A 144,179-nucleotide genomic window follows, 5' to 3' on the forward strand; every position below is an offset into this window, starting at 1 on the left:
GGTTCCACTGCCATTTGGTCCAATAATAAACTTTCCTCTTTTCCCAGACATTTTAGTATGTGTAAAAATGTTTATGTTTTTAAGTTTATATTTTAAGCTTTTAAAAAACCGTTTTAAATATGTGTTTTATTGTATTTTATGCTGATTGTTGTGAACCGCCCAGAGAGCTTCGGCTATGGGCGGTATATAAATTTAATAAAATGAAAATGAAAAAAAAAATGAAATGCTTATGGAACGGCCCTAGAATTTTCTCCCCAGCATAAGATTTGAAGTTCTGGTTCAATGTGAGTTATCATGAGATGAGAAGCTCCAGCTTCATTGGTCATTGCTGGAGTGGGGGAAAGATGCTACTCAAAATCTCTTCTAAACTTTGATTGTCAACTACTCCATCTGAGACTGCTTACTGAGGTACTTCAGTGGTGTGTGCACTGGCTTCTTTTTTTCAGGTTCCCCATCACTGGAGGACTCCAGTGCCTTTGTGATGGTCTGTTGTAGATATTTTAGGTCTTTTGCTCAGCATGATTTCAGTTGTCTGTTCCAATTCCAAACAACTGAACTACAGAAGGATTGTTAACTTCTTAGCTGACGCAAACAAGAAAATCCTGGTGACCAAGCAGTGAGAGAGTACTCCATCCCCACTGATGACCAGAGCTGGCACCTGGAGCACAGGCCAGTTGTGTAGCAGCAACGTGAGCTGCAGAAAGCTCTGTTTCCTTCCTGTAGCCTTGGTGGCTTCTACACTCAAAAACAGAGCTCTAATCCGACCCTTTCAGTTGAAAGAGGTTGGGCATAGAAACCTCTCATGCTGCCTCTTGACTTCTTGGGGTGCTATGTTTAAAGTAAAGCAGTCCTTATGCTTTGATTTGAAAATCTTTATAGTATAGAAAATCCTTCCTGGTCTTTAGTAGCCTGAATATTCTAAGTTCTTGGATCATTGTCAAGTAATGGCAGCTAGTGGCTCCATGTCAGTAAGGTAATGGAATCTACTCCAGGTTTTATTCAGAACTTTCAAGAAAAGGCATCGAAAGCTTGGACTAAAACCTGGAGTGGGTTCCATTTCCCCACTGACTTGGAGCCACCAGCTGCCCCTGCTGTCAAGGATGGGGAACTTCAGTCTTGGAGGACCAAATGTGTCTCTCAAAGCCTCTCTCTCTAGCCCTCAGGTCTCTCCCCAGGCTTTATCCCCAGCCACACCCTCTCTCCCAAGGCCACATTCCTCACCAGTCCTGCTTTGCATTCTCCTTGGCAGTTTGTTTTTGAGTGGCTGGACTGGGTCCTTGAATTCTGATGCTTTTTGCTTGCCTTGTTGGAGGATATAGAAGTGTGTGTGTAGGTGCGGCTGGTGGCTCCGTGTCAGTGGGGCAGTGGAATCCACTCTGAGGTTTAGTCCAAACTTTCAAGGACCTGAAGCACCTTGCCCAGCTCCTTGAAAGTTCAGACTAAAACCCAGAGTGGATTGCACTGCCCCACTGACATGGAGCCACCAGCCACCACTGGATGTGAAAGTGTGTGTAGAAACTAGCCTACTGGACAAAGATAAAATTTACATTTGTTGTTTTCTACCCACTTATGCTTCTGATCTCACCCACCACTGGCATGTCCCCCCCACCCCCAAGGTTACTCAAAAGGCAATGGAGCCCTCGGGCTGAAAAGAGCTCCACATCCCTACTGTGAGTGGACCACAACAGCTGACAACAATCCAAAGGACATGATTCCACAACGCAGGCACAGAGTGCATTAAATAAATATAAATTTTATTAAAAACACCCACATTTCAGCATTATCAGGAATGATATAATAAAACAGCTTTTCAAATAACCTGCATCCATTACATTACAATACTTACAGTATTTATAACCATTCTCAGATTTTAATGGACAAAAAAAACCTTTGAAAAATGAGGGAAAGTTTTTAAAAAAATTAAAAAACAACCCAAACAGTGGAACATAAGCTTAGAAAATGCACACATTAAAAAAGTTCATTATCTTAGTGTCAGACTGTTACAGAAAAGTTAACCACTAGCTTTAAAAATGATCTTTAACGCCACTGTCGGTCAATCAAGATGAAGAAAAAAAATCATTCAAGTAAAGTTGACACCACTCAGAAGCATCTTCAAGTATGGCTATAGTCAACCTGATAATCCTATACAAGCAATGTTATGTCTGCTCTCCCCACCCCATTCATTGAGGCAGGGGTCTGTACATCAAAGTTACAACTTTTATTTACAAGACATATTTCTCTCCCCCCAACCCCCTTCCCAAATCCCCAACTAAGCTTTCTTCTGTTTGCAAGCAATTTGGCAAATGACAGGGGTTGGGGTTCAAAGACCCCCTTCTGCATATGGGTGGGGTCTTCCACTCACAGAAGGGATGTTTTACACCTTGAGCTAGAGCACCATGAGAGAATGGAACTACTCCTACCAATATTTGACCACCCATACAGAAGTAGCAGCACAACAACTGCTCTAGAACTTCTTATGGCACTGTGTGAACTCTGTTGCACAAATGTGTGTAGAACATTGCTAGCAGGAATTTGACGGTTGCTCAGTTCTTTGGAATTCAATCTAGAACGTATTTTAATCAACATCTCTCATCTTATATAAGAAATGGGAAATGCAAAAAGATTAAACTACCAAAAGATAGGTTTAATGAGATTTAATTAACTGGATGCACAAGTGCCCTGATTTAGCAGTTCCAGTGTGTATGTGGAACTCCATACAAGCAGATGCTGCTTAGTTCTATTCAAGGTTGAGAAGCATCACCAAGCATCATGCCTTTCCCAACACTGAACAAAACAGATCAGTCCTTGCTTGTGCTGAAGTCTCTATGAGTGCATCAGAGATTCACCCAGTTTTTGAGGTGATTGCCAGGATGTTAATTAATTAATTTTTTAAAGGTGAATCATTTGTTTCAAAACAAAAGCTTTGGAGGAGCTTGTATTAGTGTAGTATTGGCAGCAGGGGATGTTTCTACACTTTACCAATAACATAAAAAAATATTATTGGGTTATAAGAAGACATTGGTCCTGCAAAAGTGGATCTTTATGTAACCTGATTAAACCCACTAATATCAGTGGGACAATTCAACATATAAGGTGAAGTATGATTTCGTGACCAGGGCCTTTTTTGCCTTATAATATATTGCACAGCCAAACATTTAGGCATAGGGTCTGCATTTCTTAAAAGCAAGCCCTCATAAGAAGAGTCCTGCTGGATCAGACCAAAGGCCTATCTAGTCCAATATCCTGCTTCCTACCTTAGCCAACCAGATGCCTATGGGAAGCCCACAAGCAGGATGTGATGACAATAGCTCTCTCCCACTATAGTTCCTCTACAAGTGTTATTCAGAGGAATGCTGTCTTGAATCCTGGAGGTGACATATAGCCATCATGACTAGTATAACTCCAGGATAACTCCATAAATTTGTCTAATCCTCTGATCATCCTACTCACTGCTCCCCTCCCCCCACTTAACTTGTAATCTATTTGGAAAAACACAACCTTCTAGTTAATGGTCAATTGCCAAATCCTTGCCTTTACAACAGGAATGAGGAACTTGCGGCCCTTCAGGTTGAACTCCATCTCCTATTGTCCACAGCCAACATGGGAGCAGTAGTCCAGCAACATCCGGAGGGCCACGTTCCCCATCCGTGTTTAACAGTTTCCCTTTTGTCAGCTCAGTGCATTCTACTTTTTTATTTTGTGTGAACATACAAAACAGAAGAAAACAAGAATTTAAAATGTTAAAACAATTTTCATTACCATAAAGAGGAGCAAATGAACTTACACAAAATATAGTTTTAATTACCATCAGTACATTTACAAGTAAAATTAGAAGAGAGAAAGATTGACTCCTTGAAAACAATAAAAGAAAACAAAAACCTCAAGGACAATATTTTGATCAACATTCACAACACAGCTTCGCTTGCATGAATGCACACACTTTTATCTTTTTCACATGCACACTCTTACATGCTCAATCACACCCTACTTTCACAAACTTGGATGATATGTTGGCTTACTAAGGAGATCATGAGCTAATATATCCCTGAATTTTTTTAGAACAAAAACAAAAACAGAAAGTTCAAGTTATACTTGCTATAATATCAAGTAGTGAGATAATTTTTTTCCAACGATTGGGGGAAATAGAGGGAGGGAAGATATAACAATGTTATAAACTTCCACTCTTAGTTCAACATCCTATTGCCAACTAGTGTTGAGGTATATGACAAGTAGGAACATCATTCAAACATTTTAATATATTTTTAGCTCACATTATATTTTAATAGACTGAGTAGCACCATGATGTGAATTCAGTTCCAAACCCATATATATAGATATATATAATATATATTTATATTTATATTTTTGTACAGTATTAAAATACTAAAGCATTAAAAAATTGTTTACATGTGAAGTTACTTCCTATACGTCTCTTTTGCTTACGTTTCTATACAAATTGCCAATTTAAAAACCACCACAGCAAGCCAGCTGCCTATTCTGTATCCTTTTTTCCACCAACAGAATCAAACAGAATAACCCTGTAACTCTTGTCTTGATTTTACTCAGATCTTTCTTGCAAAGAGGGGCACCTTAAACTGAGCAGAGGATGTATACTGTAACATAAATAATCCATCAAAGACCAAAGCAGTCTGCCCAGTTACTTGGAGAACTTTATGGATCCTTAAAAAGTAGCAGAACTACACAATTATCAAGTCTAACCCATGCTGTTAATTGTTACCTGTAGCTAATATTAAAAAAAAGTATACGATTTCAGGGATAAACCTGTCATTAGACTTGTAAGAAAAAAACATGTTTACAGTACAACTGTGTAAGATGAGCACCAGAAAATGCAGGGAAGGGAAGTTACGTTCTAAAAGTATTACCTTGTATCCATTGAACCCAAGTGTGACTTTGCCTTTAAAGGGGCACGTTTCTCTTGCACACCAGATGTTTGAGGAAAGGGGGCTAACTACATGGTTTGAATCCCACTGGGGGTGGGAATGCTGCAGAGAAATGCTAGGAAGGGAAAGGATTAAGTACTCTCCTGTACTGCTTCTTAGATCAAAATTGCCCCTCCTGTTTTTATTTTAACAAAAACATAGGGTCGGGGCTCTTTTACGTGTGTTTGTTCCTAAGAAGAACTTTTTTAAAAGTTCAAAATGAGCTTCTAATATATTTTAGCACCCTAGTGCGGTTTACTAACACTTTAGGTAGACAAAGTACTTTTCAAGCACCATTTAAAAAACATATTTCTATTATTTAACCTCCTTAATCAGGTCTTGTCCAGATGGATGCATTCCAGTAAGATCCAACAAAACTTTGTATAGGCATGTGGTGGGGACAGAAAAGAGAATGCAAATTACGCATACAGCCTAAAGGTTTTTTTGTTGAAGGAGGGCAGAGGAGGGATTTCTAGAGGACCCAAACCTTTGATTTTTGTCTTTATGTAAGTCAAATAGTATGCTATTCTGTTTCTACACAATAGATGGGAAGTCTCTTTGCTGAAGCAGGAATAGCCATACTTCTGTGCTAGCATTCAACACTGTGGAGTATAGAGCCAGCAATAAAATATTTTTAAAATCCAAATTTCAAGCAAATGTTACTTGAATGGCTGGGCAGAGGAAGGGATGGGGTAGAATCAAAGGTCAGCCCTATGTGGGTATAACAATGCTGAGGTAGCAGCACATCAGCAAAGCACCCTGCTACCACATTGATGTCACAACCCTATTCATATATCATGTAAACTAGCCTTGGAGAAGAATAGTATTGCTCAGTGGCAGCAATTTTGACTGCAATCCTAAACGGCCATAATGCAGGTGAGAAAGAAGTGTGCACTCAGCCAGATATTGTTTGGAATTTTTTTTACCACAGCTTTCCATCAGATTCAACTGTGGAAGTCTGGGATGGTGACCGTTGTAAATTAAATGCTGAGAAAATGCAGCATTTGTGCAAACAGTAACACCTTCAGAAAGACATCTGGATCACACATAAGAAATCAAGTTACAATTGTGCATTTATTGTGCTATAAACCGACTGGACTGTTTTGGATGGAACACTAACCTATTGTTTTGTATTACATGAGTGAGCAGGTACAAACCTTGGACTTCCATAGTTGCCTACCTCCCCTCTCCACTTGATGCACACCCATAGTGAGGATGTTTTAAAGTAACTGGAGTTTCTCATTATGTCCAAACTGGGGAAACTCTGGTGTGTGTAAACTATTGCTTTGTTGACAAGCTAGGATTTTAACAAACCATAGTTTAAATTAATCAGAGTTTCGCTAGTTTGGACATGATGATATATTCCTGTTAGGATATGCTTCTACCTCCTCATGGTTGCACCATAGGAGGAGATGGAGGGGGAAGAGTGTGCAAGCTCAAGGCTTGGTTCTGCTCATTCATGTACAGTAAACCAGGATTTAGTGTTCTGTCTGAAATAGGCAGCTGTCTGGATATATCTTCTAAACTTCCACTCCTGAAAAGGTAGATTGCTTTTCAGTTTAAAATGCTGCTTTTCCCTCTTCATCTATGCAAATAACTGTCATGAAAGGCTCCAGAGAGCTTCTCACCCAGTCATCCCACTGCTCATGTACAGCTTTGTTGGATCTTGATCAAATCTTGGTTAAGCACAATCCCATCCTTTAAAAACTGAGTTTTTAAAAAGAGACAGATACAAACAAATTAAATTTGGATACAAACACTAAATTAAAAGGTCCTGTTTGCAGTTTAAGGAGAGCAGAGCATAGTTTTTAACATTTTCATAGTTATAAAAGGCATTAAAACTGTTCAACTGCTGCATTAGACACCATTCTTGTACATAGCACCATGTTTTAGAATAGCCAAACAAATGCAGTGTTTTGTTTTGTATTCTTTATGTAAATATGTAGCTATCCTGATTAATAAAAATCAAGTCAATATTCAGATTACAGCAACAAACAAACCCCTGTGTGTTAAAAAGCTGTACTTCCAGTATTTCAGTACATTATAGATTCAGCACCACTTGGTATTTTAATTTTTTTGCTACTGAAATACTACAGCATTTTTACTTTAAAAACAAACCTCTCTTAATTCATTTGCTTTCATTAAAATGGTCACAGATGTAAAATTTTGAAAGTTATGCATACAGATTCTCTATTCCAGTAGCCAAACCAATGTTTCAACTGGTGGACTACCACTTATTAAATTTGCATAGGGTGCTTTGGTTTTTATTTCTTCATATGTTACTTGTGACCAGTTACCAAATGAATGCAATGGTAACGTTAACTCTTTTGCTGGTATGAGGTTACCTACTGACGAATTAAGAAGAAAACTAAAACACTGTCTCTTGCCCTTTTCCTGTCTACAGCCTAAAAAAAACCCTCCTACAGACGCTAAAAACAAAAACAGATAAGGTAATGAACAAAGTTTTGACTTTTATATATATCTGTTGTAAGGCCCTGTAACCCGTGTAAAGGCATATGGAGATGTGGTAACTGTGGAGTTTGTGGTGAGAGATATAGTCCTTTGTGCAAGAGACCTGATGAAGCGCATGTAGGTTGGTTCCAAGTTCTCATTCAATTCAGCGGGCTCTCGCTTTACTTTTTTACCATGCACTTTCTGAGGCACATAATCAGGACCGTACTTTTCACAGTCCTCCTCTTTTTCTCTTGCCTTCTCAGCCATCTTCGCCTCCCACAAAGCTAGACCATGCTTTGGCTCATTCATACTTTTGTGCTGGTAGAAGACAAGAGATATCCTTGTGGGGTGGTTCCTGTTAGGATTTTTCAGTGGGGTTGTTGCATGGAGCTCACGCTTTGCACACTCTATGAGAATTGACCCATGTGATGGGGCAACCGCCACACCTCCAATATCTGGATCCAGAAAGCTCTGCTCATTGTCTGACCAGACCTCGTCAGGATCCTCTGGATTGAGCACCTCAGCTTTATTTATGCCTTCTTGGGAAGCAGTCCTATTGTGGTTAAGACCTGGAAGCATGTTTGACAACCCATTAGCTGTTTGATTACTCTTGTTCTGGAGGTGAAGTGAATGAGGAGGACCACTGAACATACCCGCGGAAGAGTGGTAGTCATGTGTGAGGTGTGGAGGGGGGTATAGATGGTTGCCATTTTTATTCATGTAGTCCACACCTGGATTATTTAAATTAGATTTCAGTCTAGAGGCAATGTCCATAAAAGGACCATCAACATCATGTGTAGGGTAAGGAGGAAAAGAACCTGCATGCTGAATATTTGGTCTAATGGTGCAACTGTTGAATGCATCTACTTGCACATTTTGGTTTCCGTAATTCAAGTACCTGGGCCCAAAGTTCTGGTTGTTTCCAAACCTATGCTGATATAATGTATGGATTGGAGGTAGACTTAGTTTAGATAGGGAGTCTTGGCTCTGATACCTAAACAAGTCCATATGCTGAGGCTGAGAGGAATAGGAACTGTAGTAGGGGGAACAGTTCTCCATAGGTAAGTTTCCATTGCATTGATAACTGGGATATTGGTTATTTTGACCCAAGTGTACAGAATAGGGATTCATGAGACTGGAAGAATTCAAATACGCTCGTGTAGGCTGTGAAGAGGTTGGATAGATATTCATGGGGTTGGACCCTCCATAGGGATCTGAAGCATGTGAGGAGTTTGGATATGGATTAGCTGGATTAGGTAGACCCATGTAGAGGCTTGTGGGACCTGAAGTAGAGTATGAGTTGATGTGGTTTGACTGAGGTTTAGTAGGGAAAGTATGATGTGGATGCTGATAGAGCTGCTGCTGTGACATAGCTGGTCCTGAAAGACGTAACAGATCTGTGGGAGGACATAAAAAGAGAGAAATGGCTTTAGGAGACAGAAAAAAAGAATTAGTATTACAGGTATGGAATTCATTTTCTGGCTTTGCATGCATGAGGAGAGGCACTGTTACTGCAACCCCATGAAGGTGGCAGTGAAGCTTAGTATAGGAGAGAACATAAGTAATACTGTCCTGCATCAGCCCAAAGGCCCATCTGGTCCAGTATTCTGTTCCCATAGCGGCCACTGAAGTTCCTATAAATATCCCACAAACAAAGTATGGGCTCAGTTGCATTCTCCTACTCCTGCTTCCCAGTGACTGGTATTCAGCAGCATGCTGCCTTGGATACTGGAGGTAATACATAGCCATCATGACTAGTGCCCACTGATAGCCTTATCAATGTGTCTAATTCCCGTTTAAAGCTGCTGTTGCCCATTACTGCATCTTGTAGCAGTAAATTCCATAGTGTAACTGTGTTATGTGAAGAAGCCCATTCTTTTGTCTGTCTTGACTCTCCTAATATTCAGCTTCATTGAATGACCTTGCATTCTAGCATTATGAGAGAGGGAGAAAAATGTCTTCCTATTCACTTTCTTCCACACCATGCATAATTTTATACACCTCCTCTACCTTGTCTTCCCTTAGTTACTTTTTTCTAAGCCCAAGCGTCCCAAATAAATAACTTTGTCTTTTAGGTAAATTGCTCCAGCCCCTTGATAATTTTTGGTCGACCTTTTCTGTGCCTTTCCCCCTAGATATTTAAGATTATAATGGGAAAGTAGGAAGTGAGGTCAAGTCTGGAGATGATGGGTATTTTATCTCCTTGTGTGGCTTGTTTTCCATTCCTTTCATCATCATCTAGCTTCTAGGGAGAACAAACTCAAGATGAAGGGACAGGGCATCCATGCAAAGAATAAGGGATATTCCTTCTCCTCAGTACAACCGTTAAGAACATAATGTAAGAAGTAAGAAAAACCCCGCTGGGTTATACAGGCCCACCTAGTCCAGCATCCTGTTCTCATATTGGCCACCCAGATGCCTAGAGGAAATCACTCTCCCCACTTGGGATTTCCAGGAACTGGCACACAGAGGCCCAATATCTGGGGGACTGGAGCTGCTAGGTTGCTGCAGTCTATACTACACTCTCAAGTCACATGTAAAGCCTTTGATTTCATGAGGAGCAGGTCCAACTAGAGATTTCCTTAGTACCATTCCCTCCCACAACACTTCTTACATTGTTAGGTAATTAACCAAAATGAAGGCCCTTCTTGTCAATTTTGCAAACCAGACAAGGGATGCGGGGGTAGGGGGAGTGAGTGAGGTCCATGTTACATGCTTATAGCAGACCCAAAGTAATGATGCTTGGGCACTGGTCCCCCAATTCTCAAGGGTGACCTTCAAGGGAACAAGGAAGCTGTAGCAGGAGAGGAAAAAGCCCACTGCTCTAGACTGAACCCATCTGCTGCCCATAAACATTTTCCTCCCGAGAGGCAGAGGTCGCTGGTGTCCTGTCTGCAGCTCTTGTGTACAGCCTGTAATGTCTTCCCTTTCTACCTTGGGGCTTCAATTAGGTGCAGAATTCTCCTTCTGCCGTGGTTCTGAGCAATGCTGCCCAGCTGTCTTCTAAGCTGGCGGAAACTTGTCTGGGTACTTGAGAGAGCTGTAGCCCTTTGGGAAACAGCCATAGCTCAGTGGTAGAGCATCTGCTTTGCATGAAGAAGGTTCCAGGTTCAATCCCTGGCATCTGCAGGTAGGGCTGGGAAGGCAGGACTCCTTGCCTACAACCCGGGAAAGCCGCTGCCAGTCAGTGTAGATAATACTGAGACAGACGGAAGTGGGGTCTGGCTTGGCGTAAGGCAGCTTCCTATGCTCCTATTGTAACCTGCACAAAGCAGAAGCAACACAACCATCACCACCCCCAGCAAATTGCTAAATGTAGTTTGTCTTATGAGAGTGAGGAAGTAGGCAAGGAAGAGTTATATAATAAGAACCCTGCTGTTTGTATAGCCAGGAAGGGCACTTCCTTAAGATATTGTATACATGGATTTTGCAGCTTGTTTGTCCATAGGGGGAAAAAGTTCACTGGAACCCTAAAGGCTATACTGAGGGAGGGGGCATTTCTGTGCACAAAGAGATTGTTCAATCTTCATACTTATTCAAAGGCTCCATTCAGATGGAAGCCTAAGGACCAAACTGGGTGTAATATTTAATTATTGGCATTTCTCCCCCCTTCTGTGCACTTTAAAAAATGGAAATAACACCCCTGGTTGCTGCAGCAGATGGGGAAGGGGAACTTAAATCTCCCCCCTCTCCACAGCGATCCCAACAAAAACTATTACAAAGAGTTTTGGCCACAAATTACCTCTTAATCTCTATACTTCTTACAAACTTGCAAATGTTTTTTACCAAGGAAAAGACACTGGAATCACTGGGTGATCCCTTACCTGCCTCCATTCTAAATTCACCTGAATGTTTCAACAGAGCTGCTGCCTGTCAAAGTAGGCATTATTGGGCTAAATGGACCAATTGTCTGAACTGGTATAAGTATGTATGTATGTTTAAGCAAGTATGCTCTATATACTGCTTCGGTCTTAGGAAAGGCAGGAAACTGAAACATTGGCTAAATATATTCTGAAGTTGTTTACCAAACCATGGAATTCACAAAAAGCTGAACACATTCATCTGCATCTCACCTGGTCTGCCCCACACTTGTCATATACCAGAGTGTAACAATACAAATCATACAGGAAATTAAACCATAAGCAATGGGTTATGCCCATTAAAAACCATACCTGCTAATTGCTTTGCATGACCTGATGCCTCTGAGCTGGCCTGTTTTTGACGTGCTGTGGTTGATTTCTCTCTCTCATGTCTGCTAGACCCATTCTCCATAGAAGCAAGCTTCTCAGTTGCTGCTTTCTTGGCTTCCAACTTTTTTTGACGACAAGTTTTAACAGGCTCAGCAAGCATCCTTACTTTGCGCCGAAAAGAGCTAAGGACCTGGATACTGCCATTCAGTTTTTTCTCTTCCTGACCTTCTGTGCTTCCAAACTCATCTATATTGGAGATTTTGTACAAAGGGAGGACATGCAGTTGTTCATCTTCTGGTGTTTGGCCAATTTCTCGATTGTCTTCTCTGGTTAATGTACACACCTGTTAAGACAATAAGGTGGGATGTCCTCTTAGTATAATCGAACACAAACGTCTGTAGAAGGGTGTGTATATTTATTTATTACTTTTATATCCCACCTTTTCTACAATTAAGTCAAGACAGCATACTATACTTTATCCTCACAACAGCCCTGTGAAGCAGGTTAGATTGAGAGCCAGTGACTGGGCCCAAGGACAGTCAGGGAACTTTGGTCACATCCACCCTATACTTTTAAGGACTCATATGCCATATTAACAGTCATGGCGTCCCCCCAAGAATCCCAGGAACTGCAGCTCTGTGAGGTATCTTCAAACAAGCTCTCAGCATCCTTAACAAACAACAGTGCCCAGGATTCTTTGGGGAAAGCCATGACTGTTAAAGTAGTACAAGAGTGCTTAATGGTATGGCACGGATATGACCTTTTTGGCTAAGTGGGAATTTGAACCAGGGTCTCTCCAGCCCTAGTGGAACGCTCTAGCCGCTACATCACATTGGCTACATAACCTTGTTACCACCTTAAAAGCACCCAATGCTAGTTTATCTTGAGTGGCAGCTTCTTTTGGCAAAGCTAAATTGAAAAGTACAACCCTTTTTCATCTCAAAACATTTAGCACCTTCAGTCAGCCTTCTGTTTTGCTCTGTACACAATTTCTTGTACTATATACTAACTCTGTGAAAGGAAGCAAGGCAACCACATCTTACAAAGTAAGTTCTGTAAGAGGGGTGGGAAACCTGTGACCCTACACATGTTCTTGAACTACAACTCCCATTATCTCTTATCATTAGCCATGTTAGGTTCCCCATCCCTAATATCTGTTTTACAACCTAACATCCCTATTAATGGAAACAAAAGTTGGAAGACTGGGCATGCAATGGCCACAGGGAAATAGCCTGTCTGCACTGGAACTGTGTTTTTCAGCACCAGGCTTGGGTCATGCAAAGTGTTAGTGTCCAAAGAGCACAGGAAATTCTCCTGGCATGGGCAGAAGGTGTCAATTCTCTTGGCTCTCAGACTGCTGGAATCTTGCTAAACTGATGGAATTCTATGACAGGATTAGAAAATTATATATATAATTTTTCCTGTGTCATGTACTTTGTTTTGGAGAGAAATATGGATGGGTGGATTAATTTATATCCCACCTTTCTTTCAAGGAACTGTTGGTGGCACACATGATTCTCCCCTCCTCCTTTCATTCTCACAACAACCCTGTGAAGTAGGTCAGGTTGAGAGTGTGCCTGGCCCAAGGTCACCCAAAGCCTCATGGCAGAGAGGAAATTTGAACCCTGGTCTCACAGGTCCTAGTCCAGTGCTCTAACCACTACACCACACTGGCTCTCTTTAAAAGGCTTACTGAAGAAGTGGTAAAGGGAGAGGACATTAGGTTAGTTGGCATACCAAAGACAGGCTACTGGGAGTTAAAGGGGGGAGCAGGCGGGGGAGCATTCAGCTTTGAAGAGCACTCTATCCAAAGCCCTTTGGTTTTCTAACCTTTAAAAGAATGTGCTTCCCCCTCCCTCCACCTTTTACAGCTAGGAGTTTCTCAGGATTCAAATAAAGACTTCAGGTTTTGCACTTCCAAGTTAAATATTGGACTGACTGTAACCATGCAGCTCTTGAGCTCTCCTCGTCTTATATTATTTCACTAGGCAACAAGACCAGGAGTGAAGATTTGAGAATGAACCCTGGGAATCTCCATCTTCTTTTAATTAAAAGCCTGGAGGGTTTGCACTCCCCATCATATAAGCATTTTACTGTTTCCCGTGACAGCCATCATGTGCCAGTTTAATAGAAATACAGATTATGAAAAATAATGAACATAATAAAGGAAATTAGTTCTGCATTAGTATGGCTGCATGCATCACTGACTTACCAGTGTACTGCCATTCTGCATATTATGCAAGTCCCTGTGAGCATGAGCACAAAAATCCAGGCAGGCAGTGACCCCTGAGAATGGACGACCTTCTTTTAAACCCAGACGACACTCAGGTGCTCTGTGTTCATATTCAACCTGAAACAAAAAGCACACATTACCGAAATATACTTTATTATTTAAAAATGCTATAATATCCCACAGGAAATCATAGTCTGAGCAGTCTTGATTTTGACCTAGCTGGATTATTTTGATTTCTCATCTTGAGTGCAGGGGCCAAATCACCTCTCTGAGTAATATCTATTAAAGCACTGAAGTTGAAATGTTGTAGGATCTAAGGCTGTGATGGAGCACCACCTGACTGCCTGAAGCCAACACTACTAATAAGCTTCCAAGCATTAGCTGATCACAGGGACAGCCCAATGATGAGGTAGAATGAGTCAATTATCTCAGGTGGCAGGCATGGGGGAGTGGCAAATTGGCACCACTAAACCTCTCTGCTTGCCTCATGATTGGGCAGGTGAGCAAGACATTTTGGGTGAGGCGATCAAACTAGAGAGTGCTGTTGGCACCATTTGTTGTGGTCGCTAGAAATATTGCTTAAACTTAATTTTTAAACACCCACCCACACATGTGCACGCACATGCATAACTTAATTCCCCCTCCTCAAGTTAATTAGCCTTTCTAGCCACCATCCCAAAACTGTGATAATAGCACAGGCACTCTCCAGCCCACCTCACCCATAATGCCTTGTTCTGAAAAAGGACCCCCTCATCAAAACCACCAGTGCTACTGCTGCCAATATGGCAGCCAACTTTAAAAAGAACAGCAAAGAGCAGGAATGGTGGGTGGCAGGGGCAAAGCAGCGGATACCACTGCTGTCATTGCGAAGAGGAGGCAATGGTGGCAAGAAGGGGAGGAGGAAACTGCCGCCCACCCTCACGTGGCACTGGCCTCAGCTGATCATGACAGTGCTGTGGTATGCATTCTTATTTTGTCTGCTTTCTCTCATGGAGAACTGCCTTGCTGTAGCACAACATGGTCCATCTAATCCAACACTCTTGTCTCCAGTGGTGGTCAGCCAGATGCACAAGGTGGGATGATGGAGAGAACTATTCCACGCCTTTAGCCTCATAATGTGACAGTCACAGGCATCCTATATATCAATAGCAAAATTATTCTTTGAGTATGGATCATTTGAAGTCAGAATTGCACCATCCACGCACAGGAGAAAGGTATCAGCAGGCTTAAGGGACCCCAAACTTTGCCATCCCACTGTGTGTGCAGAATGTTTTGTTTTTTATAGAGATTAGGGAAAAAGTAAAGTGTGTGCGTGTGGTAATCAATGTGTTATATTAGGATCACTGCATGGAGTGACATTATGCTGTGCAGAATGAAAAGATCCCAGCAAAAGCGAAGTGACCATCTGCTCCAAAAACCTAACGCAGTTCTGGCATGGGAAGGAGCGGAGTCCTAAGAAGAAGTCCTGAGAAATCCTTTCCTGGTGATTCTGCCACTACTTTCAAGGCAAGATGCAAGTAACATTCAAAGAGGCCCCAAATAATGCCTTTATCTGGGTTCGCTTTGTCTGGTTCACATGATTAGAAGTAATTTTTATCAATTTTCCCTCCATTGTCAATAGTACATTTACAAGATTGCATTAGTCCCTACGATTGTCATTGGAGGCCCTTCTTCATGGGTCTCCTCCACGGGAGATTTGGCGGGGGGCAACATGAGGAAGGGCCTTTTCAGTGGTGATCCCCGGGCTGTGGAATGCTCTCCCCAAGGAGGCACATCTGGAGTGATTTTTATTCATCTTTAGGCACCAGGCAAATGCCTTTCTTTTTACTCAGGCCTTTTGTGCTTGATGAATGGGTCTTGGCTACTGGACCTCTTCTAGTGGGCCAGGACTTGTATACCTGCCCTTCCTTTGTATTTATTTGTATCAATTGTGTTTATTTTAACTGTTTTTTAATTGTCAGAAGTGTTTAAGTTTTTTGATTCTGTTGTTTTTAACTGGCTGTAAGTTGCTTTGCGTCACCTGTTGAGAAAAGTGACTAACAAATCATCTTCATCATCGTGCACACTGATCCTAGGAGTGACAGTTAATTCCAACTAGTTATTCAAAATAAGAAGCATGTCATCTTTTGAATACACTCTAAAGATGTCATTCAAGCTTGTTTAAACTTACAATTCCCAAAGAAGGTTTCTTCTAAATACTCATTATTATAATGTGACTTGATATATTAAGCACCCCTCCTTTTTTAAAACTTTGTGTCTTCAAGTCGATTATGACTTATGGCAACCCTATGAAGTGACCTCCAGTAGCATCTGTTATAAACCACCCTGTTTAGATCTTTTAAGTTCAGGTCTGTGGCTTCCTTTATGGAATCAATCCATCTCGTTTGGTCTTCCTCTTTTTCTACTCCCTTCCATTTTCCCCAGCATTATTGTCTTTTCTAGAGAATCATGTCTTCTCATTATGTGTCCAAAGTATGATGAACCTCAGTTTCATCATTATAGCTTCTCATGATAGTTCTGGTTTAATTTGTTCTAACATCCAATTATTTGTCTTTTTCGCAGTGCATGGTATCTGCAAAGCTCTCCTCCAGCTCCAAAACCACATTTCAACTGAGTTGACATTTGTCTTATCTGTTTTTTTCACTGTCCAACTTTCACATCCATACATAGAGATCGGGAATACCATGGTCTGAATGATCCTGACTTTAGTGTTCAGTGATACATCTTTGCATTTGAGGACCTTTTGTGGTTCTCTCATAGCTGCCCTCCCCAGTCCTAGCCTTCTTCTAATTTCTTGACTATTGTCTCCATTTTGGTTAATGACTGTGCCGAGGTATTGATAATCCTTGATAAGTTCAATGTCCTCATTGTCAACTTTAAAGTTACATAAATATTCTGTTGTCATTACTTTCGTTTTTTTGACATTCAGCTGTAGTCCTGCTTTTGTGCTTTCCTCTTTAACTTTCATCAGCATTCGTTTCAAATCATTACTGGTTTCTGCTAGTAGTATGGTATCGTCTGCATATCTTAAAATATTGATATTTCTCCCTCCAGGTTTCACACCTCCTTCATCTTGGCCCAATCCTGCTTTCCATATGATGTTCTGCGTATAGTTTAAACAAATAGGGTGATAAAATACACCCCTGTCTCACACCCTTTCCGATTAGGAACCAATCGGTTTCTCCATATTATATCCTTAGAGTAGCCTCTTGTCCAGAGTATAGGTTGCGCACCAGAACGATCAGATGCTGTGGCACCCCCATTTCTTTTAAAGCATTCCATAGGTTTTCATGATCTACACAATCAAAGGCTTTGCTATAATCTATAAAGCACAGGGTGATTTTCTTCTGAAATTCCTTGGTCCATTCCATTATCCAATGTATGTTTGCGATATGATCTCTGGTACCTCTTCCTTTTCTAAATCCAGTTTAGAGATCTGGCATTTCTCGCTCCATATATGGTAAGAGCCATTGTTGTAGAATCTTGAGCATTACTTTACTTGCATGGGATACTAAGGCAATAGTTTGATAATTACTGCATTCCCTGGGATCCCCTTTCTTTGGAATTGGGATATAAACTGAACACTTCCAGTCTGTGGGCCATTGTTTAGGGTTCCATATTTGTTGACAAATTTGTCAAAATTTGGACAGATTCAGTCTCAGTAACTTGTAGCAACTCTATTGGTATGCCATCTGTTCCTGGTGATTTGTTTCTTCCAAGTATTTTAAGAGCAGCTTTCACCTCACATTCTAAAACTTTTGTTTTTTCCAACATACAGTTCCTTCGTGAATGAATCTGTCATCCTTGCATCTCTTTTATATAGTTTGTCAGTGTATTGCTGCCATCTTCGTTTTATTTCATCTCTGTCAGTCAGTGTGTTCCCCTGTTGATTATTCAACATCCCTACTTTTGTTTAAATTTCCCTTTATTTTCTCTAATCTTTTGGAATAGGGCTGTTGTTCTTCCTATTTTGTTGTCCTCTTCTATTTCTATACAATAACTATTGTAACAGGTTTTTTTGTCCCTATGTACTAGTCGTTGTATAGTTCCATTTAGGGTTCTGACTGTGTTTCTATCTCCTTTTCCTTTTCCTTTCCTTCTCTCTAACCATTTTAAGAGTTTCTTCAGTCATCCATTGAGGTCTTTCTCTCTTTTTAACAAGAGGTATTGTCTTTTTGCATTCTTCCCTGATAATGTCCCTGACTTCATTCCATAGTTCTTCTGGTTCTCTGTCAACTACGTTTAAAGCCTCAAACCTGTTCCTTATTTGATCTTTATATTCTTCTGGGATGTTATTTAAATTGTATTTTGGCATTATGAGTGCTTTGTTGTTGTTCTTTAGCCTTACTCTGATTTTCGATACGATCAGTTCATGATCTGTACCGCAGTCTGCTCCTGGTCTTGTTTTTATAGAAAGTATGAAACTTCTCCATCTTCTGCTACCAATTATATAATCAATTTGATTCCTATATTGACCATTTGGTGATGTCCACATCTACAGTCGTCTTTTCGGTTGCTCAAAAAATGTGTTTGCAAGAAACAAATGGTTGGCTTCACGGAATTCAGTAAGTCTCTCTCCTGCTTCATTTCTATCTCCTAAACCCCATTTCCCACAATTTCTAGTTCTTCTCTGTTCCCTACTTTTGCATTCCAGTCCCCCGTGATTATCAGAACATCTTGTCTGGGTGTGTGATCCAATTTCTTCCTGTACTTCTGCGTGAAATCTCTCCAATTCCACTTTTTCTGCGTTTGCCATTGGAGCATAGACTTGGATGATGGTTATGTTAACAGGTTTCCTGTTTAATCCCATTGGTATCACTCACTCAGACATTGCGTTACAGCTCCTAATGGCTTTTGCTACATTACTCCTCACTATTAAAGCAACCCTGTTTCTTCTTAATTTCTCATTTCCTGCATAAAATATTTTGTATTTGCCTGATTGAAAATGTCCCATTCCCGTCCATTTTAATTCACTCATGCTGTAAAGTACACTCAAGTACTGTAATGTTGATGTGTTCCATTTCTTGCTTGACAATTTCTAACTTTCCCTGGTTCATGCTTCTCACATTCCATGTGCCTATTGTGAACGTTGTACAACTCTGGACTCTCCTTTCGCATCTGTCTGCATCAGCCTCTGGGCTTCCATTCAGCTTTGACCCAGTGGCATCATTAGTCACAACGCTACTCGTGCGTGTCCATTGTTCTTTGCCACTAGCTTCCTGAGTGCCATCTGACCTGGGGGTCTTATCTTCCAGCAATATCTCATGTTGCATTTTGGATACTCTGTTCATAGGGTTTTCATGGTAAGAGGTATTCAGAGGTTGTTCATCATTTCCTTCCTCTGAGTTTGGATGCAACTTAGTCTGGTGTCTCAGCTTTGACCATTCTAACTTGGGTGACCCTGCTAGGAGTCTAGACTCCTGACGGCATTGCTCTCAGCTTCTTCAACACTCTCAAACCCCCTCACTATGTTAAGGTGTGCATCCTAGAGGAGGTTTTTAAACTTACCTGGTTGTTATATGCATCAGGTGCCAGTTTCTTGTATGTGGGTGCCATCAGAGTTGACAAAGTTTGCAAATTGGACTCTAGCTTTTCTTCCTATTTTGTTTTTAATAAAGGAGAAATTTCACACATTAACATTCAGCTGCATTAATTTTACATAGTAATTCTCAATTGCAATAGATGTACTTCACACCACTTTGGCATTGATTCCAACAGGACAGGAAATGGATACAAGTTACCTATATTGATCTAATTTACTGTTTATTTTAAATTCTTGTGAACTGCTGGACCAGAGGGGGGTAACCTGGGGGTCTCATGATGCCCTCGGCCTCCCTCTGTCCCTGACATCCATATCGTCGTCCCACTGTAAACAGGAAGGGAATAGTTAGTAGGAGAAACAGAACAGCCAGCAGGCATGGGTGCAATTCAGCCACACAGAGTGGCACCTAGGGCAGTGGTTCCCAAACTTCCCCCCCATGGGCCACTTGAAAATTGCTTATGGTCTTGGTGGACCACTTCATTATTTTTCTGCCTTTTGTAGCAATTGCAATGCACTGTGCTAGGCGCTGTATGGTTTAATTGTATTTTTATTGTTTCTTGTATTTCTTATATTGTATTTTACTTTATTACAACCTGTGTTTCATAGCATTCAGGTGTTTATACAATAAAATACAATGTAAGAAAAGCCATAAAATATAATTAAAAATCAATATAAACATTTAATGTGGACATGCTGTGGACCACCTGAATGAAGCTCACAAACCACTGGTGGTCTACACACTACAATTTGGGGACCTCTTACTAAGAGTGCTTTAGACCCCGTGCTCTGTGGCTCGGTTGCACATAGGGATGAGCTAGAATGTCACCCAATTCAGATTTGGTACCAAATTTTCCATTAATTCATTTGTTCTCTTTGGGTTGTGGATCAGATGTTTATGTAATGATTTTCTGCAGCTATTTTCAAAAAAAGTTTTTTTTAAAAAAACCCCACCTCTAAACTATCTATATTAAGAATGATAATTTTATCAATATTTCCTTTCATTTAGCGATATTTCCTTTCAAAATATTGATATTAATATCAATTTATTTTTTGCGAGAGGGAAAAACAGATCAGTAAAAGCAGCGACTAGTAGACAAAGAACGCACTCGAATAGATACCATGCCTGTTAGGTTGAAGGAATACTTTCAAACTAGCACTGGCCATTGGACCCCATTCCTTGTGGCACATGTATCTGCCTACTAGCTCTTCTCTTTTTCCTCTCTCCTGATGGAGGCATCAAAGTGTGGGGGCCGGGGTGAGAAAACAGCAGAGGGATGGGTGAGTGGGGGATATTGGCAGACAGAGAAAAGTAGCAGGAATTGAATCAGATGTGTGCATGAGAGAGAATGAATGGATGAATGCCATGTGTGGTGTATGCATGTGTGTGAAATGGGTGTGTGTGTGTGTGTGTAAAAAACAATGAATAGATCATGAAAGGGAGAAAGAGATGGAGGGTCAGAGAGAAGAGGATGGGGAGAGAGAGGGAAGGGGGCAGGGAGAGAGAGGGAATGGGGCAGGGAGGGAGGGAATGGGGCAGGGAGGGAGGGAAGGGGGCAGGGAGGGAGGGAAGGGGGCAGGGAGGGAGGGAAAAGGGGTGTCCCTGATCACTTTTGGCTTGGTTCCATCTACTATCTGTCTGCAGCCCATGCTCACTTTCCCCTGAGGGAATGTAGCCCTTGACTTCAAAAAGGTTGCTCACCCCTGCCTAAGACAGAAGAGCAGGATAAAAATACTTAGAAAAATAATAAAAAGAATTAAAATTCTAGGGTTGAATCCAGGCACTGAATATGGGTACTAGTACTGTGCTTTGATTTATTTATTTATTTATTTATTTATTATTTATTAATTGTGCTTTTATACCGCCCTTTAGCAATAAGCTCTCAGGGCGGTGTACAACAATAAAAACAGGTTAAAATACAAGTGAGTATAAATAAAATGCAGTATAAAACATATGTGAAAACCAGATTGCAACAAAAAAAAAATAAAATTAACATTTGAAATTTAAAATTTAAATTTAAAAAGCCTGGGCAAAGAGGTAGGTCTTTACCTGGCACCGAAAAGATAACAAAGAAGGCGCCAGGCGTATCTCGTCAGGGAGGGCGTTCCATAATTCGGGGGCCACTACTGAGAAGGCCCTAGTTCTAGTTATTGCTCTCCGGGCCTCGCTATGCGTTGGAACCCGGAGAAGGGCCTTCGACGTCAAGCGCAGCGAGTGGGTAGATACATAGCGGGAGAGGCGTTCCGCCAGGTATTGCGGTCCGATGCCGTTAAGGGCTTTATAGGTAAGAACCAACATTTTGAATCTGGCCCGGAAACATATTGGTAGCCAGTGCAGTTGGGCCAGAATAGGTGTTATATGGTCAAATTTCTTTGTCCCAGTAAGAACTCTGGCCGCAGCATTCTGCACCAGCTGAAGTTTCCGAACCGTCTTCAAAGGTAGCCCTACGTAGAGTGCATTACAGTAATCCACTCTTGATAAAACTCAAGAGTGTCAATCATCTGTCCCTGTGAGACATTTTAAAAAGAAAAGATCTCATCAACACAACTAGAATAGAAATTGTTTTTAGTCCTACCTCTTTTGGATCATCCCCCAATAGTTTGTACTTCCTTGGGATCTTGCTTCTGGCAAATTTGCACCCATTGTAGTACATACTCCATGAACAACCAAAGGAAAAAGACGCGCCACAAGTCTCAGGGTCCAGACCTTGGCATGCACAAGTGCGTCTAAGAAAGAAGAGAACGACATTTACAGCAAGGACATATGTGAAAAACCACTGCCTGGAAAAATTACACATCATAACGTTTTTGCAGATAAACTCACTAAGCCCAACACCACCATGTAGATACTGAAAACACAACATTATCTTCTAGAAACTTAAGCGAGATTGAGATGAGGATTTAAGACACAACATCCCCTCCTCCACAGAACACTTCAACAGACAATTAAAGTTAGCTAGAAAGGAGAGATACCATTTGACTATGGGTTGCTGTGTCCAAGAAAGTTTTGGCCATGATGTTGCAATCAGAGCAAGGTGGAGCCCACTGATTATCTTCTAAGAAAAGCCTTTGGTATTACCAATAGTGGTTGAAACTCAAGTCAATCACTGGTGTTAAACCTTGATCATCAGGCATTCGTTACAGAAGCAAGACAACAACTTTCGATATTGTATGTAAAGCATATGAAAGTGGGCTCCTTACAAGCTTCTGAAAACCTGTGATTCATACTAAGGCAATCCTATACATACTTACCTGTGAGCAAGTACTACTGAATTCAACAGGACTCACTTCTGAGTAGTCATGAATAGTATTGCGCTGTAAACAACTTTTTTTTAAATTCCAAACCCAAATGAATTCAACTTGGCCTTGTGTTCTATGGATTCAATAGAGAGATCCTGTGAGTGGAACACCACTCACTAAATGCTCCTGCTGACAGAAGTGCATGGAGGTAATTTTCGCTGTCTCCTGCAACCCCTCAGCCTCCCATATTTACTTCAAAGGGTTCAGGGGGGGCACCCAGAACATCACGGGCACTAGCTGCACCTCCATCCCCTTCTATCAGCAGGAGGATCTGCTGCATCAAAATGCCCCTTCTGTTTGTGGAAATGCTATTCTGGATCCAAGCCTATGTATTCACAAAACTCCTGTATACAAGGGATAGTCATGAAGACCTAATGCAGCACAATTTTTATTATGTCATCACTACAGACTTTGGAAAAGTAGTACTTTGTATACAGGGTGTCTTTATTAGTGTCTGTTTTGGTTCTGTCTGAAGGTGCTGCAATATGTCTCAAAAGTCGCAAAGACTTATGGCCGGATGAGCTATCCAGTAAGCCCTCTTACTTCACTAACATTGTGCAGCTATTCAGGGAGCTGAAGACGTATAAAATACATCCTGAAGGCTAATTCAGATTAATTATTTACATCTACCTCTCTATTAGAAGGCATTTCCATGAGACTAGATGGGTCCTTAAGATAATTACAGAAAAAGCAGAACACCCAACGGGAGAGAAGTTATTTTCATAATGACAACTAAGTAACTTCAATGAGCTAGGCATTATGGATAGAGCTTTCTATCAGTATGGTACTGTATACACTGGGTAGAAGAGTTTGTTGCAAGTACATCAATAAAGGAGCATTAGGAGAATCATGATAGGCATGAAACTAGACTCCACACCACACATTATGTACGCATACTTTCACTGCACAATAAAAAACCATGTGTGCTGCAGAAGTGAATGTGATGGAAACTGTGGCGATCCGGGGGGGGGGTAGTGAAATGGGCTCTCCTTTAAACAAGATTACTCTTCCTGTTACCAACAATGTAAGGAGAACAACTTCAGTGAGACCAATGACTTATGCCAGCCTAACAATGAAAATGAGAATATAAGATGCATAACATTAGCAGGAATTACTGTTCACTAAACCCAGCTGTTCAAACCATAGCTAGACTGCATTTTGAGAGAAACAGGTACATACTTAACTTACTCTTCGTTTAGAGCACAACGGCGGTTTGTGAGCGTGCCATACTTCCTTAACGTTTCAGAGAGTTCAGAATACAGCTTGTCTGCTAGGCTCTGCGGAATTCCTTCCCACACCAAGATGAGTACTACTATCACTGCTGTTTCGCAGCTGTGGCCTGCACGTTCCCGTACCAAACAAAGGAGTTTTTCTTCAGTGCTACTTCTACGAATCACCTGCATACCCAGCAAATACACCCCCAGACACGTTTCTGGTTTTTAGTGAGATCCAAAAGATGATGGAATGTCAGCATTTCCCCCCTTTAAATAAAAAGACATTTATGCTCATGTCCAGTCTGCCTGTGCGATGGAGCACTTGCTTTGTGTCCAGAAGGCTCCAGGTTCAATCCCTGCCATCTCCAGGTAGGGTTGGGAAAGACTCTTGCCTGAGACTTTAGAATGCTACTGTCAGTCAGAGTAGACAACACTGAGCTAGATGGACCACCAGCCTAAATAAATATAAAACATTTACTGAGCTTGGGAGGCCTCTAACGGAGGTACATTTTCAAAACATACGTTTCTTAGCTCAGTCTGATACTATTGGTAGGCTCCTTTTCATCTTGGCATACATTTTCTGCAGAATTTGGCATAACTGGGCAGTCACAAATTTTGAGATTCAGGGTTGTATTCAGTGGGAGTCATACTCAGAGTAGGCCCATTGAAACTAACGGATATGTGTCACTTAGGTTCCTTAATTTCAATGGGTTTACTCTGAGTAGAACTTAGTTGTATACAACCCGTTGTTTATCTTTAGGTATTTTTTATTTATACATTCATTTCAAGTTTATAATACATTCTTTAAAAACTATCCTAGGTCAGAATTTTTTTAAAAAAAATCAGAGTGATTTCATATACTCTTAATGAAAGCCCAGCATAATTACAGCTAACAAATACTAGTCTTATCTGTCAAACTGGACAAGATATTTTATATGACCAAGTGGACACAATTCTTACCCATTTAGCAATAGGACATCCTTGGGCACTTTTGCCTTCTTTCCCCGTGTAGACAATTCTTTCTATCCTTATGGCTTTGCCTTTCTGTCCAAACCTTTTTTAAAAAACCCCATCAAAAATCCAAGTAAAAGAATAAAGTAAGAATAAAAGTTTGAACTTAATAACATAGATTTACATGCAGTATACACAGCAGAGATAGGCTTTGTGACATTATTTGTAAACTCTTCCTCTAATCACATCCTTTACTTGTAGCTACTATGTATATCCACAATATTTCAAAAAGATTTCACAAGAGCCAATACATACACACACACATATGTAATCTCCTTGCAGAAAAAAAAAGTAAAGGTGTGGTCTTAGGAGCATATTTGTATCACATTTTTAGTATAGCAGACATAAGAAAGAATGAACTTAAATATTGAACTAATTCCTCAAAAGTGACTCTAGTAATTTATATCACACGATCTACTGTGTTATCATATCCAACAGATAAGGTAATATAAGTATGCAGAATAAAAGTAGGCAAGGACCTTAAAATAATTTTAATGGAAAGGGTGAACTGTGCTTTAAATTTGTAATTGATTTTTTCATGTTTTTGTAAGGTTTTATAGTATGTGTGTGTGTGTGTGTTTTAAAAATAGTAATTCACACAGCCAATCCAGTTTGTTTCAAACACATGCTGCTGGGTGAATGAAGGCCCTCTAAAAATATGAGAGATTTGTATTGTAGAGAAACAAGACCAAGAGTCCACAATTCAGCAAATTATGCATGTCGCATATATAACAAAATGCACATATTATTTGTTTGACTGCCACTTGGTTCTTACAATATAGAACCAAAAAACCCGCACCTCTGCATATCAGATTAATGTGCTGCAAAAACTGATACTATGTTGTAGAACTAATTATCTAAGCCAAAGCTTGGAAACTTATTCCCATGTGGAATATATTGGATAAATTGGACTAACTGCAATAAATTGGATAACATATTCCCATGTGGAATAAGTTGAAATTTATTCCCATGTGGAATTCAATAGACTGCACTACACTTCATAATGTAAAAAAGAAAGGGGAAAAAATCCTTAATTTTGTTTTTTTTGGGGGGGGACATGCTTCAGTTTTTTCTTCTTTAGATACATATGCCTTTTGCCATCTGCCTTATGTACCTTGGCATGCATGGGCCTACTAGGAACACCAGGTTTCTCCCTGCTTTAACACTCACTGCCAACGTTCTTATTTGGCAGGCTGTTCCTGTTTGGATTTGCTGGCATCTGCTTCAGAATGGGCAGCTTCAGACAGCAAGCCAGCAGACCTGTCAAATATTGTAGTCCTCCAGTGAATAGCACAGTGCCCAGTGTTGGCAATGCTGGAATAACCAGCTTAATAGTAATGACTTGGGTTTGCAACTGTGGTGTTCTTTGTGTGCGATGACTGGAAAAAAATTCTGACATGCACAAATGAGAAATTTTAATCTGCTGTGTGCCTTGGTAATTCATTACCGTTCTTCCATTGTCTCTCTAATAGCAGCCACATTAGGACCAGCTCCTAGATGGGTGTAGAAGGGGCCTTCGTCTTTTTCAATAATCTGTTCTGTTTAAAAGAAGATTTAAATGAAAAGGTTAATATTTGTACGTTTTTGAAGATATCTTAAAAAATGTCACAACAAAGACTAAGTTCAGTTTATACATCTGTTCTGATCACTTGAGGGCACATTTCTCAATGAGGTCTGTTACGAGACCTGTATGAACTACACATAGAGAAAAACCAATTACACAAGGTCATCTGTGTAGTAGATTATTCATGGACTGATAATGGGGGGTGGGGGTGGGAAAGACCTCTTATTTTCACTTTGCAATAGTCCCCCCCTTCTTTTAAAAGTAATAAGGAAATAGGTTAGTGCACTAAACAAGATGGTGAGCAATGTTTGGGGCACAAGTAGCACATTGTTCTAATGTGTAATGGCAGAGGAAGAATTTTTTTACAAGGTTAACACAGTTAACACAGTTATTGTAACATGGGCTGGTTAGGATTTTCTCTGTTCCTATTACCATCAGGAATCAAGGCAAGTTATTGCCATGTAATGAATAATGGAAGAAGATTAGACAAGGCATATTCTTGACTTTAATACAGGAACCTATGACCCTCATATGTTGATGAACTACAACTCCCATCAACCCTGAGCACTGGCTATGCTGCCTCAGGCTAATGGGAGTTGGAGTCCAAGAAGAGCATCTGGAGGGCCATAGGTTCCTCACCTCTGCTTTATGACATCTGGTTCAATCATAATTAAAAGATGAGAGTGAATCCAGATTTTCATTGTTAGTATTAACCTTTTAGCTTTGCCATATCTCTTGTTATTCATATATATAATAACCTGAGGTTAAGATGCGTATGGGAGACAAGGTACCCTAAGTTCCAGTTTTTAAAAGGAAAAATGTAAACTGAGTTCAGTTAAAATCATTTAAAGTATCTGTTGAAAATACACATCTCTCAATGTGAATGGTTCTATAAAGGCAGAACAAAAGTTTTTTACAGTGTGGGAATAGTTTAAAGGTTCTCCTGCATCTGTGTACATTATTCTCATTATAGTGCATACATGAATAGCAATTGTTCAGGCCCAAATTGTGCATATTTTCAAATGTGGATCTGTTCTAGTCCTATCTGAGATGAAGTGTGGGGGATATACCAATGGAACATCTGGGGTGGGTGGGGTGGGGGAAGAATGCTAAACTTGCCCTACTGCTCTTAACTTTCATAGTCCATAGCCCACCCTTAGACAGGTTCCTGAAAGAGAGTCCACTTGGGAGAAAGGTGCTGTGGAGGAGCAGCTATGGAAGGAAAGCCAGCTGATGGGGAAGTGCTCAGAACCTTCAACCCCTGCACCTTTTTGTTACATTACATCACACCTCTACCTTGTTTTACATTTGGCTAGGGAAGACATTTTTATGAAGACATCCCTGCCACCATGTGCAGTATGAGCTCAAGTTATTCTGTGGCAATGCTTTCCAGTGTCCCAATTCACCCTTACAAAATAAGATTCAATTTTGTTTGTTTCACTTCCACATGCTTTTTCAAAAATCTAGTTCTCCATCTCTCCCCTTTGCCTAGGAAAGTGCATTGCATTTCTGGCCGTGCTCAGGTGACACCACTTCTGGGGAGAAATCATACCCACAAGGGTCTGAGGTGCATAGTGGCTCCACCTTGTTTCATCACCCAAATATACTGTGCTCAGAATGCAACAAGCCACCCATGTTTTATGCACATATTTACCTCTGGAAAGATGTGGCACCCATGATCCACTCCCAAACAAAAGTGGAAGGTGGATCATGGAGTCAGGATGACTCCATATTCATCAAATAAATATATCCCCATTCACTCATAATTATTTCCATGTAGGAACCTGAAAGACGGGTGGGGTGGAACTGCAAGATCCAGAGATTCTTAGCAGGATGAAATTTCTTATTTAGAAAATTCTTTCTGAGAAATGCAGTTTTGGATATTCAAATGTATTTTCAAAGGCCAGAAAGTCTTCCCTGTAGTAGAAGGGAGGGAGGTCGGCCTTAGGAAGAGTGTTGGTTAGATCAAGGACTTATCCACATGAGAGCATTTCTTCGTAGTAAATACACTGCTTTTACCATAGTAATAGATTTTGCAAGATCCACACTGCGAGATCAATGGTAGCTTCAAATCCGTTGTTTTCCATTCACACAAGTAGGCATTCCTCTGGGAAGGATTAGTGTTGCTGTTTCCTTGTGGGTCCCCCTCTAATTTTACATTTTTACTCCCTCCGGTTGCTCAGTTACTGCGCATGTGCAAATATGTTTGACCTGTGCAGTATTTCCACTCCCTCCTGCTTCCTGAAGTTTGGTGGTTGAAAAGAAGTGGGGTCATCTGCCCCCCCTTTCTCTGCTGCCCCTTGCTTTTTCTGAGTTAATTTTTCCCGCTGGAAAAACAAATATATAAATATTTTAAAGAAAATATCAATATCAATATTTTGAGAAAATATCAATATTGGTATTTTCTCAAAATATCAATACCAATATTGATATATTGATATTTTCTTTAAAATATTTATATTGATATCAATATTTTTGAGGTGACTTTTTTAAAAAAATCCACTTAGATTTTTTAGGAAAAAAATCTGAAACAAGGCATGGAGAGATTTCCCTCCAAAATTCTCTCTGCAAAGATTGAGAATACGAGAAAGAATGATAAAATTCAATGGCAATTCCCATCACTTGTTGCAAGGAGTGAAGAAAATTTACTCGGGGAGAAAGGGAGAAAAGAAGGGAGAGCTGCAGGAAATGGTGAAGGGGGGAGGACAGAACTGTTAGAAGTTGCTAGATAAATTAGAAATAAAATGGAATTCATGGGAGAGTTTGTGGGTGAAGAAAGGGGAGTAGCTGAAAGTGACAATTCACCCGCCCACTAAAAACCATTGAAGCAAACTGTCTGCAAAGATATGTGGGGTGGAGTGGAGCCGTATTGTTCTAAACTTTTCGTATTATCAGTGGATTGGGTTAGTATAGATTTACACGTGGAAAACCGCGTGATAGCTTCTGTTTACCAGTAATGTCAAATTAAAAAGAGATGTGAGTAGCACCAAACACACACTAAATCACCGTGTAGATGAGCCCTTAGTAAGTTATAGCAGAATAGCATATATCCTATTCATTTTTAAAAAACAACAACCCAGAAACATCAAACTCAACTCACCAACACAACTACATGACGGGAAATCATACTGGGTTTTGATAGGTGTATCTAGTAGGTTTTTCACAGGAGTATCTAATAACTTGGAAGGTGACTCTAAAAAATGATTGAGAGCTGTTCCAGCAGTTCTTTTGGTTGGTGTTTTTTCATTACAATGAATGGCCTGTTGATCTAAAGAGACTGTGTGGCTGTTGAAATCTGCTGCAGTGGAATTTCTTGACAGAATAGTGATGGGTCCCACAGTTTCAACTTTCACGTGTTTTGGTGATTTGATAGTAAGGGACTTATGATCAAAGGGCGTTCTGACCTGAATCTGCTTCAGCTGCTGCTCCATTGTTTCAATGATACTCTTTTGTTGCACGTTCTCACAACCAAAGTGCTGAATCTCTTGTTTAATTGTTTTCTTCCATGTTTTGTTCTCCAGCTGCCCAGCTGAAGGAGGGATGCAGACATTCAACTTGGAGCCAGCTTCAGCTTTAATAGGCTTATGTCCCATACTGTGACATGCATCAGATTTATTTTGTTGTTCTTGTTTGTTTAAGATGTGCCATCTGAGAGCAGCATGCTTTTGAAAATCCCTCTGAGGTTGGGATGGAATATGGCACCCTCTCTGATCTACTGCATGGGTTGTTGCTTGCTGATTATATGGCAAGTACCTTTGTTGAATCTGGGTAGGTTGCTGGCTACACATGTTGCTGGCCAAATTAGTGTATCTCTGTGTTGGTTGAAAGGGTAGTTGTATACCTGAAGTTGGTGGAGACTGGGGAAATTGTTCCTGAAAGCACTGGGGCACTTCTTGTTTAGGAGCCACACTATTTGGATAATACTGCATATGCTGTAAGTCATGAGTTACATTTTCTGCAAAGAGCTCAGCATTCATAGGGTTTTCTTTTTTCTCAGAGACTAAGTGCATGTTGTTTGGGCAGGAATGCTTCACAATAGTATTTGCTCTGAAAGCATGATTGTAAAGGGAATCTTTATTGTTCCTATCTGACACCTGACCTGACCTGGTCTGGGAGTTTTGCACTGGGAACTCTGATGATTTGAAGTAACTGTTTGCAGTTTCAAAGCATTCTTCTAATTTAAGCTGATTGAATGATGTTTCTTCTGGTTGCTGGTCTTGATTGCTGTGGGAATGGGAAAAAGTCTGGGGAAGTTCTCTGTTCTTCATTTGCAATGCATGCTGCTGGGAGCTTAAGGTTAGTTGTGGACTCTGTGGCAATTGAGTTGGCTGGGTCTGGAGCATCTGTTGCAAAATATGTGAACGCAGGAACTGTTCATTCTCCAGTGGTGGAGGATTTAAGTGCTGTGGCTTTAACTGTGCCTCCAAAGACTGCTCAGTGTGATGTTCGGCTTGTGGCTGAAACTGAAAGTGCTTTGCATTTTGCTGCTGTTCATGGGATTTCAACAGAGTACCCATCTTTGTAGACTGTGGTGAGTGCTTTTGGAATTGCACCTGCTGGTCAGCTGTAAGATGAGGTGGCAGTTGTGTTGCCTCATCCTTGTATAGTGCTGGTATCTGCTCACACTGCGTAATGTTCTGGTAGCAGGTCTGTGCTGTTAATCCTTTTGTTGTATCAGGGCTCCCAGGATATTGTTTTGGATGTGACTGCTCAGCTGAATTTGACTGGAGCTGAAGCATTGTCCTTAAGAGCACCTCATTTGATTTTTGGGGAGACTCACTTGGGCAAAAATGTGGGGAAGTCATTCCTGTCCAAGAAGATTGTAAGCGGGTGTGTGGCTGCTGCATCTGATTTTTCACCAGATCTTTTTCATTGCAAGCAAGGGTCTCCTGGTTAATTTGGCCCAAGAGATGTTGATAATGTTGTTGCAACTCTTTTCTGCTTCCTGATATTTGTGGACCTTGAACTTGAGGCTCCAGTTTTGACTGCATTTCATCAGGATATTGTTGCCTGATGCCTGATGCCATAGCAGATAGCATCAGATCTCTTGTTTCATCTCTTGTCTGTTGTGAAACCTGAACGTCTTGTTGAAGACCCTGTTGAGAACTAAGTGCTTGCTGGCAAAGGCCAGGAATTTGTGCTGCAAGTTCAGCTTCCTGATGCTTTCCATTCTTCTCTTCCTTCAAATGAGCTGCTTGAATTTGGATCTCATAATGGTTATGCCCTTCTGAGACATCCATGGAAAGAATACTATTTATTTCTGGAGTTGGAGAAGAAGCTGTTACAGGAGGTGAACTGAAATAACTCTTCTTGAACAGGGAGTCTTGTTGAAACAAAGCACCATTTTCTTCTTCTGGTTCTGACAATCTTTCTGAGTTATTGTTTTGAGCTTTCAAGTTGCCGTTGGGAGTTAGTGAGAAATCTTGACTGGGTAGTGAGAAATCTTGATTGGGAACCTGCCCCATGTTTATGGGAACATCAGTATTCTCTGTAGGGGACTGGTGCGCATCTTCTGAGTTTTGCTGCTTTAACTGTAGTTCTGGATTCTGAAAAGAATAGCATGCTGGCAATATGAATGCCTTACTGGAGTTTTCTGCACTGTGGACCTCAGTAGCCACAGAAGCTAGCACCTGAGGCAGCTCAGAGTTTGAGGTTTGTGGGGAGCTGATCTGCCCTGAGGTATGGGATGAAGGTGGCGTGCCACAAGTTAACTCATTAGTAGCCCGAGTGTTTATGGCATTTGTAAGAGATGTGGTTTTCTGCATTGCAATGGAAACATGATCTGGATTATACTGAGACAGAGTTTTCTCCAGGAGGTCACCATGCATGTTTTCCATAGAAGAGGCAGAAACTATAGCACCATTAAGCATTGGCACTGCCTTGTTCTTGTATAGCAAGACAATGTCCTTGCTGTGGCAATTCACGTTTTCGGTCTCCTGTTCATTCTGAACCTGAGGAGCATGAGGAGTTTCTGAAGCACCACAGTTGTTTCTTGAGGACTGTATAAGAACTGAAGTTTCATTTGTATCCATTCTAAAACCCACCAAGTCCTTTTCCCTGCATGATTTAGAAACACCCGGTTGATTACTGCCATCCAAAGAGGCTTCTTTTGCTTCTTCATCTTGCCTAAGCTTTTTGTTCTGGTGAAGCCCATACAGAGAAGGCTCACTAAAAGTGCGTTTTATCCCACCATTTTGCATATACCTGCTGCAATCTCTCTTTTCCTGCAGAAGGTCTGGGCTTATTCTATTATTGGCATTTCCTTTCACAGAGTGCTTCATTCCATAGCTGGCCTTGAAATGCAGCCATGTGTGGTTGCCGTTTACTTCAACATGGGCCTTCTCTGCTGATGGGCTTCCATTCTGTAGCTTCACTGACAAAGGCTCTGCCTGGCAAACATGAGAAGGATGTGGTATTAGAAATGGGCTCAAATTATTGCCTTCAACATGGTTGGTTGTATCCTGTTCCATCTGGCCTACTCTGGGGCCATCCACAAAGCTGTCCTCTTTTTGTATCTGAAAGAGAAAATGGGAAAGGGGTGGGAAGTCCATATTTATTTGACAGACACTACACAGCCCACATGGTAATTTAGCACTTTGTCCATTGCACTTCCACTTCCTAGATCAAGAGCCCCTTCACCAGGGGTGTTGTCGTTCAGGGTCTCAGGCGGTCTTAGATCCTTTACTTTTTTGGGAGCAGGGTCCCAGGAGGGTCCCTGTGTCTCCAGCATCCTGTGAGCCAATCAGCATGAAAGGGGAGTGTCTTAACCACTGAGAAAAATCTTCTAACATGCTACTTTGACCTTTCTGGCTGATTGGAGCTAATCAGAATGAAAGGAGGGTGAGTCAGCCACTGAGAAGTCTTCTCTGTAGCTAACACTCTCCTCTTTCATGTTTATTGTCTCCTAAGGATGTCTAACGTGGGAGAAGGCATTAACTAGGATTACATTCCCAAACCCGCAGCAAAAAAAAGGGAGGGTGTGTGGCTATGACTAACATGAAGGGACCCTGCACTTCTGAATTTGTTGCTATACTACTGCCCTTCACACACTTTACACTGCCCATTAAAAGCAGTAGAAGGTGGCATGGTGGAGCACAGGTGCCAACTTCATCTCCCAGCAGGTACATCAATGCTACTTACCAGATGAGAAAGGGGCAAGGCAGTGGAGAGGTTGGCATGGTGCAAACGCACTGGTAGGAGCACAGGATTGGCTCAGTTGGTACATTTGCACCACACTGACCTCGCCACTACCTCACCCCTCCCCTTCTGGTAAACAGCAGTGACTCAGCTGCTGGAGGCCAGGTCAGCACCTCTGCCCCACCACACTGTCTGTTATTGATGACGAGATTTAGTGTGTTCCTTAGTTCTGCTCCATAGCTAGCAAGTCAGACATGCATTTTACTCCACTGTGTGAGTATGCCAGAGGAAAAATGCACTGGAGAACCCCCAGTCAAATGTGTTTACACATCATTGACACACTACTGAAGTGTATCAAGTGTAATGAGTGGTTCATGATGGGACCGTACTTGGAACACACTAACATCTTTGACATGGATCCATTTCTAACGATAAAATGCCAGCTGGGTGACTCTGGGTCAGTTATTGTCTCTCAGCCTAACCTATCCCACAGGGTTGTGAGGATAAAATTGGGGGGGGGGAACAATGCTTATATGCCACCTTGAGCTCCTTGAAGGAAAAGTGAGTTATAAATGTAATAATAAATAAAAACCTGTACCAGCACTTACTGAGCTTTAAAAATGTTGAATTTTAGAAGTTCGATTTTAGGACTGCCAACACACTTTTATCACATTATCTGGGTTTAAAATCAGCCAATTAATTGGGAAGACTATAATGCATTTACACATTATAATACCTCAACAAAAATGATTTTATGAGCATCCTGAAGGAATTGGATACAATGTTTAGCAAAAATAAACACTCGCTGTCATGAAGAACAGCGATTTTTAATTATTACAATATTTATTATATTAAAGCTTTAATGTTTTAAAATCAAATTTGGGAACATGAAAAGTAGAACATTACCTACTACAGTAACATGCTAAAGGCAAAGGTGATGTAAAAGCAATTAATAAGTCATTCAAGGCCTATCAGCAACATAGAACATCCAGGTGCAAGAGATATAATGCTATTCAGTTCAGTTGTGCATTGTCAACCTTAGCTGCCTGTGGCTACACCATAATATGTTGACTCTGAAACACAGATCGAGGGTAAAAAGACACTCGTTGTTCTGCCAATTTCAGTGTATCTCCACATCTCTCTTCTGAAAACTGGGGCATGTGCTTGAGTGCATTTTTCCCCCCAAATTCAGCTTCAAAGAGATTTTGCAATTGATTGGGAGGTCAACCTGCCCCTCCAGCTGTGGTTAATAGAAATGCTTTGCTCTGGTGACTAGTCTGTTTACAGCCTTAGTAGCTTTAGAAACCAACTCTCTCTTATGATGTAGAGAGGCAGTTGCTTCTTTAGCATATGATCTCTTTCAGCATTTTTCTTTTGGGAGAGGAGGACAGGGGTTTTAACATGTCAGTAAGCACTTTGCACAGATATTTTAAAAAACTCTCTTCAGGAAGAATTTTTCATTTCAACTAAACAAAAAAGGGTTTTATCTAGCACAGCTGTTCTGCTAGCCCAGCAGACTTCTGCTTGCACAATACTTTCCTCCCTCTCCCCTAAAGCTTCCTGCACACCTAAGAAACTGCTCCAGAATGGAGCTCTGCATGCACAGTGATGGATACAACCCACGGAAAATACTTGTTTTGAGACCAAGAGCTAGCCCTTTCCTTTGAGTGAACTGAACTTCTCTGATCTGACTTTCTGGATTACAGCTACCAAGTCATAGATACCCTTTCCCTCAGATCTTTTACTCTTGAAGTTTAGTGTTTGTTTCCTTCAGATTTTGTTTAGTGTTCCCTTGCTAGGTTTCCTGGCAGTAATTAAGAACATAAGAGCCTGCTGGATCAGCCCAATAGCCCATCTAGTCGAGCACCCTGTTTTCACATTGGCCAACCAGTTGCCCATGGGAAACCCTGAGTGCTAGACCTGAGTGCAAAGAGCACTCTCCCCTCCTGCGGTTTCCAGCAACTAGTGTTTGAAAGCATGCTGCCTCTGACTATGGAGGCAAAGCATAGCCATTATGGCAAGTAGCCATTATGGCAAGTAGCCATTATGGCAAGTAGCCATTATGGCAAGTAGCCATTATGGCAAGTAGCCATTGATAGTCTTATCCTCCATAAATTTGTCTAATCCTCTTTTAAATCCATCTAAGTTGGTGGCCATCTTGTGGGAGCGAATTCTCTAGTTTAACTAGGCACTGTGTGAAGAAATAAAAAAAATCCTCTTTCTTCAGACAAACAAATGTTCTGGATGGAGAAGGGGAAGCAGGGCCGGTTCTAAAGGATGGCCACGTGGGGCACTGGGCCAAGGGCCTCTGGGGCCCCTCTGCTCCCCTTCCGCGATTCGTGGCAGGATTGCTGCCGCGGATCGCAGGGTGAGAGCTTCGAAGCTCCGCCATTCCCTTGCTTAACCTACCTTGTTCTGCGGTTGCACACGCAGCGCTGCCCATAACGAAGATGGCGGCTGAGGTTTCCCTAAGGGGCTGAAGCCTCTGCTGCCATCTTGGCTGATGGCACATATGTGTGCTGTGCACACGCACCCCTGCCATGAACCAAGATGGCGGCAGAGGCTTCAGCCCTTAGGGAATCCTCGGCTGCCATCTTTGTTAAGGGCAGCGCTGTGTGTGCAACCGCAGGACAACTGAGAAAGGTAGGTTAAGTAAGGGAATGGTGGGACGTGCAGTGATCCTGCCACGAATCACAGAAGGGGAGTGCTGGGGCCTGGGGCAGACTTGTGTCCCAGGGCCCCAGCATGTCTGGGGCCGGCCCTGAGAGGAAGTCTCCTTAGCAAATACATTAACAAGGTCCCATTACTGAAAAGCCTCCACTATGTACTACACAACAATCCTGTCATAGAGAAGGAATTTGGAGCTGCAGTGACTTGATATACATAGATATCAACATAAGAACATAAAGTTCCCTGCTAGATCAAACCAAAGGCCTCAGCATTCTGTTCTGACAGGATTATTAAACTTCTAGCCCAGGGTGGCAACCAAAGGACAAACTGCTAAAAACATCTCAAAAACAAAACATCTTTAAAATATTTTAAAAATAAAACATCTTAAAACCATATTTTTTAAAAAATCTTTTAAAAAATCTTTAAAACAATTGCAGAACATATGCAGAGTGGGATACGGTCTCTACTTGAAAGACTTGTTGAAAGTGGAAAGTCTTCAGTAGCTGCCAAAAAGTAGCCAACGAGATGCCTATGGGAAACCAACAAGCAAGACATGAGCATAATAGCACTTTCCTTCTCGTGCTCTCCAACTGGTTTTCAGAGACATATTGCCTTTAACACAGGAGGTAATATATAGCTATCATGACTAGTAGCCACTGATAATTTTAACCTCATGAAAGAGATTTTTTACAATTAAGCAATATACAAATTCTGTTATTTAAATAAATTTGTCGAATCTCCTTTTAAAGCCATTCAAATTCAGAGTGGGAAGACAGGGTGACCCACACAAGATACTGTGAGTCCAAGCCACACAGGCATTTAATAATCAGGTTCAACATTCAGATATAATGCAAAATTATTTTTCTTTTTAGCATCTTGAAAGCATTTGCAGGTACCTTTCACATTCTTTGCTGGTTCATGAAGGGAACAGCCTATGTCTCAGGTATAAAACAATTTCTTGTGACATAAAAATGTTGCTACAGTATCATGAATAAAATCCAGCCAGTGACTATCTAGCTGTTTTTATGCAGAACTTTCGAAGAGCCATAATCCCAAGAACAGATAAGGCTTCTGCCCTTTTTGGCTCTCAATATTCAGTTGAAGTGAAAGGTTATTAGGTTGTATCCATGTTTGAAAAAGATACTGCTGCACTCTTGGAAATTGTAACAGTGTCTAAAAGTGTAGGAATGTGTCACATGAAAATTATACATTTATGTATCTTTCTTGGAAAGCAGCAATGTGCATGGGAAGACTTCAGAAGCAGCCTGAGAATCACAAACTCTCTTTCCAAAAGAGATATATTAGTTAACACTATTACAGAACACACCAACTCTGAGATTTAACAGATGATTAGATGTCTCATGAAAAATACACCATGCTTCAAATTGACCTATGCAGTAACCTGACATGCATGCACTCTCAAAAGCAATGAACACAACTGGACAGAGGTTCACTCTTTCTCTGGGGGAAAGAAAACACTAAACAACAGTTTTGAGCATTCTGAGGCTCCAACATCAAAAGTACAGCGGTACCCACAGAGAATTCAGAGACCTGAGTATGGTTGCTAGGAATCGTAAGTGGGGAAAGCACTGTTGCACTCAGGCCCTTCTTGCGGGCTTCTCTAAGTCATCTGGTTGACCACTGTTAGAACAGGATGTTAGACTAGATGGCCCACTGGCCTGATCCGGTAGAGTTCTTCCATGTTCTGAAGTCTGTGAGTTCAACTTGGAAAAAGCTGAGATTCAATTCATGTGAAGTTTGTAATTAAAAACACTACTGCTAGTGGAAGGGAATGTGAATACTTCAATATGATTAATTAACACCTGCTTGAATGATTAAAACAGGATATTTGCATGCAGGGATTGCTGCACCACTGTTTGAAAAAGTATCTCATTGTACAGACTGTAGCAGAAGAACCAGATTATTTAGCCTCCTTTTTCTGTGTGATGTTTGAATGTCATGCTCCATTTTCCAAAGTTATTTCTGCCTTATAATATAAAAGTAAGTAAAAGACAACAGAAATGCAAATTTTGGAAGTTATCTAAAATGACCACATGTGAAATAGCTAACAAGGCTTGGAAAGTCCTCTGTATTAGACCTCTCTGCATTTAAAAAGTGAGCTGAGGCGGGAGTGAGGAATTCCACATTAAAAAAATAATTACAAAACTTTTCACTTGTGCCATTTATGTGATACTGGGCAATCAAGACAAATCTTGGGCGGAGATGGAACTGTAAGGATCAAAGGATGTTCCTCTATATGTGCAACCTTTCCAATGGCTTCCATACAATTACAAAATTCTGCAATGCATTCACAGAGTGCTCATTTATGACAATCTAGATTAATCCCAAGTAAGTACCTCTGCTACCTGCATGAAACCACCCACCATTCTACAATGTGGACAAAGGGGCACAATTTAGGGGTAGAGAAGAGGACAGACTGTACCAGCTTCTATATCAACACCTGTCCATGCACAGAAGAACATCTGGCAGATAGATTAGCTAAAGTCAACTGGTCATCAGATTAGTAATTTTATTTCCAACAGGGAGATTCAGCAACAAGCTACCAGAAGTTTCATGCCTTTTGAGACTTTGTTTTGGCTATGGCAGATGAGTTGAAGGGGCTGATTTCAAATATATACTCTGCATTAACAGAAGATATCATGGAAAACATGGTTCTTGTCTCGCAAAAAACTCAAAAAGGAATCCCAATCCTTGAGAAATGTGACTATTGTTTTTTCTCTCAGTAGACAGGTCAGCTTATCCATGTCTGCCAGGTCCATTAGTTTTAGCAGCCATTCTTCAATTGTTGTTCATGATATTGGGTTTTGACGATTAATTAGATTATTTAACTGAGAAAAAAGGAGAGTATGTAATTTATTAGTGAACAAGGTATCTTTATATGTATCTGTTACAACTGATTGAAGATAGATCGGAAGTCATCTGTTTTTGCATTTTTTTTTTATTTTTTTGTATGTTATTTGTATTTTATTTTCTTTAAAAAATAAAAAAAAATATACACATGAAAACATGGTTCTTGAGGGCACTTTGGAAGAGAGATACAGGGAAGGAAATTCCACCTACTCAATGGGACAGCATCTGGAAGATGAAGCTGTTGTGATTTGTTTCTTCATGTCACAGAGAATACATGAAAATCAATCCAGAGATCTTCACACATGCTGGGTACAATGTCACTAGGCCGTTAGAGGGATTGCAGTCAATGGGGCACTTATATTCATCTGCACTGGAAATGTCTATAGGTAGTGAGATTATGGGATGAGGTACTCAAGGAGTTCAACACCATAACTGGGCAAACAATTGTTAAGACACCAACATTAATGCTACTTTCACTGTTTGCCGGGGGAGGGGAGGGAGGATGCAGTACTTAAGGACTTAATTAGATTCATGTGATAACCAGACATGTGGTAACACCACTGTGAAAGAGCAACAAGACTCTTACTATTGATGTCTAGTCCAGTAAACTTTAGAAAATTGCTACCGAGAAGCTTATGTAGCAAATCCATGTCGTCACAGGACAAGCAAAGCAGGATGCCCTTTTTGCAGAATAGTTTTATTTTTACTACCAATAACACTGAGAGTAAAATGAAACTTCCAGCTCAATGTGGAACAATCAGGAAAAACAATTAATGATTCTAGTGGCTGGAGAATTATAATCAATGAATGTTGTTTATGATGCCTTAAGTTCCTCTGTCTGATGACTATGATAATCATGATTGTCTTCCTCTGTATTAGACCCTCTCTCTAATATGAGATAATATTAGATCATCTCAGTTCTCATGCCATAGTAGTAGATGGGCCTTTTCTTTGGTTTGGAATCTTAATTTGTTTATTGGTGTAATAATGTACACCAGTACATTTATTGATGTGATAATCAATATGATAATGATATGATTGATATGATAATACATATCATTGTAGTTCTCATAAAAGTAAAAAAGTGAGGTGAGCATTCTAAATATAGGTGTGAGGAAACACTCCAATAGTTTGCAGGTGGCAGTGATGACTTACAATACAATGATCCTACCTTCCTGAAGCACTGAGACAACACCTCTCAAGCAAACTTACTCAAGGAGAAGAATAGTAGCGTTTTTAACTACATACTGTGTGAAGAAGTACTTTCTTTTGCCTGTCCTGAATCTTCTGACATTCCTCTGTATTGTGTTTATGGTCCTCTTTAGGATCACACTATAAATACTCTGACCATATCTTTTTTTTTTAATACAATCCGACTAGCACATATAAAAATAATACATCAGCTACATACATGGCAGTAAAAAGAGTATTTCCTCTGCCTTGGACAGTGAAAAAAGTGGATAAGAGAAAAATCAACTCATTTTGATTTTGAAATGTGGTGTTGGAGGAGAGCTTTGCACATACCGTGGACTGTGAAAAAGACCAATAATTGGGTGTTAGAACAAATCAAACCAGAACTATCATTAGAAGCTAAAATGATGAAACTGAGGCTATCATACTTTGGACACATCATGAGAAGACATGATTCATTAGAAAAGACAATAATGTTGGGAAAAACAGAAGGGAGTAGAAAAAGAGGAAGGCCAAACAAGAGATGTATTGATTCGGAAGCCAGAGACCTGAACTTACAAGATCTGAACAAGGTGGTTTATAACAGATGCTATTGGAGTTCGCTGCTTCATAGGGTCGCCATAAGTCGAAATTGACTTGAAGGCACATAACAACCACCACCTCTGCCTTCAGATAAACAAATTTTCTGCATGGAGAAGGGGAAGTCTCCCTAGGAAATATATTAACAAGACCCTATTACTGAAAAGTCTCCGCTATGTACTGCAGAACAATCTTTCCATAGAGAAGAGAGTATTGACTTGACATACACAAATATCAATGTAAGAACATAAAAAGAGCTGGAACAAACCAAAGGCCTCAGCATTCTGTTCCCACAGTATTATTTGTTCATTTTTTAAACTTCTATCCCACCCTTCCTCCCACCCGTCCTCTACAAACGGCTTAAATCATATCGAAAAAACAACTTGAAAATATTTTTAAAATAAAACATCTTATGATGTAGCATGCCACTTGAAACCTTGTTTGCTTATCTTCTTACAATAAAATTCTTGCATCCACTCTAACTTCACCTCCAGGTTGACCACAGTACAGATGCAGGAGAGTCCCTTGGCACCAACTTGTAGTAGTGTCTTGAATCAGTTTCAGTCTGACAACACTGACAGGATGCTGGAGAGACACACAGGTTTCAGTTCTTAGCAACCTTGGCTGATGAGACTTTGCTGAAGGAAGCTACTGGTTGGGTTAGGAGAACGGCCAAAGCTCAATGATACACCATCTGCTTTGCATGCAGAAGGTCCCAAATCCAATACCTGGCATCTTCAAATATAAGGAAGCTTCGAATGTTCCTAAGTGGCTAATGTGTCCTTGAGAAAGGAAGTAATCCCAGCCACCTTGAAGGTCATCCATGGTTTTCTGGTGGAATTGGGCCACCACTACCACTCCCTCAAGAAAATCTTCCAAAAGGGAAAAGTAGCAATCTGTACATAGTTGGAACTTTCCCTTTTGTATGAAGTAAACTGTGGCTCTTCCAAAGCAGAGACTTTGCCCAAGTATAGCAATTTGGATTTCCACCCCCTTCAGTAATGGTACTTGAGCCAATACACTTACCAGCTCTATGTTTTTTTCCCCACCAGCCATAGTTTATTAGAAATTCAAGGCACATCAGTAGCATCTGCGGAACAATTATTGCATCTAGGACCAACTCTGCAGTCTAATCCATCACAATTATGACTGGCCTCTTTGAAGATCTCATGATGCATGACTTAGAACAGAACATTAGCACGCAAATGGATAGGGATCATATTCATCTAATATGCATTTTAAGTAATGCCACCCAAGCCAATTGACACTTTGTGGCACATGGAAATGTTGATATATTACTTTTCTCATATGGGGCATAAAATAATACCAATTCAGGCATATGTTGCTACAGTTGCTTTTCAAAAGATGCTCAATTTTTTAAAAATAATGCCTTCAACTGTACCATAATGAGAAGAATGTCAGATACTGCTTTTTAAAAACAAAACGAAAACCTAAACCTCGTTTCCTCATTGTCTTACAAACTTGCATTTCAGACATTCACAACAGGCAAAACTGTGCCAAACTTGGGATGTCGTCACTAAAAAGGGTCCTTCTGTGGGGCTCTCCAAGTTCCAGATTGTGGCTTTCACTATTTTACATAATTCCAAGCAAATTTTGGTAGTACTTCTTTGCAGTACTCAGACATTAATAAAAATATAGCCAGAACTTGTCACTGAACATTACATAACATATACATTTATCACTGAACTTCAACAAAGTTAAATTTAAAGTTCTGCATTTAGACAGGCAAAGTTGGATGCACAAAATAAAAAACCAGACACCTGGCTTGTGACAAGGATCTAGGGCAGCCTTTCCCAACCAGTGTGCCTCCAGATGTTGTTGGACCACAATTCCCATCTTTCCTGACCATTGGCAATGCTGGCTGAGGCTGATAGGAGTTGTGGTCCAACAACATCTGGAGGCACACTGGTTGGGAAAGGCTGATCTAGGGGTTTTAGTAGGCCACTGCTACACAAGTCAGCAATGCAGCAGCCAAAAAGGTTAATGCAATTGCAGGCTGTCTCAACAGAGCATCCATGTCACAAAAACTCTGTCCATTTCTGGGCACCACAAACTGGAACATGTTCAGAGGACAGTGACAAGGATGGTGAGGGGCTTGAAGACTAAGTCCTGTGAGAAGAGTTTGAAGGAGTTGGGTATTTTGGGGCTGGATAATGAATTATTAAGAATGATATGATAGCCATCTTCAAATATTGAAACATGTAGCTGAAGTGTGATGCCACTTGCTTGTCTGGATAGAGCAGGGATGGAAAACCTTTGGACCTCCAGATGTTGCTGAACTACAACCCATGCTTCATTTGCTTTTTTCCTTTTTCATCATTGTCTTTGGTGCACCAAACATGAGAACAAACACAGATGTTATCAATGGCTAGGGCGACAAGCTGATTTGATTCAGGAAGTGGGTGGTTTTTGCAAAACCGTCCTGAAGATTTGGCAGAGTGAGGCAGCTGCCTCACACAGCTAGTTTTGGGTGTCATGAAACTGCAACACATTTGTTAGTTATTTAATTATTATTGTATTTTCACTGCCAGGAAGGGGCAGAGGGACTGGAGGATTTTCTGCCTCTACTAACAAAATAACCTAGCTGGCCTTGGGTGTGATGCATCTTCATTTGAGTGAGGGCACCATTTGCTGCTCTGCCTCAGGCAGCCAAATTATCTTTCACTGGCCCTGCATCCTTGGATAAAAGTAAAACAGAGACTAAGTACTACTGAGCCCCTATATTAGGACATACTTTTTTTTGGTACAGCATTTACAGTAAGATGACTATTTCAGTGTTTATTTGTAAGTGCCCCACATTAAAGCACTGGTTTTAAACTGCTGTGGGAACTTCCACATAGCAAACTACTTGCCACATGGACCCTCCCAGTTAGAATCTACCCTATTCTGCAATATAAAATTGTATTACAGGGTTGTATTAGGTTTTTGTTTTAACCGATTTAAAAATTTGTATTCTAGTGTTGTAACCTGCCTTAGAATCTTACAGTGAAGTGAGGGTAATGAATCCTTAAATATACAGAGAGTCTTTGTGCTGGAGTGCTGCATATTCCTCATGATCACTGTTGCTGGCATGGAGGGACTTTCTGCATCACTCAGTTGATGCAAAACAGCTAACAAAAGAAAAGTCCCTGTCTGCATACACACCATATACTTAAAGCCCATGGCTTCTCCTAAAGAATCTTGGGAACTGAAGTTTGCAACAATAGAGCCTCTATTCCCAGAATCCTTACCCACTGTTCCCAGGATTCTTTGGTGTAATAATGCTCTTTAAATGTATGGTGTACATGCAGCCTTTACCTGGAGCCACTGCCATGTAGAAGTATTTTTGAAGGTCCACACCAGAAACCATGTTTCAGTTGACCCATGGAATGACACTTCAATAAAGCAGCCTCTCGGGGCTTGACCAATGATTATGGAGGATTCTTGAACAACAAGATATAGATTGCATCTGCTTTTGGGATGTATCCATGCTAGGGATGTGCTAGAATTCTGCCTAATCAAATTTGTTACCAAATTTTCCATTAATTTGCTTATTCACTACTGTCGTGGACTGGATTTTTATGTAGTGATTTTCCACTGCTATTTTCAGAAATGGTTTTTTTTTTTAAAAAATGCATCTAATATATTCATATTAGTATTGATATTTGTATCAATATTTCCTTCAATTTATTGATATTTTCTTTAAATATTGATACTAATATAATTATGTTTCCAAAGGGAAAAATGGATTGGTAAATGCAGCGGCTTGCAGATAAAGAACAAACTTGAATTGATACCAGCCTGTTAGGTCAATGGAATGCTTTCAAATCGGCACTGGCTAATGGATCCCACCTCTAATCTGAGCACATTATAGTTTACTATTGATTCCACCTTTAGCTGGTATATTCTTTATATACCTCAACATAGGTTTTTATGCATCTACCACCATTTTCAGTCTAACGGCTCACCTGATGAAGTAGGCTCTTGCCTGTGAAAGCGCCTGGCGCAGTATGCCAGTAAGCTGCTACGGCAGCCTTTCCCAACCAGTGTGCCTCCAGATGTTGTTGGACCACAACTCCCATCAGCCTCAGCCAGCATTGCCAATGGTCAGGAAAGATGGGAATTGTGGTCCAACTACATCTGGAGGCACACTGGTTGGGAAAAGCTGTGTTAAGGTGACAGGATGCTTTTTGGTTTTCTTACTGGCACGGACTAGTATGTTTACTTGTCTGGAGTTCCTTACACATTATTTATGGTATTTATATACAGCCATTCTAAAGAAAGTTTTCCGAGAGGATTTCATAGTAAAACTGGTTAATAACCTAAAGTGTCTTAAGTGTACCATTTTCCACGACAGTTTCTTCCTCTCTCTTTCTTAAACTGAATGTTCCTTGCATCAAGAAGGCTTCACTCCTCAGATAGCATCAGTGAGTCTTGGTGGTTATTGCAAGGGCTGCAGTGTTGGGGAGGGGGGATAGTTTCCCTAGAAATACCCTGAACACCAGGCCCAGGTAACTCACAACATTCATAACCAAAAGGAAGCAGAGGAACATTTTGAAAGGTTGGCAAAACCAAGACAGCAGTGAATGACATAAGCAGTTTGCTTAGAACACTTATTGGAGGGAACAGGTGCCTAATCTTTTTATGGAAACATTGTCACAGTGACATACCAAGCATGACTCTAGCAGATAGAGAAACTATTTAAAAGAACTATCTTAAAACTTAATTCCATCAACAGATGCACAGAGCTGCATAGAAACGCAACACTGAACTAAAGAAGTAATGAGCTGGAATATCACAGTCATTTGATGTTCTAATCTGTCTGCTCCTTCCCAAAGACCTGATCCTGCAAATATGTACAGATTCAACACTTATCACAGTTACTAACAGCAATGATAATGTTATAATTTCTGTTCCCTTTGAGGGCCCATTATATTAATCCTGGGCATCTGCAGGATTTTTTTTCTGAGCAAGGGAGTAAAGTAAAACACTGCAAAGGAGGGGGAAGCAGACTAGTTTCTCACTTTAAAAAAATGATTAGTGCCTATAAATTTTGCCTCATATTTTACGCTCTACAAATGCTAGAAACTTATAAAAAATTTGGGGATTATGGTTCATCTGGGTCATGGGGGACTCTGCCCCCTCCCCCACAGATGACCATGCATCTGCAATAAAAGAGTATAAAATTAGTAGACTGTATTTTACTTCTAGGTTTGTCCTGCTCTTCAGCAACTAAGGCTTGGAACTGTGATTTTGAACACTTCCATAGGAGACTTTTGTACTTCCCCACCTCACTTTCCTTTGAAAATATTTTCAAAGCTTTGAAAACGGCATGCCTAACTTTGTTCTGGCAGTTTGCCATTTACTGCCAATTCACTTTCAGCTCCTAATCTTCCAAAGAACCTGGAAGCTCAATTAGATTTAGTATAACTTTAGATGGCTGAAGTAGTACCAAGTAACTTGCTATGTTTTCAGATATTAAGGTAGACATATGAAAGGGTAATAAAAAAAAGACCATCTGTCAGTTTTTCCAGAGTTTCTCTTCATAGTCTGCCAAAAGTCAATCATGAGATGTTATTTCACAGATTGATAATTGTCTGCCCCATAGAACAGATGTAACCATTTGTGCACAAAAAACATCAGCGTGGCTAAAGTGGATTATTTCTAAAAAGGAGAGTTTCTTGACTTAGGTTTGGATGCTAAATGAAACTTTTATGGGCTAACCAGATAGTAAATTCCCTTCCCATGTTTAGGGAAAGTCACCCAGGAGCTTCATAAAGGATCTTAGGATGAATAGAAGCATTAATCTTCTACTTTTACTCAACCATGGAAGTTAGGAAAAGATGTTGTTGATTAACTGGGCCATTCTGAAAACAGTGAAGTACTCTTGATCTCTTGAGCTTCTGCAGATAAATGCTTGAATTATAAGGGGTCTGGCCTCAATAACTACCATTTAAAGAATGTGGGCAGAGGGCCTATGATTTGGCTAAAAATTAAGGGGAGTCAGGGAGTAGGGTTCATTAAGAAACTCATGTCTTTTCCTCTATAATCAGAACACTGCTGTGGGCTCTTACTGGGAGGAAGGGTGGGACATAAATCTTGTTGTTATGTGCCTTCAAGTCGATTATGACTTATGGTGACCCTATGAATCAGCAACCTCCTATAGCATCTGTTATAAACCACCCTGTTCAGATCTTGTAAGTTCAGGTCTATGGCTTCCTTTATGGAATCAATCCATCTCTTGTTTGGTTTTTCTCTTTGTCTACTCCCTTCTGTTATTCCCAGCATTATTGTCTTTTCTAGTGAATCATGTCTTCTCATTATGTGTCCAAAGTATAACCCCAGTTTCATCATTTTAGCTTCTAATGATAGTTCTGGTTTAATTTGTTCTAACACCAAATTATTAGTCTTTTTCGCAGTCCATGGTATGTGCAAAGCTTTCCTCCAACACCACATTTCAAATGAGGTGATTTTTCTCTTATCCACTTTTTTCACTGTCCAACTTTCACATCCATACATAGAGATCATGAATACCATGCACTGAATGATCCTGACTTTAGTGTTCAGTGATACATCTTTGCATTTGAGGACCTTTTCTAGTTCTTTCATAGCTGCCCTTCCCAGTCCTCCTTCTGATTTCTTGACTATTGTCTCCATTTTGGTTAATAACTGTGCCAAGATATTGATAATCCTTGACAAGTTCAATGACCTCGTTGTCAACTTTAAAGTTACATAAATCTTCTGTTGTCATTACTTTAGTCTTTTTGATGTTCAGCTGTAGTCTTGCCTTTGTGCTTTCCTCTTGAACTTTCAACAGCATTTGTTTCAAATCATTACGCAAATAAATAAATAAATAAGTCCTTCCACATTACAGTTCATGATCATCAGCCAATGTCAGGAATAGCACTTACTATCAAACATACCTTATATCGTTTACAAATCTGTCAATTTGGGTTGCTCATTTTTCCAATTCTTTTTTTAAGAAGTCCACATGAAAATTTGTATGCATATCTCTTCTAATGTACATATTTGTGTATGTAATTTTGCCTAATATATACATTTATGCAAGCAAGTTATCCATAACTGAATGCATTTTTGCATGTGTTTTTCACTCACATACACATTCTTGTGTGCATTGTTTGGCTGGAAAACTGCATTGCAAAATTCAGAGAAACATGAATATCAAAGGAAAGTAATGTCACGCTTCATGTATAAGTGCCTATTTAGAAGGTTTGCATGAAAATGTGAACCAAACAAATGTATCCTCCACCCCTACTCTGGAGTACTCATATAAAAATTAATGCAATACTATCATAAAATTTGGTGGTAATCTTTGACATTTTTTGGTTTAAGAATATGGGATTTCTTGAGCCTGACAAAGCTGCGCAGAGATGATTGATTGATTTGCAGTCCTTCCGCCGACAAGGAAAGACCTTCCTATTCCAACAAGCCTTTGGAATTGAAGGCTAAGGATAGGGCGTGAAGGGTGCTGCATTGCTAATGTCTATTATATCATTTTTAAACTAGTCTGAACTCTTTTAGCTGTATGTGTGTATGGCTTTAATATTGGAAATGGTTTAATCTTATTTTAATGTAGACTTTGTATGTTTTTAATTATATGTGTTTTTTATCTGGAAGCCGCCACGAGTTCCAGTTTTGGAAAAATGGCGGGGTATAAATAAAGATAATAATAACAATAATTAATCTTCATCAAATTCCATAGGCGTTTTGTGTTCAGGCTGACATCTATAGGGCTGCAGTCCTGAAAGAAATGTAGTTGTGTGCAGTTTCATGCCTCAGCTGATGGTAGCTGTAGCTGACTAAATAAATAATGAATCCCAAGCTGCATTTGGTAACAAAGAGCCCTTGGAAAAATGAACAGCTGTGAATGGAAAAGTATGAGATGGCCACAGAGACCAATTATTAATTAAATCTAAAAAGCCACTCCTTTAAATTGAAACACATTGCTTTCAAAAGTATGTAGGGATTTGAAGCTGGGTTTCCTAAGGCCCAGCTAATTACAGCAGTGTTCACTAATAATCTTATGGTGGGGGGGGGAAGAGAAAAGAAACACCTAAAATAAGAGCTTGTGCTTCAGATTTACAAACTGAATTCTTTTTTTTTTTAAGGTACTAAAACATCTCCCGGGACTTTCCCCCAGTTGGTCTTCTCTCCCCTGCATCTCCCATTATTTCTTGTTTTAATGCCTCATTTCTCAGAATTCTCTATCAATGCTTCTTCATGCTCATATTTTGTGCTGGCCCAGCTGATGACCTCGCACATACAACTCCCAGTTGACGAAAGGAAACAGTATCTGGGGATTTTTAGTTTAAAAAAAAAGCAGGTAAGGGCAGATATGATAGAGGTGATTACAATTATGTAACTCATAATACTAGAACTCAGGACCATCCAGCAGACCTGAATGTTGTAAGATTCAGGACAGACAAAAGAAAGTACTTCTCCACACAGCACATGCTTAAACTACAGAATTTACTCTCACAAGAGGCAGTGATGGCAACCAACTTGGATGGCTTTAAAAAAGCAAGCTAAGGCTATCAGTGGTTACTAGTTAGGATGACGATGTTATGCCTTTGCTGTTGGAGCAAGTATGCCTTTGAATACCAGTCGCTGGGAATCACAAGTGGGAGTAGTGTTGTTGTACGCAGATCCTACTTCCGGACTTCCCATATACAATCTGGTCGGCCACTGTGAGAACAAGATGCTGAACTAGATAGATTCTTTGGCTTGACCCAGCAGGGCTCTTCTTAGGCAGAAGTTTAAGGATGGGATCTGTTGGCCCGTGCCACTTCGAAAGCATTCTATCGACCTAACGGGCAGTATCAATTAGAGTTCGTTCTTTGTCCGCTATCCATTGCTTTTACCAGTCTGATTTTTTTACCTCCCCAAAATATCAGTATTAATATTTTGAAAGGAAAGCAGCTTTGCGTCTCTCTCTTCCTCTGCTATGATATGCTATTTTAGCCTATAATATAGGCATGGCTTGCTTCCTCAGCATTTGGAACTTGGATTATTTAAGTGGAGGGGAGTGGCAGAGAAAAAGAGAGAGAGCGCTATCAATAAAATCAATGAAAACAATATATTCAAGGGAATATTTGAGATAAAAATCCAGTATCAAGGGAAAGCCACTGAAGTTTGGAGCAAACAGGATTGCTCTGCAAAGATGCAGAATATGTGGACCATTGAAAAATCCAGTGCTAATCCAAATTCAGCCCATCCCTAAGAAGTATACAAGGAAAAAAACATAAAATGCTCAGAGATTCATTGCTTTGCATTTTTCAACTCGATTATGAAGTTCTTCCAATTTACTTACTGCCCACTGCATGAAGATGTATGTACCTTTGAGAAAGCCGTGTTCTTATGATAAGAAATACCTGCTGAGGCTATCTCCATTTCTAAATTGATGCTTTAAAATGCAGCAATTCAACCATGCTGCAGGCATTTGGATAAAACATTAAATGAGAGTGATCACATCCAGGTTTTATGCAGAAAGCATGAAGGAGAAGTAAACACATTATGATGAAAGGCTTCAGTTATAATTAATAATGACATCTACTGGACTTATAGGCCAAAAAAACACAAAACCAACCTGGTCATTTCATTTAAAAGACTGCCTAGGAAGATGGCAGCCTTTTTCCCATTAAAGGTATTAATCATAGGCTAGATGGCTGCCTATGATAGTTTTCCTGCATCTGCTTGGGCTAGATGACCTTTGATGTGTTTTCCAACATATGATTTTATGAGGATTGTAGCCATCTCCAGGCACTCTTCTTTCCATGTTGTAAGTAAACAAGTTAGGGGGGCTGCAGGGAAGAGAGCATGCAAGCTGGGCTCCTTTGTTATCATCCTGTCACCCGCCCTGTGTTGTATAGTGTACCTCTGAGGTGGAGAGCCTCCTGTACTCAAAGGGGGCTCCCAGTGCATTTTAGAATCCTGATTTTCCAGGGTTCTAAAATGCCAAATATGTTCTCCAACTTGAAACAGGAGTGATGATGAGGAAGGCCAAGCTAGCATGCTCATCCCTACTGCAAACACTCAACCCTATTAAGTGTTTGCTTATATTGATAGAAGAGTGCCTGAAGCAAACTTCTAAGAGTAATCATGTTTTTGTAATACCCAAAGATTGTTAAATGGCGATATCTCCATACTGTAAGTATATTCATAGCTATTGATTTTAATTCTAGTATTTAACTTTAGAATTCAAATAAGAGCTTTACATACTACATTGTAACCAGAAAGAAGTTTGGAAGCCTCAGTAGGACTATGCACTATCCAAATTTATTTCTTCTTAGGAGAGTTCTATACTGCCATTCACCAAAAATGGCCATAAGGAGGTTTACAAAAATAAGGTAATATAAAAATGTAACACATAACAAACAGAAACGTTAAAACAATTCTCATAAATGAACAGTATCATAAAAATGACTCTAACCCACCAGTCTCTAACTTATGACCAAGAGAGAGACAGTTTTGTACTCACTACCTAAAAGAATATGCACTAATAGGCAAAAAACCTTGCGGTTTAAGAACATACCTATAGCCAAGAGATATTCTATCAAACTTTAAAAAGCAGGAAAATTGGACAGCTATAGTAAATGCACCAGAGGAGCAGGAGACCTGACCTTCTCTCTGAGATAGTGTACTGCCCTACAAATTTGTAAAAATACAAACACAATTTCGGTTGGTTTTTCACAGTCCAATCCACTTCCTGTGCAGCTTGGAAGAATTTGGTAACATGTGCCTCTGAGCATATGGTGAGTGGTGGCAATACCTGCCATCTCCAAAGATGGAGAATTACATGTTTGTATGTTTGTTGGTGTTCTTCTTACTTTGCTTCATTCCTGTGTTACTGCTGTTTCTACAGAGAATCTAATCTAGAAAATTTTATTTCTCTCATTATTCATCCTAGAAACCCGTGTCAAATTTATTTTTATTAATTTCAAAGTCTTTTATTGGTCAGTGTCATATAATGGTGAAGACAACCTTTTGTGTTTCAAATTGGAGGTTATGTTCTATTTCTATTTTGGATGCATTAACAGTTGAATCTGAAACTGCAGTTTGATGTAAAATCAGACTGATTACAATATGTTGCTACTTCAGGAATGACTCTAGCTGTTGGAAAATACAAAACTTATCCTGCCCAATATGCATGTTTTCAGCCTGCTATCTTTAAACCACTTCATTTAAGGCAAGGTGGGCATGGTCAATTAAAAGCATAGAGCACACCTAGAATTTTGCTAGAATATATTTCACCTCCCACTGTTTTATCTTGTGTAAACTGAGACACTCCTCATGTCCACTGGAGACTATTCTGCAGAATAGTCAGTGCCATTAGTCCACAATTATGTTTGGAGTTTTTGTAGTGTAAATTTTGCAAAGTGTTGCTGCACTTCACATATTCAGAGAAATAGAAGCAAAAGAAAATGATTTCCTATAGGAAACGTCACTAAAATTGCAAAGTAAATCAGACATATTTAAAGTGACTATCTGAACTATGTCGATTGTCTTAATAACGTTGCTTCCTCCCTGCTAAAACAAGATCAGCACAGCACATATCTTCTTTCTATTCTTTGGGCGGATTGCAGGTGTTGCCACCACTCACTATATGCTCAGAGGCATGTTACCAAATTCTTTCAAGCTACACAGCAAGTGGATTGGAATGTGTAAGACCAACCCAAATTGTGTTTGCAGTTTGACAAATTTGAAGGGCAGTCCAATATCTCAGAGAGGAGGTCAGGTCTCCTGCTCCCCCGGTGCATTCACTACAGCTGCCCAATTTCCCTGCTTTTTAAAGTTTGATAGAAATATCTGTTGACTATAGGTACATTCTTAAACCGCAAGGTTTTTTGCCTATTAGTGAATTTCTCTGCTTTTTAATCCGGGAGATAAGAAATGGGATCCTGTGCAAACTTCAGTGGGATTTACTCCCATGCAATCATGCTTAGAATAAGTGAAATTCACCAGAAGGAGGAGGGAGGGATGGCTGGAGTGGGCAGGGAATGAGGAAGAAGGAAGAGGAGAAGGGAGGAGGAACAGAGAGGAGAGGGGAATGAGAAGCCAGATGTGATAATTTGTATGCTTATTGAGTTCAGTGGGATTTACTCCTATGTAATCATGGTTAGGATAAGTAAAACTGACCATGGGGGAGGAGCAGGGGGAGGAGAGAAGAAAGGGAGGGGAGAGGGGAATGGAAGAAGGGGGAGGGGAAGGAGGGGACTGGAGGGGGAAGGGCAAAGGAAGGGGAAGGGGAGGGCAGGTTTGATCATTTGCATGCTTATTGAGTTCAGTGGTATTTACTCCCATGCAATCATGCTTAAGATAGGTAAAACTGACCATGGGGAGGACGACGGAGAGGGAGTGGAAAGGAGGGGATTGGAGGGGGAGGGGATTGGAGGGGGAGGAGAGGGAAGGGGCAAGAGGGAGGGGATAGGAGGGAGGAGAAGGAAGGGGGTTCATCAGTTGCATACTTTTTGAGTTCAATGGGATTTATTTCTGTACAATCATGTTTGAAAATGGAAATGGACTGCCTTCAAGTCGATCCTGACTTATGGCGACCCTATGAATAGGGTTTTCATGGTAAATGGTATTCAGAGGTCATTTTACCATTGCCTTCCTCTGAGGCTGAGAGGCAGTGACTGGCCCAAGGTCACCCAGGGAGCTTCATGGCTGTGTGGAGATTTGAAGCCTGGTCTCCCAGGTCATAGTCCAACATTGACCTGGGAGAAGGGCAGGGAGGGAAGGAGGAGGGGGAGGGGAGGAGATTGGGTGGGTGGGCACTGGGCAGAGGGGAAGCCCCTTTCCTTTCCAAAAGGAAAACATTGTGAACAGTACTTATTTATTTATTTCGTATATCTGTATATCGCTTTTCATCACCAGGTGACATCAAAGCGGCTTCCATAGCAAGAACAAAATATGATAAAAACAATTCAGAAATAATAACTACAACAGTATCAATAAATAATACCACAAAATATCATAAAACAGGCTGAAATATCAAATCAATCTATAGTCTGCAGTATCATTGCTTTTTGGCATTTCCCCCACCTTTTTATTCTACAGCAGGCACATGTAGCCTCTCACCCAAATTTAAACTGAAGCTGTCCCTGGCCACATCCACACCAGACCTTTATTTCACTTTGGACAGTCATGGCGTCTCTCAAAGAATCCTGGGAAGTGTAGTTAGTGAAGGGTGCTGAGAGTTGCTAGGAGATGCCCTGTTCCCCTCACAGAGCTTCAATCAGAGCAGCTGACTATTAAACCACTCTGGCCACTGGAGCTCTGTCAGGGGCATAGGAGTCTCCTCTCAGCACCCTTCACAAACCACACATTCCAGGATTCTCTGACGTGAGCCATGACTGTCTCACATGAAATCAAAGTCTGGTGTGGGTGTGGCCCCGATTAGGCAAGCCAAGCAGCTGTGAGTCTGGCTTTTAGAACACTGACAGCTGGTTCCTACTGAGCATGCCAGACGCTATAATTCAGTTCAATGCAAAATTTCTTAAATTAATTAAAAATCAGTCAGGCATTTTTTTAACTTTTAAACTGCAGAAGATGAAGGTCAGAGTATGGGGCAAGGTCAGTAACAGGAGTACAGGTACTCTGTGAACATGGCTGATTTTTAATGAATTTCAACAGATTCTGAGAACTCTGAGAGAAAAAAGTCCAAAAGGGGTCTGGTTTTTTCTGTCTCTCTCTAGACTTCTTTCTGGTTGTTTTGTTCATCGCCGTGAAAATTGAGAGGGTTGTTTCTGAGTTCAGGACTATAAGTTTTGTAAGGTTTTGTTTTGAAATGAGTTCATGCGAAGGATCATAATGGCATGGGGATATTTTCAACTTAATGTTGCGGAATGTGAAAAATTCACACTGGCTATAGTATACAGCCACTCTTGTGGCTGTATAATAAGGTTGGGTAGAGACACTTCAGAGGGGAGGTCATCCCACAGATGTGAAGTAACCACAGAATGTGGCTTACAAAATCTCTCTGTAACCCTTTTAGGGCCTAGTTCTTTCCCAATCAGGTACTCTCTAACTTTCCTCAGCCACAGCCAACACTGCTGATGGTCAGGGATGATGAATATTGTAGTCTGGGGTGTGGGGAACCTTTGGCCCTGCAGATGTTACTGAACTACAAATCCCAACATCCCTGGCCATTGGCCATGTTTGTTGGGGCTGATGGGAGTTGTAGTTTGGCAACATCTGCAGGGCCAAAGATTCCCCATACATTTTTAAGCATAAAACATCTAGAGCGCACCATGGTGGGGAAGGCTTGCCTAGTTTATTTATTATATATCTATCCCTATATTCTCTAACAGGACTTAAATGAGCATACTCAAGAGTCCAGAGGGGCACTTACATGCTAAGCCAGTCTGTATCAGAAGTAAGGTACTCAGAGTTTAGATCTGGCCATAGTTTTTAAGGTTCTACATTATGCTCCAGATTATTTTAGCAAAAAAAACCCTGTCCTCAATCCCAGGCCAACTTGTGTTGTGTTAAGCACACAGTCTGCTTATTAGATGCCAGGGATGACAGAAAACTGTACAACTGTGAAGGGGTTGGAGGTGATACAGTGGCCAAAAACAAGCATGCTGTTGTAGTCTCTTCAGCAAACAAAGAGCATAATTTAGCTGGACAAGCAAGGGAATTTACTGGGAAGAGAGAACTGAAAGGAGGAGCGTATCTATGCTCTCCTGCAAGAAGAAAAAAATCAGGACATATTTCAGAACAGTCACTCCACTTATTATTAGTGTTATAACTGTAGTGCATAATGTTGTGCCTGTTGTCTTATCGGGTATCAAAATAGGTTATCTACTGAGGCAAGGCCACCTGGAACTGGACCAAAATGCCCTTGCAACAAGAAACTACTTCAGGGTAAGCCGATTGCAGCAATGGGCTATTTTGAAGGAAACAGCTTCCAAATGATATCAAGATGACATGAAAATCTTTGTAAGCTTTTAAGCTTCACAAAAGTTTCAACAAACAAGTTATGTGGGGCCCAGAAGCTTGTACACTGCTACAAAGACTTAAGCTGATTTAAACTAGGAATGGCACCTGAATTGAACCCCTTCTACTCTGGGACCAAACAACAGTTGCAACTGCTATAGAAGTAACCAGTGCTTTAACATCATCACATCAACAGAAAATTGAAAAAAAAATTGAATGAAAATATTAATATAGGGGGCAGTGAATATTTATGATAGCAGACAAGAGCACAAGTCAGACCACTGATCTATCCAGCTCAGTACTGTCTACAGTGACTGGCAGTGGCTGTCTGGGGTTTCAGGCAGAGATCTCTCCCAGCCCTTACCTGGCGATGCCAGGTATTGAACCTAAGACCTTCTCCATGCAAAGCAGATGCTCTACCACTGAGCCATGGCTCTTCCTGGGTTTTCAGTGGGGTTTACAAAGGCAAATGAATCTGTGTTACTACACAAGTGGGAAAAACACTGACCCAGCTGTCCCACTAACATATCCAATTTGGGGATAATGAATAAATGCATTGGAGGGAGTGGGAATGTGGTGGCAGGACTCACTCTGACCATTATTATTATTATTATTATTTATTAGACTTATATACCGCCCGACTAGCAATAGCTCTCTGGGCCGTGAACACAAAGAATACAATAAAATACACAATATAATACAATAAGAACATATACAATAAGAACAATCTAAAATCAATACAACAAATATGAAAATCAAGTTAATTTAAATTAAAATGCTTTGGAAAAGAGGAAGGTCTTAACCTGGCGCTGAAAGGATATCAGTGTCGGCGCCAGGCGCACCTCCTCGGGAACACTGTTCCACAGTTCGGGGGCCACCACTGAGAAGGCCCTAGATCTTGTCACCACCCTCCGGGCCTCTCTATGAGTCGGAACCCGGAGGAGGGCCTTCGTAGCAGAACGTAGTGTGCAGGCTGGTTCATATCGGGAGAGGCGTTCCAACAGGTATTGTGGTCCCGTGCCATATAAGGCTTTATAGGTTAATACCAACACTTTGAATCTGGCCCGGAAGCATATTTGTAGCCAGTGCAAGCGAGCCAGAACAGGTGTCATGTGCTCGGACCGCTTGGTCCTTGTTAATAATCTGGCCGCCGCATTTTGCACTAGCTGTAGCTTCCGAACTGTCTTCAAAGGCAGCCCTACGTAGAGCGCATTGCAGTAATCCAAACGCGAGGTTACCAGAGCATGTACTACTGATGTAAGGTCCTCTTTACTCAGATAGGGACGTAACTGGGCTACCAACCGGAGTTGGTAGAACGCATTCTGTGCCACCGAGGCTACTTGAGCCTCAAGAGAAAGGGAAGAGTCTAGAACGACTCCCAAGCTACGAACCCGGTCCTTTAGGGGGAGTGTAACCCCGTCCAGGATAGGGTATGAATCCACCATCTGATCAGAGAAACCATCCACCAACAGCATCTCGGTCTTGTCAGGATTGAGCCTGTTTGTTAGCTCTCATCCAGTCCATTGTCGCGGCCAGGCAACGGTTCAGCACATCGATAGCCTCACCTGAAGAAGATGAAAAGGAGAAGTAGAGCTGTGTGTCATCAGCATACTGATGACAACACACTCCAAAACTCCTGATGACCGCACCCAACGGCTTCATGTAGATGTTAAAAAGCATGGGAGACAAGACCGACCCCTGCGGAACTCCACATTGGAGAGCCCACGGTGTCAAGCAATGTTCCCCAAGCACTACCTTCTGGAGACGGCCAGCCAAGTAGGAGCGGAACCACTACCAAGCAGTACCTCCGACTCCCAACTCTGCGAGCCTCCCCAGAAGGATACCATGGTCGATGGTATCAAAAGCCGCTGAGAGATCAAGGAGAATCAACAGTTACACTCCCTCTGTCCCTCTCCCGACATAGGTCATCATACAGGGCGACCAAGGCCGTCTCAGTGCCAAAACCAGGCCTAAAACCCGATTGAAATGGATCTAGATAATCAGTTTCATCCAATAGCGCCTGGAGCTGGGTAGCAACCACTCGTTCCAAGATCTTGCCTAGGAATGGAACATTTCCTACTGGTCTGTAGCTGTTGAAATTTTCTGGGTCCAAGGAAGGTTTTTTCAGAAGTGGTCTCACCACCGCCTCTTTCAGATGGCCAGGGACCACTCCCTCTCGTAAAGAGGCATTTATCACTTCCTTGGCCCAGTCAACTGTTCCATCCCTGCTAGATTTTATTAGCCAAGAGGGGCACGGATCCAGTACTGAAGTGGTTGCACGTACCTGTCCAAGCACCTTGTCCACGTCCTCGAGCTGAACCAACTGAAACTCATCCAATAAAACATGACAAGACTGTGCTCCGGACACCTCATGAGGATCAACTGCTATAAATTGGGAGTCTAAGTCCTGGCGGATGCATAAGATCTTATGCTGGAAGTGCTCACCAAACTCATTACAGCGGGCCACCGATGATTCTACTGTGTCCTGAAGGTCTAGATGGAGTAGCCCTTGGACCACTCTGAAAAGCTCCGCTGGGCGGCAAATAGATGACTTAATAGTGGCAGCAAAATGTTGTTTTTTTGCCGCCCTCACCACTCCTACATACAGCTTGGTAGAAGCACTGACCAGCGCATAATTGCATCCGTCGGGAGTTCGCCTCCATTTCCGCTCAAGCCGCCTCCTAACTTGTTTCATCGCTCTCAGCTCTGGAGTATACCAAGGAGATGTATGAGCTCTACGTCGGGACTTAGTCTCCAATATTATAGCAGTTGGATTCAATGAAGCATCCAGACCACGGTCTTGTCCTCATTTATTGGATGAGTTTCAGTTGGTGCAGCTTGAGGATGTTGACAAGATCCTTGGACTGGTGCGGGCGACCACGTCTGTGCTGGATCCTTGCCCCTCTTGGCTGGTGAAAGCTGGCAGGACTGGAACCGCTGGCTGGGCCAAGGAGGTCATCAATGCCTCTTTGCAAGAGGGTGTGGTCCCTGACTGCCTAAAAGCGGCGGTAGTGAGACCGCTCCTGAAGAAACCCTCCTTGGACCCAGATAACTTGAACAACTATAGACCTGTGGCGAATGTTCCGTTCCTGGGCAAGGTTCTGGAACGGGTGGTGGCCGGCCAGCTCCAGGGACTCTTGGATGACACTGATTATCTTGATCCGTTTTAATCCGGTTTTAGGCCTGGGTTTGGTACCGAAACAGCCTTGGTTGCCCTGTATGATGACCTTTGTCGGGAGAGGGACAGGGGGAGTGTGACTCTGTTGATTCTCCTTGATCTCTCAGCTGCTTTTGATACCATCGACCATGGTATCCTTCTGGGACGGCTCACGGAGTTGGGAGTTGGGGGTACTGCTTGGCAGTGGCTCCGCTCCTACTTGGTGGGTCGTCACCAGAAGGTAGTGCTTGGGGAACACTTCTCGACACCCTGGACTCTCCATTGTGGAGTCTCACAGGGATCGGTACTGTCCCCCATGCTTTTCAACATCTATATGAAGCCGCTGGGTGCGGTCATCAGGAGTTTTGGAGTGCGTTGTCACCAGTACGCTGATGACACGCAACTCTACTTCTCCTTTGCATCTTCCTCAGGTGAGGCTGTTAACGTACTAAACCATTGCCTGGCCGCGATAATGGATTGGATGGGAGCTAACAGACTGAAGCTTAATCCAGACAAGACCGAGACGCTGTTAGTGAGTGCCTTCTCTGCCCAGATGGTGGATGTTTACCCTGTTCTGGATGGGGTTACACTCCCCTTGAAAGAACAGGTTCATAGCTTGGGAGTTCTTTTCGACTCTTCCCTGTCTCTTGAGGCTCAGGTAGCCTCAGTGGCACGAAATGCTTTCTACCATCTCCGAATGGTAGCCCAGCTACGTCCCTATCTGGACAGTGACGATCTCGCCTCAGTCGTTCATGCTCTGGTAACTTCTAGATTGGACTACTGCAATGCGCTCTACGTTGGGCTGCCCTTGAAGATAGTTTGGAAACTACAGTTAGTCCAGAATGCAGCGGCCAGATTGTTGACGCGGACCAGAAGGTCCGCTCATATAACACCTGTTCTGGCCCGTCTGCACTGGCTTCCTATTTGTTTCCGGGCTAAATTCAAAGTGCTGGTTTTGACCTATAAAGCCTTACACGGCATGGGACCGCAATACCTGGTGGAGCGCCTCTCCCAATATGAAACTACCCGTACACTGCGCTCAACATCTAAGGCCCTCCTCCGAGTACCATCCCATCAAGAAGCTCGGAGGATGGTGACTTCCGGGAAGGGTGACTTCGCTTGTGCCTGCTTTTGGGACGGGCTCCCGCCTCAAAAGAAGCTTATTCAGATATAAATCAGTCAGAACATTTTTTTTTTTGACTGATGAAATTTCTCCCGGGCAGGGAGAAACGTAGAGATCAACCTCAAAAGCCTGTTTTTGTTGGGAGGACTGGATTTCATTAATTTATGAGATAAGGTCCAGCCAACAATGCTGGACGGACTTTCTAACAAGCTCTATCTGCTTAAGCGATACGTTTATCTTTTCTTTAAAGAGAGAACGGACTAACAGGCAAGCACCCTTCTTTCTATTATTTTTTTTTACTTGGTTTAAATTGTTACAGCAAAAGGAGATTTGTCAGATTGATCGGCTTTGGACAACTTCTGGGTGAGATATAACTCTTTTTTGTTATCCACGAAATTAACAGCTTATCTCTGTTTCTGTCGCAAAAAGCTGTCCTGGAAGTGCATTCTAAAGATAATAAACAGAAGAGGGATTTCTATTCCTGATTTCTACTCCGAGGAATATTATATTGTCTGGGACTATTCTCTTTTTGGTCTATTTTATTTTGACGAATCTGCTTCTTCACGACGCCACTAACTGTTTTGATGCTGGGAACTAAATTTGTTTTGCATTCTTGAACATAGAGAGATAAGGCAGGTTGCTCTGTTTATACTGTGATGTCATCAAGCCTGGAATATTAACCCAACTGTTGCTGAAATAAGAAGTGGTTCTTCTTTATTTTTGTTTTGCTTTGTTTTCGTGGTTTTAAAAATGGCAATCAAGAAAGTGGCTGAGAATCTGGAAGTAACTATGTTTCAGAAAATAATGGATGAGATTGAGATAACGAAACAAACCCTGCGACAGGGCAGTAAGGAGCTGAAAATTGAACTGAGCAAAATGACGCAGGAGCTTAAAGAAATAGGGGATCCTGTGAGAGAGGAGAATGAGATCAGAGATGAGAAAAGAAAAAATAAAGGGAAGATACAAGCCCTGGAGATTGGAACAAATGTGGAATTGGAAAAAGTTCTGGAGTTTATGGATTTTAGAAATAAAATCTACTGTTTGGAATTTAACGTTATCTCTGAAGAAATTAATGAAGATATTAGAGATAAAGTTATCAATGGCTTGGATAATCTTCTGGACTGGAATGATGTGATGGAGCTTGATATAGAGAAAATCTATGGAATTAACTGCAGCCATGTGACAATGGAAAAACTCTTAAGAGATGAGCCAGTGCATTTTGTAAAAAAGAAGAACACAGATATGACTTTACAACAGTATTTCAGCAACTTATTTAGAATGGATGGCAAGAAAATATTTGGGATAGAGGAAATTCCCATCAGACTCTTATTATATGACTATGGTTACAACAGCAAGATTATTATGGAATACTGATAATGGAAGATTGGACACTGAAATTACTGGACTTAACAGGACTATTGAAGATGGAAGATGGAACTAATAGGGATAATGGAATAATGGCTATTGAAATTATTGGACCTAACAGATTCTGATGAGATGGATTAATCGAAATGTTTATTTGGACTATGGTTATGACAATAAGATTATTATAATTATTAACGAGATGGATTAATTGACATGTTTATTTGGAGAAAAATTGATAGATATATTTCTTAAAGAATTGAAACCTCTCTTTGACTTTTTGTGGAAAGAATAAAGTAATGTTTATGAGATTTGATGATTAATTAAGATAACTACTGGAGGAAAGTGATTTTATAATATGATTTAAGAGACAGGATTGTTATATATTGTAGACCTATAACTGATTTGATATGTGACAAATGGGAAGTCAACATTTTATTTTTTTTGTTTAATCATTTTTGTTTTGTTTTGTTTTTTGTCTTTGAATGTTTTATGATTTTGTTTTCTATGTTTTATGAAAATTTGAATAAAAATTATTGTAAAAAAAAAAAAAAAAGAAGCTCGGAGGATGGTGACTAGAAATAGGGCATTTTCGGTTGTGGCTCCCAAACTGTGGAATGGTCTCCCTGATGAGGTGCGTCTGGCGCCGACGCTGCTATCTTTTCGGCGCCAGGTGAAAACCTTTTTATACTCCCAGGCATTTTAAAGTGTATTTTTATAGTATTTTATTACTATGTTGTATTTAGGATGTTGTTTGGTTCTTGTATTGTTTGTATGTTTTTGTTTTTTGAGTTATGGTATTTATTGTATTTATATATTGTCCTTGCTTTTACCTTTTATGTACACTGCCCAGAGAGCCTTTGGGCTTCGGGCGGTATATAAATTAAATAAAATAAATAAATAAATAAAATACACAGGAGAGGGCGCACAGGAGTGATCGTGTCAACAGCCCGGGTCATCTCCGCATTCCACAGATCAACCAGGGCTTCAACAGGAGCGCCAGTCCTATCAGCCGGAAAAACCCCTAGAGCCCTTTGAAAACCTTCAGGATTCATTAGTCTCCAGGGGCGGACCAATTTAATAGGTCCCCCACCCTTGCAGAGGGAAGAGGCTACTGAAAGTCTAAACTTCAGCAAGCAGTGATCTGTCCATGACAAAGGGAGAGATGTAAAACTCCCCACATCCAGATCACTATCCCCATGTCCAGTAGCAAAAATAAGGTCTAGAGTATGCCCTGACACATGCGTTGGACCACTAACATATTGAGACAGCCCCATGGTTGTCATGGAAGCCATGAAGTCCTGAGCTGCCCCGGACAAAGTCGCCTCGGCATGGATGTTGACATCCCCCAGTACTAATAGTCTGGGGGATCTCAGCAATACCTCCGAGACCACCTCCATCAGCTCAGTTAGGGAAGCCATTGGGCAGCAAGGTGGGCGGTACACCAAAAGGATTCCCAGCCTGTCCCTCTGGCCCAACACAAGGTGCAAACACTCCAGACCGGTGGTTGCATGGACATGGTGCTTGGTGAGTGAGATGGAACTCTTATAGACCACAGCAACCCCACCTCCCCGACCCTCAGATCTACCATGATGCTGAACCGAGTACCCCGGTGGGCAGAGCTGGGAGAGACTAACTCCTCCCTGTTCACCCACCCAGGTCTCAGTTATACATGCCAGATCGGCTGCCTCGTCCACAATTAAATCGTGGATGAGGGAGGTTTTATTATGTACCGATCTGGCATTTAGGAGCAGCAACTGGAGATCTGAGAGTTGGGTGAGAGGACAACCACCAACCCTGCGGGTGTGAGAAGGGCCGGAACAAGGCACAGCCACTACATGTCTGGGCCGCGTTCCCCTTACCTGGCCTGTCCTTCTCACATCGCCATACCTCCCTCTACCCGTCACTACGGTAATTGGGGCCCCCTCAAGTTCCCCCGGTAGATGAAAAAACCTCTTTCCCAAGCACATATTAAAAACGTATGTACAGACACAGAAACTCACTCACATCTAACACAATCACATGCACACCAACATTCATTCAAACCAAGCACACAAACACAGTCCCCTTGCATGTTTTAAGTGGCTGCATGAACAGATCCTACATTTGTACAACAACATGTAAGTGATCAGGGATCCAGCAGAAAGCAGGCTATCCAGTCACATGGACAAACCTACATTTTGCACACGTGTAGGGTCTGTTAACACAACCAAATAAACATGAATAGGAGAGGGACAGGGCAAACCTCTCCCCACAACACATTCATTGTACGTAGACTGGATATATGCATCACAGCTGGAGGTAATATGTTTCTGCATACTATTTGCTGGAACTGCAGGAGAGAGTACTGTTGTGCTCAGGTCCTGCTTGCAGGTTTCCCATAAGCATCTGGGAGAACAGGCTACTGGACTAGATGGGTCATTGGCTGAATCCAGAAGGCTCTTCTTATGTTCCTAGTAGGGCTGCTGTTGTCAACAGTGATGGGTGGATTTTCAGAGCAAGGGCAACTGTTTTTGTTTGCCTTCAGTGACCATAACCAATCAGATTTGGCATAACCAATCAGATTTGGCTAAGTGGCATCCTGATGTCATTGTGCTCACTATCATGTCCATATCGTACTTTTAAAGCACATGGTTTTCTTGAAAGAATCCTGGGAACTGTAGTTTACCTATCACAAAGCTACCATTCCCAATACTCTTAAACTACAATTCCCAGGATTCTTTGGGGGGAGTCAAATGCTTTAAATGTGCTTTAAATGTAGTGTGGATATGACCATTGGTTGGGATCGCCCTAACAAGTGGCCGAAAAAAAAAGACAGAGATGAAACCATGACTGAAAACAGCATCCAAAAGCATTTTTGCCTCACACTTGTTCATAGATAAACAGTCAGTGCAGCCCTAATTACAAATAACTTTTTCTAAAAATGGAAAAATGACTTTCATGCCTCCAAGCTGACCTAGTGAACTTAGCATTTTTCAGTTGCTCACTAGATTTGTAAAAGCAGGCAGGTGGTACCCCTATCAAAGAGATGATATGAAACTAAAGCACTGCCCATAATGAAGACAGAAATGAGAAAGTGTGTTCTCAGAGACCTGGAAAAGAACAAAGATACAGATTGTTTCTTCAGCCCCTTCTAATTTTAATTAGGGTCTTCATAGTGGGGAAGATTGAGACTCTTGCCAAGGAAGTCTCTGGTTTTTACACATTCTCATTAGTTCCCCACAGAATGAATAATCATCTTCATGCTTTTTGCCCTGTGCTCTTTCTAGATAAAAAAAACCAACAAAAATCTAAATTCTGCATGGTTTTGCAATTAACATGCTGAGTAAATGCTGTTGCATTCCCATTCCCAGGAGATTTTCAGTGATGCAAAATGTCATTTCACTGTGAGATACAAAAGCTGAAGCTTGTTAATGTTAAAGAAACCTGCGCTCTTTGAAGTCTGGAAACAATGAATCTGTTTTCAGCCAGGGACTATTCTTCCCAAGGTCCTCCTGTTAAAGGAACAAAAGGAGAAAAGAGCTCCCCACCACCACCCAATTTCTCAATGTGCTGCAGAGAATCTATTAGCTTTTGTGCAGAAGCATCAGTTACTGGCAGAAACTGCCTGCCATTTTGATCAGACAGCATTAAGATACATTCATCTGTTGCCCACTGTCTCAAACCTTTCCTTCTCCCCTATTCTACTCTCTTTTCCAGTCACCATCTCACTTTCAGGACTCTGCCGTCAAACATGATGCCAGCACTTCTAGAGCTTTTGCTGTTGTTGCATCTCAGGCAGACAGACCCCAGCCACAGAAGAAAATAAACCCTTGTATGCAATATACCAGAGATGTGAACTGGATATGGGAGGCATTACAATGGAGGATATTGTTGTCCATGCTGCCTCTGAACAAATTATATATATATATAAAATATCACTTTGGATCAGCTTTGTGGCACTTCCTCTGCCTTTTGTTTTGTCCCCACTCGGGAAAGAGAGGGGGAGCTAAATGAAACAAACTGTTTCATTGTAGGGGAAGACAAAACATTTATTTCTCCCCACCTGTAAGGTTTTACTAGATAAACCTGATGATGAGGACCCATGAAACAGGGTTTTTTTTTAAAAAAAGTCGCTGTTGCCTAATTCAGTGGTGGCTGGTGGATCCACGTCAATAGGGCAGTGGAATTCACTCTGGAATCCTTGGACAGCTCCTTGAAAGTTCAGACTAAAACCCAGAGCGGATTCCATTTCCCCACCGACATGGGACCACCAGCCGCCACTGGCCTAACTCTAAACTAGTAGTCTGGTATTAACTCTGATTGGTGGGAGCGGTACAACATCCAGCCAGGTCTCATGCAACAGACATTCTTCATGGAATGATTGTTATGTTGGGGAAATAGCCCTCCCCTGCATCGTCCTCCCCTTAACTACAAAGCTTACTACTGTGGCTACTTGAGAAACTTTATCCGCCCTTCTGTTCTCCAGCTATTACTGTGGAAATTTCACCTGACTGCCCCTTTGCCTGTAAAGAGTCCTGGCTGCTATAATTGCTCCAGGGGCAGGAGAAGACGGGACCCCTCCCCCTCCACACTCTGATTTTTCTCCCAAAGTGCAGGTGTATTAGACAGAAGCAGTACATATTTCTGTAAAGTGGATTGAGAAGAATTTCCCCCTTCACTATTGCAGTAACTCCAGTCACAATTTGAAGGGGAAAAAAAAGAGAGAGGTGAAAGTGACAAATGTTTTCTCCAGGAGTCCACAGAACAGTTGTGTGACAGACCTTCTAACCCGGGGAAATTGTACAGCTGTTCAGTTGTGTTAAACAGAAAAGAAAAGTTAGATTTTCTGAACAAAAAAACACAGAAGCTGAACAAGGAAAATATGGGAGGCACATGTTTTGATCAAAACATCATGCAAATACCCTGTAAAATGTTATTTAAGTCCTCGGGGGGCATTCCTGGGTCTGAGTATTAGGTAAAAGACCTGCTCTAGATAAAGTTCACACCCACTGAATTAGCAGGTTCATATTCTGGGGGTCCTTGATCCAGCATTGTCACTGGAGGAAAAAGGCACTTTGGTCTCTAACTACGATTGGTTTGCAAGCTATAGCTGTTCCAGGATAGCCTAGCCACCGTGACTCATGTTGCTAACCTTGCAAATGAGTTGTAATGCACTCTATGTGGCGCTGTCCTTGAGGATGGTCAGGAAACTGCAACTAATGCAGAATGTGGCAGCTATACCGCTGACTGGTTCAGTTCCTCAAGATCATGTTAGGGCTGCTACCGCTTACATTGAAAGCAAGAACACAGGAAATGTAGCTGTTGTTCAACAAACTAAATTAGACAAACAATATGCATATTGCCTTAGTACTACTCTGTCTAGGCATGGTTTTGACATGTGCAATGATGAAAATGAACTGCCTTCAAGTCAATCCCGACTTATGATGACCCTATGAATAGGGTTTTCATGGTAAGTGGTATTCAGAAGTGTTTTACCATTGCCTTCCTCTAAGGCTCAGAGGCAGTGACTGGCCCAAGGTCACCCAGTCAGCTTCATGGCTGTGAGGGGATTTGAACCCTGGTCTCCCAGGCTGTAGTCCAACACTTTAACCACTACGCTAGTATGTATATTATTAAGTATCTACATGGCATTGTATGGGCATGCCCTATCTTTCTGGTTGGTTGGTGCCATTTTATTAGGATATGTATTTTCAGCTAGTCTTTTAATTTGCACAAAAGCAACTTTTTATCTACATTTTGCTTAAAAAACTAATTAAAATAGTTGTGCAATAGTAAATAAATGAAAAGACATCTCATAAATTTAAAATTGATTCTAATACCTCATTGCCTTTTCAGTCAGCACCTTTTAGTACTATTTTCCCACCCTGCAATCTGTAGATTAGTGCCAACATTTTTTTGCTTAGCCTACTTTTAAAAGAAGTTACTGCAAACATGGAATGTAGCCTAAATAAAAGGTGCCCAGAGTCTGTGAGTTCAAATCCCCCTCGTGTCTCCACGGTGTCAAGGGCCAGCTAAAGATCACCCCCACAGTGAGTGGCTTCAGGGGTTACGTGCCGTGCCACTTGTGCAGCCGTGGGCAAGCTGCATAGTCCCAAGGAGCCCATTTGCCCCCCAGCTGGCAGTTGCAGACAAGGGGCTGGCTTGTGCAGCTGTGGCAAGCTGAGCAGGCCCTAGCCAGCTGGGGAAGACTAGCCTCAGAGGGAGGCAATGGTAAACCCCCTCTGAATACTGCTTACCATGAAAACCCTATTCATAGGGTAGCCATAAGTGGGATCGACTTGAAGGCAGTCCATTTCCATTTCAGCACAAATTTTTAAAAGGTGCTTTAGCACAAATAAAAAATATTTAAAATTGATTGGGAGAAAAACAGATTAAAGCAATGGCACACTCAGGTGAATTGTCCCTTCCTAGCCTACATAGCTATGCTTCAGTTGTCCATGCACTGGTAACCTCAAAATTGGACTACTGCAATGCACTGTATGTGGGGCTGCCTTTGAAGACAGTTCGGAAGCTGCAGCTCGTGCAAAATGCAGCGGCCAAATTGTTAACAGGGACTCGGAGGTGTGAACATATAACTCCGATTCTGGCTCGCTTGCACTGACTGCCTATATGCTTCCGGGCTCAATTCAAAGTGCTGGTTTTGACTTATAAAGCCTTACACGGCTTGGGACCACAATACCTGGTGGAACGCCTCTCCCGATATGAACCTACCCGTACTCTGCGATCAACATCGAAGGGCCTCCTTTGGGGGCCCACCCAGAGAGAAGCCCGGAAGGTGCCAACAAGAAAACAGGCTTTCTCTGTGGTGGCCCCCAAACTATGGAACTCTCTCCCTGATGAAAATAAATAAATAAATAAAATGCCTTATCTACTTGTATGGACAGAAGAAAGGGATATACAAACCAAAAAAGCACTGTATCCGGAAAGAGTCACTTGCAATTCCACATGTAGTGACAGCACTATGGAAATTATTAGCAGTTCTAGGGAGCAACCCAATCTGGAAACATCCCAAGGCTGCAATCCTATGTACATATATTTGAAAGTAATCTCCACTGAATCAAAATGGGGTTTACTTAAGAGTAAATTTCATAGGTGTGTGCTATAACAGCTACTTAGGACCAGCTACAATTGCATACATTGTGACATAGTCTTACCGTAAAAGATAAGGCATCCAAGTATAGCAATCCTCATGTGCAAATCAAATGTGTTCTTGCAAAGGTTTGTGAATGTATGCTGCATATATCTGTGCCAACTATTATCAACTGCCAGTTTAAAACCAGCCTATAAGTGTTCAGTTTGTTGGGCGCCAGCAATAAATCCTGTGTTCTTGTCTTCAAAGTAAATGGGAGCAGCCCTGAACCACACAGTAAAGGAGAGCTCTAGGGAATGAAGGAAAATGTCACCATTCATACATAATACTGTTAAAAAAGAAACAGAAACAGTGTTTTGTTTGTCTCAGTGTGTGTGATCATCTTCCTTCTCTCAACTAACATTCAACCAACTCCATGACAAAGTGAGAATGTGGTTTTGCATTTCCTGTGGTTTGTTTTTCAAACTAGATCTAAATCAAGAGGCAGTGTGGTTATTAATGGTCCAAAAGGCATGTCTTAGAATAAGCATGTGGATAGAAAGAAGACTGGAAAATAAATATCATAAAATTGGCTTGCCCACTGCTTCTTATGTCACCTGGTTCTATCACCACCATTATGTATGAATGGCTACTTTGGCAGCCTTCAGGCCTGGTGCTCTCAGCAAAGAAAAAACAGCAGTGGGAACAGTCATGCTACCCTGCGTTCCACAGGGTTACTGATATGGTAACTGCCCACCCCAGAGGCAAGCAGTTAAGAAGAGTGAGAGACAAACTGTGGGTGAGGCAGAGAAGGCAAACAAAGCAGGGCATGAGCAATCGCCCCTTTACTAGGGATAGAGGACAAATCTGATTCAGCTCACATTTAAAGGCAAATTCATCAAAGTAATACTTTCCAAAATAATATGGGAGCTGAAACATAGCCATCCTTCAAAATCCGCACTTATCCAAATTTGCAATGCAGTTCTGCAACCAACCAATGTTTACAAAAATGCATATATTGGAGGGAAGCATGCATGAAAATTATTATTGAAAATAACATACAAAAATGCTTTATATTATGGAAAATTGCTTGCAAAAATGTTTCCCTTTGTCAAAACTGCATACAGAAATATGTTCATTAGGAGAAATTTGCACTAACATGCCTTCTTTTTTTCACAGAGAGAGAAAATGAAAGTGCCAAAACTGAGGCAGCAAGCTGAATGAAAGTATGCCCTTTAGAGTAGTGGTTACCTCAACTACAGCCTTAGCAATCCAGTTTCTAGTTCTGAGACATGCAGAAGGTGGCTGAGGACAGGCTATATGTCTTAACAGGTAAATAAGAAAACCAGTGTCTTATTAATAAGTCTTAGGCCATATGAATTTAGACTAGGGAGACATGTTCGAAACCCTGCTGAGGCATAGAGCATGCTGGGTGATCTTGGACCAGTTTACCTCACATGATTCTTCTGAGGATAAATGGGACAATCAAATATTCTCTGCGTGGAAGGAGGGATTAAAAGATGCAATATTTATTTTAATAATGCCAGGGGATCCATCTTCAGGCTGATGGTCTCCTTAGACAGCAAGCAGATACCATGGATGAATAATACGGACTGGACTGTTGGTGCCCTATATATGCCACTTTTATTTTATTTATTTATTTATTAGATTTATATACTGCCCGACTAGCAATAGCTCTCTGGGCGGTGAACATAAAATAGCATAAAAAATACAATAAATAACAAAATAATACTAAATAATACAATCAAAAATCCAATACAATAACATTTGTAAAGTAAATCAATTTAACTTAAAATGCTTCAGAGAATAGGAAGGTTTTGACCTGGCGCCGAAAAGAGAGCAGAGTCGGTGCCAGGCGTACTTCCTCGGGGAGACTGTTCCATAGTTCAGGGGGCACCACTGAGAAGGCCCTAGATCTCGTCACTACCCTCCGGGCCTCCCTGCGAGTTGGAACCCGGAGGAGGGCCTTCGTAGCAGAACGTAGTGTACAGGCCGGTTCATATCGGAAGAGGCGTTCCGCAGGGTATCGTGGTCCTGCACCGTATAAGGCTTTATACTCATAGGGAGGCCCGGAGAACAACAATTAGATCTAGGGCCTTTTCAGTGGCGGCCCCCAAATTATGGAATGCCCTCCTAGATGAGATACGCCTGGCGCCTTCTTTGTTATCTTTTCGGCGCCAGGTAAAAACCTACCTCTTTGCCCAGGCATTTTAAGCTTAAATTTAATTTTATTTTAAACTTAACTATAATTGTAATTTTTATTTTAATTTGTATTCTAATTTTGTTTTTAAATATGTTTTATATTGTATGCTGTAATCCACACTTGTTCGTTTTTAAACGTGGTTTTATCTTGCTGTACACCGCCCTGAGAGCTCGTTGCTATAGGGTGGTTTAAAAGCGTAATTAAATAAATAAATAAATGTATAGGTCAATACCAACACTTTGAATCTGGCCCGGAAACATATTGGCAACCAGTGCAAGCGGGCCAGAACAGGTGTTATATGCTCGGACCGCTTGGTCCTTGTCAGCAATCTGGCCGCCGCATTTTGCACTAGCTGTAGCTTCCGAACTGTCTTCAAAGGTAGCCCTACGTAAAGCGCATTACAGTAATCCAAACATGAGGTTACCAGAGCATGTACCACTGCTGTAAGGTCCTCTTTACTCAAATAGGGATGTAGCTGGGCCACCAACCGAAGTTGGTAGAACGCATTCCTAACCACCGAGGCTACTTGAGCCTCAAGTGAGAGGGAAGAGTCTAAAGAGACTCCCAGACTACGAACCCGGTCCTTTAGGGGGAGTGTAACCCCGTCCAGGACAGGGTATATATCCACCATCCGATCAGAGAACCCGTCCACCAACAGCATCTCAGTCTTGTCTGGATTGAGCTTCAGTTTGTTAACTCTCATCCAGTCCATTGTCGCGGCCAGGCAACGGTTCAGCACATCAACAGCCTCACCTGAAGAAGATGAAAAGGAGAAGTAGAGCTGTGTGTCATCAGCATACTGATGACAACGCACTCCAAAACTCCTGATGACCTCTCCCAAGGGCTTCATGTAGATATTGAAAAGCAAGGGGGACAAAACTGACCCCTGCGGGACCCCATATTGGAGAACCCGTGGTGTCGAGCAATGTTCCCCAAGCACTACCTTCTGGAGACGACCCGCCAAGTAGGAGCGGAACCACTGCCAAGCAGTACCTCCAACTCCCAACTCCGCGAGCCTCCCCAGAAGGATACCATGGTCGATGGTATCAAAAGCCACTGAGAGATCAAGGAGAATCAACAGAGTTACACTCCCTCTGTCTCTCTCCCGACATAGGTCATCGTACAGGGCGATCAAGGCTGTCTCAGTGCCAAAACCGGGCCTAAAACCCGATTGAAATGGATCTAGATAATCGGTTTCATCGAACAGCGCCTGGAGCTGGGTAGCAACCACTCGTTCTAAGACCTTGCCCAGGAATGGAACATTTGCCACTGGCCTGTAGCTGTTAAAATTGTCTGGGTCCAAGGAAGGCTTTTTCAGGAGTGGTCTCACCACTGCCTCTTTCAGACAGCCTGGGACCACTCCCTCTCGTAAAGAGGCATTTATCACTTCCTTGGCCCAGCTACCTGTTCCATTCCTGCTAGTTTTTATCAGCCAGGAGGGGCAAGGATCCAGTACCGAAGTGGTTGCATGTACCTGTCCAAGCACCTTGTACACGTCCTCGAGTTGAACCAACTGGAGCTCATCCAACAAAACAGGACAAGACCGTGCTCCAGACATCTCACTAGGATCAACTGCTATAACTTGAGAGTCTAGGTCCCGGCGGATACATGAGATCTTATTCTGGAAGTGATCGGCAAACTGATTACAGTGGGCTTCCGATGATTCCACCGTGTCTGGAGGGTTTGAATGAAGAAACCCCCGGACAACTCGAAAGAGCTCCGCTGGGCGGCAAAGAGATGATTTAATAGTGGCAGCAAAATGATGTTTTTTAGCTGCCTTAACCGTTCCTACATAGAGCTTAGTCGAAGCACTAACCAGCGCATAATTGTATCCGTCGGGAGTTCGTCTCCATTTCCGCTCAAGCCGCCTCCTATCTTGCTTCATCGCTCTCAGCTCCGGAGTATACCATGGAGCTGTATGAGCTCTACATAGGAGAGGGCATGCAGGAGCGATCGTGTTTACAGCCCGGGTCATCTCCGTATTCCACAGAGCGACCAGGGCTTCAGCAGGAGCACCAGTCCTATCAGCCGGAAAATCCCCCAGAGCCCTTTGAAAACCTTCAGGATCCATTAGTCTCCGAGGGCGGACCAATTTAATAGGTCCCCCACCCTTGCAGATGAAAGAGGCTACTGAAAGTCTAAACTTCAGCAAGCAGTGGTCTGTCCGTGACAAAGGGAGTGTTGTAAAACTCCCCACATCCAGATCACTATCCCCATGCTCAGTAGCAAAAACAAGGTCTAGAGTGTGCCCCGATACATGTGTTGGACCACTAACAAATTGAGACAGCCTCATGGCTGTCATGGAAGCCATGAAGTCCTGAGCCGCCCCAGACAAAGTAGTCTCGGCATGAATGTTGAAATCCCCCAGTACTAATAGTCTGGGGGATTTCAACAATATATCCAAGACCACTTCTGCCAGCTCAGTTAGGGAAGCCATTGGGCAGCAAGGTGGGCGGTACACCAAGAGGATTCCCAGCCTGTCCCTCTGGCCCAATACAAGGTGCAGACACTCCAGACCAGTAACTGCATGAACATGGTGCTTGGTGAGTGAGATGGAACTCTTATAGACGACAGCAACCCCACCTCCCCGACCCTCAGATCTACCATGATGCTGAACCAAGTACCCTGGTGGGCAGAGCTGAGAGAGACCAACTCCTCCCTGCTCACCCACCCAGGTCTCGGTTATACATGCCAGATCGGCTGCCTCGTCCACAATTAAATCGTGGACGAGGGAGGTTTTATTATATACCGATCTGGCATTTAGTAGCAGCAACTGGAGATCTGAGAGTTGGCTGATAGGACTACCAACGACCTTGCGGATGTGGGAAGGACCGGAACAAGGCACAGCCACAACATGTCTGGACCGCGTTCCCCTTACCTGGGACGTCCTTCTCACATCGCCATACCTTCTGGATGCAGAAGATCTAGACATTTGTATGCTCTTCAGGCTTCACTAGTGTAATGTGCTTTTATGTGGGGATGCCCTTGGAGAATATTTGGAAACATTTAATTACAGAAGATTAAAGAGGCCCGCCTCCTTCGATTTTGAAATGAATTGTTGATCTTGTCTTTTTTGAATATATTGGTATGTTTTCTAAACTAGTTTCTCTCCTCCCCCCCCCCCATATTTTGTATCTTGACAAGCAGATGTTCATTGTGAACCACCTTGGGCACAGTGGAGAAGCCAACTAAACTAAACTCCTTGTGGGAGGCAAGTCACTGGGACCATATGCTATCTACCAGTTTCTGGACAACATTCAAGGTTCTCTTTTTAATTTCTAAAGCCCTAAATAACATTGTCCTACTTTACCTAACCTAAAGGAACAAGATTTACAGAAAGATCTGCTCCCTATCCTTGTGCTGAAGGAAATATGATCTGCAGGGTTTACAGTTTAAATTGTTATATTTACAGCCATTAGCAATGCAACTTTGGTTTCACACAATCTAGCAGTCGTTACATAATCAAAAGGTATCACATGAAAAGCATGTTGAATCTACATGGCGTCACTGATGAGTAATTGCCTTAACAAGGGGATAATCTGTGATCATTTCAAATATCAAACACTAGTTGCTTTACCCAGTGCTTTTTTTTTTTTGGTAAAAAAATGAGGTGCCGGTATTTATACCTAATATCTTGATAAAAGTGCTGTGGGTGCCATGCTAAGTGAGTGCCATCACACACACAAAAAGCACTGCTATTACCACATGAAGCATATTGAACTCAATGTTAAAAGCTGCCTCTTAATACTTATGAAAACGGTGTCATTGTTTGTTGTTGTTATGTGCCTCCAAGTTGACTGTGACTTATGGAGACTCTATGAATCAGCGACCTCCAAGAGCATCTGTCATGAACCACCCTGTTCAGATCTTGTCAGTTCAGGTAAAATTTCCTTGCTCTTCAGCTTATTTCAAGCTGAGAAAGGTGTCCCACCATAGTACTATGGAAAACCATTGACAAAAACTGTAGTGAAAAGGACAAAGATATAAATTTCTTTCTAGATCAGAACTTTAGATCTATATGTTCTCTTACTTGTGCCTTTCATTATTAAAAAAGAAATAATCAATGAGCTAGTACAGTTCTACCTGCACAAGCAGAATCTGAATGCAGTGCCACTTCAAAAAGGTCATGTAGATGACAAACTTGAGATTTTCAAGCTTGGACTCTTAACAGAGGATCCTAACTCATCATTCCCACTTCCAGGGCTCTGTACAGAGGTGGAGCTATAGTCACATCCACAGCCTGGCTGCTTATGATGGCAGTGGAGGAAGGGGGGGCACAGGCAGATAGGGATCAAACCAATGTCCTCTCTAGGCAATTAGGCCCCATGTCAGCTAGCACTGACTGTGAGTCTGGCTCAGAATCCAGCAGAACCTTGGTTGACTTAACCCTGTTCCCTCCTCACCCGCTGAATGCCCCATCTGGGGGCTTTCTGCTGGGCTATGCTGGCTGGAATACCCCCAGCTGGTGTCCCTGAAGGGGAAGGTGGAAAGATGGCTGAGCCAGTAGACATAAGCAGTGGGATGCCTCTGCTCAATCCAAGCTCCCCACAGGGGGGGACGAGAGGAGAGGAGAGGAGAGGAGACAGAGAATCCAGTGGAAATTGAAAGTATCACAGTGATAACAGTATCATTCAACCGGTTTACACCATACAGTGCCTACCTTATGCTAAGTTTACCCACCGTACATCAATAGTGCCATCTCTGAAAAAAGCTGCTTGCTCATTCATCCCGGTGTAGAGATTTCTTAGAAGTGTTCAGAAAAAGGACAAAAACTGAACACAAATACAGGAGAAAACACTTGTTAAATCAGAGGTGATGAACCTGCCATCCTCCAGATATTGTTGACTACTATTCCCACCATCCTTGACCACTGGCCATTATGATGGGAGTTGTAACATCTGGAGGTTAGCCACCCCTAAGTTAAATAGTAATATTCATATGTAGCTTTTTTAAAATGAAAGAATTTTGAGAATGGAAGATCTTTTGGTAGTTGCCTTAGTAAATGTATGGATTAGAAACCATTGTCTGGTGTAGAATGTTGGCTGACATAGCCACTCTATGAATACTCATTTGGAAGTGTATCAGGTCTAGATCTAGATTTGCACAACTTGGGCCAGTATCTGAAACCCAATTTCTTCTGTAATTGATGCCCCAATTTCTTCAAAGTCAGATAAGCCTAACTGTAGGCTAATTCATTAAACAGTGGTCTGGGTAAAGAGACTGTCAGGTTCAAGTAAGGACAGAGAGCAGTTTGTGTTTTGACTAAAATGATAAATGAGGTTGTATGCTATCAACAAGGAGGTCAGTAGTTGAATAAATCAACCCCTGGAATGCATGGCTAGAAGCATATTTTTTGTGCAAGTCTCCAGTTCCTGCATAAGGAAATGCTGGCATTCTAACACCTTAGGGAGCTTCATTATACCAGGATAGCTTATTTGCCCATCTAGTCCAGTACTGACTATTCTGACTGGCAATGGCTATCTAGGCAGAAGCTCAGACCTTCCTATCACATGCCACCTTTAGCTGGAAATGCCATGGATTGACAGTGATACTAAAAAGGTAATTGGGAAATTATCAGATTCTTGCACATTTACAAAGAACAGTAGCTGAATTGACACAGGTGAAGTTACTCTCTTGCCCCAGTCATAGAATCACAGAAAAGTAGAGTTGGAAGGGGCCTATAAAGCCATCGAGTCCAACCCCCTGCTCAATGCAGGAATCCAAATCAAAGTATTCCCGACAGATGGCTGTCTAGCTGCCTCTTGAATGTCTCCACTGTCGGAGAGCCCACTACCTCTCTAGGTAATTGTTCCATTGTCGTATGGCTATAACACAGCCTTTCCCAACCGGTGTGCCTCCAGATGTTGTTGTACCACAACTCCCATCAGCCTCAGTTATTGGCTGAGGCTGATGGGAGTTGTGGTCCAACAACATCTGGAGGCACACTGGTTGGGAAAGGCTGCTCTAACAGTTAGGAAGTTTTTCCTGATGTCCAGTTGAAATCTGGCTTCCTGCAACTTGAGCCCATTATTCTGTGTCCTGCACTCTGGGACGATCGAGAAGAGATCCCGGCCCTCCTCTATGTGACAACCTTTCATGTACTTGAAGAGTGCTATCATATCTCCCCTCAGTCTTCTCTTCTCCAGGCTAAACATGCCCAGTTCTTTCAGTCTCTCCTCATAGGGCTTTGTTTCCAGTCCATTTTGTCAGTTAATACTGAAATCAGAAAATAAATGCTCTCACCCAGCACAGCCATCAGGGTGCTATTTGGGGCCAAGACCAGGGTCCTGAAGCAGGACTGGCTTACCATATTGTGAAGTAAGCAAAATAAAATATATTACCATCTAAAAGGGAGGGGGGCCTAAGACCATTAAGCCTCAAGTCCAAAATTTCTTAACTGCATCACTGTATTCACGTTATCATATACATCTTCAGGTCATGCCCAAGGTCACTGGAGAGTCATCTTCAGGAAGCTTACATGAAAGCTGAAAGGCTCCTAACTTCTACCACTTGGTGCACATGGAAACAGAGCCAGTTTGAATTATCATCTCAACTTATTAAATAGAGACATACATAAGCCTTTTGCTCACACATGGAGCGCCTTTGCACAAATAAACCACAGTTTCCAATTATGGAAACCAGCTTCTACACAAGCCAGGATACTGAACCACTTTCAAACCATGTTTTAATATCCTGGCTTCTTCTAAAATTGGTAACCACAGTTTCCTACTTCAGATGAAATGGGAAACTATGGCTAATTAAAGGCTTCCTGGTTTAATTGTGTCTCATGTAAAGGAGTCCATGCGTGAGCTTGTATGTATCTCATCTTAATAAGCAGAGATATATGATCTTCCAAATATGGCCATAGTAATCTCTAAACCAACAGTACTTTCACATTTTGTATTAAGAGCACAGAGCCCCAAAGTACAAGCCCTGGTTTTACCAGCAATAATTTTATTTAAAGACAAAACAATTGAGCCCTGATTTGAAATAACAACCTTTCTTCATCTCATGGATTTGACAGGTGCCAAGAAAAGCAGGCTTAAAAGAACAGTCACGATTCTTATTCTCCCTGATGAAACCCATCAATTGTCAGAAGCCTTTCTGTCTGGTGTTTTGGTCTTTCGAGGTTAGGCAGGTGGTTACCAGAGGGAGAGGGGGAAAGAGAGACTTTTCCATGGTGATATCCATATTGTGTTAACCTGTCTCCCAACCACCTGTTCTCTCTAGACAGCCACTCTCCCCAACCTCTCTTCTCCCACCTGGGCTCCCTTACTGACAAAAAGATGCTAAAATGTATTGGGAATGGAGGAGAGGCTAAAGGGAGGCAGGTCACAAGCAAGGAAAAGTTTATTTATTTTATTGAAAGGATTTATCACCCACATTTTGGGAACATGTTCCACAAAGTCGAGCTCAGTGTCCCTGACACACATACCATTTCTGCTGTCAAAATCAGATCACCCACTCCCTGCTTTTACATGATCTTTGCACATATTTGCCATCATTATATCCTGAGAGACCTTAAGCCACTTTAAAAAAAAAGACTCTGGAGAATATTTTCAAGTATGAAAACTTGGGCTCCTGCTGGGAGGAAGGGCGGGATATAAATCAAATAATAAGTAAGGAAGTACTAGTCTCTCCCTTCCAGACTGGGAGACACAAGGAGGAGGAGGAGGGAGAGAGAGAGAGAGAGAGAGAGAGAGAGAGAGAGAGAGAAGATACAATGCACAAACAACAAAAGCCTTCTTAGCAAGGAGTTTATTCCAATAAACTATTTCCCATTAGTGTTGTGCATTCATGTATCTATGAACACAATATCGCCCCTTGCCTTTCCCTAGACCAGCCTAAAAAACTGTGGAACACTCAACTCATTTTAAGTCAGTTAATCTTTAATTTTCATACTTTAGACAAAAGCTACTTTAGTATAAAACCTTTTAAAACTGCTTTATACTAGCCCAGCCCAACATAGTTCACTCTGACTGGCTGCCTTCTTTGTCAGTACTAAGTACATTTTGAAATCAATTTCATACATGGAAGTAGGCTACCATGTGAATAGTGGTTAACAAGTGCATTCAGACCTGTATTTTAGTGCTGTAATTACTGCTGAATGGCCTATAGCCTAGTAGCATGAGTACTCTTGACAGCATATCCAATAGATTTTGACTGCCACTGTAAGACCTAAATAAAGGTTCTAAGCAGCGCAGTGGAACCACTATGGAGTAATGACAATAGCTCAAAGATTTAGGCCACAAACCTATGTACACTTAAATGGAACAAGTCCTATTAACTAGAGTGGGTCTTACTTCTGAGTAAACATTCATAGGATTATGCTGTTAATGAGTATTCTTTAACAAAAATAGTTGAATAATTGTTCTGTTCAAATGTAGTGTATTTCTTACGTATTATGTGAATGTATGGGATAAGCACAGCATTTCCTTTTGGACGGCAGGTTCTTTTTCTAAGGGATTCTTCTAATTCTGTAGAACTATTTCTGAATTGTAGTACTGCAGACTGCAGGTGGCAGACAGCATGCTTGCAAAATCCACTTCCTCTGTATAAAAAAAACATATCAGCAACTATCAGTCAGTTTACGTTTCTCCCAGACATGCTGCTCTTCCATGAAGGAACATTCATACATATAATTCTGAAACCATAGTACAATGGTACAGTCCAGGAAAGTAGATTACTACACAGTTCCCCCAGTTGTGCAAAATGGCACTTCATTTGGGGAATACACAAGAAAAATAGGACTGGGTGACTTATAGTGAACCAAAGAATCAAGAGAGAGAGAAAAAGAGGTAGGCGTGCTATTTCTGAGTCATTCTGTGCTCTCTTCCTTCAAGCTGTACATCAGATTCCAAGCTGTTCTGTATAAACTTAAGCTTTGTGTTCACCATTCACTGTAATGGTGAATTTAAAAATGACGGTAACTTTTTCCTCTTTTGGCCAGAGTGGATGAAATTTATAGGCACAGGAGCCCTTCCAGAGAGTATTAAAAAGGTAAAAGTGTCCCCGCACTTGTAGTGCGAGTCGTTTCTAACGCTTAGGGTGACATCTTGCGACGTTTACTAGGCAGACCGTATATATGGGGTGGGATTGCCAGTTCCTTCCCTGGCCTTTCTTTACCCCCCAGCATATGCCAGGTACTCATTTTACTGACCATGGATGGATGGAAGGCTGAGTGGACCTCGACCCCTTTTACTGGAGATTCGACTTCCTCCTTCCGTTGGAATCGAACTCCGGCCTTGAGCAGAGCTTTCGGCTGCGTTACCACAGCTTACCACTCTGCCCAAATTGCAGACAAGTAGATTAAGGGGCTTTTTGTGGGAGAAACTAAGGGAACTCACTTTTCTCCATAATCCCTTATGGAGGGAGATGCAGAGGTTTGTCTCTTGTTTGTACCTTTTAAAAAACTTTACAGCTTCATGCTGGCCCCTTCCTAGGCTCATTTGTGTACTCCAATAGGCATTATAGACCTCCAATAAGCGCTGTCCAAAATGTTGCCTGTGAAATTCTGAAGAGCTGTTTTTGTGGTTGTTGTTAAAGCAGAGAAACGTAGAATTAAAAAACTTAAATGAAGTTTTTAACTTTAAAAAAATGTTAAACTTTTAACTGCTGCTGAGCTTTAACAACAAAAATCAGAACCCTTCAGCACTCTGCAGGTAACATTTTGGACAGCCTCACTTCTTGCAAAGCTCATGGACCTACGGAAACACAGAGCTATAGGAAAACATAGAGCTAGAAGGAGAGGAAAAAAACAAAGACACAATGCTTTGTAGGGAGCCCAATCTGACTGGGGAAGTTGGCATCATGCTTCAACCTGGCAGCAGGGGAAAGGCTCCCAAATTACTTTGATTCACCGGATTATTCAGCCCCCGCACTGAGCTGATATACACCCCTAGTAAATGCTATTCTTCTCCAAGTACAGTTTTAATAGATTCAGCTGGTCTTACAGCCTTTTGGATATTTCCTTTAAAACGGTTTTGTTTGGATAGTTCTGTTTTTCTAAGCAGCACATCACAAATAGTAATTTGACTCTTCATTCCAAAAGGTTAAACATAGGTGAACATTTTATTCTTTTTAATGGGTAATTAAAATGCATGTGCCAACTTTCCACTCAGAACAAAAGTCTGTATTCTTAGGATATCTGTGAATATTCTTGCCTGTTATTAGCTGTTCCCTGAAGAGATCTGCGACATAAGAAAAACTAGAAAAGCTTTTAACTGTGACTTGCAAGTGTCCTATCTAGAATTTCACTTGTATCAGGTAAATTGTTTTATTATTTCACCAAAAAAAACCCTGTCAGAATAACAGCTTTGGAAATATAAAGAGTCCCAAATAAGATTCCATAGGATTCCTCATCTGTTGCAGTGAAAACAACGTACAGGTACCTTTTTCAAATTTGTCCCAAATAATCTGGATTCTGGCATTTCAAAACTCAAATTGTGTGTAAAAAAATCTTAATCAGCCATAAACAATAAGATTCTCTCTCTCTCTCTGTAATATATATATAGTGAGTCTTGTTGGTATTTTCTTCAAACATGACTTGAAACTAACAAGCCATACTACTGAAACTATGTGTAAATGTCTTGCTGCACCCAGTGGATTTTGGATTAAGCCATCATAAAGCCAAAACACAGTTGGATATTGCTTCCAACAATGAACAGGACTGTATGATATCAAAATAATGCAAAGAGCTAGATAAAGTCATAAGGTGGACTCATGATCGTCAAATAATTCAGGAAACCTGATTGGAAGTTGATTTATAGCAATAAAAGGAAATGTATCTTAATTATGGCATTCATTGCCACAAAAATATTGATGACCACCATCTTTAATGGCTTTTAAAAAGAATTAGACAAATTCAACGACAGCTTAAAAATATGAAATACCACCTCCTTCCCTACAGACCCTCTCAGGTGTTAATATCAACAGAGGGGCCCTCATGGTAGTTCCACCACTCTCAGAAGTTCAGGGTGGTGGTGGCCTGGTAGAGGGCATTGTCTGTGGCAGCTCCTAGGTAGTGGAATTCCCTCCCCACAGAAGTGCATCTGGCACCTTTATTACATAGTTTCATGATATAGCACCTCTTTATCCTGGCCTTTGACACCTGAGACATGTGTTTTCAGAGACACATGAGATATTTGTTTTAAACTGTTTGTAATATTGAATTTTAAATTGATGTATCCCGCCCTGGGACCTTACGGTGAAGAGCAGGTAACAAACTGAAATAACAATTTAAAAAAGCAACAAAAACAACAGAACCTCCATATTCAGATGCTACTTCTACATCTGATTAGCAGGTGCTGAGGACCAAGCAATAGTGGCTGGCTTTCTCCAATATACTTTATTTATTTTATTTATTTTATTAAGCTTATATACCTCCCGACTAGCAACAGCTCTCTGGGCGGTGAACATTAAAAATACAATAAAAATAACACAATACAGTATATCACAATACAAAACTGTACAAAAAACTGTACAGTCTAAAATCAAAATATAATAATTTAGAATTAACAGGAATTAAAATGCCTCATATTTTATTTTGTTATATTTTTAAATATTTTTTTATTTATACATTACTTATAATCTGGATGCCCATTAGTGTAAATGACTACATGGATTTTTGGTCTCTGTGTGCAACTGCTGGCAGGCAAGATTATTTACTGTCAAATGAATTATGTTTCAGTTGGCAAGGTTTGCTCTAAAGCAGGGTTGGGGAACTTATGGCCCTCCAAATGTTGGAGCACCAACCACCATCAGCTACAACCAGCATGGCCAAAGGTCATGGACAGCCACCTGTCAGGTATGCTTCAATTTGGATTCCTGCACGGAGCAGAGGGTTGGACTCAATGGCCTTATAGACCCATCCCAACTCTACAAGTCTATGATGGGAGCTGGGCGTCCAACAACATTTGGAGGGCTACAGGTTTCCCCCTTCTAAAGCATTCCAGCATTTTAAATGGCATTAATTTAATATTATTCTCTCTTTCCTCAAGAAGCTCAGGGAACTATCCATGTTGTGGGTTTTTTAAATTATTATTTCATATTTTATCTTCACCATCTGTTAAATTGGTTAGGCTGCAAGTGAATATTAGCCCAAGGTCACCCAGTGTTTTTAATGGCTGACTAAGGATATGAACCAAGCCCAAGGGCACACAGTTTTTCACAGTGGCTCTCCAACTGACTCCTCTTTGAGAAACCTGTGTCATTATTTTGCACATGGCTCCAGTTTGTGGATCAAGGAGTTCTAGATAGGTCCTGCAAGCCCAAAGTTTGTGCCCCCCTGCCACAGAGCCAGCAGTCTTGGTCCCTCTGTGAGCTGATGCAATGGAACACTTACAGAAAATGCTCCAATTCTAACTAGGGTGAATCTCCATGGGAAATGGTTTTCTCCCCAGCAGTAATTAAATTCTCATATGCCTCTGTGTCTGGGTATAGTCAAGAAGATACTTCTTGTTCTTGGAGATTCCAATAGAACACCTTGGAGGAAATGATAAAGCACATGGCCCTCCAGATGTTGCTGAATTACAACTCCCATCATCCTTGCCTATTGGCCATGCTTGCTGGGGCTGACGGGGAGTTGTAGTTCAGCAACATCTGGAGGGCCAAAGGTTTCCTACACCTGTGGTAAAGCATATAGGATCCAACCAATTTAGGTTATAGCTGAAGAAATCCCAAATTTAATTGTGCTTAGAAAAACTATTGGAAAATAAGGCAGACTCTGGGTCATATTCTACCATGAGACATGAAGATTCCCGTTAATCTTCAGTAGCAGAACCAAACAAAGGTCATTATAGTAATAGCAATGTATACATTGCTTTTGGGGAAGAGCCAAAGCTCAGTAGCAAAAGGTCCCTGGTTCATTTCCTGGCATCTCAAGACAATGTCCTATGTCTGAAATTCCGGAGAGCTACTGTCAAACACTGTGGACCAATGGTCTGATTCAGTATGATAATTTCCTATGTTCTTAATAAATATCTTCTTGTTGTTAATAAAAATTCTGGCTCTAGGAAAACTGAATTTGGTGCCCTGTTTACATTATGCATATTGAACCTATTTCCACATATCTGCTTACTTTGCATAAAGTTATTCTACTTTCATTAGCCATAGCAAGGAGGAGGAGGAAACAGCTTTGTGAGAAACTAAAGATAGGTCACAGTGGGGAGGCAGGCACAGATAGTGGATTGAACTACTCTCACAACCTTTATCAAATATGTAAAAGTCCAATTAGGACTAATAAAAGGAGTAGAAAATTGGGGAGGGAACTCCCCAGCCCTACAATCTGCATCCAAACAACTGGCCTGGCTGTTCATGCCGCATATATTGCTCAAGTGCAATGCTCAAGCTCAAACCTAAAAATGCCTGTAAAATTCTCATGCTTCATGGGGTGAGGGGTGGGTAATTTAAGTTACAAGCAGGTACCAATTTCATCAGCACCCAACAGCTCCACTGCCCCATCAGGTGCCTGAGTACAGGCACCTTTCCCTCCCAGGTAGAGCTCTCATATCCCTTGATTACTATGACAGGAGCATATTCCCAACTTTTTTGGAGCCCAACTTCCTCCACCTTTTCTGCCCCAGCTGCCAGCTATGATACTAATAGGAATTAGATGCAGTATGCATAACAGACTGTAAAGAATCATAAGTGGCCAGTTGCAAGCCTTTTCTGGAGGCTACTTCATGGAAGATGAAAAGCATGCCTACCCCAAAAAAATCTTCCCTGGCCCTATTAAAGTATGACCAGCATATGTCTGGGCAGGGCTGTGGAGTCGGAGTCATGGAGTCGGAAGCAATTTTGGGTGAAGTCGGAGTCGGAAGCAATTTTGAGTCGGAGTCGGTAGAAATTTACTGACTCTGGCTTCAAAATAAAATTAATATTTTAATAGTAATATTTTAACATAAATCAATATACATTTGCCATTTATGAAGGAGTCGGAGTCAGACAGTAGAAAAATAGAGGAGCCGGAGTAGAAGGTTTGACGTACCGACTCCACAGCCCTGTGTCTGGGGTACACCTTAGGCCAAGGGATAGTGGGTTGGGTGAGCTATTCACTGGCCTGGAATGGAGATGCTTATTGTGCAGTAATGCTGTTAATCTTCATCCCAAGTTCCAGCCTCCCACATGAGAGCTGAACCCCACCCCCTATGTGATCTATACTCTCACTTTGTCACACAGTGGCCAGGAGATCCCATTCATCAGAGACTACACCAGCTGGACAACAGTGGCCAGTAGGAGAGATCACCACAACCATTCCCATCAACAACAGCACTGACTGTAGGGTTTTTTGGGGTGTGTGTGTGTTCTCATCTGGTCATTGAACATCTTTCCCCCATCCCCAGCATGCCAGCCTCTTTCACCACTCTTTCAAGACCTCCTTTTCAGCCTTAAGAGCTAGAAACATGCTTCTATCCAAAAGTGAACCATTTATTGTGTCACTAGGCCCCTGAATGCTGCACCAATGAGTGACAATTATGCTCCTGCAGTACAACTGCAAACATGGCTACACTCAACCCTGATAGAAGTAATTGAGCCCTTGAGGTTAAGGTGGGATAATATGGTGGTTAGCAACAAGTCTGGGGGGGGGAATCACTCTTGTGACAAGATGGAGTTGATCAAAAACACGGCTGGACACTGTCATAGTCTGTCTGAAGCTCTGTGCACAGCCAAAAAACCACAGGTGTATAGAAGTGAAAAAGTCACGTTAGCCAGGGGAGGCTGAAAACGCCATTTATATTGTATGCTCCTGTGGTCACAAGAGGTACTATTATTAGCTTAGTCCCCTACCACAGCCTCTCACTGATGAAGATAAGCACAGATCTAATTCACAAGAGGTCTCTTGTAAACCCAAACACAGTCTTAAGAGCCAAGGTAATGACATCAAATGAAACAGATTCAAAAAAGTTGCAATCAAACCTCCAAAGCCTCCAAAGCCTGACACTGATTTCAAACAGATGGTTCATGGTTCTATCCCAATATAATCAACTTCATCCACCAAGAGCATAGCAAGCAAGCTTTAAGGTAATCTCTAGGAAAGCACAAACCATTCATGAAGCTGTTTGTCCCCAGGGGCAGTTCTTCCATACAGTACTCTGCAGAAGCAATGAGTGCAACCATTTCTTTGGTGCTGGCAGTATAACAGCACAGTCTTTTCAAAAAATGGTATGTGTATTGGCTTTGTTTAATCGTTCATTTTCCTATTTCATGAACACCCTGTGTTAGCCAAAGAGAATGATACCAATGAAATTATGCAAGGCCAACTATGTAGACTCCCAAGCGACAGGCAGAACTACATATGCTGAATCTTCATTCAAAGATATGCTATACTGTATTGCAACATCTTGCATTAGATAGATACTGCTTCTTCCAGTACATGTGTTAAGGATGACCGGTGCCTCAAAAGGCAGATAATAGTTATCCCTTTCTCCAGTTTCTCAAGATATCATTGGTATGGGAATAGATGCTAGCAGATGCCCTTGGATGCTAGTCACGAGTTCCAGCTCGTCAAGAATTGGGAATGCTGGTAAGGCCTGTCTATGGCCCATCTTTTGGCGAACAAAGGGATGTTGTCTCCAGATCAAAATCTTGGACTGGTTCCGGTACTTTCTTTCCCAAGTGGGAGTGAGAGAAAGCGCACAAGCATTGCAATATCTGTATCACCAATGTTTTGTTGTCCCTTTTGAAGCTCCCAACAGCCCATAATGCATTTACCATTATGACCTAAAACAGCCCATAATGCATTTACCATAAAGACAGTATGGTAGGAAGGAACTTCATATTAATAATGGATTTTCTACAATAAAAATAGATGCATTGTGTCATACACACCGTCAGTAATCTCAAGTCTGCAGGATAGCAATTAATTCTGGAAATGTGTGTGTGTTCAGCTGATCAAGCAATCTGGATCTGAAGTAGATTGGTGTCTGCAAGCCTAATACAAGGCTCCAGACAGAGTAATCAGGCAAAATTGCATCCAACAGCTAGATCAGCAACAAGGAACAGTGCAGGCACACTGGCAATCCCTCCAACCCAAAGTAATAATTTACTACCATACTGTAGTAAAATTCTATTATGTAGAGATCAGACTTCATAACCTTCCAAATAAGTCGAACATGCATCACATCTAGTAATTGCACCCACTTTATCATGTACACACTACAAGATATTTGGGTGTTCAGTTCACTTGCATGAAGACAATAATGTGAAGGAAACACTAATATTTGCTGTAAGGATTGCCAATACTCATTAATAGCCTGTTGGGGGCTACTGCTTACTCTACAATAACTACCCCATCTCCCAGGATCTTGAGAGTTTATATAGACCGGCATTGAATTATCTGACTTGCAGTCTAAGGCCTCATGGGGAGATCTTTCCTAGTCTTGGTATTTGAGAGGGGCCAGGGATTGAACTGGGATCTTCTACATGCAAAGCCATTGTCCAGCAGTGAGCTATGGCCCCTTTGCCACGTTTGAAGAGCACGACAATAGGAGGAACTGATGCACTGCTCTTTCCTTTATCACTTGGAATTAGGGGTGTGTATGTACATGTGTCCAATTATGATAATGCATCAGTAGCAGAACAGAGCTTTCTTTAGAATATAAATCTTACCTCCACTCATACTCCATGTAGCTTCAATGAAATCCGTAGCACACCACAGAGAAAAAATAAACTGTCCACTTCAAGTAGGGTCTTTCTTAAAATAAAAGACTCCATTCAGGTGGGCATATTATCTTTTTATTGTCTTATACCACTCCTCCAAATGTCTGCTTCAAGAGCATTTCAGCTGTTTAGTAAGGAGACCACACATTACACAAACCACTGCATTCACAGCACAGTTTCCATAGCAACCATCTTATTAAAGCAGCCATCTGCTTTAAATATTAAACTTCACAAGACCATCACGGCTAGCTTTAAAACAATATCACATGTTCATGAAATATTAAAACTGGAAACAAAGAGCTGCAAAGAACTTCTGATTTTTTTTTTAAGTCTGTTGGGTTATCTTGGAGTTTGCTCTGAGTCTTTAGGACCATAAACGTGTAGCAAATCCATAGATATATTTATTGTAAAAGAGGGGGAGAATTGTTTTTTGCATATTCTCAGAACAAAGCAGACAAAAAACCTACAAGACCAAGGAGCTTCCAAGGTTTTTTTTAGCCTAGTTAAAACACATTTCATTTTAATAATCATTAAAATAAGCTTTATCACCCTTTCAATGCTAAATCTTCTGAATATTATAATGGAAATGTTGAGACAATGGGGAGTCCCTTTAGTTTTTTACCTTCTGCACTGGCGTATGCTGAATACCTGAAAGTTCTTATATATATATATAATGGATTTAGTAGAAGATCAAATGGACAGAATTACAATATAATGTCTTCCTTCCAAATAAAGCATGAGGTCTGGAACCTTTAATACTTTTATCCAGTTTATCAGCAGCTATTCCAATTCAAATAGCACCTGCTTTTAGAAAATGTAAGTGGCTTGCCTCAGTAATTCCCAGTTCTTCAGTAATACCTGATTACTGGCACATTCAAGTTTGTATTAGCTTTAGTTCATTTAATTTCATTTTCTCTATTTGAATGTAGTACTTTTATTAAATGGCAATTTGTGCTGTTTGCTTACTGAAGGAGTACTATCAAGTTAGGATTGGGTATATGTGTGTGTGCACGCGCATATACAGATGTGTGCACAATAGCCCCCCAGAAGTAGTGAGTGCTTTCTACCCCGACCCTTAGAAAGCAACAACATAAGCAATGGGTCCTGCTCTACACACATAATGTTGACCAAAGTCCAGCAAAATGATTCCTTTTTCAGTCTTCCTTTTTTTCTGCTTCACTGCTGCTCTTTTTTCTTTTCCTTTGAAATAAGGTTACTCGAGACTAGATATTCTTTTCAGGAAGTCAGCTGCACCACTTCTCAAGGACTACTCTGGAGTCATTCACAAGTGCAGAACTTCAGAAACAAGAGGTTTACAACTCAGACTTCTTTATTCCAAGAGAGAATCCTCTACTGCTTGAGCTCAAACAGCATCTCTGTTTGAAGCATAGATGCTTTTGCTTGTGGTAAAGCAACTCAGAGGTCCATGTACCAAACGGCATTGCTGCATACTACCATGCCTTGATGTGATTTCAAACTACAGGTATAAAATTATAGAGCAGTGTCTCAATTCTGGCCTCAAATACATACAATTCACTTCTTTTAAAGCAAAGGAGAAGAATAATTCAGCTCTAGGTGCGGCTTCTGCTAAACCAGCTACACAGGATTTCTTTTTCTTTTAGTGTTTAGATGACAAACCCATGACAGCGTCTGTATTTATTCAGAGATATTAATCTAAACTGACACATAGTACTTGCCTTTTGGCAGAAGTCTTCCTCCTAACATCTTGCACATCAACCAAACCTATTCTCTAAAAATTAAGTTCAGTAGAGTGCTCAACCATTTCCAAAGGACTGTGGCAACTAAGTGTAAGGGGAACAGTCCTCAGGGGTATTCATTTTTTTTTATTATAGCTAGTACTTTTTATTAAAGTTTGCTACTCAGACTTTGCAGCAATGAAAATATCTATGCAAGCAGAATTAGTAGACTGTACTAATTCAAGTGTCAAGTGAGGGCTCACATGATTCAATGTATCTCTATTGAAAAACATATCCACACACTCAGACAAGATGTCATGCCTAGCTTTTCCCCTGACATGCTACTCTTCCACGTGTAGGGAATCTTCTTTTTCATACAGAAACATTCAAGATGCAATCCCCCATCTGCAGTCTCAACTGATACAACACAGAAACAGGTTTACCATCTCATCTGCTGCATGTGTGTCTTCTGTAGCACTTTTGTGACAAGAACTCTCTGGAACTAGATCTAGCGCAATCCTAACCATGTCTACTCAAAAGTCAGTCCTACTGAATTCAATGGGGCTTGCTCCCAGGTAAACAGGGTTAGGATTGCAACTTTACTCTTTCCAAAACTGTTGGAGCTCTGGGTGCCATTGCATATGGTGCCTCTTCAGGCAATCTTGTCTAGCTGCAGCAGCAAACACTGCAGTAACTAACACAATACATGGGAAGAAATGGTAATCAGAGTCAATTCATACTTCTTGAACTGAAGTCTGACAATTTCATAAAGATGTTATCAAGCTTGTCTGAGTTAAGGTTAATACTAAAAGACGGGGAGGTGGAGTCGCAGTGATTTTTCGAAATACCATCTACCTAACCAGGCATCCCCTCCCACAGTCTTCAGGGTTCGAATGCATTTATTTGAAGCTGGGTGCTCGAGACAGAATAGGGATTCTGTTGGTGTACCGCCCACCCCGCTGCCCAACTGTCTCCCTTCCTGAGCTTACTAGGGTAGTCTCGGATCTGGTACTGGAGTCCCCAAGACTTGTAGTGCTGGGTGACTTCAATATCCATGCCGATACTGCCCTTACTGGAGTAGCTCAGGATTTCATGGCCTCCATGACAACCATGGGTCTGTCTCAAATAATATCTAGCCCCACGCATGCTGCTGGTCATACCTTGGACCTTGTTTTCTGTATTGGACGGGATGTAGGTGATCTTGGTGTGGAGGAACTGGCATTAGTTCCTTTGTCATGGACAGATCACTTCCTGGTTAGGTTCAAACTCACTGGAGCTCAAAACCTCTGCAGGGGTGGGGGACCAATTAGAATGGTCTGCCCCAGGAGACTGATGAATCCAGATAGTTTTCTGATGACTCTTGGGGATTTTCCTGTCACCTCGGCAGGTGATTCTGTTGAAGCCCTGGTTGACCTCTGGAATGAGGAAATGACCAGGGCCGTGGACACAATCGCTCCTAAGCGTCCCCTTTCGCGCTTTGGAGCCAAGTCCGCCCCTTGGTTTACTGAGGATTTGTTGGCAATGAAGCGCGAAAGACGGAGACTAGAGCGACGTTGGCGGAAAACTCTGAGCGAATCTGACCAAACACAGGCCAGAGTCTACCTAAAGACCTATTCCGTAGCAGTGCGGGCCCAGAAGAAATCTTTCTTCTCCGCATCCATTGCATCTGCGGGATCTCGCCCAATGGAACTGTTTCGAGTGGTCAGGGATTTCTTACACCCTGACCCCCAAGAATCTGATGTTGACCACTCAGCAACCCGTTGTTCTGAGTTTGCGCGATATTTTGCAGATAAAGTTGCTCAGATTCGCTCCGACTTAGATGCTAAAATTGATATAGTCTCTGTGGATGTAACTTTGGCCCCTGCTTGTCTAATTAAAATGGATTCTTTCCAGCTTGTTCAACCCGAAGATGTGGACAAAATTCTCGGAGAGGCACGTCCGACCACCTGCATGTTAGATCCTTGCCCTTCCTGGCTTATAAAAAATGCCAGAGGGGGACTGGTTGAGTGGACCAGGGAAGTGATTAATGCCTCCTTACAACAAGGCAGAATGCCCCTTAGTTTAAAGGAGGCAGTGATAAGACCTTTATTGAAAAAATCCTCCCTGGACTCCTCAATATTAGGCAACTACCGCCCGGTCTCCAATATTCCTTTTTTGGGCAAGATAATATAGCGGGTGGTGGCCGCTCAGCTCCAGAGTTTTTTGGATGAGACAGACTATCTAGATCCATTCCAATCTGGTTTCAGGCCCGGTTATGGAACTGAGACGGCTTTGGTCGCCTTGGTGGATGACCTTCGTAGGGAACTGGACAGGGGGAGTGTGTCCCTGTTAGTTTTACTGGATCTCTCAGCAGCTTTCGATACCATCGACCATGGTATCCTCCTGGACCGCCTCTCTGGGATGGGACTTGGAAGCACGGTGTTACGATGGCTTCAGTCCTTCCTAGAGGGACGAACCCTGAAGGTGGTTATGGGGGATGCCTGTTCGACCCCTTGGCCATTGACCTATGGGGGTTCCTCAGGGTTCAATTCTATCCCCCATGTTATTTAACATCTACATGAAACCGCTGGGAGAGGTCATCTGGAGTTTTGGGGTTCGGTGCCACCAATATGCGGATGACACCCAACTCTACTCCTCTTTTCCACCTAATGATGCCAAGGAAGCTGTCCAGGTTCTAAACCGATGCCTGGTATCAGTGGTGGACTGGATGGGGATGAACAAGGTGAAATTAAATCCTGACAAGACAGAAGTGCTCCTTCTCAGTCGTAAGGCGGATCAGGGGATAGGGATTCAACTTGTGCTGGATGGGGTTACACTCCCCCTGAAATCGCAGGTGAGCAGTTTGGGGGTACTCCTGGACTCAGCTTTGAGCCTGGAGGCCCAGGTTTCTGCTGTTGCCGGGAGTGCCTTTGCTCAATTAAGATTAGTTCGCCAACTGCGCCCGTTCCTTGACCTGTCTGACTTGACTACGGTGACACACGCCTTAATTACATCCCGATTAGACTACTGTAACGCGCTCTACGTAGGGCTGCCTTTGAAGACTGCTCGGAAACTTAAATTGGTACAAAGAGCTGCAGCCAGAATGTTAACTGGAGCTGGGCTCAGGGAACACACAACCCCTTTGTTGTACCAGCTCCACTGGCTGCCAATATGTTTCCGGGCACAATTCAAAGTGCTGGTTTTGACCTATAAAGCCTTATACGGCTTAGGTCCAGGTTATCTGTTAGATCGTATCTCCCCCTATGATCCTGCCCGGACTCTGAGATCATCCGGTGAGGCCTTACTTTCTACTCCTTTTTTACAAGTTTCTCTTGTAAAGACACAAAATATGGCTTTTTCGCTGGCTGCCCCCAGATTGTGGAATTCCCTCCCCAGTGAAGTACGATTAGCTTCCTCACTTCTTTCCTTCCGTGCTAAGGTGAAGACGATCCTATTCAGACGGGCTTTTAATTGAATTGGTAATTAACTCTTACCTTATATTTGATTTAATTCATTTTAACTATTTTAATTCTGTATATTTACTGTTTTAACTCTTCATGATTATTTTTGTAAGCTGCCCTGGGTTCTTTGGAAAAAGGGCGGGGTATAAATATTTTAAATAAATAAATAAATAATAATGTTTTTTGTTTTTGTTTTTAAAAAGAATGTCTTAGGAGAAGTACTTCAGGAGTTTCTTCACCCACTTGACTAGATTATGTGGAACACTCCTGGAGAACGATGCTATTCCTCAGCATCACTGCATTAGTGTCACCAGTTCCATGCTGTGGAACACTCTTCCAGAGAGATTTGGCAGGTATCCTCGCTTTTGATCTTTAGGTGTCTCCTGAAGACCTTTTTATGTAGATAGGCCTACGTAACTGTTTGATTTTTTTGATCAGCTAGTCATTTCAGTGATCTTTTTTTACTATTTTTATGGAGTTTTATATTTTATTGTATATATTGTATGCCACCATGTTGTATTAATTTGTAGTATATAAATGCTTTCTGCATGTCACAATTGTTTGCCTGTAAATGCCAAAATGTCTACTCAGAAGTTCAAAGGGGCTTTCTCTCAGGTAGGTGGGTAATGGGACTGCAGTGTCAAACTTTTAATTCCATGCAATGGATTGTGCTTGCATTATTCCTCCAGACTGATCTTTAAGAAACCTTCCAAACAGTGCCTTTTAAAGAGTTGGTTGTGGTTTTAGGCAGAATGCATTTTTAAAAGGAGTTTAGTGACTATTATGACCATCTGGAGTATTGCACACAGCATTTAAAATTAGGTAGATGCCATGGGATGGCAAGAATTAATCTGCCACTTGTTATCTGATATGCATGAAACAAGAACTGAAACAAGTTAGCAGCCAACTCCGTTTCAGGAGATGAACTAATAGATGCGGCACAGATTGGGCTAGCAGTTCCAAAGCCTCTATAAATTTAGAGACTCTGAACAACATGAATCTGGAAAAAAAAGAAAAGGCAGTAATGAGAAGCAAGATAAAAGATATGGGAAGCTAACAAGGTTTTTCTAAACTTACTGCGATAGCATAGTCATAGTTTCCCCAAAATTAAAAAAGTCACACTTCACTTTCATCCCAAAAGTTTACAGTTTTAAGAGTAAGGATTGTCAAAATGTGGCATAATTACCCATCCTCAGAGTGTTTATGTGAATGCCTTGCACTGGGCATGCTTCTTTCTGGTGATTAATGCAAACACCCAATGGGCAACCTTCTCTGTTAAAACACCTCTGTCAGCGACTTTTAATCTTCATTATTTAACCCATTTGTTCATCATGGTACACTAGAAGTGCATTATCAGCTTCAGGTTTATAAATGTGTTACATTCTTAACAGAGTTGAAAGGTAAATTTCTGCATGTACTTCACGGTGGGGAACTATGGAAAATGTGGTCCCATGAATGGTTCAACCCATATTCTTGATTGTCACCCAACATGCACTGAGAAAGCTGAATAATTTCTGTTTTTCCAATCAAAGATCCATTTTGGCCAACAGTATCATCATTCTCTTACATGAAGTATGCCTGACACCATTGCTATCTGTTTTTAGGTAGCAGGCAAAAACATTTTTATTTAACCAGGCCGCTGATCCTCAGTTGGGAAGGTAACTTGTTATGTCTGTGGTCTTTTTTTGTGCTCTTCCTTTTAAGTGGAGTGGGTAGGATTTGTTCCTTTTATTTTATATATAAATTTGTTCCTTTTATTTTCTGTGTGTCTGCCTGTCTGTGTGTAAGTTAAGGGGAATTTAAGTTGAGTGGTTAATGTGTATAATAACCAGTCATTGCGCACATTCACCAGGCCTCATGAAGAATATACACATTAACCTTTCATGAAGCAGGAATTGTGCACATTCTCCAGTCAACATACAAAATCTCTAACAGGCCTTGGGAAATGTGCCTATATCGCCTAAATTTTGTGTGTTCTCTAGCCATTATGCATAACCCTCACAGGCTTTGGAGACTGTGCACATCTTGACCAAATTGTGTACATTCTCCAGCCATTATGCATATTCCCTAAGGCCTGTTTGGGATCTCTGTTGAATTTTGTACATTCTCCAGGCAATATACACATTCTCCGGTCAGTATGCATAGTCTCCAAGGAAACATGTCTTTTTCCCTATGTCTTTTCACAAGTGTACAATTTACATGTCCCATCCCTCTGGGGCTTCTTTTGGCTCACCTACACGTCCCACAACATACCTCCCCATTGATCAGCAGACGCTCCATATAACGATTAACTATTAACTATTTTCTGCAGTCCAACCCTCATTTCACCATTCTCACCTGTTCTCCAGTTAGCTGAGCAACGTAAGGGGGGTTGCAGAGAGAGAGAGCAAAGTGTTAAATCTCCCACAATTCTCATGGTAATTGCTCCCCCCCCTTCTCTTAAGCAAAGGAAAAAGCTTAATAGCAGCATGGAGTCAATCATAGGAAGCACACAAGAGGGAAGATTTAACCAGCTGAGGAAGCAAAAAGGCAAAATAATTATTTTCAGTCATTAGTAAGGCATCCACAACTAAACTTTGAAAAATAATACACTTCCTTTTCTAGGATATTCATGGCACATTTTTACAAGCTTAATATGTGGTTAAAGTGGCAAACTAAGTAGTTGATTAACCTGGACACATTTCACAGCCTTCATAATTAAAACTGGGAGTGTGCGTAACCCTGATAATCACAACTGATATTGCACAAAGATAATCATACGGCTCCATGCAGAAAAGTCTTCTGCTATATGAAGCCTGTTCATTCAGTTCATGGCTTGTGCAAGTAGTTGTATTCTATGTTTGGAACTGCGGGAGGAATGTCTTTTCCCCTCTTCCACAAACACCCTTTATTTCCAAAATGCAATTTTAAAAGTAGCAAATGGACTCTAATAAAGAATCCAAGACAATCCTTTCAGACGAATGTGTCACGAAACAGCTCCTTTTGCACTTTTATACAACGTTCCAAGTCACTACACTTAAGAAATGGAAGTTTACAACACTTAGAAAAGGCCATCAAATTTATTCTAAATTTCCCAAAACACTTACTCATGCTAGTTAATGGCTGCAAGAGTGAGGTTATGTGCTCAGATATCCAATGTGCATTATCCTAGCATGTTCCCCCGCCCCCGCTGTACAACTGCTTCATTGAGTCTATGCCAACATCCGTGATCCAGGTCATTTTAGTTAGCTTGATACAGCATTTGCTGTTATATAACTGCCCTCAGGAATTCTGGGATCATGTTTGTAAACACTACAGCCATGTGCGCGTAGCCACGCTGCAAGACAACAGAACGACCTGAACTGCTGCTTTGGAGGTAAACCCTGGCACTACAATGTTTATACATCTGCGCTGTGCTGCAAGGATAAGAACGACATATTCTGATCTATTTTGCCTTAACAAATTTCATCACCAGGATCCACAACCATCAGCCAATTAATGCTGTCAGATATTTTTCTTAAAAATTAATGGTAGTTTTATTTATTTTTCTCCTAAAGAAAACTTCAGTTCAAGGCAAGCTCTCTTGAATTCAGAGAGTAAGAACCATGATTTCTATCTCCAACATCCACTGTTTTAATATATGCAATAGAAAAAGAAATGATATGAACACTACAAGGATATTGGGTATGTGGGCATTTAACAGTATAAATACAGCACAACAGAAGTAAACTTTCAGTGTTTGAAGGAGTAGACCTTTATTTCTGCTCGCTACAGTGGCTATATTTAGAGGCACAGACAAAGCTCTATTCCTTCTCCTCTTTTAAAGAGAATATTGAAAAACACAGTCAAAGAGGTCCACAGAAAATGTTATTTTCATCATAATCATACACATTAAATGTTCTACAAAGCTACATGGGCAAATGAAAAAGGGAAAAATACTTGTGCATCTGCCAATCTCTTTGAAATGCAGCTGTGGATCCCATTTGCTTTTGACCTTTACTGTAAAAGTTGAGAAAAGGATGGAGTTAAAATCTTACTAAGCCTTGCTGAGTTTGCATTTCTTCAGACCACTTCAGCCTGGAATAATAAGGAAAATGTACGAGTAACGCCCCAAACTGAAACAAAGGGAGAACCTTTAAAAAATACAAGTCTTTTGAAGACTGCAATATTTTTCTTTTGCATTAAGATAACACGCCATTTGCAAAAACAGAAAAGAGTTTTTCTAAAACTGTTAGCAATCAAGAAAGTAAGTTTCAATACAGGAGATATGAAAAAGTGTAGGTTTTTTTCCTATAAACATAACAGAAAGTAAGACCCACTGAGCAAAACAGAGTTTTCTTTTGAGTAAACATGCTTAGGATTGTGCTGCTTGATAGTCTGCACCTGCGAAAAGTGCTAAAGTTTGACTCAAATGGCTGTGTTCTGAGAATGCTGCATGAAATACAAAGTGTTTCAAGGCTATTGCCATCTAAGACTTGCTGCCGGAGACAGCATACCCTGCTCTAACTATGAATGTGTAGTAGCCTGTCCAGTTTACTGCCCCCTAAGCCAGCAAAACACTTTAAACTCCATGCTTACTGTTAACCATACAAGAAAATCACTACAGTAGAGAAAAGTCTACTTGCGCTTCTTTAAAAGAGTTAAAATGTTTAGGCTACAGCTGTGAACAGTTAGGGTCTTACGCAGCCTGTATGTGCAAGATTGCTGCCCTGGTTTGAAGACTGCTGATTGGAGTGCTCAAATCTTTTGAGATCCAAAAAACATAAACACACCCACCATTGCTTGCATGTGTTTGTAGTTGTCTCTGGACTCTGTTAGCCTTTTTGGCAAGCAGAAACAAGGTTTACTCCCTATGGCACTCAGGTCTTGCACTGCCCAGTGTTCAGTTCTTTGTCAAGCAGTGAAGCTTCTATATTTGGCTCACCACAGATGACCTTGCTATAAGCTACAGAAGCTGAATGTTGCCAAAACAAAAGGAGATTTTAAAGAAAGAAAGAAAGAAAGAAAGAAAGAAAGAAAGAAAGAAAGAAAGAAAGAAAGAAAGAAAGAAAGAAAGAAAGAAAGAAAGAAACCTGACTTGTGGAATACTCCAACTCGCCTGCAAAAAGGTTATGGTGGCTGTGGGTGATAGTAAAAATGGAGTGGAAATGTAGACCACTGCAGGCTAACACTGCTGACTCGTGAAATGTTGCACCCGCCTGGCTGTTACGCAACAGCTCTTGGGAATTGTGGGAGGGTGTTTGTAAACATGCAGACATGTGCGCAAAGTCCACGTGGTGCTGACTCTGACTGGATCTGAAGAAACTCTGAATGGAAAAAGAAACTCAGTCTGCAGGAATAAAGTGAAAGCAAGTTGGAGTCATACATCTCAGGGTCTTTCTGTAAAGGTTAATGTCACAAAAAGTGTGTGTTCTATCATGGTGGCAGACATTTCCAATAATAGTTAGCAGTTTTCTCCCAAGCAAGCCCAAAATGTATGCCACCCTTCAAGGAAAGAAATCAGAATGAACTGCATGAGGAGAAGCGAACAGGCTATAATGTAAGTTTACATAATTCAGGCACACACAAAGGAACATTAACAAGAAATTATAGCAAACTATCTTCAAACAAAGGTTACCTATAAAGAACCAATTTACTAAGCATCAGTGAATTGCTGAAGACACTTAAATTTATTCTCAGAGTTTCAGATTTCAGAGAAAGGACAGTATTTAATGATTTCTAGTACTACAGTCTTGTTTCTAACTATATTAATTTATAAGGAAGTCCCCTGTCATTTCAATGGCACTTACTTCCATAAACGGACTTGGTGATTGCAGCATTTGTGTACAGCAACTATGAAACTCCACCTGCATACGTTTTTTCTCTCTCCCCATCTACTCTATCCAAAAAACCCCTGTAAGACTGCAATCCAAAACTACTAACTTTGAAGTAAGCTCAACACAACAGGGCAATGCAGGTAAATATGATTTGGGCAACTTTCTAATACAAGGAATCATGAACTAATATTATCTTTGAACTGGTAAGCAACCCGATGTACCGTTCAGATGCTAAGTTTGAATTAATTAATGAGAACTGTTTCATGTGGTAGACGATGTGTATCAGCATACATATCTCAAGAGGATACATGTTCAATAAAACAAACTGGAGTCCCTTGTTTGTTGAACTGACAAGCCACACACTCTTATCCCCTTACTGCTATTTTTAATTGTAGTTATTACTTCATTATATAAGGATTTTTTTAGAAACATGCAGAAATATTGGCACTGCAAGAAAGAGACAGGTTGGACTAAGGTTTTGTTTTTTTAATCTGCTTGGTACCCTTTTGGCTTTAAGTCTTGCATTCACTCTGCCATTAAAAAACAATGGTCTGCAGCAGCCATCCCCTTGCAATAAATTAAGTATAAAAGATAGAAATAAAAAGTAAAGCTGAAGTGCAAGAGCCAAAAAGGAAATCTAATTTTAAGAAGTGAGGGCAGTTCACCTGGCACCACAGATTTGAATTAGCCATAATTAAAAAAAACTCATGTAAAAGTAGAAAGTCACCAGGTAATTTATATTCCTGAATAAAATTCTGAGGCTGTTGGTTTCTGACTCTAAAATGACTTATTTCAGTAAGCACCGACTGTTAAACTATTGAAGTCTGCAGTACAGCTACATAAAAATTACAGGTTGTTTTGAAGCTGAACTGTGGGCTTCATGTGTATCTGAGGACATCTCACTTTTCAACAGATTAAATCAACATGGAAAACCCTTTACACTTCAGTGGACTAGCTATAGGCTTATACTTGCTGGTACCACCACATGTTAGTTTTCTCCAGTGATTGTAGCATTTTTGCAGAAGACAAACCAGCATGCCAGATATCCATAAACTAGACCCCAAATGTGCCAACCTCTGTGCTGATCACTGTTAAGCTAAATGTACCGGCAGGCTCTGTACATGGGAACAGCAGCCTTTGTACAAGGCAAACAATGATAGCTCCAAGCCAACATGATAATAGGTCTCTCTTTTGTTAGGTACTTCCCATTTCACTCAGGTTTGCACTCATCATCAGTGGGAGAGTGGATGAATAGAAGTACTCTAGACCTAGACACATTTTATCCTGCTTGCTGCTTTTCCAAGTTCAGCACTTTGGAGCAGGCACTAGCTCCTGTGTGGAAACAATAGGGCCCAAATGAAATACAAATAATATTTATTTTCCATTAGTATTATATTCAAGGCCAGGCTGCTTTTACTTTGACAGATAGCCTATTCAGCCTACAGAGCTAGTTTTCCAGTGGATCATCTGGATCCCTTCCAACACAGTGATTTTGTGGAACAATATTTAAAGCAACGTAAGTCACCCAGAGAACTCTGGTTACAGGGTGGCACAGAACTGCCATAAACAAAGAAATATAAGAGCAGATATATGCACAGTGCCAACTTAGCATTGCTATCCAAGCTTCTATAGCACAACTACAACTTTATTGGACTACATCTCTCTTTTTTACCTCAAAACACTTAACATCTAATAATCAGGCTTCTATTTGACTCTGCGTACCATTTCTCATTCTATATACTATCTCTGTGAAAGGACATGCCATAATCAAATATTACAAAGTAAATTCCATAACTGGGATGACCAATCTATGTCGCTCCAGATGTTGCTGAACTACATCATGCCTTACCACCGGCCATGCTGTCTGGAGCTGATGGGAGTTGGAGTTCAGCAACATCTGGAGAGCCAGGTGTTCTATGGACTATTAACTACATTCTCAATTTGATCACACAAAAATATATATTTTAGGATCATTTTACAAAGCACATTTTCTGCACAAGCGTCTAGCAAAAGCTTCACAATTCAATGAAAAACTAAAGACCAAAAACTTACCTAGAACTCTACCTGAATACATATGTGGGGTAAAGGAACCACTCCAGAATTTTAGTCAAGAGTACTAACATCTGTTGCTACAGCCAAAATGCCTTTCCTTCATATCCTACCATCTGCTTGGCATCTTATTCTCTCTAACAAGTTGTGCAAGACTTGAACTACACTGCCATTTGGGGCACTTCCAGCCAACATACGTATTTTCATAATAGTTTCTTGAAACTCTTCTGGCAAGTCAACAAAACAACCACCTCACTTTTAAGAGGCTAATGGCATGGTTGCTTCAGATGAGCTGACATCAAGCTTTCTGTAGAGTTTCTTATGCTATAGCAAGGAACAGAAAACATGCATTTGTGCAGCATTACAATAATACACACAGGTGTCATATCTAGTTAACTTATAAGTGCCCTCCAGGCTAGTAATCCTTTTTCCTCTTCTTCATTGAAGAGAGAATTTTTTAATAATACAAACATAAGAAGAGCCTGCTGGATCAGGCTAATGGCCTGTGTAGTGCAGCATCCTGTTCTCATAATGGCCAACCAGATGCCCATGGGAAATCTACGATCAGAACCTGAGTGTAACAGCACTGCCCCCGTTTGTGATATGCAGCAACTGGTATTCAGAGGCATATAAAGTAGTAATGAATTATTCCAAAAAGAGGGGAAAACACATACACCATTGTGTGTATTGTAGGGGGAGAAAGCAATAAAGTTGTTAACCTAACTACTGCTTTTGTTCTTTAAACCTCTTAAGAGATCTGCAGGAGAGATCCTTCTTTTCATCCTGTTACTGGCTAAAGTTTACTGTACAGTTATGCAGAATAGTGCTTTCTCATTGATGGCACCCCATTTATGGAATGCCCTCTCCTCTGAGGTATGACTGGTACCAATGCTATTTAGCATTAAGAACCAGCTGAAGACACAACTCTTCACCCAGATTTTCTGAATGGGTTGATGTAGTGAAGCCAGTCACTAACAGGGCTTGGCTGCTGTATTATTAGAGCTGTGGGAGGAAATTTTATTTTGTATTTCAGTAAGTGTTTTGTTGTAATGGCTTTATTATTCCAAATGGTTGTGTATGCTTTATGTTGTTATCTACCCTGGAATCACTGCATGATGCAGGGTGGGGTATAAATTGGGGGGGGAAACAAAAATTAGAGCATTTCAAAGGGGAGGTTGATACAGCCACGTACACCACTCAGTTACTAGACAATGATGACTCATGGTTGAATGCATGAAGACTCCATTTACACTGGTGTATCAGCGATATGTATATCAGTTCCATCTGCGGTTATTCATTCACACATGCCCATCATCCACTGGTGAACATTAACATGTCAACGAGACCCAAGAGTCTGGGTCCATAAAATTCTGCTCTGCGTGTCCTCTATGCCACACATTCTTCTTCAATGAATAAGCTCCATCTTTCCTAGCTGTCCAGACTTTACAGGCATCACTGCTATGGGGAACCCCAAACAGATGTGTGTAGTTTGCTTGAAGACAAGTAGCACAAATTATACACTCTTCTTGACCAAAGACCATATGCTGCAAGTCCCACACATGTCAGGAATTTCCTTGCCTGACTGTGGCAGGTGGAGCTCTGCAAAATGTGTAGAGCTTTCTTTTCCTCTTTGCAAGATGTGTATGATGTGGGTCGTTTGTGCATACAGGGCTGTTGTGTCAGATTACAGCCATAAGTTCCAGTATTACACATATTTGGAATTTCACCAAATTTAGATTTCCTTGCAGATCTAATTTACATCCTACTTCCTTGTGCAGAGGAAAACAATTCCAAATGTCAACTATGAAGAACAGGAACAGTTCTTAACTGTTCTAAGATATACAGTATTCTATTATAACTGTTCTAGACATCTATACTATTGGCCACATTCACATTTGGTAAACTATAGGGCAGGAGATACAGAGCACATGGCTTCACTTGCTGAAGGTCCAAGGTACAATCCCTAACGTCTCCAGGTGGAGCTAGGAAAGACTCCCGTTTGAAACCTTGGAGAGCTGCTGCCATGCTGTGACAGTGTTCAGATCAAAGCTCTTCTGACACTCTACATTACTGCAATATTGAAGGCAGATGAGTAGGAAGGAAGGTATATAAGACCGTGGTATAGCACGTGTTTTGCAGGCAAAATGCCCCGTGTTCAATTGCTGGCATCACCAGGCAGGGCTGGGGAAAATTCTTGCCTTAAACTCTGGACAGCCACTGCCAGTCAGTGTTAGACAATGCTGAGCTAAATGAACCAATGATCTGTCTCGGTATAAGGCAGCTGTCTTATGCATTATTATCCCCATGTGGCTGAGGCGGGGGGGGGGTGTTGTCAGAAGATAATTTATGACTTCATGGCAATAACAAGACTCAGAGCAGGAGCTTCCCGGTTCAGAGAGGCCCTTAGCCAGAAAACTAGACCAGCATTTTATCAGTCACTAGCCCTTACAATTCAGGCTTCTTAAATCTTACATTGGAAATCAGCATCTTGATACTATACAGGAGGACCATTTTGGAGGTGTTTTGTATTTCCGTACCATATTCAGTTAGACTTAAACATATTTCATAGATATATATCACTTCTAAGTTTCCACAGCCAACTGAAATGAACTTGCTGTTACCCGCCATTCAGACTAAAATTATAACAGAGCTATGATAGATGTGTGCAGATCTCTCTCTAGCTACTATCCAGTTAAATGTTTCAACTCTGATTCAGACTGCAGTCAGTTTTTTATGATTCATAATGCATCCCACTGCGTTTCAGAACCAGCAGATCAAGCAAATAGCCTTTCTAGATGATGTCACAACATTCAGGATTGGCAGAATGCCTTCACAGCAATCAGGAATCAGAACTAAATCAATAGTTTATCTTGTTTGACAAAATAATTTGTGATTGTCTCCAGCATTGTTTGAGATAACCCCCAATTCTTCTTGAAACTTAGCAAGGACTCAAAGTGGATTAAGGGGGAAAAACAGAGAGAACAAGGAGAAAAACAGCACAGATCCAGCTTACACCAAAGCTGACCACTTGTGGCATTGATCGTTGGTCAAAGGCTATGCTGCAGCAATGACAGTTGTGAAGAATGCTTTCGTGATATAGTGGCCATTGAAACGCCAAAATGCCATCCCTCAGAATTCTTTGGGGTTGTGACAAATATGGTAAAACTAGGCTGCCTCCACCCATGAAGACATAAATATTAACTTTCCAGATCAGATTAAGTATCTGCCTAATCTGATCCACTTCTGACTCCTAGAGTGCTCAAGCAGATGCCCTTGGGGAGTTCACAAGCATGGTGTTCTGGGAATAACCATTTCTTGTATTTTGGCTCCAACATCTAGTAGTCAGTGATATTTTGCCCTTGAGTGTGGCACAATGGGCATATTTATTTGTAATAGGCAACAGCTAATGATATAGTCACCTTCCATGAATTAATCTAATCTTCTAACACCAGGACCTACTCTCCCCCACACGGAAGCTTTAAAGTCTGTGTGGTAACACTCCACGGAGAAGTTTTAAAGCAACATATCCATGCACAGGAAGGGTGAGATGTAAGCAAAGAAGTACTGAGAATCTCTGTGCCAGGACAATCAGGAATCTGCTGGTGTAGAAACCTTTCTAGGCCTTACAGATATCCAACCCTGGACTGATGCAATTCCTAGATATTTAAGTTGCAATGGTTCCACTTGGTGACATAGCTGATTCATCTCTTTCAAGCAGATTGAAACTGGGTGACTGTCATTCATGTCTTTGTAACCACAATGCTAATTACTATAATGCTTTTGACAATCGCTTAGAAACTTCAACTGGTGTAACGTGTAAATAGCCCACCTCTGCATGGGGGGAGGTCACTGGAAGTATATTACATCCACACTGTAGCATCTACATGAGCTTTCTATTGTCTTCCAGGTCCAAATAAAGGTGATAGTTTTGACCCAGAATCATATATGGTTTGGGAGCGTCACATCTAATATCTTATAATGATTCCTAATTACAACCAGGAAAACTAAGCTTAGCATCCATACATCGAGAGCATGCAAATAGGCATTCTCAGCAGTCTGAAGACTCACCAAAGCCACAGTTTTTATTTCATCTAGTTGTTGGGGGCAAGGAGAGTGGGATTTATAATATCTGTTTGAGTCTCATATGCATTATCTGCCCATAAACATTTGCTGAGCCTACAAATCCAGTAACAGCAGCATATACATATTTCAGTCCTCAAAAGTAAGGTGGTAAAGCTGGTTCTGGTGAATGCTAGATAGATATAACAAGACTACTTCTTTATATTTTTCAAATGAACTATGCAAGTAAGCTTGTGAAACTGTGAACTTAAAAAGGGTCCTCTTTGTTCTCTTCAAAAACAGCAAGCATGTCCTGAATGGAGCACTTTACCAATAAATAGCTATCTTATTCTTGCTGGAAGTTAAAAAGTGGATGTACTTCCATCACTGTAAGAGTTCCATTTCTTGTATGTGCATTTGCTATCAAGAATGAAATTATTTCTCAATCTTTCAGTAGCCATTTGAGAACCCTAGAGCAGGCACCGACAATGAACATTTCATTGGCTTTTGGGACTTTGACTTTAAGTAGCCAATGGGTTTGATCCAGACTCAGTGTAATCCTGCATGTGCCAACTCATAACCAAACTTTAATGAGTTCAATGAGACTTACTCTCAAGTAAGTGCGTTTCAGATAATAGCCGGTTAGTTGAATGTAGGTCCCACTGAAATCAGTGTGAAAGTTAGTCATTACTAAGTCTCCGCAAGTTTAACAGGAACTAAGTGCAACTAACTTACGTGTTGATCCAGCCCATTAGATTAAAATGGCACTGTGCCAATCAAGTAGTATAATCAGAAAAAAGCAATCTCAGTAGAACCACTTAGGTATGTTGCAATTAGTGCAATATGCCAGTACAATTTCTGAAATTCTGAGGACAGATATGTTTTTGAGAAGGGTAACTAGTTTTAACTGAGCTGTAACTGGTCCAGGAGGGATCATGTACTGATTTCTAACAGTGTTACACATTGTTTTGAAAATTTACACATTTCTAACAGTGTTACTTTGAAAATCAAGACAGTCAGTACAACCCTAAGCATGTGTCCTTAGAAGCACGTCACACTGAGATTCGGACTTCAGCCACAGTCACCTCACATTGCCCTTTTGCTATTAAAGAATGAATAAATTTATCTACCATAACAATTCACTGATGACAACACTTCTGGTATAACAAAGCCCAAGACTAGGAACATCATTTCAAAATGATACTAGTTCATATATACCTAATATATAGTAAGTGAAAGGTCTTGAAATTAATAACAAAAACATGATTTATCTCTTGAAGGTCCATATTCTGATAAGGTTTTTCAATATATCTTCTGAAATTCATGCAATACCCCAAACCCCTCATTGCACCCATTATGATGTTCCTCAATGGGACTTTAAGGAGAGAAAAGTCATTCACCTATATATCACCTATATATACACTCTGTATTCATGATCCTAAGAGAGCCAGCGTGGTGTAGTGGTTAAGGTGTTGGACTAGCACCTGGGAGACCAGGGTTCGAATCCCCACACAGCCATGAAGCTCACTGGGTGAACTTGGGCCAGTCACTGCCTCTTAGCCTCAGAGGGAGGCAATGGTAAACCCCCTCTGAATACCGCTTACCATGAAAACCCTATTCATAGGGTCGCCCATAAGTCGGAATCGACTTGAAGGCAGTCCATTCATGATCCTAAGCACTATTATCCTACAAATAACACAAGTGAAGACTGCAGTACTTTTGAGGAATGGTATGGGTGTCTTACTCTTACTAGAAGTTACAGAATCTGTCACAGAAGATGGGCAATATATTTATGAACTACATGTGAACTGTGCTAATTGGTTACCTGCTTTCCTGTAAGTCAGTGTAGCTCCAACACTCATTACTATTATACTAATACAGATATATTTGTGCGCACAAATATGCATGCAGCCTAAGATAGTAATTGGAGACACAGACCAACTTTGTTTCTCTGCAAAGAAGGGTGTGGGTGCCCTTGTCCATACTGTGAATGGAAACTGCACTGGATCCCCAACCTATCTGTGTGCGGAGAAACAGAATCTGTGTGCAGAAGCTGCTTCCATAAGTTTATCGTATTAACAACACTTGAGGATTTAAATTTTTATTTAAGCATTTCAGAATATCGTATATTCTTGACAAAACGTAAGCTGATCAATTTATCGTTATGAAAGAAAGTTTTCCCATTACAGAAAGAAATCTGGTAAGTGAACAGTATTTTGTTTAAACAAAATAGGTCTTTTACACTGTACTTCAGACATGTGTCACTAACTTACACAAAACTGTCATTATTATCTAAGAACATATCTAGCATCACATAGAACAATGCATATGACTATTTTTATTATTTTTGAGAAATAATAGAACAATGTGAGAAAATATGAACTTCAGATTATACAAAAAACTGTTGATGTAACTAAGAAAAAGCCAACAAACCACACTAACCTTTGGGGTAGTATTGCAAACACCACTTTCATTTCTCAAAAGGGGCTGGAGCGTAGACACATGCTGATTAAATGAATTTGTGAACCTCAGAGATAAGAATGGCAAGGATTCCTAAGAAAGAGTTTCAACAGGTAGTGTTTGGGAGTTTGGGTTTTGTTTTTTAAAGACCAAGCATCCAATGGGTATGGGTTTCTTTGCATTTTGATAATCTCCGTATCTAAAGCCTACCCATGATGTTGACCATTAACACCCATCTGCTGAATTTGTTTTACAAATAAGCTCTGTTTTGCAGGTCACTTCTCCACTGAAAGTGCCATCATGGAATACACATGCAATTACACAAATTAATGTACAAGCTATCACTATTCCTCCTCTCCAACCCTCTCCGCAGTGTTAGCCTACCATTAAAATGCAAATACAATGGCCTCATTAGCTCCAAACAACGCCCACTGACCTTCTTTTACAGAGGGAAGAAATCTCTTCCTTTCTTTTAAAAATAACTTTTAAATATATAACAGCCAGCCAAGTCTCTTTCTTCTGTTGCTTACCATCTCATGGTATTAGGTTTTGTATTTGCATACTCACCATGATGGGAAATCTATCTATATATACATCCATCTATTTCAAAATGAGATCATTAGAGTGAATGTTTCAGTGAAAGGCTGCTAAGATCACATCCCTCCATCCCCACCACAATCAGTTTCTAAAGGCAAATTTTATTAACATTCTCCAAGTAGTGTTGGAGAAAGCTTGCGAAGTTGGCAAAGAAAAAATTATACATAAAAGCTTCCATTATGGGTTTAAAATATCACCAATGGGAGTGATCGAAATTATGTTGAATGCTAAATAAAATAAAATATGCCAATAGGGCACAATGTTTTGCATCTGACTGGCACATTCCTGGTAGATTTTGGTTTAGCATCCTTGAGCTTGTTAAATGGTAATTATTTTAAAAGGCCATAAAGAAGCTTTCCGCCCCCACCACCCACAACCCACATTGAGTAACTGGCTCTTATCATGGGATGTAGCAATTACGATGGCAATAAAATGATAATGCTGACAGTTGCAAAGATAAAGAAAGCCAGGATGCAAATCTTCTCTCCAATTCCCTTTTCCTCCCCTAGGATGGGGCTTCAGTTTCCTTAAGCGCCCCTGACCTTGTAGTCCTTAAAACTCTACAATCCTCCTCCTTCCCCCCCCCCGGACTGCGCGTGCCTTTGTGTCTGCTTGTCACTCACAGGCAATCCAAATGAGAGCTGATTCATGAAAAGCACAAAGCCAGAAAACGCTTTCACACATAAAAATCTCTCGGTCTCACATATAATACACACACCTCTACCCGCTGGGCCAGACAGAAAGTCCGTGCCATCTATGCAAGGCAGCACTCAAGAGTTTGCTCTTGCCAAGAGATCACAAACCCTCTTCCACTTTTTTTTAAAAAAAGGATAGACTCTTAAAGTTTTGCTCAACCAACCCAACCATTGATTTGATTCCTCCCCCCAAAAAAACCAATTCCCCAACTTGCTTTCCCCAGCCCACTTGGGGAGCCTCTTTTCAGAATAAAGCCGACGAGATTAAGAACTCAGCACGTGTGTAAAAGAGAACACATATTTAAAGGGCGGCTGCGGGGGGGGGCAGAGAAGAGGAGAAAGTGCAATTGAATAAAGAATTACCCCCCCAAAGACCGACTTCTCTGTCAAACACAACAGAACAAAACAAAAAAATCACCCACCCAACCCGAGTTACGGAGCGTAGCGAAAAAGCAAAGTTCGCAAGGCGAAGGCTAGACGCACACAGGAAAGAAAGGGGGAAAAGGGGGGGAAGGAACCAGCAAAGCATTTTTGTTTCAAAATTTCAATTTGTCAGCCATGTTGGCGAAGCTGCTGTAATTTTCTTCCTTCTTTCCACTTAGAACTGCCGAGAGAGTTGTGTGTTTCTAAATAAAAGTCGTACCAAAGAGCCCAACGGGCTACTGAAAGGAGGGAGGAAGAAAGAAGAGACCTTGGAAAAGCCAAGGGGGAGGGAAGAAAGAGAGAGGAAGAAGGAGAGCGAGCGAGCGAGCAGTGCGCCTCTGACCTCTTTCCAGCAGTCCCCTCAGCCTCGCAGAATCCAGCCAAAGCAATCTGCTCTCCTTCTACCCAATCCTAAAGGGCAGCCATCTTGCTTCCTTCTGCTGCTTTACGAAAGCAGCCTAGCCTCCGCATCAATATTCATAAGGCCGTTTTGACGTCTATGAAGTCCCAGCGTCGCTCCCAGCGGCGGACGTGACTGCCATGTGAACGAACTCGAAAGCCATACCGGGGTGGGGGGTGAGGGGTTGAACCAACTTCTCTGCTTCTCCTTCAGTACTGCGGGCGCCCGGGCGGGCTCCGGCTACTTGCTTGGAGAAATGTAAACCTCTCCCCCGCTAAAGGCTATCCCACAGAAAGGCGTGGGTTACTTTTTCCTACGGTTTTTATTTTTATGCTTTATTATTCCGCACCCCTTGCCAGGGTTGGGTTATTGTAGTATACCAGCCGGATAGGAAAGGGCGTTGCGTTTGTGTTTTGGTGGGTTTTTTTTTGGGGGGGGGATGGCGCGTTAAGAGACCATTTTTCGAAGAAGACTAGGAGAAACGCCAGAGAAAGACTCGTTTTCTTTGCAGTGCCCTGCACTGCAGCGCCGGCAGTGTGACACAATTGCAGACAAAGGACTCAAAACAAGGAGCTGTCATTCTTTAACATATGTTGTTTCCTCCGGGGGGGAGGGGGCATGTATCCTACTCCAAGGCCCTTTAAGTAGAAGAGGCTTTCACAGTGGCTTGGCCGCCTAATTTCGTCTGGGGCGCAGATCCCGCCCCCATATTTCCATATTCAGCATTCTCCCGGCCTCCATTGGCTGGAAGCGTGGCCAGAGCCCGGCGATTCTTTTAAAGGTCTGCTACTCCGGAGTTCTAAAAAGTTCGCCCGGGCTCTCTCCTGTTTATGCCGGGCATGTGAGCGCACGAGAACTAGCACATAGAGCCCCCACCTCCCCCCACGTGCAACAACACATTGTGAACATGATGAGTTCAGCAGCAGTGGCTTTGAAATGTAGCTTCTTTCATAAACATGGTAACAGAGGTTTTATTGGAAGGTCCAACGTTAAATACGGGGGCCACTCATTTCTAAATTCCTTATTTATATTTTTTTGCTTTTGTGCAATCAGATAAATCTGTTGGTTCAGAACTTAATATATCAGCCAAGTCCTATGAGATCAATGAGTTTAGGCATGTTTAACCGGACTGCATGTTGTAACATAACCAATTAAAACAACACTATATTTTTAAGAAGCTGTAAAACAATAATAGACCACTGTTTGTTACACGTTACAAAAAGAAAGACAATTTCTAGCAAGTCAATTCAAACCTGTCTAGAACATTTTTTTGATGTCCTTGGAAGAAGGTCACAAATCCAAAGAGCAGATATGGCTGATATCCTGCTAAACTATACGTGGAGTAGACCCACTGAAATCAATGGGCTTAAGTTCTGACCAATGGAAATACAGGATAACATGGCAGACATTGTAAATTAGAAATGTGTATTACACAGAAATGGACACATGTATTAGATACAAAAATAACACTGAAGCAAAATGATGGAGATAGTTTGTTACTTTAAAATTTATTGTGTGTATTTTTACTTATATGATTTATGTTACATTATTTTCTGAATTTATAAGATGTTTGGGTTTAAGTATTTATATTTTGCTGCAGAATATAACCTTGTGGCATTAAGAGACAGCAAAAGGACAATCACCCTATCCTATATATTTCAGATTAAATGTGATTATTCCTCATTTTTTATCACATATAAAGAACAAACCACAATTTTACACCCAGTTCTAGCAACTGTGTAAATTAATCTGACTCTAAGGCTGCAGTCCTATACAGTAGGGCTTTGCTTCCCGGCGTTCCGCTAATGCGGCGGCTTTCTTCCCCTCTTTAAAAGCCGCTTTTGCAGCTTTTGTGGCATTTTGTGGTATTTTTGCGTCATCTTCGCACAATGCGCCCCATTAAAGTCAATGGGGTTCTGCCTTACGGCGATTTCCGCTTTATGGCAGGGGTCTGGAACGGAACCTGCCGTATAAGCGGGGCCCTACTGTAGCCACTTACCTGGGAATAAACCCCACTGAATACAGTGAGACTTCCTTCTCAGTAGACATGTACAGGATTGTATTATCAATGTGTGAACATAGGGAGCAGAGGTGGTGGTGTAAAACCCTCAGAATTCCCTGCTTAAGGAGCCCTCTGTAGCATTCATTCAGACTTATTCGATGTATAGATTTTTGTGCATGGCATGGCTACAAGCTGCAGAACCTCCTCCATTCTCTTCTTTAGAAACTTTCAGAGAAGTTGCTCTATGACAATTTATCCCATGGTTAGAAAATGTTTCTTGATAGGATTATCAAGACAATCTAGAGCAACAGGGTTGCAAAAATATGCAGCCTGAACCTGTTATAGCTGTATCTGTAATCATATCCTCCACCCCCTTAACCATCTCAGTCTTTTCTCTAAACTACACATACTCCAGTATTTCAGCTTTAAAAAAATACTCCATGTGTGCCAGAGCACTGGTGCCTGATGCTGTGAATGTTTGCTTGGAAGGAAGCCCCAATGGGATCAATGGAACTTTCTCCCAAAGAAGTGTGGATAGGATTATCCTATCATCATTATTGCTTCCCTGGTAGGGTTGCCAGGTTCAGGGCCTGAGAGTGATCCTGTATTGTTAGGAGAAGAGAAAGTCAGCCAAGTGCAGGTGTTCTTGCAACAAAGGTTCTTCAATAGGGTTGTCAGGTTCATGACCTGAGACTGATCCTGTATCTTTAGGAGAAGAGAAAGTCAGCCAAGTGCAGGTTTTCTTGCAACTCTGTAACAGGAAAAACCACAAGGTGGAATTCTGCCTTCCCTTCCCTGGCAACCAAGAGGTCTTCTGTATCTTTAAAAGTTGTGCAGGGAGGAGAATTCCATCTTGTGGTTTTTCCCATTATAGTGTTGCAAGAACACCTGCACTTGGCTGACTTTCTCTTCTGGTCCTATTGAGTTCAGTGGGATTTACTCCCAGGTACATGGGATTAGCATTGCAGCTTTACTCCTAGAAAACTGAATATAGGATTAAAACTTCATATTGGGAAGGTTTTCAAAACAGGCTGTGGATTGGACAAATAAACTGCCCTGTTCAGCTGCCCAGGAAAACTTAAACTTGTTTGGCTCCTTATATTTAGGAAACAGTAACACACTCTAATGGTACCATGAGCATGTGTACTTTTTATTTTTGTTCAAAAATGATTTGATAGATAAAGTGTATAATGTGCTATTTTCTACAAGTAATTAAAAACCCTGCATTTACACTTTTATTATCATTATCATTGAAATTGTTTACTGTGCATGCCTACCAAGATCCTGCTGTGATCATCTGTTCTGGACCTCATGCTGGATGTGCACACACACAGAAAAGTGAGTGGGCAGGTACATGTGCTGTTGCTGAAAACTAAATTCACTCAACTCATGTAATGTGCAGAAGCACACCATTAACCAATATGCAGAGACAAGCAGGAAAAGGCAGCTATTTTCAGGACTTGCAAGGGTTTCTAGCTATTGCCTGGAGTTCAACAAATCCCTTATCAATCACAACTCTGACTTCATTTGGTTAAAAACTTGAAACGGGGGAGATTGGCTAGCTCATGTAACAGAAGATGTCGGGGAGGGGTGGTGGCTGACATTTGGGTGTATATCTTTTGATGCAGAGCACTTAGCTTTCTTTTTTTTAAAAGTAAGTTTCTAACAGTCTGGGGGCTCTAGGCCCAGTAGAAATTGACCCTTTTTATCCATCTGTCAGCACCTCTCAGTATTACTAAGTCTGGATCCAACCCAGCTTGATACACATGTGCATCATCTGAAAAATAAACAAAGCAAACATGCTGCTTGCTTTGGAAATGCTGTTTTGACCGATAAGAAACAATTAATTTATTAATTGAGGGGCCGATCACTCTTTTGGAGGTCAGGAAGGAGAGAGCCTGTGGCAGAGGAACCACCACTTCCTAAGTTCTGCTGAGCTTATTCTGGCAAGACAGAAGATGATGATGAGGGAAGCTGCTGCTGCTTCCTCTGCTTCCTCCTCCTTCCTGCAATTGAGTTTTTTCTTCAGTTCCTTACCATTGACCACAATGGGGGTGGGGGGTGGGGAATTCACTATGCCAGCTCCAGGACTGATGTAATTTTGCAACCAGTATCAGGGGAACAGAAGGGCTTTGGAGCCAAGGCTTCTCCTAATTCAGCTCAAGATCCCCAACAAACTTCTCTTTCTTCCCTGCTACTGCCGTCAAAGCACCAGTGGTGGAGGAGAGATGGTGCTGGAGCTTTCCACCACTATAAGAATGAGCCCTCCAATTACATGCCCTCCTTATAAGCTGTGGAAAGGAAGATCCATGTCATCCTACAGCATTGCAAATGCCCTCCCTGGGAACTTAGGATTGTTCCTGAAAGCCAGGGCTAGTGCCAGACTTCAGGGGGCCCTCAGCATGGTGCCACCCATGGGCCCTGAATTCACACACTTCACACCCTAATATGACCGCATAACATGGCCACACACTATTTTTTTCCCCATCATGCAGAGGCAACACAGTTCACTGCCATTTCCCGCCACATGCAAACACACACAGAAGCAGTTACTTTAGCAATGGATGGGCAGCATATGGGAGCCAAGATCGGTTCCTATCCTCAGTGACTGCCTGTCACCTTAATTTATCCAATATGCAATGCCCCAGCCTATAGATCTATGAAACTAGGTTTTTATATTTATATGCATTATATTTAGTAAAATGATCCATAAGGTCACCTCTTTTTTATTTCATCTTTTAAGCTTCTCTCTGCCCCGATCTGTATCCTCCTGTGTTATAACAGGTGGTTATTGTCTGCCTGGAATCTTCTTTGGCTTTCACCCAGCTTGGAAACAAGCCTAGACCCTTTCTTGCCAATGTTTCCCTTCCTGTGCTATGACATATGCTAATTTTTTTAAAAGAAAGTGCTCCTTGGCCCCCACCACAAGCAGCAGCTGCTGACCTGAGGAGCCTGAAGATTATAAAGAAAACATGTTATTTATGGGCCCCCCTCTCTCCCCCCACCCCCCATCCATCCATCCATCCATCCATCCATCCATCCATCCATCCATCCATCCATCCATCCATCCATCCATCCATCCATCCATCCTCATATGCATATATACACACATACACACAAGTGTGCTTTGTTCTCTAAGCTGAACGTAGTAAACGACAACATTCTTGACATGCTTACTCTTCTAGGTGTGGCATGGCTATTTTTGAGAGGCACTTCAGTACGCCCAACCAGAGATCTCATTTCTTACAGGCTTGATAAAACCAAGAACAGCAGTTCGAACAAAGCAGCAGAATATTATTTCACCACATAACTGGATACAAAATGGCCACCTTACATTTTTTCTGAATTAGCTTGGCCTCCAGGGCTGCTAACCGACTCCATGCTTTTCCATTAACATATTTAAATTTCTTCCCCACCACATCCTTAAGGACCCAGGGTAGGTTACGATATTACCTCTTCAAAGCAACTTCATGAGGTAGGATACTATGTGAGTCTCACTCATTCACCCAGAACTTCACTGATAAGCAAGGATTCAATCCTGAGTTCTTCCATGCCTACATGCAACCGTCTACCCTCTGATGCTGTTGATTTGGGTTTATGGAGGCCGTAGGCACTTTACAAACTGATGCTTTTAATTACCACACCCCACCATGCATAGAAGCCGCATGCTGTAGCACAGCATGACTCAGGTCAAACTAATTTATAAATTCAAATTTCGATCTCTTTCTTTTTTACCATTTTGAAATGCTGAAGGGATGAATGAAAATGTCCTTCTCTAAATGTATTTTAAACACTAGACAGAATACTGCAATATAAAGCAAATTATGCTGAAAATACCAACCTATCTTGTTAAACTTGACAGACAGCAGATGTGTGAAGTTTCAGAGGCTATCTTTTAATGACTGCCAAGGCGGTCTTTGCTAGGCAGTGAAAAACAGTGTCCGACAGGGCCATCCTGTGCATGACTACTCATAAGCAAGTCCCACCGAGCTCAATAGTACTTACTCCCAGGTAAGTGTGTATAGGATTGCAGCCTAAAATAAGAGACTGGCCCAGTTTGCACATAACTCTAAGCTATACCATGGCTAAGTGTGAAAGAGTGAGCATGTGGTTATTAAGAGGAAAACTTGCAACCACTTTGCTCCTCCCCTGGCTCTGCTGCTATGCTACCCAGAATGAAGAGATGTTTCAGCTTAGCATTATGTCTGAATCCAGGGTTGTGGTTTGTCTTGTGTCAGAGAAGTCATGAGCTGTAGCCATGGTTTGTTCTTGGCTTACCACTTGTGGTTTGCAGTGGGCGGCAGGTAGGGCACGGGCCTGAGGACCCCTAGGGCTCAGAAGGGCCCCTGGAAGGGTGGAGCTCCTGCTTTGAGATCCACTCCAGCATCTAGTTGCAGGGTGTGATATGCGGCACACGTCAGCCCCAGGCTGCAAATCATGCCCTATGACCTGACATTGGCACAGATTGTGAAGCTCCACTCTGCCAGACAACCCCCCCCCCCCGTCATGCAGCCGGCGCAGGCTTAAATAGGCCTGGCCACCTTGCTTCCCATGTTTTGACATGAGCACATGTGGAGGCATGCTCATCTAGTGCACTAGCACACTGCCATGATGACACGGGAGGTGAGGCGGCTGGGCCTATTTAAGCCTGCACTGGCTGCATGGGATGTGTTGGTGCCCAAGGGCCCCCTCATGCCTGACACCCGCCCTGATGGTTTCTTTTGAAGGAGTCAAACAATAAGCCATGTTTTGGATGTAACACTAAACCAAACCATGGCTTAACTTCGGCTAGTGCAGCAGCAGGAAGATCAGAGGAAAAGTGGCCACACTTTTTACTTTGAGTACCTGTACACTTACATGTTCACACTTAGCCATGTTTTGAATTACGTCTGAAGCCCGCCACTAGGTTTTCTTAGATTAAATATATTGATTTCCTTAGGTAATCCCTATGAACTATTGAGCCCAGAGCCGACCCTAGGCACTGGGAAGTGGGGCAGTTGCCCCGGGCCTTGTGCTTTGGGCCCCCCCTGCGCTTGGCGATCTGCTCACCAGCCGGCTCCTCCCTCCCTACCTGCTCGCCTTCACCACGCCAGGCAGAGCGCAGCTCTCGTTCACTCTCTTTCTCTCCTCCTGGGACAGGGGCTTGATCGCCTGCCCGCCTGCCCGCCATGCCAAAGCCACTGCCACCGCTGCTCCTGCTGCAGTCAGCGAGCGGTAGCTGCCCCGGGGACAACGAGCTGGGCCGGCAGTTCTGGGACTGGTGCCTGCGCACCTATGGCAACTCGGCCAAGACCAAGATGGTGACCCGGAGCAAATGTGGGGGGGGCAACTATGCTTTTGCCCTGGGCCCCGCACATGCTAAGGGAGGGCCTGATTGAGCCACTTGCCTTATGTTGCTATATGTTAAGTGCTCCTAAGAATCCAGTAAATCAGGAGTGGGGAGCCTCCAGCCTATGGGCCAATCTTGACTTGCCAGGGGGTTCAATTTGGCCCATGAGGCCATTTACCCAAACCATGTTCACCTGTCAATCAGCTGATGGTCACTTGTTATGTCAGTGGAAGGATGCGGTTAAATTCTGCACGGTTGTGAGTGAGCAGGGAACAGGCACCAGCAGCCAAAGCAGCAGGATTTAGTCAGCTAGCAAATGGGTTAAATCCTGCACAGTTTGGCTGCGAGTGCCTTTACCCTCCTGCGTACCTGTTCAGCCAAAGAAAGCATGGGAAGGAGATTGTGTCTGCTTGTTTTTGCTGCATGTGCCTTTTGCCTGGAAAGAGGCATGTACAATGAAAGCAAGCAGACCCAATTTTTTTCTGCATCGCTGCTTGATGGAGAAGTCCCTCTCGGAGCCAATGAGCAGCCAAGCCTGCTTTATGCAGACAATAGCTCTGAGCAGGACTTCTCCCTCAATGAGCTATGCCTGTGCAATGCATGCTTCTTTCACTTCCTCTTGCCCAGCGCTTTGCTAGCCCTACGTTCAGGGCTGGAAATGTCCTGTGCACTGTGTTCTTGGGAACCCTTCGCAAGGGATTTTGAGAGGTGGGTGGGACAAACCTCTTGTCAATCATGGGGTGTCAAAATGATGTCATGTGATTGACAGGTGGGTTGCCATCAAGAGTTTCAGTACTATTAGGTGTGGATTTAATTGGCACAATGGATTTTTATCACATTACATGTGTTAAGTGGTATACCAACACCAAGGTGTCTGTGTTATCAGTGCAACTGTTTTTTGTTAATGGACAATGTTAATAATGTAAGTACTACTATCTGTACTTTTCTGCATTTCATTTCCTTCTGACCTCCAGCCCAACTGTGGATCTCTATTTTAGGAGTGTGTATTAGCTGTGTAGGACCCCCAAATTACAAGGGAAGATAATCACTTTTCTGTGTCAGAATGTGCCATTAACAAGTCATCTTACAATGGATTAGGGACTCCATAAGATTCCAAATAGGTTTGTGGCTTCAGCTCTCCAAAGAACGCACAGTCATATCCCTACCCCGAGAAACAAAACCAAGCTGACTAGGGAAACAGCCAGAGCTTGAGAGTGGAGGGGGTGAAGAGATTGGGAGGGAACCTTTCACTTTGATGAACAGGTCTAGCTTTTAATCACAATCATAGTGATTTGGAGGAGAGATTAAAAACCGTATGTTTGTTATGTGGATCTATGCCTTCCCTTATGCAAGTCAGTGGAGAGACTTCTATTCCAAAGACTCTGTGGGAGGGATTTAAAAAAAATCAGAATTCAAAGGTGTCCTGAATGAAAACCTCTGGATGTATCTGCCTAAAATTTGGAAGGCTTAATCCATTCTGGAGGGACTCTTGTGCCTGTAAATATTGTCCACTTTGTCAAAAAGAGAAAAAAGTTATAGCCTCTTTTATATAACCCATTATAGTAAATGGGGAACACAGAACTTCATTTTATTCAGAGGATATAGGAACCCAGAGCACAGATCAAAGTGGAGATAGCACAGAGTGTGACTCAGAAATAGATCAGAACTTTAAAAAAATGCACATATACTAGTAAAAGGCAAATCTCTGGACCATTCACATCCCTATTGCTACTAATATATATCTGCAACTCAGATAATACTTCATGAATCTGATGGACTGAAGTCCATGAAAGCTTATCCCATAATAAATGTGGTTTTAAGGTACCACCAGACTATCGCTTTATCAATAATCCCATTTACCAACCTTTTTCCTCTAGGGTCAGATAATCACATGATGCCAATAGTACATTAGGGTCCCTGCTTAGATGTTCACCCTGCAACTTGTGATGGGTGACAGGAATGGTGATAGGACCAAGCTAGTACACTTATCCCACTGCCCTCCCTCATGGATTTATTTAATCCTGATGTAGAATGCCTGAAGAGGGCTGTGGTGCCCCTGTATTTTTATGACTGTAAATATGGTAAGTGCAGGTTTATTAGGGTATATATGGTAAGTGGATTGAGTTAGAGGGGGGAGTACATGGGTTAGAATGCTGGAGAATGCTGTATGGTGATTGGCTGAGTGTTTGGATGGCTGAAGGTATAAATGAGAGGATGACAGTTGGTTCAGGGTTCTGTTTTGAGGAGTTGTGGGCGGTTGGTTGTGGAGTGTGGATTGGAGTTGGTTGTGGGTTGGATTACATTTGGCTGGTATTTAGGCAGAATATATAAGACTGGAAACATAAAGAGTCACACTAAATGAAACCATACGCTTGCTGAACATTCCTAAAGTAATCTTGTTATTTCCTGGTGTTATCAAATAAATACTTTTATTGGTTTACTAAAAGCCTGATCCTTGGCTGGGGGGATTCACAGACCAGAAGGGAGGGCAGGGTAATTACCAAGGCTGGAGGGAAACAGTATCAAATGGTGGCAGTGGTGAAGAGATAGTGTATCATCAAGTATCCAGGGCAACCCAGGGCTGTATGCTTTATAGACAAAGATACAGGGGGGTTGTGGCCTGCAAGTGCTCCCAGGCACAGAGTAGCAATAAGTCGGAAGGGGACTAAGGCAAAGTCCTAAGGCAATATTGTGAAACAGGGAGTGGCTGGTGGTGCTGCCTAGCAGTGGGATCTTGTGAGATCTGTGGTAGGGTGAGCTAAAGAAAAATAAAAACTACGTTTCTCCCTGGTGGTAGCCACGGGTGGGAGCCTGACAGGTGGTGCCAGGGGAGGAACATTACAAGGGCTAATACCTTTGAGACATCGGTTGCCCTTACACCAATCTCTACTCTCATCTCAGACCCATTCGCATGTTAACTGACACATGCATGATGACTAACCCCACATAGGTTAGCTCCAGGGGCTCTTGGATGACACTGATTATCTTGATCCATTTCAATCCGGTTTTAGGCCCGGTTTTGGCACCGAAACAGCCTTGGTCGCCCTGTACGATGACCTTTGTCGGGAGAGGGACAGGGGGAGTGTGACTCTGTTGATTCTCCTTGATCTCTCAGCTGCTTTTGATACCATCGACCATGGTATCCTTCTGGGAAGACTCACGGAGTTGGGAGTTGGGGGTACTGCTTGGCAGTGGCTCCGCTCCTACTTGGTGGGTCGCCACCAGAAGGTAGTGCTTGGGGAACATTGCTCGATACCCTGGACTCTCCATTGTGGAGTCCCGCAGGGATCGGTAATGTCCCCCATGCTTTTCAACATCTACATGAAGCCGCTGGGTGCGGTCATCAGGAGTTTTGGGGTGCGTTGTCATCAGTACGCTGATGACACGCAGCTCTATTTCTCCTTTTCATCCTCCTCAGGTGAGGCTGTTAACGTGCTAAACCGTTGCCTGACCGCGATAATGGACTGGATGGGAGCTAACAGACTGAAGCTCAATCCAGACAAGACTGAGACGCTGTTGGTGAGTGCCTTCTCTGCTCAGATGGTGGATGTTCATCCTGTTCTTGATGGGGTTACACTCCCCTTGAAGGAACAGGTTCATAGCTTGGGAGTTCTGTTTGATCCTTCCCTGTCTCTTGAGGCCCAGGTGGCCTCGGTGGCACGGAATGCTTTTTACCATCTTCGATTGGTAGCCCAGCTACGTCCCTATCTGGACAGTGATGACGTCGCTTCAGTTGTTCATGCTCTGGTAACTTCTAGATTGGACTACTGCAACGCGCTCTACGTGGGGCTGCCCTTGAAAACTGTTCGGAAACTACAGCTAGTCCAGAATGCAGTGGCCAGATTGTTGATGCGGACCAGAAGGTCCGCTCATATAACACCTGTTCTGGCCCGTCTGCACTGGCTTCCTATTTGTTTCCGGGCTAGATTCAAAGTGCTGGTTTTGACCTATAAAGCCCTACACGGCATGGGACCGCGATACCTGGTGGAACGCCTCTCCCAATATGAACCTACCTGTACACTACGCTCAACATCTAAGTCCCTCCTCCGAGTACCATCCCATCGAGAGGCTCAGTAGTGGCCCCCGAACTGTGGAACAGTCTCCCTGATGTGGTGCACCTGGCGCCGACGCTACTATCTTTTCGGCGCCAGGTGAAAACCTTTTTATACTCCCAGGCATTTTAAAGTGTATTTTAAACAGCATTTCCGTATTTTGGATGTTGTTTGTTTCGTTATTGTTTGTTTGTTTGTTTTTTTATTATTATTTATTGTATCTATTGTATTTATATATTGTGCTTGTTTTTATCTTTTTGTACACCGCCCAGAGAGCCTCGGGCTTAGGGCGGTATATAAATTAAACTAAATAAATAAATAAATAGGAAGCTGCCTTTTACTGAGTCAGACCAGTGCTCCATCTAGCTCATTATCATCTATCCTGATGGGCAGCAGCTCTCCAGCACGTGAGATCAGAGTCTTTTCCAGCCTTATCTGGAGATGCTGGGGATTGTAACTGGAATATTCTGCATGCAAATCAGATGCCCTATCACTGAGGTATGCCCCCCACCCCACCCATGGCCATAGAACACAGCACCAGACATCACATCATTATGATCACTTGATGTGGTGAGTATCCATGGGATGCTAGCGATAGCAGAAGGCAGCTGAAATAACTATGGAACCAAAATGAGTAGGATAACTGGTGGTCACATTATGGCTGTAGTGTGTGTAGATTCTTAAAGGACTGAGATGCCATTTCCAACAGTCTCCCTGGTGTTCTTAACATGTGTCCTGGCTCATAGGTAAATGGGATAGATGTGGTTCAATATGTACAAGAAGTACATGGTATAGTTCTTTGTGGACTGCACCATTTCGGAATGTGGGTAGGGGTTTCATGTCTGGATGACAAAGATCAAATTCTGCTATGGTATTGCATTAGTTAGCCTGATCTGCTACCTTTTCACTTGATTTTCTTAGGTGGCAATCCAATACATGTCTACCCAGAAGCTCATTGGGTTAAATGGGACTTACTGCCAGGTATATGTACATTGGATTACAGCCTTAATCTGTGGTGATCCATTGGCAAACTGGTTTGATTTGTAGACTGGCCCGTACAACAACTGAAAATATTACTAGAAAGTGAAAAAGTGATTTAATGTCTACCTTTCAGTCTTGGATCACAGCTTCCTATGCTTCTAAATATATGCTTGACATTAGTAAAGAAATAAGGCACACTCTTCAGCAGTGAGGATGAAAGTTGTTCTTTATAATAATAATAATAATAATAATAATAATAATAATAATAATAATAATAATAATAATAATAATAATAATAATAATAATAATAATAATAATAATAAAGTTTGTTTCCACTAGATAGTTCCAATATTTTAAGCTACTAAAGACAGAAACTTTGTTCTGGGGCATCATGGGAAAATCTGCAATATCTCAAAGTGAGTTTCTCATACTCATACTCTCCCGATACGAACCCACCCGTACATTACATTCAAGATCAAAGGCCCTCCTCCGGGTGCCTACTCCAAGGGAAGCTTGGAGGGTGGCAACAAGGGAGAGGGCCTTCTCAGAGGTGGCTCCCAAATTATGGAATGATCTGTATGACGAGGTGCGCTTGGTGCCAACACTGTTATCTTTTCGGCGCCAGGTCAAGACTTTCCTCTTCTCCCAGGCATTTTAGCATGTGTTTTTAAATTGTTTTTATATTGTTTTGAATTTTAAAATTGTGTTCTAAATTGTTTTTAAAATATGTTTTTAAATTGTGTATTTGTTTTAATGTTTTTGATTGCTGTAAACCGCCCAGAGAGCTTTGGCTATGGGGCGGTATACAAGTGCAAGCAAGCAAGCAAGCACGCAAGCAATAAATAAATAAATAAATAAAATTTGAGATTATTTTGAATTATGTTTCTTAGTATAAAGTTAGCAGTTATGCTGAAAATCAATAAAGGCTGATTTTCAGCAATTGTGATCCATTGCTACACACAAAAGAAATAATGACTAATTTTCTGGCATTTTCTGAAAACACCTTTTAAAAACTAAATCCTGTGAAATATGTAGAAGTTATTTTGACCTTCTGAAAGCAGTTGTGGCTTGTTCACCATGTGGCAGCTACTCAATGCCATATGTTGGTTGAAAACTGGCCAAACACAATCTCATGATAAACTGAATGTAGCTTAAAGGGCCCCATTTTTAGAAGTTACTTATGTCAGCTCTGGTCTCTAGTGCTCTGACATTTATTCCTGATTCAACAGTATAACAAATCCATGTCCAGAACATGGCAGCTCTTGAATGGACCAGAAGGGTATAGCATTGTCACATACATGACAGTGCCAAGAACATAGGGTTGTATACAATTAAGTTTTACTCAAAGTAGGCCCATTGAAGTTAATGAGCGTAAGTTAGTCATGTCCATTAATGCTATAACAACCTCATTCTCTCAGACATTTGAGTGATGATACTCTTATGGTCTTTCCAACAATTTGAAGGAGAGCTTGATTTGAACTAGTTAGAGGTGAAAGGCATCTTGTGTGTAGCAAAACTCTTGCTTTTGATGCAATTTGCTTTGAAGCCATCAACAGCGAAATGCAGTATATTTTTTAAAAAATGTTTTCCATATTTGCAGTGATGTCTTCATAAAGCCTATCTTCAGTTTTCCATGCAGCATCATCATCATGACAGGGTTTTGGTGATCATTTTGTTTTGTTGGGTTACAGAAGGGGGAGAGAGGGTATTTTTGTTAATTATTAGCAATGGTCATTTTTAGTTTGCCATTACTGATTTTAATGTGATATTTGTTTGAATTCTGTGATATAAATTTTTCTACTGTGAGTTGTTTTGAGGCTTTTTTTGCGGGGAGTGGGTGGGAAGTTACCAGATTTATTTATTTATTTAACTAATTTATTAATTTAGTGGTGGTGGTGGTGATGATGATGATGATAGTGCATGGCTGAAGCTAGACTTTAGGTAGACATCACTGCAAATATGGAGAACACTTTTTTAAAAAAAATCCTGCCTTTTACTGTGGATGGCTTCAAAGCAAGTTACAACAAAACAAGAGTTCTTTTATACACAATATGTCTTTTACCTCTAGTTAGTTTAAATCAAGCTCTCCTCCTACAAATTGTTGTTGTTATGTGCCTCCAAGTCGACTACGACTTATGGTGACCCTATGAATCAGTGACTTCCAAGAGCATCTGTCATGAACCACCCTGTTCAGATCTTGTAAGTTCAGGTCTGTGGCTTCCTTTATGGAATCAATCCATCTCTTGTTTGGCCTTCCTCTTTTTCTACTTCCTTCTGTTTTTCCAAGCATTATTATCTTTTCTAATGAATCATGTCTTCTCATTATGTGTCCATTTTATCATTTTAGCTTCTAGTGATAGTTCTGGTTTGATTTGTTCTAACACCCAATTATTTGTCTTTTTTGCAGTCCATGGTATCTGCAAAGCTTTTCTCCAACACCACATTTCAAATGCTTTGATTTTTCTCTTATCAGCTTTTTTCACTGTCCAACTTTCACATCCATACATAGAGATCAGGAATACCATGGTCTGAATGATCCTGACTTTAGTGTTCAGTGATACATCTTTGCATTTGAGGACCTTTTCTAGTTCTCTCACAGCTGCCCTCCCAAGTCCTAACCTTCTTCTGATTTCTTGACTATTGTCTCCATTTTGGTTAATGATTGTGCCAAGATATTGATAATCCTTGACAAGTTCAATGTCCTCATTGTCAACTGTAAAGTTACATAAATCTTCTGTTGTCATTACTTTAGTCTTTTTGACGTTCAGCTGTAGTCCTGCTTTTGTGCTTTCCTTGTTAACTTTCATCAGCATTCGTTTCAAATCATTACTGGTTTCTGCTAGTAGTATGGTATCGTCTGCATATCTTAAATTATTGATATTTCTCCCTCCAGTTTTCACACCTCCTTCTTCTTGGTCCAATCCTGCTTTCCGTATGATATGTTCTGCGTATAGATTAAATAAATAGGGTGATAAATACACCCCTGTCTCACACCCTGTCCAATGGGGAACCAATCGGTTTCTCCGTATTCTGTCCTTACAGTAGCCTCTTGTGCAGAGTATAGGTTGCGCATCAGGACAATCAGATGCTGAGGCACCCCCATTTCTTTGAAAGCATTCCATAGTTTTTCATAATCTACACAGTCAAAGGCTTTGCTGTAATCTATAAAGCACGGGGTGATTTACTTCTGAAATTCCTTGGTCCGTTCCATTATCCAACGTATGTTTGTGATATGACCTCTGGTACCTCTTCCCTTTCTAAATCCACCTTTGACGTCTGGCATTTCTTGCTCCACATATGGCAAGAGCCTTTGTTGTAGAATCTTGAGCATTACTTTACTTGCATGTGATATTAAGGCAATAGTTCGATAATTACTGCATTCCCTGGGATCCCCTTTCTTTGGAATTGGGATGTATATGGAACCCTTCCAGTCTGTGGGCCATTGTTTAGGTTTCCATATTTCTTGACAGATTTTGGTCAAAATTTGGACAGATTCAGTCTCAGTAGCTTGTAGCAACTCTATTGGTATGCCATCTATTCCTGGTGATTTGTTTCTTCCAAGTATTTTAAGAGCAGTTTTCACCTCACATTCTAAAATTTCTGGTTCTTCATCATATGGTTCCTCCATGAATGAATCTGTCATCCTGGCATCTCTTTTATAGAGTTCGTGAGTGTATTGCTTCCATCTTCCTTTTATTTCATCTTGGTCAGTCAGTGTGTTCCCCTGTTGATTATTCAACATCCCTACTCTTGGTTTAAATTTCCCTTTCATTTCTCTAATCTTTTGGAATAGGGCTCTTGTTCTACCCTTTTTGTTGTCCTCTTCTATTTCTTTACAGTAACTATTGTAATAGTTCTCTTTGTCCCTACATACTAGTTGCTATATTGTTGAAGTTAGGGTTCTGACTGTGTTTCTATCTCCTTTTGCTTTCCTTCTCTCTTTAACCATTTGAAGAGTTTCTTCAGTCATCCATTGGGGTCTTTCTCTCTTTTTAACTAGAGGTATTGTCTTTTTGCATTCTTCCCCGATAACGTCTCTGACTTCATTCCATAGTTCTTCTGGTTCTCTGTCAACTAAGTTTAAAGCCTCAAACCTGTTTTTTTTATTTAACTTTTCTCTTTTACAGTCAACTGCTAGATGTTCGTTTCCTTTGCTGTCCAATGAACTCCCCCCCCCCTTTGTAACTCTTTGTCTCAATTGTATCTTGCTCCCAGGATCTCAGGGCAGTATCTGCTCTGTTTTGTTTGCATCTAGTTAATGGATGATGATGTTAAAGACAAATTCTGATCTACACCAACCCAGGAACCGCTGTTCTCTCTTTAGCCGCAATAACAAACTTCCACTTCCATGTTTGTTCTGGTATGTGAGCATCTGAGTCTAATTCAAAACCCAAACCAGCCCTGATCACTACTGTATGAGCAGTTCAATGCCATAAACTCATGCAAAATGAAAAAAAAATACGTGTTATAGTTAGAGCTGCTCAGCTCCAAGTTTTCCTGGATGAATTGGATTATCTGGACGCTTTTCAGTCAGGCTTCAGGCCTGGTCATGGGACAGAGACTGCCTCCGTTGCTTTTCTTGATGACCTATGCTGAGCATTAGACAGGGGGAGTGCAACCCTGTTGGTGCTGCTGGACCTCTCAGCAGTCTTCAGTACCACTGACCATGGTATCCTTCTGGGCTGTCTAGCTGGGATGGTATTGGAAGACACTGTTTTACAGTGGCTCCGGTCCTACCTGATGGACAGGACCCAGAAAGTGGTGCTGGGAGACTAATGCTTGACTCCCTGGCCAGGGCTGTCACATAGAGGAGGGTACAGATTTGTTCTCTGCTGCCCCAGAGGGTAGGACTAGGTCTAATGGTTTTAAGTTGCAGGAGCGTAGATTCAGATTGGACATTAGAAGGAACTTCTTGACAGTAAGGGCAGTTCGGCAATGGAACCGACTGCCTAGGGAGGTGGTGGGATCCTCTTCGCTGGATGTCTTCAAGCAGAGGCTGGACAGCTATCTGTGGGAGATGCTCTAGCTGTGGATTTCCTGCTGTGAGCATGGGGTTGGACTTGATGGCCTACAAGGCCCCTTCCAACTCTATGATTCTATGATTCATTGGCCTATGGGGTATCACAGGGTTCCATTTTGTCTCCCATGCTCTTTAACATTTATATGAAACTGCTGGGAGAGGTCATCCGGACATTTGGAGTACAATGTCATCAATATGCTGATGACACTCAACTCTATCTCTCCCTACCACCTGATTGCAGGGAGGGAGTGCTCATCCTAAACCAGTGCCTGAAGGCTGTGAAGGGCTAGATGTGGGCTAACAAACTGAACCTTAATCCAGACAAGATGGAAGTGTTGCTGGTCAAGGGGAAAACTGCGCCAGGGATAGGGTTGCAATCTATTCTGGATGGGGTTGCACTCCCCTTGAAGAAGCAGGTCCACAGTTTGGTAGTCCTCCTGGATCCTGTCCTGCTGCTTGAACATCAGGTGGCTGTGGTAGCCAGGAGTGCTTTTGGCCAACTCAAACTGGTCTACCAGCTGCACCCATTCCTGGAAGCAGTTGACTTGGCCACAGTGATACATGCATTGGTGACATCGATTACTGTAACACACTCTATGTGGGGCTGCCTTTGAAAACAGTTTGGAAATTACAGTTGGTTCAAAATGTAGCAGCCAGAATGTTAACTGGAGCATGGCGCAGGGAACATAACACCCCTGTGCTTTGTCGACTTCACTGGCTCTCAATTTGTTTCTGGGCCTAATTAAAAGTGCTGGTTCTGACCTTTAAAGCCCTAAAAGGCCTTGGACCAATGTAAGCTTGGACTGCTTACGCCCATATGTACCTGCTCGAGATTTAAAATCATCTGCCTCTGGTCTCCTCTGCATGCCTGGAATGAAAGATGTCAGACTGACAGGTATGCAGGAAAGAGCCTTTTCAGCTGTGGTCCCCAAGCTTTGGAATACCCTACCCCAAGAAGCCTGCTCTGCTCCCTCCCTGATGGTTTTCCGGAGACTTCTGAAAACGATCTTGTTCCGGAGAGCCTTTGGGAGGGACTGAAGGTAGAGCCTGAATTGATTTTAGCCTTCTATTTTAATTTTACCTCTTTAGTCCCTTCAGTACCATATATATATAGTATTTTATGTATTTTAATTTATTTTCATGTTTTTGTAATCTTTAGTGTGTACAATTTTATTAATATTATTATGCATGCATTCAATTTTACTGTAAGCTGCCCTGAGTGCCCTATTATAGGATAGAAGGGCGGGACAGAAAGATTTTAAATAAATAAATAAATAAAATAGTTATTTTCATGGAAGAAAAGCCACAGTCTCACATAAGTTCCCAGTTCTGACATTACACTGCTAAAATAGACAGGGCACTTGCTTGTCAGCTACAGCTGCATCACTGGAATTAGTGCTTGGATCTGTTGTATACTGGTGGAGCTCTGCTGTGATTGTTAAACTAATGGAAAATGAATACAGTACAAGGAAGAAATTATGCAATGGCCCCTTCTCTAGTTCTAAGGCTACAGTTAGTTTTAATTGGCCTTCAGATATCAGAGTTTCGCATGCTAGTACTAAAGTAGCATGAGACCTATGCCGTTATGGCTTGCCAATCTTTTAGTGCTCATGCGTACTTTTGCAAAATGGAGAGACTATTGTGGACGCCACAAACACACACACACTGCAACCAAAAACACATTGCAACCTCTTATATTGACTATAATAGACCGCTTCTTTCAAGCCTAATTTCAGGAGGAGGAGGGGACACTGTGGGCACAAGGGAAGGCGTTTGGGGGTACATGTGTGCCCATGGGTACAATGTTGGCAACCTCCTGAAAGACCTGTAAAATATTGTACCAAGATTTCTAATTATCAGAGTTACAAACCTTCAACAAGAGCTGGTGTGATGTAGTGGTTAGAGTGTCAAAATTAGGACTGAGGAGTTCCGAGTTCAAATCCTCCCTCAGCCATGAAGCTTATCGGGTGTCATTGGGCCAGCCACATTCTCTCATAGTCTTACCTACATGACAGCATTATTGTGAGGACAAAATGAGGTGGGGAAAACCATGTGTACTACCTTGAGCTCTTTGTAGGAAGACAGGACACAGGACATAAATGTAATAAATAAAAAGCCATGGAGAGTGCTGCAGAGTATCCACCACAATGAAAAGTGGTGCACCATACCCCTACTTGATGTTAGCAGAATGAATGGAATAAAGCAGGCACAGTCCAGAGAGAGAAGAAACTGATAACACTTTACTGAAGTAAAATGAACAAAAACAGGGTCTATAATATGACAAACAATAATCAGAGAGGTTTGTCTTTCTTAGATCAGGCCTTCACAGAGAAAAACTCTTTCAGAACCGCTTTTCCCTCCAACCTGTAATATCCTTCATATATGTTTCTTTCAAAAGCCATAATTACTAAGTTTGTTTTTCTCTGATGAAGCATTGAATGCCTATATGGTGTCAGCATGTGTATTAAAGTTGAGAATGAATTTTCACACACAGCTGTAGATGCACCAAAGGCGAGTCCTGCAGCATACAATGTGCACATGTATGCAAAGCCTTCCTTGTATAGGTACAATGTTTTAGTAAGCTTGTGAACTGGGAGTTCTCCTGAGGCCGCTGCTTCCCTGAACTAACTACCCTGGACTACTTTGCCATGCCAGGAAAGCAATTAAGAGGTTTCACTTTAAAAATTAAATTAATCCCTATGAACATAACTTTTCATATGGAAATGTTTGACAGTAAGTCACATAAGAATTATACATCTCTCTGAACTACAGGTGCTAGAATTAACTGTACAAGCACACAATCTCTGTTCTACAGAAAAGCCCCGGGCCAGCCAGCTAACACTGCTTCTGATGGCTCTACCAACAAATGTCACACGCCCTATTTTGGTAGTACATAAGTTTGCATGAGAAAAGTTAAATAAGGTGGATTGTTTATAATGATCAGTTTGTACAGTTGGGTGGAGGTCTAAAACTGTTGCAACTGAGGCCCTAGCCACGTTATACTCTTCAAAACCATTTTGAGAATGGAACCAGCTTGAAAGGATTGAAAGAATATATTTTTCAACTTATTTTTAACAAACTGGGGAAGAAATGCCCCCCCAGAGAGAGAGAAACACAAACACACAAAATATTCCAGCTTCCCATTGCCTGGGCCAAGTTAGTAAGGTCTCATTAGGTTTCCTGGGCCTTGAAGAGCCAGCTCACTCTCTGCTTCTTCTCAGGTCCTGCCCTGGACTAGGCTAGGCTTCTGCACAGTCTAGGCCTCAAAGTCTAGGCACACCCACCAGATGCACTAATAACACCCATTGCCTACAGAGGCTGGCTGAGCACTACAGGGGAGGGGGAGATGCTCTGCAGTGCATAACAATACTGCACTTCCCACCTTTCCTTCCTCCAACTGCAAACCCTTAGGTTTGCCAACTCTCTTCCCCATCCGTCAAGATTTCATTCATACTTTTAGCTCTTGCATTTGCTGTGTTCGCATTCACTTGGTAACTTTGCCCTGCGCCTCTCTTGGGATGCCTAAACTGTATTTCTAAAAGCTCAGCTGAAGTTTTAAGTTACTGTAATGCTAGAAATTTGGAGACTGAAGGAAAATTTCATTGGGAGGGGGCAGAATTATCATTTGGGGGTAAAATGCACTCATTTGCCTCCCCCTCACTACACCTCTGCCTCTGCTACAGACCTTCTGTCTTCGCATTCCCTGGTTCCCTTGCCTTGCTGCCTTCTCAGCATCCTGCTGCTTCTTTCCTTGGGCCCTGTTCTTCTGCTCCTCTTTTTTGTTTTTTTGGACCCTTCCGCCTTTCCTGCTCCTCTGTAGCCAGCTGCAACACTTTTTGTCTCCTAGTGATTGCCTGAACTGTTCTTATGTGATATTACATCGGAAGCTGCCTTATATCACATCAGGTCGTTGGTCCATCTCTCTCAGTATTGTCTACATTGACTGGCAGCAGCTCACCAGGGTTTCTGGCAGGGTCTTTTCCAGCCCAACTGGAAGATGCCAGAGGTTGAACCTGGGACTTTCTGCATGCAAAGTCAGCACTCTGTCACTGAGCTAGCCTGTCACTGCTGGATTGTTTAGCCATAAAATCCCTTATTGTAGTACACAAGAGATTTTGCTGAAAATGCTCCAATGCCTCAGGTTGGTAAGCATTTTTACCCCATCATTTCCACTGTAGGTTGTGACAGTCAATTTGCCCCACAATAACATAGACATTCAAAAGATATGTTTTGGGAACAGCAAACAGAAATATTATTAAAACACCTCATTCCTTCCCCTGCCACCTAAGAGCACATTTGATCTGGCTGCATCCTGCCAAAGCTGGGGTGAGTGAGAGCAAGGAAGAAGAAAGTAAGACACTTCGTCATGCATTTTAAAGAAGGTTTTTAAAAGGCAACTTCAGAAAAGAGAGACCATGATTATTCCAAAAAGGAGACCTTTTTTAAAAGAACAAAACAAAACCACACTTTTATTACCCTTTCCATGTTCTCCATTTCTCTCTTTATTGCATAGTTCTCACGATATAAAGCATTCTTTACATGCCCTTAGAGGAAATTTGGAATCATTCTTAATGCTAGCTGTGCTGGTGAGAGAGAGACACAAACAGAAAGAAAGCTACATCGTTAGTGTTGTCTGCTGATATTCTGCCTTTCAATCAAGGTAGCAGTTGGTGATCTGGCCAAGATTAATAGTCAAATCAGTGGCACTTCCCCAGCATTAACTGGGTGACTATCAGTGCAACCATCATCTTGTTTACTTAGACATTATTTATTTATTTCATACATTTCTATCCCACCTTTCCTCCAAGGAGCTCAAGGTGGTGTACATGGTTCTCCCCTCCCTGTTTTATCCTCACAACAACCTTGTGAGGTCGGTTAGGCTGAGGGACTATGATTAGGCCAAGGTCACCCAGTGGTATTTGAGCCCTAGTCTCCAGGTCCTAGTCCAACACTCTAACTACATGTCTTGAGTTCAATGGGACTCACTTCCAGGTAAGTGAGTATGGATTAAAGCCTAAAGCAGTGAATGCCTCCTAACACACTGACTCCATCCTAGGCCAAAGATACAAATGTAAGCACAGTCTTTCTGATCCTTCATCTAGCCACTTGTGGCCAAAGACCTGTTAATGGCCTGGTTGACACATCATGGTAAGGCAACCTATGGCTTACCAGAACTGTGCAAATGTGCTGGCTTCCAGGGAAGAGCTTTGCTCCTCCCCAGTTAATGTTTCTCTTCCTTAAGCACAATCTGCAGCCAAAGTTTGTTCTATGGTAGGGATGGAACGGTCTGTCAATTTTGTTCTCTCAGTTTCTCATTTTTCCAATCTTAAATTCAGTTCTCCACATTTCTGCAGCAATATGTGATGTTTTCTTTAAATCCTCATAAACATTCTTCAGCAATTTAGTACAAATTTCTCCTAATAAACACATTTTTGCATGCAGTTTTGACTAATGCACATATTTTTGAAAGCAATATTTCCTAATATAATGTGTTTTTGTATTTTACTTTCATAAATATATTCTTTTTTATGCTGAAACCACCTTGGACAGCTCCTTGAAAGTTTAGATTAAAACCTGGAGCAGATTCACTGCCCCACAGACATCGGAGCCACCAGCCTCCACTGGTTTGAATGTTCCTTCATGTTAAATAGATTAAAAAAAAAAAACAGTGCAAGGGATAAGTTACTGGAACAGAGAAAAATCATAGGCTAAAACACTTTTTCCTGACACCCTAGTTTTTCACACGCAGAAAGGTTTATTATTTTTACATAGTGGCACATTCAGACATGCCGTTTCCCAGTTGCTGACTGAAGTTGCACATTTGAATTGGCCTTGACTGAATGAGGCCAAAGTGGTATCACACTTGTATGACAGCCCTTCCCCTAATTTCCAATAGAAAGATTTTCTCTCTGCATATCAATGCTAGCACAAGTCAGCACAAATAATTGTTAAGTCATTAGCAAAGCTTGCGAATGCCAGTTATCCTAATATTAAGCCTTCTGCTGCTCTCCCAGGAATTGTCTGACTTGATTGCATCCCCATTGCACTGACAATCTGTTTTCTGTTATCAGCAGATAGGCTGACAGCCATTTAAATTCTCATTTAGAAAAATCCAGAAGCACTTGCTTTTTTGCTCCCAGAAGGATGAATCACTGAAACGAATGATTTACAGAGAACAATGTAGAATAGGGGGGGGGGGAAAGAAGGGGAGGCAGCAGTGAGTCTCCTCAGCTGAACAGCAGCCCTACCATTGCAGGACTGGGCCATTAGCTCACTAAAGCAACCTCAGAAAGGTTCTTTCATTGCTCTATGTAGGGACAATCCAGTCTGCCATCTCTCTCAGGTTTCTGCTGTGCTATCGATCCATAGTTAAAGGATATGATTTTGTGCTTGGCTTAACTGATAAGCACAGTGAAACTCAAGTCAAGCTTAGAGATGGGGGAGATATTTGATTAAGATCACATTTAGAAGCCAACCTATCAGATCTGCAGTTTCAAAAACATATGCAAACTGAAACACAACCATCCTTTGAAATTTGCACTTCTCCAAATTTTGCAGTGCAGTTCTCCAGCCAACTAATGTATAGGAAAGAGCATATATTACTGGAAATATATACACATGTACATGAATATATGCATAGACTAGGATAAAGTGTGCATAGAATGAATATATTCATGAAAATAACATATAAAATGCATTTTTTGTTGTTATGTGCCTCCAAGTCAACCACGACTTATGGCGACCCTATGAATCAGCGACATCCAAGAGCATCTGTCGTGAACCACCCTGTTCAGATCTTGTAAGTTCAGGTCTGTGGCTTCCTTGATGGAATCAATCCATCTCTTGTTTGGCCTTCCTCTTTTTCTACTCTCTTCTGTTTTTCCCAGCATTATTGTATTTTCTAGTGAATCATGTCTTCTCATGATGTGTCCAAAGTATGATAACCTCAGTTTCATCATTTTAGCTTCTAGTGATAGTTCCAGTTTAATTTGTTCTAACACCCAATAATTTGTCTTTTTCACGGTTGATGGTATGCGCAAAGCTCTCCTCCAACACCACATTTCAAATGAGGTGATTTTTCTCTTATCTGCTTTTTTCACTGTCCAACTTTCACATCCATATTAGGAAAATATGCATTGCCAAAATGTGCATATTAGGCAATGTTGCATACAAAATGTGTTTACTAGGAGAAATTCACACTAAAATGTTGATTAATTTTTATGAGGATGAAAACAATTGTGGATTCTTTTTTAAAAAATTGCTGCAGAAATGTGGAGAACTGAATTTAAGACTGGAAAAAAATGAAACTGAGAGAAACCAAAGTTGACAGACCCACCCATCTTTAACCCAGCGGTCTCTCATCTTTTTGCGTCTTTCTTTTTTACAGTCTTTAGACTGATTCCCACATGCACGTGTATGCTGTTTGATCTTTTATAGCACAATGAGCGAATCCCACCCATCTCAATTTGTGTCTCTTGGCTTGTTCATTGTCAGCTTTCTTGGGAGAACTTTAAGAGAAAACTCATCCCCTTTCACCTCTAGTCCAAGAGTCTCTTCTGGTTTGTTATGCTGGTGCGTGTGTACTGACGGTGCCTTGCTACACATGCATTATTGCATTGCAATTTGTAGTTTGGTTTCCAGCACGGTTTCTTTGATGCATGCACCACTTTCCCTGCACAAGGTGAAAGAGAGAAATGGGAGACTACATTTATTTATGGGATTTTTATACTGCTTAATATTTATTAGTAAAAATCTCTAAGTGGTGGAGAGGAAAGCAAATGTTCATAATATGTGCCTATGTCCTCCTATTTGCATTTTGAGTTTTAGATGGGGCAGGGAGCCCCTCCCCTGGCAATTTGGATTTTTCCTCTCTGCGATTTGTCTTCTCAGCAATTTTGGTAGCAATCACTCTCATGGCCCCACATAGAAAATAACATTCTTTGCAGTTTGGAACCTTTTGAAACTTCCCTCATGATGAGTTGGGTCTTTCAAGGGAGCCAGGCATTCTGACTCTTCTCAGAAGTTCATGGTGGTGGTGGTTGTTTTTGTGACAGCAGCTTGGGAGAGGGCATTCTCTGTGGCAGTCCACAGAGATGCATCTGGCATCTTCACTACACAGCTTTTGTTATATGCTGAAGACATATCTTCAGCCTGGCTTTTGACACTTTATATATATATATGTCACTCCAAATGCTGTATCACTTGTGTGTACCTCAGGAAGACAACAACTTTCACAAGCACTAGGACAGGCAGGACCTATTACATCAAACAGAACATCACCTCCAGGTCCTGCAATATAATTTATGTCATCGAATGCAAAAGACCAGGATGTCATATCCAATATGTAGGAAAAACCACAACTGACCTACGCACACGCTTCAGAAACCACAAATCGGCAATCTTAACAAAAAAAGGGGAGCAACCAGTTCCAAAACATTTCAGTGTTGAGGGTCACAGCCTGTTGGACTTTTCTATAACAGCTGTAGAGATGCCAACAGATGTAGCAGCATTGACTAAAAGGGAGAACTTTTGGATATACTCTCTGGACACATCGGCACAACATGGCCTGAACCTGGAGGACAGTACAAACATTACTTAGCTTCTGCAAATGAAGCCCCTCTGAGCATTCCATCCTCAAATCTGGCTTCAGTTGTCCATGCTCTGGTAACCTCCGGGTTAGATTACTGCAATGCACTCTACCTGGGGCTGCCTTTGAAGACGGTTCAGAAACTGCAGCTTGTGCAAAATGCAGCGGCCAGATTGGTAACAAGGACCAGACAGTCCGAACATATAAAGCCGATTCTGGCCCGCTTGCATTGACTGCCTATATGTTTCTAAGCTCGATTCAAGTTGCTGGTTTTAACCTATAAAGCCTTACATGGCTTGGGACCACAATACCTGATGGAATGCTTCTCCCGATATGAACCCACCAGTACACTATGCTCAACATCAAATGCCCTCCTCCGGGTGCCTACTCGGAGGGAAGCTGGGAGTCTGGCAACAAGGGAGAGGGCCTTCTCAGTGGTGGCCTCCAAATTATGGAATGATCTTCCTGATGAGGCAAGCCTGGTGCCAACACTGTTACCTTTTTGGCGCCAGGTCAAGACTTTCTTCTTCTCCCAGGCATTTTAGCATGTGTTTTTAAATTGTTTTAAATTTTTTAATTGTGTTTTCAATTGTTTTTAAAAGATGGGTTTTAAATTTGTATATTTTTAAAATCTTTTTAGTTGCTGTAAACCGCCCAGAGAGCTTCGGCTATGGGGCGGTATATAAATACAATAAATAAATAAATAAATAAGTAAATCTCTATAACTGCCACCTTGGTAACAGCATTTGTATGTTAGCAGCTGATGAAGGTGGCAGCCAAAACATTTTGGTAATACAATAAAAACTTCTGTTTTTAACGTTTTTTATATTGTTGTGATCTGCCCTAGTACCTGCTGGTGAAGAGTGATAATGATAATGATAATAATGGCATCAGGCAGGCAAGCAAGCTTCCGTATGGTAAAGGGGAATGCCAAAACTGTAGTCAGTCCTTCTTTCCAGACCCACAACTTCTTTCCAGAGCCACAAATCTCCTGTCCATTTGATGCTTCTCCTTGAGTTGTTTATCCACAGGGCCTTCTACACCACCCACAGAAGTCCTGAACATGTTGAAGATCCAGTAAACTCTCAGATGAAATACACAATGTTCACCGCCCAGAGAGCTGTTGCTAGTCGGGCAGTATATAAGCTTAATTAAATAAATAAATAAATAAATGTTCTGCCTGCTTGGGTAGAAGTAAGCCTTAAGCCATTGATGGAGGTATTTAAGCAGAGGCTAGACAACCATCTGTCAGGGATGCTGTCACTGCATCCTGAACTGAGCCGGGGGTCACACTAGATGACCTCCAAGGTCAATTCCATCTCTATGGTTAGGTAAGCAAACAAGTGATAAGAAGGGGTTTCCATCTTTGATGTCTCCGTGGTGTTTTGCAACATTTTCTCTATGAAGCACAGCAATGGCAATTGGCATAGAGAGACACTGTTCATGCAGAAAAAGCACATCAGCTCACCTCAAGAGTCAGTGGGGATGAAAAGCTGAGAATCAGATGCAGAGAAATGAGGCTCTACTGTCTAGAGAAGAGGTGGAGTAGAATCATAGAATCATAGAATAATAGAGTTGGAAGGGGCCTATAAGGCCATCAAGTCCAAGCCCCTGTGCAATGCAGGAATCCAAGTCAAAGCATTCCCGACTGATGGCTGTCCAGCTGCCTCTTGAATGCCTCCAGTGTTGGAGAGCCCACTACCTAGAGAGGTAGTGATTCCATTGTCGCATGGCTCTAACAGTTAGGAAGTTTTTCCTGATGTCCAGTTGAAATCTGGCTTCCTGCAACTTGAGCCCATTATTACATGTCCTGCACTCTGGGATAATTGAGAAGAGATCCCGTCCCTCCTCTATGTGACAACCTTTCATGTACTTGTTGTCATGAATCTGTATATGTTCATGAGTTATTAACAATCTCATAAGTAATATCTTGGCTCAAGCAAGGGACTCCGGGAGTTTTAACTGTTAGAAAAGGCAGGCCTCTGATAGAATAATACATTAAGTTTCGGTTTCCAGCTGAAGACGGTTAAGGAGAAGCCTAAACAAGAAACACCTGGCTATCTGTGCTGATTAGCAAGTGCCTAGCACCCAAGGTCATTTTGGCCTGTGAAGTTTGAAACTCCGTTGGGAGGGGGGCCGGGAAGGCGCGCAAAAGTGAGAAACATCTAGAAGGGGGTTACATCAGCCCATTCCTGATTGGTCAATTAATCTTGGACCATTAGGATTCTTTTCCTTAAGTATAGGGCTAGAGACCCATAGCCTTTGTTCTCTGCTGCCTTGGTTCCAGAGTTCCATACTTCTCTGCTTTTGTGGTTCCCTGGTGTTGCCTATGGGAGGTAACCTATGCAGGGTTCCATTGCTTTGTGGTTAACATCATTCTCTCTTAGGAGGGATGCCACTTCAACCATCTACCTCATGTGTAAGTATTAGGTTAGAAAAGGTTGTTATTTTCATGTTGTGTATCTGAACTCTTTTATTTGACTTAAGCCCCTGTTTGGGGTATAAAGTCTTAAAGGATTACTTGCTGCTATATATTAATGTGCACTTATCTGTTTTAATAAAGCTACTTCTATTTGACCTGGTGTGTTCTTTGAGAGAAAGGGTGGTTCTGAATTCAACACCTTGACCATCTCAGTCACGTAACTACCAAAGAGGGAAAAGAAGTTAAAAGCTTAATTCCAATTGTGGGGTTTTACCAGAGGTTTCCTGACAAGGAGTGTAGTTTTGGCTCTTGTCTTTTTGAACCTTGGTTTACCTAATTGTCTGGGCTCAGAGTCTCCCCTAACTCTGAGTGGACCAGTAACAGGGGTGGTGGCAGCCTACCTTCTACCTTGCAGGGTTGGTGTTGGATTGCACAGCCTTGGCAAGGGTGAATTGGTATATTTTGGTTCCAGTCCCATTGCCCTAAGGTTGAGAAGTGGGTCTGACGCATGGTCCTCGCGCCTTGATGGCTGGGATCCATGACACTTGTGACCTTCCAGATTTTGGTTTCTTAACTGTCATCATTCTTGATCCTTGGCCATACTTGCTGGGGCTGATAGGAACTGGAATCCAACAATTCTTCATCTCTGGTTTAGGATGAGCTCATAACAAAACTGCCATAACTACTGATCCAAAGGATTAGTAGTAGCATGAACAGGGCCGGCCACAGGCATGTGGGGGCCCTTGCGCATCAGCTTGCCCCGGGACCTGGCATGTGCACATGTGTGTGCATGCACGGCCCCCCACCTACCTGTCTCTGCTCCCCTTCCCCCCATGCCCCCCACCTACCTGTCTCCGTTTCCTCTTGAGCTACAGGGGCCCCTCCGCTTCCCTTGCATGATCTGCAGCAACAGCTGCAGATCGCAGGGCAGGAGCTTCCGCCTGCCCACCATTTCCCTTGCCCCACCTACCTGTCTCATGTCTTTTAGCATTGCCATTAACCAAGATGGGGTCCACGGTTTACCTAAGGAGATGAAGCATCTGCCGCCATCTTGGTTGATGGCACGCATGCGTGCTACGCAAGTGCATCTCTGCCATCAGCCAAGATGGCGGCAGGAGCTTCAGCACCTTAGGGAAACCTTGGCCGCCATCTTCATTAAGGGCTATGCTAAAAGGCAGGAGGCAGGTAGGTGGGGTGAGGGATGGGAGGGCAAGTGGAAGCTCCTGACCTGCAATCTGCGGCTGTTGCTGTGGATCGTGGAAGGGGAGGGGTCCTGTAGCTCCAGGGGCCCTCAGGCCAGTGCGCCACCTGGCCGTCCTTTAGAACCGGCCCTGAACATGAACAAGATTTAGAATCTGGTAGCTGAATATGCTGGTGCATATTTATATGCAATTCCTTAGCATTAATTCTGAGACAAAGTGGCCAAGGTTGTGAGTGGTTGCCCATATGTTCTCAATAGGTCTGGACAGAACAGTTAAAAACACACTGGAAACATTTTGCTGTCCAAATACTTTCTCATTCCTTTTTTACATTCTGACCTAACTGATGTAAAGAAAACAGGCTAAATCTACAAACTAAGAATGTCTTTTTTATGGGCAGACTAGCTGAGCAAATTGAGACATGTTCAGGATGCACTGGTGGCATGTTACATTGCTAAAGCAAAATTGGATCTGTAAGAGTCCCTGTCTTCTTTCTTAGGCTTCAAGCCCATGGGCTCCTGTCACTGGAAATGAGATTTGGAATTCATAGAGTTAAAAGTGGGAAGGAAGCAGAGCTTGGAAAAGTTACTTGTTTGAACTACAACTCCCATCAGTCCAATCCAGTAGCCATGCTGGCTGGGGCTGATGGGAGTTGTAGTTCAAAAAAGTAACTTTTCCAAGCTCTGGAAGGAAGTGGGACAGCAGCGTTCCATCCAACTCCTTAACACAGGGCAGCCATTGGAAAGGGGATTGTTGGGCTTGTACTATTCAGAAATTGTGGTTTGTGTATCTGTGTGTCAAATAAAACTTTTCAGAGGACATACAATTGTTTCTCTGGAGCATCTATAACTGCTTATTTTGAAGTATAAGAAAGAAAAGAAACCAAACAAATGCTCTTAAAATACAATGTTTTGTTGGGTACAATTTAATATTTTGGAAAGTTGTTTGTTCACTATGTACTTGGACACATCTTTAAATATCATAACCAGATTTTGCATGATAGTTCCTGAAATCAAGGAGCAGGTTTTGTCTGTGTTTCAATACAAACATACACCATTTTGACTCAAGATGGTGGACTGAACCTTTAAAAGCTGCACTGATTTTAACCACTGATATCAAAACTGCTGAGTTTTTAATTTCTTAGACTTCCTGAGCAATGCCATGAGAGATGAGGCTGATAGTCTTGAATACATCAAATATCAAGACTTTGAACCTTGTAGAAAATATTTGTCACCACTTCTTGATATCCCTCCCCCAAAACCTGATAGATAGGTATTAGAACTGTGCACTAGATCCATCTGAATCTCAGATCTTAAACCGAATGAGGCCAATTCAGGTTGACCCAGATTAGGTTGTGGCAGCCCTGGATCACCCCAGGTCAGATCAGATCCATTTGAAGGGAAACGGGGCTGTCAGAAAGGGGACAGGCAATCTGGTGGCAAGGAGAAGGAACAGAAGCAGACACATATCCTTCTCATTACCTCCCTACCTCATGACTGTGGAAGGCCTCATATCAGTTTGGATCTGGATCTGCTCTGAAGCAGCAGATGAGGCTCCAAATCGGGTCAGGATGTCAGTGCACAACCCTAATAGGCAGCTCTGTTGAAAATGGTAGTTTGAAAGTTTGTAATTTGGGGCCAAACTAGATGTTAGAGATCCCTGATCAGATTTCCTGACATCATTTTTGTTGTCTAAAATCAAAGTGTGTGTCATACTGAATTGGGCCAAAGCACATGGAAGTGTTTGTGTTTTGTTTTTTAAAATCCATTCCTCTTTCCCTGGCTGAGGTTACCTTCCCTGATGCTGCTGTTAGCTGGGTAAAGCAACATTGTACTCATTTTCTCCCCCTTTGAGGGGGCAGGCACCAACTCAGCAGGCATCAGGTGACACAAAGATCCAATAGGGGTCCAGCTGGCCGTACAAATCTGTTGCTCTTGACTAGCTCTTGAATCTTAACCAATGTGTTATTCATGCCCAGATCCATCTCCTCTTGGACTACCCACCCATTCTTGCCAACCCTGATGATCACCAAGCTTTCTTGAAAGTGATATGTGGTTTTTTAAAGTGTCCCTTCCCACTTCCACTCTGCAGAGAATTCCACCATCCACCAGTGTTGAGGCCAGTGCTAACCTTGTCCTACAATACGGGACAAACCTCTGAGACATAAGTCGCATTCCTTACGTTCAAATTTCCCTGAATCTTCACCATTTTATTCAGGGTTGGGCATTTGTCATGTCAAAAAGGCTTGGTCAATTTTCTGGTTAGAGTGGTCAAATGTTGGCAAGTAATGGCCAACTGCCAGTTACACATGGAAGAGCCAAGGATTGCCTCCATTTGCTATCCCTGCTGTTGGAACAGAGAACATCATTGTCAGTGACAGAAGGAGGGATCAATGGCAGGGAATGTTCTTAAATCTACACTAGGGGTTGCTAACATGGTGCCCATGGGCACTGTGGCACCCTTCAGGTCTTTCCTGGTGCCCCTGAAGCCTCTGAGCCCCACTACCATCACAGCCAGCTTGGTCACGAGGTGATGAGGGGAGTTACCTCTCCATCCTTGAAAAGTACATCGAGCTGAAGGAGGAAGTTGGAAGAGTGATGCTCTTTTCCATTTCCTGTTTCAGCTCTATGTACTTTTCAAGGCTCATATGAATTCCATTGGATCTGACTTTTACACAGACCTCTTGGAAAAGTGAAGTGCAGGGGGATCTGATCACAGGGAGGTGGTGAGAAATGATCAGAGTGGGTACTCAAAAATCCAAATGTGCCCACAAGTCTAAAAAGCTTGGCAACCCCTGATCGACACAATTTCAGTATCTGCAACAGAGTGCTCCGTTACACAAAAGTCAATATACAAGCCATCCAACTGTCACTGTAATGAAATAAGATTTGGTGTGTCTGTGTGGGGAAATTGGGTGGGGAAATGATGTGTTTAGAACTGTGCATGACTACAGCTGCAGTGTTGTCACAGATGTTGTATCACTTCAGGTTGTTTTGGGTTACCAGAGATGAGATGCAGACAAGAGGTTTGCTGACAAAGAGTTAAAATTTATTGAGTAACTTACAAGCATACAGCCAAGTAGCCCAATAAAAGTGGAACAGCCGCACAGCTCTGCAGTAGCTGGCTCGGACTGAACACCCCATTGGGCACACGCAACACTTTTATAGTATTGAAACTAGCACGTGGCACTGGCATGATTACATACAATGTTGGCAGGGTTACATACACAAATGATACTTTTCATGCATCGAACATTACAGCATAACGCCGATAATTGGTTATTTGACCTTCTCATAGAACATCTTCAAAAGCCAACTAATTGCTAAAAAACTATATGGAAACTCCCTGGCACTTCTTTGGCAAGCTATATGTTGGCCATATATCTCTGCTAACAAGCAACTCCCATCATTGACCGTCCTTTGACTCGTCCACCTGGCTATACTAACAAAAAACTGCTCATTAACCGTTGTCCTTGGGAGTCCTTGGGAGTATAACCTAAACTTAAATCATCTATGCAACACCTTACTGATAACATATTCTTGAATATATGCCTAATTGGGCTCCTTTGATGTCTCTCTAACTAACAAGGTACATTCCCAGCATTATACTGGGCAGGTCATCATGCCCCTGACTGTTTTAGGCTTTCAGGTGCTTATGAAATGCAGGGGCCTGAAAGGGGAAATACAAACCTTCAGGCTCACTAGCAAATACATTCTAAATCTATGCTTAACATAAGAACATAAGAAGAGCCTGCTGGATCAGGCCAGTGGCCCATCTAGTCCAGCATCCTGTTCTCACAGTGGCCAACCAGGTGCATGGGGGAAGCCCGCAAGCAGGACCCGAGTGCAAGAACACTCTCCCCTCCTGAGGCTTCCGGCAACTGGTTTTCAGAAGCATGCTGCCTCTGACTAGGGTGGCAGAACACAGCCATCATGGCTAGTAGCTATTGATAGCCCTGTCCTCCATGAATTTGTCTAATCTTCTTTTAAAGCTGTCCAAGCTGGTGGCCATTACTGCATCTTGTGGGAGCAAATTCCATAGTTTAACTATGCGCTGAGTAAAGAAGTACTTCCTTTTGTCTGTCCTGAATCTTCCAACATTCAGCTTCTTTGAATGTCCACGAGTTCTAGTATTATGAGAGAGGGAGAAGAACTTTTCTCTATCCACTTTCTCAATGCCATGCATAATTTTATACACTTCTATCATGTCTCCTCTGACCCGCCTTTTCTCTAAACTAAAAAGCCCCAAATGCTGCAACCTTTCCTTGTAAGGGAGTCGCTCCATCCCCTTGATCATTCTGGTTGCCCTCTTCTGAACCTTTTCCAACTCTATAATATCCTTTTTGAGATGAGGCGACCAGAACTGTACACAGTATTCCAAATGCGGCCGCACCATAGATTTATACAACGGCATTATGATATCAGCTGTTTTATTTTCAATACCTTTCCTAATTATCGCTAGCATGGAATTTGCCTTTTTCACAGCTGCCGCACACTGGGTCGACATTTTCATCATGCTGTCCACTACAACCCCGAGGTCTCTCTCCTGGTCGGTCACCGCCAGTTCAGACCCCATGAGCGTATATGTGAAATTAAGTTTTTTTGCTCCAATATGCATAATTTTACACTTGTTTATATTGAATTGCATTTGCCATTTTTCTGCCCATTCACTCAGTTTGGAGAGGTCTTTTTGGAGCTCTTTGCAATCCCTTTTTGTTTTAACAACCCTGAACAATTTAGTGTCGTCAGCAAACTTGGCCACTTCACTGCTCACTCCTAATTCTAGGTCATTAATGAACAAGTTGAAAAGTACAGGTCCCAATACCGATCCTTGAGGGACTCCACTTTCTACAGCCCTCCATTGGGAGAACTGTCCGTTTATTCCTACTCTCTGCTTTCTGCTTCTTAACCAATTCCTTATCCACAAGAGGACCTCTCCTCTTATTCCATGACTGCTAAGCTTCCTCAGAAGCCTTTGGTGAGGTACCTTGTCAAACGCTTTTTGAAAGTCTAAGTACACTATGTCCACTGGATCACCTCTATCTATATGCTTGTTGACACTCTCAAAGAATTCTAATAGGTTACTGAGACAGGACTTTCCCTTGCAGAAGCCATGCTGGCTCTGCTTCAGCAAGGCTTGTTCTTCTATGTGCTTAGTTAATCTAGCTTTAATCATACTTTCTACCAGTTTTCCAGGGACAGAAGTTAAGCTAACTGGCCTGTAATTTCCGGGATCCCCTCTGGATCCCTTTTTGAAGATTGGCGTTACATTTGCCACTTTCCAGTCCTCAGGCACGGAGGAGGACCCGAGGGACAAGTTACATATTTTAGTTAGCAGATCAGCAATTTCACCTTTGAGTTCTTTGAGAACTCTCGGGTGGATGCCATCCGGGCCCGGTGATTTGTCAGTTTTTATATTGTCCATTAAGCTTAGAACTTCCTCTCTCGTTACCACTATTTGTCTCAGTTCCTCAGAATCCCTTCCTGCAAATGTTAGTTCAGGTTCAGGGATCTGCCCTATATCT

The 144,179-nt window shown here is 41.8% G+C and overlaps 1 protein-coding gene across 1 annotated transcript; it reads right to left on the minus strand.

Annotated features, from left to right (window-relative positions):
- Nucleotides 1-1,772: 1,772 nt before the first annotated feature.
- Nucleotides 1,773-109,752, minus strand: TET2 (tet methylcytosine dioxygenase 2). The gene is made up of 10 exons (XM_061585490.1): nt 109,007-109,752; nt 29,546-32,960; nt 26,329-26,419; nt 24,831-24,924; nt 23,845-24,053; nt 21,933-22,083; nt 19,326-19,415; nt 13,797-13,934; nt 11,567-11,927; nt 1,773-8,791 (listed from the first exon to the last, which is right to left on the minus strand). The coding sequence occupies exons 2-10, from the start codon at nt 32,913-32,915 to the stop codon at nt 7,413-7,415; spliced, it is 5,883 nt and encodes a 1,960-aa protein (XP_061441474.1). The 5' UTR covers nt 32,916-32,960; nt 109,007-109,752; the 3' UTR covers nt 1,773-7,412.
- Nucleotides 109,753-144,179: the final 34,427 nt, after the last annotated feature.

This window comes from Rhineura floridana, chromosome 9, assembly GCF_030035675.1.
Source record: "Rhineura floridana isolate rRhiFlo1 chromosome 9, rRhiFlo1.hap2, whole genome shotgun sequence".
NCBI classification, from domain to species: domain Eukaryota; kingdom Metazoa; phylum Chordata; class Lepidosauria; order Squamata; family Rhineuridae; genus Rhineura; species Rhineura floridana.

What these genes read in the sequence shown, in the direction of transcription:
- TET2 (XM_061585490.1), bottom strand. Translation starts at nt 32,915, where the DNA reads ATGGAACAGGATACAACCAACCATGTTGAAGGCAATAATTTGAGCCCA. An exon ending in AGAGAGACAATGGAAGAACG is followed by an intron (nt 24,925 to 26,328) that starts GTAATGAATTAC and finishes TTTTTAAAAAAG; the next exon opens with GTTTGGACAGAAAGGCAAAG. An exon ending in TGGGGGATGATCCAAAAGAG is followed by an intron (nt 19,416 to 21,932) that starts GTAGGACTAAAA and finishes AAAACAAAATAG; the next exon opens with GAAGAAAAGCTAGAGTCCAA.